Consider the following 132478-nt stretch of genomic DNA (forward strand, 5'->3'; position numbering starts at 1 on the left):
CAGAGAACTGGTAAACTTCCTGGTACCCATGGCCTCCTTATGTTTTGATGCATTGGTGAATCTCAGCCCCCAGATCTACCCATTCAGATTCTATCAAAATGACAAGCAATCTAGAGCATCCTGGACTGTCAGAGACCACCATTGAATTACCCATGCTGTCATGGGAGAATGAGGGACTTGTCGATAACTTGGAGTTTACTGAATCCCAGAGATCTTGCTGTGATCAATGTGTGACATAAAATAAGCGCATATGTTATCAGGGACTGCGGTGTTCTGTATACAAAAGTTAGATCTTGTGATCGGCGTCTCTGAAGTTATTATAAAGTAAAAACAAAAAATGGACTGTCTTGAGTGGATACCTCCGCGCGGTGATCAGGCGCCCACATGCTCAGCACAGCTCGGTTCTGAGCGCCTCCTCCGCCCTATGGTGAAGTACCGCAGAGGCAGCAGCTCCTGTAGATCAGCTCGCATCAGATCGGCTGAGCGATCGAGCTGTTTGAGCAGAGATTTTCCCAGACCCGAGACCGGATTTCTAATACCAAGCCCGACTGATGTGAGAAACACAGCGGTGCAGTCAAGATGGGGATGTTTGGAGTGACAGTAGGAGCTTTGCATTACCTGGGGCTCTATGTCCAACTCTGTGCTTCTTCACAAGGTGAGAATCAGCACTTGGCTATTCTGTTAGAGCAGGTTAAATACGAGCAGCCGGGAAGAATACCTTTTCACTTATAATTGCCAGCCACAGGCATTGTGTCTTATTCCTTCGTAGTGTTCATTTTTCTTCCTTGCCACGTAATGCAAATTAAAGTTTTGACTGTTACCAATAAATATGTTCATTATGAATTGAGGCAGGATGTATGGAAACATTTGAAGAATATTCCTGTAGAGGGTTCTGCACTGCACGATTCAATCGGTTTATTTATTTATTTACATGAAGCAATGTCTTCAGATTACAAGGTAGGTGAAAGTCTGGATTAAGGCTGCACCCCACTATTGAAAAGATGTTTTTTGTTATAATTGCTGCCTTCCATCAGAAAAAGAATAATAAAAACAAAATGTTGGATTTTATTCAGGATTAAAACTTCCTGCTCCCATTAGGATTTTAGCACAGGCTATGGTAAGTAAGAGTGGAAACTGTGGAATATATATAATTGATAGGCATTCCATTTTCAGCATCCTTGTGCGTCTGTTTGTACTCCCTCTATCCCATCCAGTAGTTCGATTGTATTCTATGTATCTTGAAATATGATTAACCCTTTGAAAACCAGCGAAGCATTCTGTGCAACATCCGAATGAATAATACTTTTTGTACTTTACAGTGAATGACCAATGAGCTCACTATTTGTTTTGTGTTCTACCATTGTAATAATTAAACCTTGAGAATATCAATTCAGTCAACACAAGGGGATCCTAATGTATCATTATGTTGGAATAGATGAGCGTTGTGCTCATAAGCAGTTTGCGTGTTGTAGGTACGGTTGTATCAGTTCTGACTGGGAGGGATGCAATCAGAAAGTAACAGTTTGCTTATATCAGGAATTTTCTTGAGATTTTTGGATACTGTGTGTGAATTCACTTGTAGATTTTTAAAAAAATTTATCCCTAAGATGTCTAAGTTTAGGTCTGCATTTTCTTTTCTACTTTCACTACTGGACTTATATTAAAAGACTGTGGCTATGTAGTGGATCTTTCAGTTCGAATGATGAATTCTGAGGTTCTGAGATACAGTACTGGTAATATTCTTCAGTTACCAGTAGCTGGGATCATTAAACATTAAACATCAGAACTAATAGAAGCAAGTCTATAAACATTCGCAGATCTGAGATAAATGTAATTCAGTTACATCAACACATAAAATTGAAAGTTTAATATAACAGACATCAGGATCTGTTCACAGCACTACCTCAGCATATAATAACAGCTGGACTAGATCCAGCTCTTGGGGTGGAGGGGGGGGGGATAACCTTCCAATGCTGAGATTGTTTCAGATAGATGTGGTGAGTTAAAACCAAGAGAATTAGGGCTTGTATTAATATTTGTTCTGTACCATTTTTTGTGGAATATTATTCACAATAAAATCTATTCTTTTGAGTAGATGTGCTTTAAAAAGTAATACAACCTGTACCAGACTCTTCAGATCACTGCTGGAAACTTTTATGTTTGTGGCGTGACTAGGAACAATAATATATAACTAAGAAACATCAGTTCAAAATTATTAAAATTCGGAAATAATATATTAAACTAGACTGGGTCAGTCAAGCAGTGTGTGGAAATTCAGTATGTACACTTAAGGGCTGTGTTATAGTAACAAATTAAGGTATGAGTTGATAAAGACTGTATTAAAACATTTAAGTAAACTGTAATGATTTAGATTAAAGCATGAGTTTTAACTGAAAGGCAATGTCAAAGCAAAAAAAAAAATGTGCGTTTAAAATAAGCTAACAATGTGATTAAATAGGTAAATTGTTAAACACTTCAGGAATGACAGTGACATTTCAAAACTGCATCAAAAAATGTATCAAGCCCCCTTTCCTTACCTCTCAACATGATTAATGGTAATATGGTAATTAAAGGAGCGTTGCATTTCAAAATGCTTCTAATTACTTCTAGATCAGGAATGGCAGAGGTTAGTGATAATTCAGTAGCATTGCATTTATAGGATGAAGCCAACCTCAAAACATCATCATCCCTGCTCCCAAATTTCATGCCCAAACCTCTGCTTCTTTTTAAACCCTATCCATTGTATGGAAGGTTAAAATAGTAGCTTTGGTTCTTGGAATCATGTCCAGTAGGCACCAAACTCAACTTGCTGGAATCAAAACCATGTATATAAATATTGTTATCTATTTTGGACCCTCTGTTGTCAAAACCAAATAAAATGAATATGCCAAATTGTTTCTGATGCCTGTTTATAGCACACCTTTCCACAGTTGAACAATTAACATTTTTCCTAACATTCAAACATACGGAAATGATGGACAGGAAAAGACCCATTGGTCCATCCAGCCTGTTCCATTTAGTTGTGATTCCTTATACATCAGAATACAGACATTCCTATCCACCCAGAACCAAGTATTCTTCTAGGAAGAGGTGAAAAACTATATAACATAGCATGTCATAAGAGATATATCTTTTTGTATTTGTTTTTCAAATTTAGATAATTTGAAAGATTAGTTCATGTCATTAGGTATTAAAAATGATAAAAGCTGAATAACCCATTTGCAAATTGAGTAGAACATTATTGAAAGCTCTTTCTCTTTCTTCCCTGCACAGCATATGGTTACAAGTAATATGAATTAGGGTAGGCTAAATCCAACTCGCAATAGTTGGGTGTGCAAAGCAGTCCAGAGCATAATGCTAATTTGTACTACAGACCTCATTACTCAAAGAAGCTGTGCACTCTATCTATTAGACTTTGCCAGAGAGTGCTTGTTGTTTCCTTGTTGGTTACACCAGCTGAATAAATGTTTTCCTATTCACAGAAATTTCATTTATTACCTTGATCACCCAAAAACATACTTTAAAATAGAATAACTTAAGGATTCCAGAGTCTTTTTTCATGTACAGGCAGTGATATTTAGTATTCAAACTATATATTAATTTGAAAGATAAGATTTAAGGTATTTCATGAAATTGTAAGGTATAATTAAAATCTGCTTCATAGCCTTCCACTGTTCTGCTTTTTTAAAAATTATTATTGGGGCAGGAGGGAAACAGGTTGTGGTGTTTAATGGTGATGCGAGTATGCGCCTGCTGATAAAGGAAGAACAAATGCCAAGACATCGATACCACAAGCCAAAGCTGAGAGAAGTTCAAATTAGAAACAGACCATTTTAACTCTTTGCATTGTAGGGACAGATATTTCATTACAAAATATTTTATGATCGATGACAGTTGTAAAACCATAGGTCTGACTCATCCATCTAAACTTTGTATTTTTTTCATGGCACAAAGCCTCAACATAATTTCATAAAGCTGCGTGGTTTAAACGATGTTTTTTCATTCTCCCAGATTCATCAAATATCTTTCCAAAGGCTTGCATGAACATTTTTGGGAAGAACAAACAATTGTTTACCATCATGTTTGAACTAAGTTTGTTCTAATTTGATCATTTTCTAAACATGCTCCCATATCAAAAATGTAATAATAGAAAGTTTAATGGAAGATATTTCAATGGCATTGTTTTTTTCTTATAAAACTGGCATTAAAATAAGTGTAGCATAGGACAACTGGATGTAGTACTGGAGAAATTTTTTTACAAGTATTTTAAGGGCAATTTATAGATGTATTTTAATGAACAAATACTGTAAAGCTCTGTTCTTCTGTGGTTTGATGTATTTTGTGCTGTTTCTATATGATTCATTTAACGGAAAAGATGGTTTTGTGCAGAAGGCATAAAGTAATGAATCTTTTCTATACACAAATTTCAATCACTCAAGGCAGTGAAATGTTACAGGAATTGAAATATTTAATTTTACAGCCAGTATAATGCTTATCAATAGTACGGCCAACCTTAGACTGGAATATATCACTGGGCTACCCAAATACCATGCAAAATATGGAATTCAAACTCATCAACATATCTCTAGCACACAATGTTGAATCGTATGTCATAAAACTACAACATGCATTAAAATTGTACCTTTAACGCAATAAAGCTTTCTAAAGTGGTTTGCAGATACCAAGCAGCAATAGAAGAGTTAGGGTTGGTGATCCAAATGGTTAGATTTTGAGGAAGCTTTTTGAAGAGGAAAGAGAGGCAGCAAGGGAGAAGGGTTAAAAAATAGCAATACAGAATGTGGCACCAAGATTGCTAAATACTCTGGCTAAAGTACTAAATAGTATATTGTTCATACTAGTACAGGTGTTTCCAGACAAGTCGTAGTCTGGTAAAAGATCTGAAATATTCTTATTGTAGTTTTAAAGTAGAATTCAGGCAATGATTACATTACAATTTAAGAACTGAAAAACTGTACCCTATTTTCAAGTTAGAATGTATGTGTACTGTGATCCTTTGAAATTGATATTGGCATGTAACAAAGTGGATATTATATACTTTCAGACATTTGCAATACTCTTCACAAAACTCTATGATAAATGAAGCAGATTAAATTCTGTTCTTCAAAGTTTATCAACTGGAAAAAAAGCATTGTTAATGTCGGTATGAAATTCATTCCCGCATGGAATAATGTTGCATACGGTGTTAATTTGGTTTCATTTTGTCCAAGTCAGTTCTATTTACTGTGGATACTTTACTCGCTGATTTACAAAAATGTGTGTTATGTGATGAGTGCCTGTCACAAACCTTCAAATGTCAGTCCTTTTTATTTGCAATTTTCTGTAAATATTTGATGGAAGTTCTATTTAACCAGACATCAAAGGTCTACCACAAATCACCGAAAGAGGGAAATGGGAAAATCATTACTCTGCTTTATTCCTACGGAATATATACTGTACGTTTTTCATCTAAAGGCTGATTTTGTCCATTTAACTCATATATTTTGGATCACTTGTGTGATGTTGAGTAACATAGACAGTCAATTGAAATGATCGGTAAATTCATATGAGTTAACAGAATTGCTCCAATTGTTCATAAATGCACATAGGCATGGCTTAATTTTAACATGTTGGGGGAAGATTTCCACTGTTGCCATGTGCAACAAAATGACAAATAGATTTACAAACTCATTAGCAAAGGAACTCTTCCCCAATGTTCTTATTTCAATAGCATTTTTTATAGCATACACATGAACAAATACTTTTACCTGATGGGCACAGACTACTTTTATTGTAAGATTAAAATCTATCCATATCATCTTTTGTAATGTGATGATGTATTTGTGGACAACAACATCCTTTTGAATCGAAATCTAGGTCACAGAGGTGAAGGAACAGTGGACTAAGCCATTGTGTCATTTAATTCCTGTGTTCATCTGATGTATTAACCAACCAATTTAACTGCTTGGCCTTTCCCTCCCTCTGTAGGCAGATAACCAGCACAACACTTATAAATAATTAACAAGTCATCAATGGCTCATCTATTGTGCTCCTTAAAGTCTATTCAGGAGGGATGAATAATTAAATTTAGGGCAACCATCCCAATCCAAAATAGAGCATGTTACAATCTAGTTCGAGAATATAGGACGAAGCTTAAGCTCCTTTGCCCAAAACAAAGAGAGAAGAATGTAAAATAGATGTTGGAATAATGGTTTAGCTATCATAGGGAGAAACTGCATTACAGAATTTAATGGAATGGTCTTTTTTCCCTAATTGCTTAACATCTTATATTAGGTCTGAGAGCTATAACCTCAAGATAATAGACACAAAAGCAGCTTGCACAACCTATTCAGGATTAAATGAACACCATACTTTTAATAACCCTTACTGAAAATGAATGCAATGTTATTTATATTAATTAATTTTAAAACAGTAATTATAGATGAGTGCTGTAAGTATGTTACTTAATGGGAAACTGCAGAATGCTGAAAATGTTCCAATCATGAATCAAAACTTAAGTCATGAGTGTGTAAATGAGTTGCTAGCAGGTCTTCTTCATGCAACGAATGCATTCTATGTTCAACAATTCCTGTTTTGTGTCCTCATCTCTAGAGAAGGTGGGTTTTGCAAAGCAACTGTGAACTGCTCATTCCTGTGCCATGGAGAATTAAAAAGGGCATCAAAAAGGAATCTAAAATAAACCACTTTGATGTATTGTGCTTTGACATTTATCCATAAGCCTCTCAAAGATTGTAACAACACATTTTCAGAATCTTTAACTGATTCAGTGTCAGGATGGGAGAGTTGTAATTTATTTCAAATGTTCATGTTGTTCTCTTACCCAGCACCAGAAACAAGGAGACCAACCCATAGCTTTCCACGAGCAACATTCAACATGGATCATTCAAAACGTATCATAAAAAAATTGCCTCTGCTCAATTGATATTTAACCACTCAGGGAAAGATTGTAATTAGGATGCTCATAAAATACAAAGGAAAAATACCCTATTGCTCAGTGCAACGTTTATTCAATAATTTGCTAAAAAAGACCAAGGTCAGAAGGATCATAAACTGCCGGAACACAAATAACATTTTATATTCAATTAACTGTAATGAGATAGATACTATTAAGTAATGCTACAACATGTAAAATAAAAAAAAGACTTGTGTTTATGTATTGTCTTTCATGACCGCAAAATGTCCTAAAGCACTTTACAGTCAATTAAGTATTTTTACTTGTACTTCTTTCAATGTAGTATACTGTATTCGCTGCTCACAGTGTGGTCTCCTCTACATTGGGGAGACCAAGCGCAGACTGGGTGACCGCTTTGCGGAACATCTCCGCTCAGTCCGCAAGCAGGACCCTGAGCTTCCGGTTGCTTGCCATTTCAACACTCCCCCCTGCTCTCATGCTCACATCTCTGTCCTGGGATTGCTGCAGTGTTCCAGTGAACATCAACGCAAGCTCGAGGAACAGCATCTCATCTACCGATTAGGCACACTACAGCCTGCCGGACTGAACATTGAGTTCAATAATTTCAGAGCATGACAGCCCCCCATTTTACTTTCATTTTTAGTTATTTTTTCTTCCTTTTTTTTTTACATTCTTTTTTACATTTTTTACAATCTTTTTTTGCATTTATTTCATTTCATCTTAGTTTGTTCAGTTTGCTTACCCACTGTTTTTTTCAGGTTTGCACTTGCTGCTGTTCAATATTCAGTGTATTTACACCTAATCTGTACTAATCCTTTGTCTTTCAACACACCATTAACATATTGTTTGCCTTTGCTCCGTGACCTTTTGGTCAGCTATGTGGCCTGGTCCAATCTGCACCTTCTCCTTTGTTATCTCTTGCCCCACCCCCACCTCACTTGCTTATAATCTGTGACTTTTCTAATATTTGTCAGTTCCGAAGAAGGGTCACTGACCCGAAACGTTAACTCTGCTTCTCTTTCCACAGATGCTGCCAGACCTGCTGAGTGATTCCAGCATTTCTTGTTTTTATTTCAGATTTCCAGCATCCGCAGTATTTTGCTTTTATTTTAGTATTTTTTTGTGATGTTGCTCAAGGGATACATATTGGCCAGCACAGCAGGGAGAATTCCCCTGCTCTTCTTCAAGAGAGTGCCATGGGATCTTTTACGTCCACCTGAGTGGGCAGATGGGGTCCTGGTTTAAGCTGTCATCCAAAAAAGACACCTGCAAAGTGCAGCACTTCCTCAATACTGCACTGGAATGTCAGCCTAGATTTTACGCTCATATCTCTAGAATGAGACTTGAACCCATACCTTTCTTGCAGTTGTTGCTTCACTATAGCACTCTTCTGTCCTACCTTTCATATAAATAGATATTATGCAAATTTTCCTCTAATGGAATAACCAAATGAAACACCCCCAACTTCAAGATATATTTTGAATAGCTACAAAAGACAACATCATATGGAAAATCTACTGTAACTGCACTATAGATCAATATAGTTTTGGAAAGGTCATAGGATACAACCTTTAAAGGTTGTTACGAAAGTGCCTCTGTTTTGTTAAATATATTTTTTGAGGATTCATTTTTGAAAGATTGAAGTAATGTTAAACTTTGGGGTTTTCAAAGGGGGTCATGTAAAGGCCACTTGACTTTGAAAAACAGTCCCTGGAAATGTTTTTAAAAGGGGCACTGAGAGGTCTTGTGAGGAAAACAAGGCTTTCCAGGAAACCATCTGACTTCCAGCAACAACAAGCCTTTCCTGGAAACCACCAGACCTCCAGTTCAATAAACAACAGAGAACTTTGGACACCTGGAGAAGTTGTTTACAAAGAAGTGACAGGTGAGATTGATGGAGGTCAAAAGGTTGACCTCATGTTGTCAGTTTCGCTTTTGAATCGTTTTGAGTTCTGGTTGAACTGTATAAAAAGGGAGGGAACTTCCAAGGAGACAAGAGAACTTCCAAGGGGAGAAGAGAGTTCCCAAAGAAGGAGAGAATTCCCAAGGAAGGAGAGAAGACCACAACCCAGCTCAGCTTTCCAGCACCTCTCTAAAAGGTCCTGAGAAGTCCACTGTGTCAACTCATCCCATCTCCTGTCTTGGAAGAAAAGCCTGCTACATTAATTCTCAATGCTGTCTGAAAAGAACTGTTCTAAAAGATCCCAGTGACCCATCTACGTATACTCAGAGGCCAGACTGTATGCCAGTTTTGGAACACAACATATCTCATTTGCTGTTTCTTCAAGAATGAGCTCTAAAAACAAAAATCCTTTAATTTTTCAGGTTAACCGGTGTGTATGTGTGTGTGTGTTTGTCTGTGTGAGTGTGAGGGGCTAAGGTAAAAAGGGAACTTTAATATTTCAATCTGCGTGTTTAGGCTTTACTTCATTACTAGTTAAGACTTGTTTTATTTTGAACTGATAATTTTGTTGTTTATTAAAGAAACCTGGTTGGTGTGTTTTACTCTGGGATAAAAATAGAAACTATGATTGACCGTATCAGTAAGTACCAAAAAATTAAAATATATATTGTGATCCATGGAGAAGTGGAACTAGAATAAACAGTGCACTCCTCCCACCTCGGTCGTAACAAAGTAAATTGTCAATTTCAACAGTGTGGGTAAAGATGCTACAATTAACCATAGATCTAACCAGTAACAGCACAATCATACAATAAATGGTAATGCAGGATTGACCAAGTGAATTCTGAAATGATAAAACTCTTAGAAAGTCATAAATGTTAATATTTTGTATTTTGCCATCAACAGATATCTCTGGTATGAGGCAAATGATTGGGCTCAGGCAAGTCAAATAACTTTTGTAATTCAAATTGAATTTATACAACAGAAGCTATGTAAATGTTGAAGATCTGAAAGATCTGAGTTTTGAAACTACCAAATAAAACGTAAGAAAATTGAAACTTATGTCTTATGCAATCATCACATTTCGCAGTCTGGACAGATTTTTAATGCTATACCATCAATGAGAAATGGCATTCCATATACACACATATACTTAATATAGAAATTTCTGCACAGAAGGAGACCATTCAGCCTACCATGTCTGTGTGGTGCTAGTTCCCATCTACACCTTTCAAAGTTATCCACTACCCTCTGTTGAAGCTGTCTAGCCCTTTTTTCCTGCTCTTTTCCTATATCTTCAATATTTCTTCAAGTGTTCTTATATGTGATTATCTCAACTTTAATAGTTTCTTGTGATTAAACAATTCCGTATCTCAATAAGTGTAAAAAAAATGTTTACACCCTGTGTTTCCTGTAGTAAAAGCTTCTCAATGCTGAATCACCTATCAGTACAGATAATCTTTTACTGTTGTCACTTTCTAACTGTTTCATCAGTTTGAACACTTCTATGTGATTCCTCCTTAACGTGACTGTTCCAGTGAATACAGCCTTCATGGTAACATCCTCATAACTCTGATACCTTATCTATAATGGACTACTCAAAACTGCTCAGAGTATTCCAGTTGCAGTCTAACCAATGTTTTATTTTGTATGTAATGAATATATATATAAAGTTTGCTTTTTGGATGGTATTTTCAAACTGTAATACCTATTATTCATCCAGTGTATTTTTAAAAACATGATAATTTTCTTGTAAGGGAAATAAGATCGGTTTGCTGTCCTACCATGGCAGCACTGTTGAAATCAAGGCCAGTTACATTAATTTGGTAACCTTGTACTATATATATATTTTCATGGGGACAGGCTGGTTTTCAGAAACAGGCAACACATCATTTAACCTATCATACTGCTCATATGGCAAACCCATGAACTAAGTTGATATCAACTGTACCATCCTTGGTAGCAAGAAGAAGCAGTCTACTATAATATTTTATAGTGTGGGACAATTTGAAATGAATAAATGCTGGAAATGTGAAAGTAATATTGGCATCTTCATATATAATTATTTCACACGTTCTAAAGTTTTGGATAGAATTAATTCAACCCCTTTCATTGGGTTGAGTTTTACAGACCCCCCGAGGTGTTGATGGGGATGCGGAAAATGCCTCCGGGAGAGGGCCGCCACACACCCCGACGCCGTGAGGGCCAGGCCGATATTGACAACAGCAGTGAAGCCTCACGGTGCCCCACCCTGCCACTTGGCGATGGGATTGCCATTAACATATTGAAACAAACTTAAATTAATGAATTAATTACCTTTACATTCCAGCTGTCTGTCCCGGTGCAATATTCGTGCCGCTGGCCGGCACTCTTGTGCCTTTGGATCCCTGTCTGGGGAATCAGGGCGTGACACTGGTGGGGAGGGGGGAGGAGGTAGGTTGCTCAGTATGGGGGGGAGTGGGGAGTGGGGTCAAAGAAATATCATTGGTGCAGGGGATGGTGGGAAGTGTTATAGTTTAAAGTTTATGTACTTTGGGAGGGAAGGTCAGGTGGATAAGTTAAGTGTTTTGGGGGTGGAAGGGCAAGTAATTAATTCTATGGTTATTGGGGGGGGGTGGGAGAGGGACAGAATAAATTTATTTAATTTTTTAAATTAAATTTTCCTTTAAATATTAAAATTGAATTGTAGGGCTTGAACTATTTAACTATTAAAATGAGCTGCTGCGCTTAATATCGCGCCAGCTCCGCGATCTTGGTGGCGGGAGTATAAATTTCAGCCCATTATATCTAAAATCAAGATTCCTATAACCCCCGTTTTGTTTGTCCTTAGTTTATTCTACAAATCTTCAGAAATGACTTATTGACTTCCAATACCTCAGTGCTAGAGGACCTGTCATGCAGATGCATAAAAGCCAACCAATCAATATTGGAAATGTGAAGGAACATGTTGCCCACAAATCTTTGCCTTCTACCTTCAAAAGAAAGAAAACATAATAACATAAGTCCGGGAGCCTTTTCTTACTTTCTTTATCGTGGGATCGACTAGTGACGTTTGGAAATCCTCTTGCTGTACTGACTCAGTTAAACCATGTGATGATAAAGCTACAAATCCGTTTTTCCATCTGAATTCAATATTGATATTCAGTATTGTTGTAATTCGGAATAATGGTTGTGTGTGCTCAAATTGCAGTGTAACACCAATTTGTGAGAGGCAAACATTTTATCTTCTATAGTTGGATATGTAATATAATGAACAGAGCACAAAATAGAGCATGAGATAGTCAGAAACCATGGCACAGTGGCTTTATAACAGGAAGCATTATAATTCATCCCAATTAAGCACTGTGTATTGCCAGTTTGTGCCTATGAAATCTGTTTCATTGTAATTTTTTAAAAATTAGAGTAAAAATTATTTCTTAGGCACTTTGCACTGTATATTTCCTGTTATTACTGAAAATATTTGCCAGCTTGTTAATTTTTTCTCAAGGAAAGCAGATATGTCCTGTTGCATGAAGTTCCTGTATCAAAACCTCTATTTTCAGTTTAAGGGAGCCTAATTAAGATCAGCTCTGAACATGTTATGATTAGGTTCCCTCTTGCATAAATCAATTTTTATTGCGTGTAATATTTTAGAATACATTAATATTAATTTCAAGGGAATAAAGGAAGATCTTAAATAAACTGACTAAAGACTAATGCACAATAAAACCTTAGATGAGTAGAAGTGGAATACCTTTAAAGACATACTATTGAGCATGCAATAGAAATGCATTCCAAGGCTTAGGAAGCACAAACAAAACAAAGATGACCCTAAATGGATAAGTAAGACAATATGAAATGAAACAAATATGAAAAACACATCTAGGTATAGATATTGTTATGACCAGGTGAGAAAGGTGTCTAGGGGTCCCGTTTAGCCTTCACCTGGTCTTATTGTAGCAAGGTTTATGTGTTAAACACATTGTGTTTTGAGCTCCCCCTTGGTGAATCCTTGTTCACCACTTTCCAATCATAGGGCATAGAAATTAGCATATACAGGCTTTCTTAGGTTTAAAGAAGAAAAGTGAAATTTATTAAAATTTAAACTCTAATTTGGTTAATGCCTACGGAGATATGCTATGCCCCATGCTAGCATGCATACACAATACGCACATGCAAATAGAGACAGAAAAGAGCAGAAGAAAAATAAAGTAGAGAGGTTTGAGGCAATATCAGAAGAGTTTCTTGTTTACTGGACCTCAAGCTCACTGTAGTCCTTTTGTAAGTAGCCTTGCTTTTTGTTGGGGCCCGGTATTCTTCTTAAACCTTGTTCACTGTAGGAGACTTTTCTCTCTTGGGGTTCATGTGTCTTCAATGGGTCTTCAGTTCCATGTGAAAGAGATGAGAGCAGACAGGCGAGAGATCTTTTCAGTCCAGGAGCCAACAGCTTTCTGAGATCCAAAACTCTGTGGCAAGTTCAAATTCAAAAAACTCCAACAGTCAGTTAGTCATGTGACTAAACTGGTCTGACCATGTCTATTTGTGTATTTGGCCATCTTAGCAGTTAACCTGGAATGATAGCCTCTCCACCTTCAACATCTGGTAATCAAAAGTCCATTGTGGATTAAATTGGAGCAGGGAGTGGCCCCTTTGTCCATTCCAAGTACTATGCAAATATCTTTCCAGTCAAGGGGCTTGGCAACCCCTGTAATAGGCCTTCTTTTCTCCCAGCAGCAATTTTAAGTTTTAATGTTCATGTGGCGAAATAATTTATGCCTCATTCTTGGCAGGTGGGGGCCTGCATGACAATATTGATAGAGCTGCAAAGGAAACCACAAGGACAAATGCAGAAACCATCAAAAATATAAAAAGGCACTCTTAGGAGTAGAGAGAGAAGTGGAAATGCACATAAGAGTAGAAGTTTAACATATCAGGAAGAAATGTTTCTAATATAATAAGATGATTATGAAACAACAAACGTTTAAAACTGTGAATGGATTGAAATTGAAGATGAACTCAAAATATTTACCATGTTATATACTGGAAGTATTATCTAAGTATTAGGGCTGGATTATGAACAAAAGCTGGAAGCATTGGCATTCTTCAGTCTTGCAAGGAGCTTAATAAGAAAGGTCTCTGTAAGGGTAAATAAGCTAGTGAACAAAATAGAAAAGGTAATCTGGAGCACTATTGTAAGTTAAATCATGACTGCAGGATTAAGAAATACAGATACAAACCAGGTACAAAGACAAGTTCAGGACTGATGTTGGGAAGCATGTTTTCACACAAGCAGCGATAAATACTTGAAGTGGTTTTCTGGGTAGTGCAATGAAGCCAAACCTTGGAATCATCATGAAGTGGTTAGGTGTTGTGTTGGCAGGATCATAACATTCTTTAGAAGGATAAGCTAAATGAGCTGAGCAGTTTGCCTTGTCTGAACTTATCTTTGTGAGAAACCGTAAAATCAAATCTCACTTAATATTTTTGCCCATTATTTCATTTCAAGTTCGAATTTATTTGTGGCCTCTCTCCTTCCTATCTCTATAACCTCCAGCCTTAAAGCTATCTGAGAACGCTGCGTTCTTTCAACTCTGACTATTGGTACATACCCAATTCCTTCACCCACCATTTGAACAATTAAGGTCTTGCCTTTGGATTCATTCCTATCATTGAATGGCTGCACTTTTAGATTTTGAGTAATCTCTCTAGAGCATTGTAAATAACAATAAAAACAGCTTGCACTTATAAAGCACCTTTAATGTCACAAAATGTCCCAACATATTTCATAGCATCATCGTGTGACAAAAATTGACAATGAACCAAAAAATGAGATATTCTGAGGGGTGACTAAAAACCCAGTCAAAGAATTTTAAGGAGGGTCTGAAAGAAGGACAGAGCAGTGGAGCAGAGGAGAGGTTTAGGAAGGGAATTACAGAGCTTAGCATTTAGATGGCTGAAGGCACAGCCACCGATGATGGTGTCAAAAGTTCAGCTCAGGGTCAGATGTGACACCAAGGTGGTAAGCAGTTGATGTCAACCTGAGACAGTGGCCAGGGAGGAAGATGTAATCAATGGGAAGGATATGGTGTTTGTGATGGATGTTGAAGATGTTTAACAGGAGAAAACAATGGTTCATTCAGGACTGGATGTCAAAGAAGCAGGCCGACAAAACTGAGGCAGTGGAGGGATTGAGCAAGGCAGTAGAGAGGTAGAACTGGGTTTCATCAATATATATGTGGAATTTGATGCCATCTGAGGTCTTCAGATGATGTCATCAAGGAGCAGCGTGTAGATGAGGAAGAGAGGGCCAAGGATTGAGTCCCTGGGGGCATCACAGGTAATGAAGGTGTGAGGGTGGCAAGAGAAGTTATTGCTGGAGATCTTCTGGCTATGATTGGATAGGTAAGAGTTGATAAAAGCGAAGAGTGTTCCATTCAGCTGGGCAACAGAGGAGAGCCTTTGAAGGATGATGGTATGGTAAACCAAGACAAAAGCTGAAGAGAGGTCATGGAACACAAGAAGGGTTACTGAATCATGGTAACAGTTATGAACTGCTCTGTTGCTAACACTGTCTCTAGCATCTGTTCGAAACGTTGTGCAATATAATATTTACTGGTTATCCATTTCTGGTGGTAGAAGTCAATATTATATAAATATTTTTCCTTTGAGCAGAACATTTTCCTTTTAAAAGGCTGGATTTTACAGCTCCCTCCGACATGGAGGGACATGGCGGTGGGGTGGGAGCGGAAAATGTGCCCGACAGAGGCCCGCCATTAGGCCTTGATGCCGGGAAGGCCCAACCCAATATTGCCGGTGGCGACGAGGCCTTGTGGCGACCCTCCCCGCTGACGGGAGCCAAAACTACATGTTTAAATAAATGTAATAATAATGAATAAATGACTTACCCACTCCTGCCGTCCAGAGATCCGAGGCAGAACACTGGTGGGGAGGGGGGAGACGGTAAGTTTCTCTGTGTGGGGCGGGGGGGGGGGGGGGGGTTGGTGGGGAGCAGGGCAAAACTAATTTCATTGGTCTAGGGGGTGGTGGGAAGGGGTAAAGTTTAAAGTTGATGAACTTTGGGGGGGGGAAGGTCAGGAGCACAAGGCAAGTATTTTGTGGGGGAGAGGGCAGGTTTTTATTTCCATGGTTATGGGGGGGGGGGGGGGAGAGTTTCATGATAAACTTATTTCAATTTTTACAAACACTGTAGCTTTAAAAATTTAAATGGTAATGTAGGGCTCGAAGCCCTTTAAAAGTGGTGTCGGCGCCGGTGCGTGGCGCCTGATGCCGTTGCCAGGGACGGACCGCCTGTCCCCTCCACATCATTGGGGAGAAGGGTGGTCCGCCCCAGCCATTTAAATGAGTCACCGCGTTTAACATCGCGGCGGCTCCACGAGGTTTGGCCCGCGCTTGCGGGCCGCCATTGTTTACGGCGGCAATATAAATTTCAGCCCAAAGTATTTACAGTACATACCGTTTCTTGGGTCTTCTTGGCAGCCTGCCTGACCAAAAAGATGGGCTGGAGCCCTGATCCAGGAAATGGATCATCAGAAAGTGCACAGGAAATCAGTGGTGACTGTCAGTTTAATTTTCGTTCCTTGTTAGTGAGAAAGTACCTAGGCCATTCATAGCACAAAAGCTGAGATCAGGAACTTAGTATGTGAGAGGTCTAATGCCACACATGAGTTTTTTTCTTTGCAGAGTCAAATATGTTTATTGGAATGAAATCCTACTAAAGTTCAATTTTTTTTTGTTTGGCAGCTGAAAATTGACTTTATTATTTCACTTTTCACACTCATTGGTCAAAGGTTTTGAGGAGAATGCATTGAATAAACAGGATAATGTTGTCTATACTTTCAGATAATTCTTCATACAACAAGCAGACAGGCAGTTGGGGGGAAAGACTGGCAGTTCTGCTACCACTGATCTGAGATCTGTGTGGTACATTGCCTCCTTGGTGCCAGGGTAAGGGATATACAAAGAAGGTGCAAAACATTCTACGGGAGGAAGGAGAAGGACTGGTAGTTGTGGTCCATGTTGGTACCAATGATATAGGGAGAAAGAGGGTTGAGGTCCTGCATTATAAGGAATTAGGGAGGAAGTTAAGAAGCAGGGCCTCAAAGGTCTGGTTTACTCCCAGTGTCACCTACCAGTGAGAGTAGAAATAAAATGATATGTCAGATTAGTGATGCAGGAGGAAGGGCTTCAGATTCCTGGGACATTGGGATCAGTTCTGTGGCAGGAGGGATGTGTTCAAGATTGACTGGTTGCACCTGCACAGAGCTGGGACCAATATCTTAGAGGGCAGGTTAACTGGTGCTGTGGGGAAGGGTTTTAAACTAAATCGGGGTTTGGGAACCAGGTTGCAGTTTTAAAAAGCAGAAGCAAACACAGAGGACTGGGAGAGACAGAGTTAGAAATAATGCAGAATTGGGTTGAATAATAGAAAATACAAAAGGAACTAGGTTACGTTTGGAGTGTATGTGTGTAAATGGACAAAGTTTGCTAAATATGGTTGGTGAGCTGCAGATGCAAATAGCCACCTCTGAGTATGTTGTAGTGGTGAGAACTGAGACCTGGCTCAAAAAAGGGGAGGATGAGATGCTTATTATTCCTGGATATGAGGTATTCAGGAATGGTTGGGGCTAAAAAGAAGAGGTAGCAGTTTTGATTAAGGAAAATATTACAAGGCTAGAAAGAAAACATGTCCTTGAGGGGTCAAAGACAGAATCTTTTTGGTTGGAGTTAAGAAATGGTAGAGGAGCTATTATGCTGCTTAGTGTATTTTATCAGCCATCAAATAGTGGGAAGGATATAGAGGAGCAGATGTGCAGGGAAATTACTGAGAGGTGCATGAATGATAGAGTAGTAATAATCTGACGTTAAAGACGAGGAATTTCTGAAGTGTGTGCAGGAGTACTTTCTTGGCCATGTGAGCCGCATGGAAGATGGCAGGATCCCCAAAGACACATTGTACAGCGAGCTCGCCACTGGTATCAGACCCATCGGCCGTCCATGCCGCCGCTTTAAAGACGTCTGCAAACGCGACATGAAATCCTGTGACATTGATCACAAGTCGTGGGAGTCAGTTGCCAGCGTTCGCCAGAGCTGGCGGGCAGCCATAAAGACGGGGCTAAAATGTGGCGAGTCAAAGAGACTTAGCAGTTGGCAGGAAAAAAGACTGAGGCGCAAGGGGAGAGCCAACTGTGTAACAGCCCCGACAAACAAATTTCTCTGCAGCACCTGTGGAAGAGCCTGTCACTCTAGAATTGGCCTTTATAGCCACTCCAGGCGCTGCTTCACAAACCACTGACCACCTCCAGGCGCTTATCCATTGTCTCTCGAGATAAGGAGGCCAAAGAATGTTTCCTGTCCAATGAAGAAGAAGGACTTGCTGGATCTAGTCCTGAAAAATGAAATGGGTCAAATGGAGAATGTCACAGTGGGAGATCATCTCGGGAATAGTAATCATAGTACCATGAGGTTAAGATTAGTAATGGAGAAGGACAACGAGCAGTCTTAAACTATTTAACTGAAGGACAGCTAATTTCAGCGAATTGTGGAGGGATCTGGGCCAGGTAAATTGGAGTCAAAAGCTGACAGACAGAAATGTAATGTAGTGGGATACGTTTAAAGGGGAGATGGTTCGAGATACAATCCCACACAGGGGAAAGAGTAAAACCAAAGCCAGAGCTTCCTGGATGGTGAAGGAGGTAGAGACAGGATGAAACAGACAAAGAGGCTGTGTGACAGATGTCTGCTTGGTAATACAAGGGAGGATCAGACTGAATATATAAGGTACTGAGGAGAAATGAAAGTGAAATAAGAGGTGCAAAGGGACAGTATGAGAATAGGTCGGCAGCTATCGGAAAAGTGAAAAAACAGGTCTTCTACAGGCATATTAACAATAAAAGGGTTGGTAGAGGGACTAATTAGGGACCAAAATGTGGACCTATTGATGGAGGCAGAAGGCATGGCTGAGATCACAATGAGTACTTTGCATCTGTGTTTACCAAGGAAGAAGACTGTCAAAGCTGTAAGAAATGAGAAAGGTGTCAGGATACTGCATGAGATAAAAATGGATAAAGACGAGGTATGAGAAAACCTGGCAGTTCAATCATTTCAGAGCATGACGGGCCCCCATTTTACTTTTATTTTTAGTTATTTTTTTTCTTTTTCCTTTTTTTTATATATATATTTTTTGTGTTTATTTTATTTTAGTTTGTTCAGTTTGCCTACCCACTGTTTTTTTTCATGTTTGTACTTGCGGCTGTTCAGTTTTCAGTCCATTAACACCCTATCTGTACGAATGCTTTGTCTTTCAACACACCATTAACATATTGTTTGCCTTTGCTCCATGACCTTCTGGTCAGCTATTCTGTGACCTTGTCCTAGCTATACCTTCTCCTTTGCTATCTCTTGCCCCACCCCCACTTTACATTTCTAATACTTGCCAGTTCTGAAGAAGCATCACTGACTTGAAACGTTAACTCTGCTTCTCTCTCCACAGATGCTGCCAGACCTGCTGAGTATCTCCAGCATTTCTTCTTTTTAGTTCAGATTTCCAGCATCTGCAGTATTTTGCTTTTATTCTGGCAGTACTTAAAGTGGATAAGTCACCCACTCTGGATGGGATGCATCCCAGGTTGTGAAGGGAAGAAATTGCAGAGGTGCTGGCCACAAATTTCCAATCCTCCTTAGATACAGAGGTGGTACCAGAGAACTTGAGGATTGCAGATCTTACCCTCTTGTTCAAGAAAAGGACGAAGGATAAACATGGCAATTGCAGGCCAGTCATTTTAACATTGGTAGTAGGGAAGCCTTTTGAAACAATAATCTGGGAGAAAATTAACAGCCACTTGGACAAGCATGGACTAATAAAGGAGAGCCAGCATGGATGTGTTAAGCACAAATCATGTTTGATTAACAATTGAATTTTTAGATGTGATAACAGAGATGGTGGATGAGGGCAGTGCAGTTGATGTTGTGCATATGATATGGACTTCCAAAAGGCATTTGATAACATACCATGTATTAGGCTTGTTAGCAACATTGAACCCGTGGACGGACAAGTGACATGCAATTTAACGCAGGAAAGGTGTGAGGTGATACGTTGTGTAGGACAAATGAGGAGAGACAATACATGCTAAATGATATAATTGTAAAGGGGTCCAGGAACAGAGACACCTGGGAGGTTGTTGTGCACAAATATATAAAGATGGCAGGACAGGTTAACAAAGCAGTTAATAAAGTAAATGGGATCCGAGGCTTTATAAATAGAGGCATTGGGCAGAACCTTTACTGACCTGAAACCCAGGCACCTGACCCATGGGCAGTGGATTGGTCAAGAAAGTTGGGTGGAACCCATCATTTGGGATTTCCCCATACACTACAGAGTTTTAACATCACAGCGTGTTAGTGACCTCAGTGATTGGTTCTCCGCCCAGAGGCGCAGCCTAATTGACAGCTGGGCCTTCAGTCGGGAGGGGAGCCAGGCACCGACAGCCACAGCCGGGTACAGGAGGGTTGACTGAAGCTGGGGGCAGGGTAGGGGTTTACCTCAAGATTTGGGAGGCTGGGAGGGTCAACCAGAGGTGTTTGTTGGGATGTTGGCGGGGGTGGGGGTGGTTCACTGGAGTGGGGTGCAATGAAGGGGAGGGTAACTGGAGTGGGGACCATGGGGGACGTGAGGGTGCTTGGAATTGGTGTGTGGTAATGGAAGGAGCCACCGATCATCTGGGAGGAAGTTAGGTCTGAGAGGGGGGATTGGAGGACTTGAGTTGGAGAGGATAAATTGGGAGCGGGTGATGGTGGGAGGGAGAGGCCAGAGGCCTCAGGGGGAAGGCAGTTGGGTGGGGGGTGGGGGGGGGTGCGATCAAGGAGGCTCATCAGGCAGGCAACTGGATCCAGAAGGTAGGTGGAAAGGTACTTAACTCCTGAATCCACCAAGTCCTCACCTTGAGGAAGCTGCAGTGTTCTCTGTGGCCCAGGAAACCCAGCTGACAGCTGTAAAATTTCAAGAGCAGAATGACAATCGGACTCGCAGCCTCATTATCATATTTTAAATTGCAACCCACCTTGTTGGATCAGGTTACCATGATGCTCACTTCTGATGAAAGGTCATAGACCTGAAACGTTAACTTTGCTTCTCTCTCCACAGATGCTGCCTGACCTGCTGAGCATTTCCAGCACTTTCTGATTTTATTGCCTTAGCTCATTGCCTTTTTTTCAGTAGGATCTAGTCAAATTGATATTCAGCTTCTGCTCAACAGAATTTTAAAATATCTGCTCCTGTCAGTTGCTTTGCTCACTGTTACTGAATTTTCATGGGAAATGTGTATTTATTGACCAGAATTGCTAATTGCTGTCTTCCCTCAAATTTATGATCTGTCACTTGCCCTTCCATCCCACCTCGTCCTTTTCCAGGATGGGAAACGTTCTTCCAGTCAGATGAAGAATTATAACTAGGCTTCAGTGGAGGTTGCTGTTACAGTCAAGAATGCCTAAGGCATTCCATGTGTCACAAAAATGATGATGGGTTTAATGTTTCGACAGTAGAAAACAATTCTGGAATAATTCACTTTCATTGTGTAAAGTAATTCATTGTATTTAATTAAATTACAAATAGTAAAACTATGAACATTGCACAAAACACCTATTAATTATATAATTGTATATTTATTTTAATCAATAAAACTGCATATATAACAAGACTTTTTATTGAATCCTAAGGGCAATTACAGAAAATACTGGAAATACACAACAGATCAATATGCACTTGAAGGAAAATGTTTGTGTCTCCAGCCCTTCATCAGAACTTGCTATACCTAGCATCTTAATCTAGAACATTCTTTTCTCATTTTAATAATGCATTTCCAGCATTTTCCATTTTTACTTCAGCATTTGCAAGTTCAATTTCCCATGAAAATAACTTCCAAAAATAAGGAAGAGCTTTTATTAGAAATTCACCTTTTTCAGTGCCAGTCTGTACAATGAAACTCTATGATAATTTATGTACTGAATAGATGCATTCTTATCAGGAATAGCTCTCTTTAATACAACTTGTACATCAGAGCAATATTCTCTTAATCAAGATTAGCCTTAGAGATAATATTTACTACTGCATTTTTCATAAAACCAAAATATTGTAGCTGTTTACTTAGTAGTGTCTCTAATCTTTCTATGGTATGTTGTGCTTCGATACAGTGCCAATAGCAGATCATTTACATAGAACTCCCCTGATGTGAACAATGAGCAGGACTGTCCAATCATGATGCCACTAGAATGGAATTTTACAATGCCACCAAATGTCTGACTGCTTCTTCTAACTAGCTGTTTTAAAACGTAAAACATAGAGACAAAGAACCAATGAGAGACACCTGTAAGTGCATAAATATCTGCCTATAGCTGTCAGAATTTCAGGACAATTGAGAGGACTATATAATCCTTAAAATGTGGTCGCAATTCAGTAATTTCAGAATTATTTCTAGTCCTTCGTGTGTTGTTTGAGATGCAATTACTTTAAGGCATTTCTAAAGGATGTTTCCATTGTCTTGGAACTTCGTCAGTTGGAGTAACTGCCAAGTTTATCACAGTGCTTAATTGCATTTCTTCCTTAATCATTTGACTGGCAGACTGAGGTTTTCTGTGCTTTATCTATTATAGTTTTGTCTAATTCCTGAAAGAACTAGTTGTGCAATTCAGTTGTTATGTAGGTATTTCATAGATGGTTGATATCCAATTACAGGTAACACAAGGCATCAGAAAGTCTATTTTTTATATTGTGATTACAAAGTCCTTTTTATGCTTTTGGTATATTAAAGTTTAATAATAGGAAAATTTCCTTATTAGAAATATTAATTGAACTAGAATGTACAGTAAGACACTGGCAAGAATTCCTGTTTCAATTTGTATCGGATATATTAATTTATAATGGGATGTAGATTATCATTTCTTTTAACTTGCATGTGAAAGGCAAAGAATAACTTGAAGAAAACATCTGCAGTCTGTGTCTTTTATGTCTGTTATCTTAAGTGAAAGCCATTTTTATCAATGGCTTAAGTAAAAAGGATAGGAGCAATTTTGAATGGATTTCTAATGGGTTGATAATCACTGCCTGAATGTTTAATTAATCTGAGTTAATCCTTATTGGATATCCTGGCAACTGGGGAAGACTTTATAACCATTTCTTTATTCCAGGAAGTCTTATGCAGATAGTTTGGCACTTTGAGGTATGAAGTGGCAGCATCTGTAGTGAAACAAGGGTTCAGATCATTAGAGAGTCACAGAGTAGGGATGCATTTTAATAGTAATAACTCATCTATGATAATATTGGAGGAGATAGGTCTTTGTCTACTGTAAGACCACTCTGGTCTAAAGGTTCTTGTCTTCACTCTTGATATCAATGGCACACAACAACTTAGATACTGTTTCACTAAATGTCATACAACTTTATTAAATCTCTAAGCAATAGTATTTACTCACAATGACACTGGTTGCTTAGAAATCCCAGGAGCTAGTTCTGTCTCAGGTGCTCAGTCCTTTGACAGATCTCCAGGTGCGACTTCAGAATGGCTGACCAGGCCACTCTACCGACTGCAGTAACAATGTCCTTGAGGGCTGTGGCTTTTTACACCTCCTGACCCTGGCCCTTGGCATATAAGGCAATACCTTAAATCAGATTGTCCGATTGGGTTATTAATCCCACCCTGGCCATCTAGGACCACCCCCATTTCCTGGGTCATATCCTGCCCTCAGCAGGGGGTGGTGTCTCCAAGTGCATGCCAATAATGAGTGTGATTACTGTATCTTGGGGCAGGAAGAAGGCCATTCACACATTCCCAAATGGCCATTGTCTAGTTCAGTTTCTGTAGCCGAAGTGTCTGTGGCAATGCCCTGACGTGTGTGTGTGCGTGTGCGTGTGTGCGTGCGTGCGCGTTACTTAAAACTGTCCCAGCATTAATGTGTTCGGTCAGAATTTTCCCTTCGTAGCTCCATCTTCTTACCAACATGAAACAAACTCTATCCACAGTTTTCCATTGCAGCCAGCTTACATTCATTAATATGAAAGAAAAGCACAGAAGCACAGTTTACATAATGAAGAATGATTAATACAATTAAGGTAAATAATGCATTGGCTTACACTACTGCAATATCTGATGGAGGAGAAGGACGCCACAAAATTCGAATATGTAATGCTGATTTTTTAGGTACTATGGTGGCCTCAGAGGTCCAAAATGGCAAACACAGCACACGCATGCACATTATTGGTGTGAGTCACATCAGACGCCACATTAGTGAGCGCGTTAGCGTACGCACAGTGAGTGTCCGCCGGAAGTATGCACAGTAGGCAAATCATGATGTCAATAAATGTATAACTCTGATTTTATGCTAGCAATGCCATTGTGCAGCTCATGCTCCAGCTAAAGCCCTCTCTTAATCGCACATGTCTGAACACGTGTTCAGCAGCAGGAAGGAACCCTCACAAGCACGATTTAAAGAGATTATCAACTACTTTTGGGTTAGTTGCTGATTGATTTCTACTGGCTGTTGGTACGATTGCACAAGTTTTTGGTACTTTCTAGAGTTCTTTAAAGTTGCTAAGGTCTACAGGAATAGTGTGGCAGGTGCTGAAGGACTTGATCCTGACTTAAAGGTTTCTGCAAAAACCAGTTGCTCCCAGACAGGGTGCAGTGGTCGGCATTCCCCTTGGAATACTGCAAGAATAAGAGAATGAGCAGAGGTGACAAGCTGCTGGAAGGCAGAGGAGGAGGGGGAGAAGGGCTCTCAGCAGGAGGCCATATAAATCCACAGTGTTTATGGAACAATTTGCCCACCTAAACCAGAACATGGAACAGTGTGTCAGATGCCTTCACTATACTAAGGATGTCCTTGCTGAAATCTGCCAGCTGCTGCAACCACGACTACAACCTCACAGCAGGGCAAGTTTGGCATTGCTAGTGGCTGTGAAGGTGACCGTGCCAATGAACTTTTATGCGTCAGGCTCCTCACAGCAACAGCTGGAGATATTGACGACATCTTGTAACTTTCCATCCACTTTTGCAATAAGGGAGGTCACTAAGGCTCTGTATTCAAAGAGAGTAAAACACATTTCATTTTCCCTTGCCAGAGAGCAGCAGGCAGAGCGACCATGAGGCTTCATGAGGATTTCAGGCTTCCCCATGGTGTAGGGTGCCATTGACTGCACACACATCGCTTTGTGGGTGCACATGTCACATGTCAACTCTGAGATGTACCGAAAGGGATTCCACTTTCTCAATGTCCAGCTGGTCAGCGGCCATACACAGTGAATCATACAGGTCAATGCCCTAGAAGAAGTCATGATGCCTTCATTCTGCGGCAGTCTACTGTGCCATCTGTATTTGAGCCACTATGTCAAATCAAAGAATGACTATTTGATGACAAGGACTATCTGCTGATCACATGGCTGATAACTTGAGTGCTCAACTGACACACATAAGGGAAACATGCATACAATGAAAACCATGCTACCATACAACGTGTGATAGTGCCTGGACTACTCTGGAGGAGCCCTATAGTACTCAGCAGAACATGTGTAAAGATGTGTAGTGGTCAGCTGTATGCTGCACAACCTTGCTATCATCAAGGCACAACCTTTGCCACCAGCTGTACAACGATGAGGAGGAGGAGGAGGAGCAGGAGGAAGAGGAAGGAAGGAGATAACCTGACCAGCCCCTTTCTGGCTAGTCTGTCCGGGAACAACTTATCCAACTGTGATACCATTGAACACACCCCGCAATTACTCATCTACCAACAGTCCCATACCTTACCTTCTCTCTGTTATTGACCATCACAGTGTTCACTTGGCCACAATGTAGAAATAAAAGCCAACACTAAATAAACATACCAAACTAAATTTATAAATCAAATCATGCCATATTGCATGCAAACACCAATGAATCACCCCTGTGTATTCTTTAGTGACTGTCTTCCATGTGCCTTTGCCTGTCCTAATGCTCCTATGCAGTGCTATCCCAGTGGCTGCAGCATGGCTGGTGAAAGGCTGCTGATTTTCAGTGGAGGAGACTGCAGATGGCCTTGCAGGGTGACCTTGAGCAGCTTTGTGCCTAGAAGGCCTGGCTTTGAACTGTATCATCTCAGTATGGGTGGCAGCATTCTGGGCTGGCAGGCTGACAGGCAATAGTAAAGGCACAAGCAGAGTGGCACGGGTGACGGGATGAATGCTGTCAGCATGAAAGAGGATGGCAGGTGCATGCTTCGCAGAACCACTGCCACTCCCATGGGGCAGTGTCTCAGCAATCCTAGTAATCTGTCGAGCACAGATTGCTGGACAACTGTGAGACTCTGCAAACCCCTTTGAATGCTGGTGTCCGCAGCCATGATGGCAGCAGTCTGAGTGCTTGTGGCAGTAAGCTGAGCTTGCATGAAAGTAGTTTGAGTTTGCGCAGTAGCAAGCTGACATTGTATGATAGAAGACATTGGGTGGCTTCTGCCTGTGCTGCAATGGAAACTGAGACATCAGCCATCAGACAATGCATCATGCTTGAGTCCACAAGTGGGCTAATGGGGTTGGCCACCACTTTCATGCTAGAAAGGATGGGCTCCATGCTCTGCACAAAGCCCTGTACCAAGTTGGTACTGGACTCCTCCATGCTCCTTGACGTTGAACGCAGGCTTTCTGGCAGGCTTCCCAATGCATCAAACATTTCATTGTGCATACCCATCAACCTTCCTCTGTAGCTGCGCCATCAAAGTCCTCTGCAGAAAAACACATGTGCAACCTTGTCTTCCAGGGAGCTGGCACCTGCCGTACCCTTGTCCCCTGTCCTGTTGCAGGCCATACATCGCTGGAGTCTCACCATGTGCATATTCAGCCTCTAAGCTACCTGCTAAATTACATGCGGTGTCAGTATCTGAGCTGGTAGCTGCACATGAGATTGACTGATGGTATTTCTTCTTCATCACTGTCTCCTTGCTGTAACTCCTGTTGCTCGTCCATCACTGCGGGCCCAAGTTTCAGTTCTTGGAGGAAGATGCAAGGGTAAGGCTGTGGTGCGGGAAGGTGGGGTGGGGGAAAGTAAGAAGTGCATGTTTACACCATTTGCAAATCAGAAGAGATTGTGGGATGAGGAGGAAGTGGTATGTAAGCAAGTGGGGGGGAAATACCACCATCTTCAATCTTTTCAGCCCTGCTGCTGGTCACAGCGTTAGCAGTGGCTGCTCCAATGAAAGCAACCTCCATCTCCTCCATGGTGGTAAGGACATGTAGCTGTGCCTGTCCCCCACAACTGCCTCTGGTTGTGCACCATCTTATCCTGCAAAAGAGAAGGAAAATATGTCAGTGAGTGTGGTGCAATAATTTTGGATGCTGTGACTGTCATGGTGAATAGTTGGCTGTGTGTGCAAGCTAATAGTATGAGACTTGCAACAGTGCTAAGTGTGTGAGGGTGAGGTGAAGCTATTATGAGTCATGATTGATAGAGATTGTTGGTAAATGAGTGATAGGGTTCTGGTACATCGAGCAGTCTCTGAAGCTAATGGTGCAGTTGATGGAATGTGGCATTTGAAGATGCATTCACTGACCTTGACTACTCATGTGAGATCACTGAACTTTTAGCGGGACTGCATCAAAGTCTTTGGGCTCAGGTATGTGGACACTCAGCAGCACACTTAGTGCTGGCTGGACACTACAATCATTTAAATGAGCAGACAGCATGAAATGTAACACCCATTGTTTATAAGTAGAAAAGTGAAAGTTAAATCTTTACTGATTGTTTAGGTGAACGACTTAATAGCCTAATGTGCCCAAATTTTGAATGTATCTGCAACCCTTTTGATCATGTGTTTAACTCAGAGATTAGCTCCAATCACGTTTCTGCACCATCAGTAAGACCGCCTCGTTCCACCTCAGTAGCATTGCACGACTCCATCTCTGCCTTAACTCCCCTGCTGCTGAAACCCTCATTCCTATATCCTTGACTATTCCAACACACTCCTGGCAAGCCTCCCATGTTCTACCCTCCATAAACTTGATCTTATCCAGAACTCTGCTGCCTGTGTCCTAACTCACATCACATCCTGTTCACTCATCACCCCAGTGCTTGCTGACCTACATTAGGACCCTTTAAAGCAATTCCTCAATTTTAAAATTTTCACCCTTCTTTTCAAATCCTTCCCTGGCCTCGCCGCACTTGATTTCTGTAATCTCCTCCAGCCCTACAACCCTCTGAGATATCTGTGTTTCTGCAATTCTGGTTTCTTGATCATCCCAATTTTAATCGTTCGATCATTGGTGACCACGCCAAGGCCCTAAACTCTGGAAATCCCTCCCTAAACCTCTCCGCCTCTCTTTTCTTCTTTAAGATGCTCCTCAAAAACTACCTCTTTGGCCAAGCATTTGGTTATCTGTCTGAATATCTCCTTATGTGGCATGGTGTCAAATTTTGTTGAACAACACTCCTGTGAAGCACCTTGGGATGATTTGCTACTTTATAGGTGCTACATAAATACAGGTTGTTGTTGTTGATGTTGCAGGGTAAATCAATTATAGAACAATAAGCTGCAGAGTGTCCTAGAATTAAATAAAACAATCATTTGATTTTCTATGGCTGTATATTACTCTGAATCCTAGGGCTGGATTTTATGCAAGAGGCAGGGTTCCCAGCACCAGGCCAAAATTACAGGCGGAGCACAGCCTCTGCATTTTTCCTATCCCCAGAGCAATTCTCCGGTGATTTGTGGTCAAAGTTTAAGGAGGAGGGATCCTTGTCCCTTTAAACACTTAATAGGAATGAGGATCCCGCCCCCAAGAGCTGCTGGCCAATCACAGGGCTGGCAGATCAACAGTATCTCGGCGCCACCAGGAGTGGTGGCCACCGCCAGCACTGCAGAGGGCTTGGGTCCAGACCCAGCACTGGAACCCTGGACCCAAGGTAGGCGAGGTAGCATCGCCGGGGCCGGACGGAAGCCCCAGCAAGGGAGGGTGATAGGTGCTCGTTCCATGGGGAGGGGGTCCTGGGAGCTACAATTGTTCCTGGTGAGGGGGATTCTTTGTGGGCCATGAATGGCCCATAAAGTAGGGAACCCCCCCCACTCCCCACCCCCCACCAAGCCCACAGGGAAGGCACCTTGTTTTCCAAGACATCCTCCTTGCATGGCGGAGGCCCGCCACTGGTAAAATTCCAGTGGCAGTGGGAACAGGCCCTTATTTGGCCTCTGGGTGGGAAGGCCAATGTTGGCTTCTCCCGCTCCTTGGAAGATCAGGTCTAGCAATTCCGGCATCGGGTTCTGTGCTCCAATTCTCTACCAAGAATGAGGCATATTAATTTCGTCACATGAATGCTAATGTTAAACTGTTGCTGGAGTGGAGAGGTGACTTCTTTAAAGAGATCAGCAGTGACTGGCAAAAAATGTGCATTCTAAGTGACAGTCGCCTAGGAAAAAACAATGGGAACTGCCCACTGAGTCAATTAACAGAGATTGGTCTGGGCAATGATGATCCACATCTTGTGGGTATAAGAGACAGCACTACACCAACATCCCCCTACCCCCCACCCCCTCAACCACCGAGAGCTTTGAAATCCACAAACGCAGGAGTTGGTTTAAGGAGGAGTCACATGATTAACTTGCTGGCCCAGGTCTGGTTTTGAACTGCTCACAGGACAGCTTGGGTCAGACTGCAGATTGCAACTGAACTTGGAAGAAGAGAGCCTCTCTCTCTCTCATGAATCTCTGGATCCATTGAAGTCACTTAAACCTCAAGAGAGAAAAGACTCCTACATCAAAGCAAGTTTTAAAGCGTGCACTGGGCCCCAACGAACCGGCAGGACTTACCGGCAACTAAAGACTTTACGTCGAACTGAAAGGACCGAATATAATTCCCAGCTATTGCCTCAAACTTTTCCCCTTTATTCTTTCTACCTCTGTCTCTGTTTGTGTTTGTGCTTATTGCGTATTCATGCTAACATGGTCGCATAGCGTATTCGTCGTCATTAACCGAATTAGAGTTTAAGATTAATAAACTTCCACCTTTCTTGTTTAAATCTAAGAAAACCTGTCTGATTGATTTCTTTGCTTTACAATTGGAGAGCAGTGAGCAAGGGTTCACTGAGGGGGAGCTAAAAACACAGTGTTTTTAAAATTAAATCCTGTTACGGTTAAACCAGGCAAAGGCTGAGAGGGAACACCTAGACCCCTCTCTCACCAGGTCGTAACACTTGAAACTCTCCTGCTTGTACGCACAAGTTCAAAGGCATAGTGCTCACCCAGTGGGAAGGGATGTAGACAAATATTGCATTTTGTGCTAAATTTCTGTCCTTGCTGAGATGTAAAATGTTGGGGAATGGGATATTTTCCACTGCCTTATCAGGTCCCGTCCCTCAACATTGTGTCAGCTGAGCCCAGCTGGGTTCACTGTAAAGATGATACAATGAGCTTCCATTTTCTGAGGTTTGGTGGGAGGATAATTCACTCTTAAATCATTATCCAGGACCCTGCTGGAAAATGCACAGGGTAGATATAAACGAACAAGGTAATTCAGCCAATCCCACCTCATGCATGCAGAAAGAACCTACAGGTTACTCTGCAGAAAAAGCCTTCAATCATAGCCTATGGCTGTTTTTTAAATGATTCCACACGTTTTCTCAAGTATCCTAGCCAGAAGTACATTCCAAATGTTTATCACTCATTGCGTGATGGAGAACTTCCAGATATCAGTGCTGAATTTGTCTTTTGCCAGTTTGAACCTGTGGTCCTGTAGCCCAAAATTCATCTTGATTTTGTGTTTCAGATTTCCTTTTTTATACAGTTTACTTTCTTATACACATTTATGACGTCACTTCTAAGTCTCATTTTCATGGTTAGTTTTCTGAAGCTAAGGATCAGTCTTAATTCTAGGAATTGACTATCTACCTTGATTCTCTGGGACCAAAATTACTCCTGATATTTACTTCCATTATTTTGCCTGGTATTAATGCAAGACTGATGGATCTCTTTTGTCACATTTGTCAATTTTGCCACTAATACCTTAACAAATCTCATCCTTTAGAGCTCCAGGAGAAATATCATCTCTGGGGATTTGTTTGTTTTGAGCAGTGTTAGTTCATCTGAGACCTCCATCTTATTGATGTCAAAGTTGTTAACCTTACATGGATTATCTCTAATAATAAGTCATATTACTGACATCTTTCCATCTGATACAATATACAGGCAGGAGGAAGTGACCCTGGGAGTCCTCAACATTGACTCAGGACCTGATGAAGTCTCATGGCATCAGGTCAAACACGGGCAAGGAAACCTCCTGCTGTTTACCACCTACTGCCCTCCTTCATCTATGAATCAGTGCTCTTCCAGGTTGAACACCACTTGGAAGAAGCACTGAGGGTAGCAAGGGTACATAATGTACTGTGGGTGGGGGACTTCAATGTCCACACCAAGAGTGGCTCGGTAGCACCACTACAGACTGAGCCCTGAAGGACACATCTGCCATACTGGACCTGTGGCAGGTGATGAGAACCAACAAGAGGGATAAACCTACTTGACCTCATCCTCACCAATTTACCTGTCACAGATGCATCTGTCCATGACAGAATTGGTAGAAGGGACAAAGTCCTGTGGAGACAAAGTCCTGTCTTCACACTGAGGACATGCTCCATCGTGTAGTGTGGCACTACCACTATGTTAAATGGAAGAGTCTCAGGACAGATCTAGTAACACAAAATTGGGCATTCATGAAGCACCTTGGTCCATCCGTAGCAGCAGAATTCAAGTACAATCTGTAACCTCATGGCATGCCATATTCCCCACTTTACCATTACCATCAAGCCAGGGGATCAATGAGGAGTATAGGAGAGCATGCCAAGAGCAGCACCATGCATACCTAAAAATGAGGTACCAACCTGAGGAAGCTACAACACGGGATTACATGCATGCTAAAAAGCAGAGGCAGCATGCTATAGACAGAGCTGAGTGATCCCACAATCTATGAATCAGATTAAAGATCTGCAGTCCTGCCACACCCAGTCATGAATGCTGCTGGACAATTAAATGACTAACCAGAGGAGGAGGAAACTCCAAAAACATCCCCATCCTCAATGATGGCTGAGCCCAGCATGTCCGTGCAAAAGACAAAGTTGAAGCATTTGCAACCATCTCCAGCCATAACTGCCGAGTGAATGTTCCATCTCAGCCTCCTCCTGGAAATCCCCACCATCATAGATGCCAGTCTTCAGAGCATTTGATTCACTTCACATGATATCCAGAAACAGCTGAAGGCACCATAGGACTGAAAACTTGTGCTCCAGAACTAGTCGCGTTCTTAGCCAAGCTGTTCCAGTATGGTTACAACACAGGCATCTACCCAGTAATGGGGAGAATTGCCCAAGTATATTCTGTACACAAAAAGCAGAAAAAATCTAATCCAACCAACTACCGTCCCATCAGACTGCTCTCAATCAGCAAAGTGATGGAAGATGTCATCTACAGTGCTGTCAAGCGGCACTTACTCACCAATACTCAGTTTGGGTTCCACCAGGGCCGCTCGGCTCCAGACCTCATTACAACCTTGGTCCAAACTTGAACAGAAGAGCTGAATTCCAGAAGTGAGATGAAATTGACTGCCCCTGATATCAAGGCAGTATTTGACCAAGTGTGGCATCAAAATTGATCTCAGTGGGAATTAGGGGAAACGCTCCACTGGTTGGAGACATACCTGGCACAAAGGAAAATGGGTATGGTTGTTGTAAGCCAATCATCTCAGCCCCAGGACGTCAGTGCAGGGGCTCCTCAAGGTACTATCCTTAGCTCAGCCATCTTCATCTGTTTCATCAATGATCTTCCTTCCAACATAAGGTCAGTAGTGGGGATGTCACTGACGATTGCACGGTGTTCAGTACCATTCACGATGCCTCAGATACTGAAGCAGTCCATGCCCGCATGCAGTAAGACCTGGACAATATTCTGGTTTGAGCTGATAATAAGTGGCAAGTAACATTTACGCCATACAGGTGCCAGGCAATGATGATCTCCAACAAGAAAGAATCAAACCAAATCAAACTAGCCTTCACGTCTGCTATCTAGAGAACTGCCAGCACCACAACGAGCTAGAACGAACAGGTACTTCCATGAAGCCAAGTCCTCCTCCCCAACAAGTCCTCAATCTTGAGCCCCAGGCCTTCAGAGGCAGAAGATGAGGAGAGACACAGTGCAAGCAATGTCCTGAAGAGGCAGAGGAGGAATGAGTTGAAGCATTGTCTATTGGTTCTTCGGGATGAGGTGTCGGAACTTTCCAAGAATGACAAAGCCTCAAAAGTGGTCATCTTGAGAAAAACAACAGAGTATATTATCAGGCTAGAAGCAGAGCAACAGAAACTGAATGCAGCAAGGGAGAAACTTCAGAAAAACAGCAACAGATGAAACACAAACTCCCCAAGCAAGAGTTGCCACACCACCAAAATGATATATGGACTTTTAAGCCTCTGCACTTGTAAATTTCATAATTCCTATCCTTGTACCTATAAGTTTTATAATCTAAATCCCATTTAACTAATTTTAACATTATCTAATTTTTTGTGTTTTTACTTGTAGCAGACAAGACTTATCTTTGGAAAGAAAGGGGATGTTGTATGATCGCTTCAAGAGTGATATCCCTTTAAGATCTCAGTTTGCTAATGAGCTAAGTACCAGGATGTAGTCATGTGACTACAAGCCAGAGTCACAACTGTAACACCTAGAGGAAGGTTCTGTAAATAGTTTGCTTTGTACTGTATGCACTAGCTGTTAAAAACCTGTTAGAGATCTTCAGCAAACTACACTCTACGCATCTCATTTAGGTTGCATCAGACAACATAAATAACTCATTACAACCACCACCTGCAAATACCCCTCCAAGTCACACACCATCCTGACTTAGAACTATATCGCACCATTCCGTCCCTGTTGCTGGGTCAAAATCCTGGAACCTCTCTCCCTAACAGCACTGTGGGTGTACCTACAGTGACATGGACTGCAGTGGTTCAAGAAGGCAGCTCACCACCACCTTCGCAAGGACAGTTAAGGGTGGGCAATAAATGCTGACCTTGCCAGCAACGGCCACATTCCATGAACAATTTTTAAAAAAATTAAAAATGAATACTTGAAGGAAGGAATCATTCATTAAACATACATACCAACATACAAATTAGGAGCAGGAGTAGGCCACTCAGCCCCTTGAACCTGCTCCACCATTCAACAAGATCGTGGCTGATGTGATTGTAACCTCAACTATACATTCCCGACTACCCCCGATAATCTTTCACCCCCCTCCCTTGCTTATCAAGAATCTATCTACCTCTGCCTTCAAAATATTCAAGTACTCTGCTTGCACCACCTTTTGAGGAAGAGGTCCAAAGACTCACGACCCTCTGAGAGAAAAAAACTCTCATCTGTCTTAAATGGGTGACCCCTTATTTTTAAACAGTGACCCCTAGTTCTAGATTCTCCCACAATAGAAAACATCCTTTCCACATCCCTCCTGTCAAGACCTCTCAGGATCATATATGTTCAACCAATTATTAATTCATTATTTTAGGTTCCCCATCTCTGCTCTGACATCCCCTCTTATTGTTCTTGATATTGTGTTTGCTATTGCAGTATTGTGCTCATTCTGAAATTAATTTCCTTTTTTCTCCTCTGGACACCTTTTGAATATGTTTGTGAATGCTCCTTTATTAATCCCAATGTGCTTCCTCTTTGCAGGCATTTGTAGAGTTTGTTTTCTTTCCTTATTTTTCTTGGATTATTTTGTGGAACCTTACAAGGACATTTGGTCTGCCCCAGATATTTTGAAGGCTCTATCACTTGTCAGTCCAGTAAGCCTGTATCCCTTAGATCAGGAGTTAATCATAGTGTTTAATATCCAGTCATATGATAGCATAATCTAGGGCTTGTAATAATGAACCACCTTGTTATGGGATCTTGTATACTATATTCTCACATCCACCCATATGTAGATTTTTCTCACCTTCTGACTGATGGACACTCCAGTAAGGCTAATTTTAAACCAAGCTGCTGGTTTACAGTCTTGAGTAAAATTTTATCTAATCTCCACTGCTTCTGATAGAGTCAAAAATAACAAAATTATGCAAACATTGCCCCGTTACAGATTTAGCTGTACTTTTACAAGTCAATATTTGTTGAGTTGACTAGTTTGCACATGAAAAGAGGAATATCAGCCCCGTGACTGTTTTCAACCTATTCTTGAAGACTGTGCATCCTTTCTTAGCTGGACAGGAAGCCAAAGACCTGACTCTGACCACCCCCCAGCTCTCTATGTCTGCAGATTGGCTAGTTATGCTGCCAGTCAAACTGGTGATCACATACCTTAAGTGTGGCTTCATGGCAACTAACTTCTGTTGTGGTTGAATGAATGGAGCTATTCCAATAAATGACATGAAAATGTTTGCTGAAATGTTTTCAGTGATACTCCATTGTCTCAAGTTGATATAGTATGTGGAAAGTACCAATCTGGATAGATGTGTTTGTCTGAATTCTTATCCCCAACCCCAGCACATGGATGTTCTATGGATTTAATCATTTAGGAACTAACATTAACCTAATAATATCTTGCATTTAATTATACCTCAAATTCCTCATAAGGTAAAGTATGAAAATATTCCACAGGGTCATGTTTGTTTAGTTCAAATGTTCAAATTTTGTGTATGTATTTATCCTGCATGCTAACTAGTATACCTTTAAAATATGCCATTTGTCTTCAAATATGCTATTGTTAAACAATCTCTTCCTCTCATAAATTAATCCCTTTAAGTACTTTAAGCACCTATTCCTTTAAAATTGGTCTTCCTCCTGATACTTGTTTGGTGTAAACCAGTTGGGGAGAGAGTTGAAATGGAATGGGGGATTTACCCATTCATTTCCTGTCTTGGACTTGTCAACTTCAACTTTAAATTGCAGATGGTAGGGACACTCCGCTCAATCCGGCAATGTCTTTTTTATAGATTTGGCTCCAATGTCATCATTCAGTGTCCGATCTGCTATTTTAGCATAAGGTCTGAATGGGGGAGCAGTATTGGATTCCCCGCCTGGTCAAACCTGCTGAGAACAAAAGCCAGGGCCAGAAGAGGACCTGTAAGTTCAGTTTAATTTTCTTTAGTTTCCCTGTGGGATCAGGAGGAGCAAGGAAACCTTGGGTTTCCCTTACTCTAGGTACCTCCCTTTCCTGACTGCAACTCCCCTCTGGAGCACTTAACTTGAGCCAGAGACCATTACCAAAGGTGCAGCAGTTTTAGCAGCCAGCCAGCCACTTCCGGTGATTGTCTCAGCCATTTTGGTGGGGAAGTCTACAAGTGGTATGTTTATGAGGCTTGACTGTTAACAGCATGTTAATCAGAATTGTTCGTTAAAATTCCTGAGGCTCCTTGCTACAGGCTGGCTGCTCATTAGACTGTGTTCCCACCAGGAGATTCAATCAAACCTGACCTCTCCTGGTTCACATTAGAAATTCCAACCATTTTATATCTTTACACATTCTATATCTTTAAGAGAGCTATATCTATTCCTTTCTTATCACCTTCATTTTTCCTGAACACCCTGGGATAGAAATTGGATAGCATGCTTTTCAGGCATAGAGGTCATGAACATACATATTAGGAGCAGGAATAGGCCACTCATTGAACCCTTGAGCCTGCTCTACCATTCAACAAGATCTTGGCTGATCTGTTTATAACCTCATCTCCACATTTCCACCTACCATTGATAACCTTTCAACCCCTTGCATATCAAGAATCTATCTACCTCTGCCTTAAAAATATTCAAAGACCCTGCTTCCACCGCCTTTTGAGGAAGAGAATTCCAAAGACTCATGACCCTCTAAGAGAGGAAATTTCTCCTCATCTCTGTCTTAAATGGGTGACCTCTCATTTTCAAACAGTGACCTGTAGTTCTAGATTCTACCACAAGGGAAATGTCCTTTCCACATTTTTTTTCTTATTCATTCATGGAATGTGGGCACTGCTGGCTATGCCAGCATTTATTGCCATCCCTAATTGCCCTTGAACTGAGTAGCTTGCTAGGCCATTTCAGAGGGCATTTAAGAGTCAATCACATTGCTGTGGGTCTGGAGTCACATGTAGGCCAGGCCAGACAAGGACAGCAGATTTCTTTCCCTAACGGACATTGGTGAACTACAACAATCAACAATGGTTTCCTGGTCACCATTAGACTAGATTTTACTTACAGATTTATTAATTGAGTTCAAACTTCACCATCTGCTGTGATAGGGTTTGAACCCATCCCCAGAGGCCTCTGCATTACTCATCCAGTAACAGTACCACTATACCACTCACTACATTTTGCAACTAGAAAATGACCCATTTATGCCTACCATCTGTTTCCTGTTAGCTAGCCAATCTTCTATCCATGCCAATATGTTACCCCCTACACCATGAGCTTTTATTTTCTGCAGTAACCTTTGATGTGGCATCTTATCAAATGCCTTCTGGAAATCTACATACAGCACAGTCACTGGTTCCCCTTTATCCACAGCACATGTTACTTCTTCAAACTCCAATAAATTAGTTAAACATGATTTCCCTTTCACAAAAGCGTGTTGACTCTGCCTGATTACCTTGAATTTTTCTAATTGCCCTGCTATAACACCTTCAATAATAGCATCTAACATTTTCCCTAAGACAGATGTCAAGCTAACTGGCCTGTAGTTTCCTGCTTTCTGTCTCCCTCCCTGTTTGAATAAAGGAGTTACATTTGCTATTTTCCAATCTAATGGAACCTTCCCCAAATCTAGGGAATTTTGGAAGATTAAAACCAATGCATCAACTATTTCACTAACCACTTCTTTTAAGACCCTAAAATGAAGTCCATCAGCACCCGGGGTCTTGTCAGCCCGCAGCTCCAATGATTTGCTCTGTACCACTTCCCTGGTGATTGTAATTTTCTTGAGTTCCTCCCTCCTTTCCATTTCCTGATTTACAGCCATTTCTGGGATGTTACTTGTATCCTCTGAAGTGAAGACCAATACAAAGTACCTGTTCAATTCATCTGCCATCTCCTTATTTTCCATTATTAATTCCTCAGACTCACTTTCTGGAGGACCAATGCTCACTTTGTTAACTTTTCTTTTTTAATATCTATAGAAACTCTTACTATCTGTTTTTCTATTTCTAGCAAGCTTTTTCATACTCAAATTTTTCCTTCCTTATTAATCTTTTAGTCATTCTTTGCTGTTTTTTATATTCTGTTCAATCTTCCTACCTGCCACCCATCTTTGCAGAATTATATGCTCTTCTTTAAGTTCGATACCACTTTTAACTTTTTTAGTTAACTGTGGATGGTGGGTCCTCCCCTTGGAATTTTTCTTTCTTGTCGGAATGCATCTATTCTGTGTATTCTGAAATATCCCCTTAAATGTCTGTCACTGCATCTCTGTTGACCTATCCCTTAACCTACTTTGCCAGTTCACTTTACTGGCAATCTGTCCACACCAGTTCCAACGTGGGCAGCACATAAAATTGGCACACCCATCCTATTTCTATGATTGTAGTGTCGTCCAAAGCACTGCGTTCCTCTCTGTAGTGCTGTTAGTGGCCTCTATGCACTGAAGGAGAAGCGTTGTGAGTTCTAGGCTGCCTTTCCCTTTTAAAAAAGAGCTGCATTCGTGGGCTGCTGGCTGCTGGATAATCACTTTAGAAGACTGAGGCTGAAGGGAGATGTCACAGCACATCAGGGCAAAGGTTCCCCACTTCAGTGATGCTGTCCTGGAGGCACTGGTGAAACAAGAGGAGGCAAGCAGAGATGCCATGTTTTCACTGGGGAGCAGGAAGCCTTTCAGGCAAATCCTCAGAAGGGAATGAGAGCAGGTGGCAAGAGAGGTTAATTCCCAGAGCATTGCCTCGAGTTTATGACCGCAGTGCAGAAAAAATTTAATGACCTCACTTTTGAGTGGTCAAGGTGATTGAATGCATCTGCACATAACGGGCTGAATTTAATCATGCTGGCGGGGCTCCCAATGCTGGGCTGTAAAGGAGGTGGGAACCCCGTCTTGGCCGTTCAGAGCCCCCTGGCACGATTCTACAGCACTCAAGCACTTAAGTGCCCAGTGCTGGGATCCCCATCCCTTTAAGCTGGCAGCAGTAGTATCAGCAGCGCCACTGGGAGTGGTAGCCACTGCTGGTACTGCACCAGGCCTAGGAGCAGGCCCAGTGTGGAGACCTGGACTAGAGGTCAGTGAGGCTGGGTTGTGGAACCAGTACAGCAGGCCCCTGTGATGGGGGTGAGAGGAGGGGGAGTGATGAGTGCGGGGAGCGGTGTCACAGAAGGTGGGTTGTTTGCTGGTGGGGGCCCTTCGTGGGCCAAAGATTGCCCATGGAGAAGGGCTGCCCCCCACCGGCCCCCCTCCCCCCACAGCAAACCTTTAGGGAGATCGGCTCATTTCACTGGGTGATCTCCCTGCTTGCAGGAGGCACCCCCAGCGCTGGCTTAATTCCAGTGGTGGTGGCAATAGGGACTTAAGTGGCTAATAATAGGCCACTTAAGAGCCTCAATTGGCCTCTGGGCGGGAAGGCCATCTTCGGTATTTATCGCCCCCAACTTAATCGCATTGCTATAAAATGCAATGAACCCTCCTCCTCCCATCGCAATTCTATGGGCACCCGCCATCTCCTAGCCAATCTCCAGGGGACCCATTAAATCCATCTCTACATCTCAGACCACCAAACCACCCACCTTTCACACTGCTCAATGCACCAAACCCCCATCATTTACCCAGCAGCACATCCTGGCACTCAGGACTCACCCCTGCCATCCTGATACTACATCTCACCCACACACACCGTCCACTCATGCAGCCACATACTCACCTCCATAAGCCTCCACAAATCTACAGCTATTCAGCTATGGCAGGCACATCACCCAATCATTCTGACACACATTCACTGACAGTCTGCCCTCTCTCTTGCTGGAGAAGGTGGCACACAACACGTGGGAAAGCCAGAGGACTGGTGGAGGCCGGGACACCTGCGTCCCCTCAGCGTCCTCGAGGAGGTAGTCCAACAAATCATCAGATTTGATACCACAGAGCCAGTCGCAACCGCCACTGCTGAAACCATCCTGGATGATGGTTGTGTTGCTGCCTGATGCTCCTTCTCCACTCACTCCTCACCCTCATCCTGAAAAGTGCCATGAAATGTAGATGGAGTGACCCTGGAACTCCTGCTTTCCTTCCACCAACTTCCCTCAATCCAAACCTTCCCTTATGCCTTTGTGCTTTCAGACAGTCAAGAACTGATGGCTGGTCATCCTCCAAAGAGCCAGGAGAAAGAGGAAGAGAAACTCCACGAGAGTGAAGAGGACTCACCATCACTTAATCTGACACCCGTAGCCACCAGCTCAGTTTCTGGCACTGCGCGAACTTCAGAGGCTAGTGTAGTGTTGCAGTCAGCACATGGTGAATCACCAGGCATGCATGGGCTGCAGGCAGACTGAGGGATAGGACAGCTTCTGTGTGAACCCCCGGAGGGTGAGGTCTCAGATGAAATTTGCTGCAGGTGATTCAGATGAGGCCCTTGTCAGGGCGGAATACAGGAAAATGCTAATGACAGTGCACACTGAGATGCTTACCTGCCAGACAGCTTCCAGTCACTGGGAAGGAGCATGGAGGAGACTGGGTCCAACTTGACATGGGGCTTTGTGCAGAATTTGGAGCCGATTCTTTCCACTGTGTGCACCTCCATGGCAGCACTACCAGACCGATGCACGCAGAAGTGCCTGGTGGCCGCTGTCTCAGCTTCCACTGCAGAATAGACGGAGGCCTCCTGATGCCTCAGTGCTGCAGAGGAAACTCAGTAAGAGGTCATGAGATCCATGATTGCTGCCATGCAAGCTCAGACTTCTGTCACATTGGGTGAGGATCTCAATGCTCAACACGCCATATAGGCTTTCATAGCAGTGCAGCAATCCGTACTCTAACAGATAACTAGGATTGTGGAGGCACTGCCCCAGGAGAGTGGCAGTGGCTTCATGGAACACAAATCTGCTGTCGTCTCTCAGGATGACAGCATTCGTAATCCCACTACTGCCACTCCGCCAGTGCCCTTGCTGTCATCTCTCAGCCAGCCAACCCAGACAGTTGCTGTCCATGCCGGGGTGGTACAGTCTGAAGCCAGGCCCTCATGGCCCAGAGCTGCTCAAGGGCATCCTGCAAGGCCATCTACAGTCTCACCCAGTGAAAGCCAGCAGCCTTCCTCCAGCCGTGCTGTAGCCACTGGGTAGCACTGTGTAGGAGCACTAAGTCAGTCAAAGGCACCTGCAAGACAGGCACTAAGGGGATACACAAGGGTGATTAGCTATTTTTGTGTGTTTGAAGTGTGTTGCTAGATAAAGTTGTTGTGTGAAGGTTACTGCTGTTGGCAATGATGTTGGTCAAGGGGACTTATTGATGGGGAGTCTGATATGGATGTACTGTTAGGGTATGGTGGGTCCATACAGTTGGGGAGGGAAGTTCCTTTTAATTGAAGCGAAGCCTCACGATAATGATCACTTTATCTGGTTGTATGTGGTGAATATGATGTCCTCCCTGCCTCCTCTTCTTCCTCCTCCTGGGGTGGCCTCTGGCTCCCAGGAGGTAATGACTAGACCTTCATAATTGATGCAGCACACCATCACAAATACAGTCTCCCTCTTGGGCAGGTACTGTAGAGATCTGGCAACAAGCTGGGCAGTGAAACCGTTGCTTAAGGAGGCCTATGGCTTGCTCCACGGTGTTGCAAGTGGGCCCATGGCTTTCATTGAAGGTCCACTGATCTTACTTGGTGGGATGGCAGGTGGGGTCATCGGCCATGTGTGGAGGGGTTAGCCCTTGTTGCCAAGCAGCTATCCTCCGTTGGAGGCCTGAACATGGTATATATTGCAGACTGGCGCAGGATAAATGCTTTGTGGGTGCTGCTAGAGTAGCAGGCATTCACTGAGATGAACTTCTTAGTGTGGTTGCACATAAACTGCATATTCAGGGAATGGTGGCCCTTGCAGTTCCTGTATCATTCCCCATTGACGTGGAGGGGCTCACAGTGCCACGTGCATGCAGTTGATGGCACCGTGTCTTCCCTCCCTTACTGTGTGTAGCAAACATCTCCAAATTGCTCCTGCAACTCAAAACAGTGCTTCTACAAATTTTGCCATCTGCAACTTGTTGAGTGGCTCTTTAAATAGTCCCAGAACAGGCCCCACCATACTTTGTAATACTTGTTGTTTCAGGACAATGTCCAGGCTTGGGCTGATAAGTGGCGTAACATTTGCACCACACAAGTGCCAGGCAATGACCATCACAAACGAGAATCTAACTACCTCCCCTTGATGTTCATTGACATTACCGTTGCTGAACTCCCCACTACCAACATCCTGGGGGTTACCATTGACCAGAAACTGAAATGGACCAGCTACTGTGGCTACAAGAGCAGGTCCCAGCCTGGGAATTCTGCAGTGAGTAACTGACCTCCTGATCCCCAAAGCCTGTTTACCATCGACTAAGCACAAGTCACTTGCCTGGATGAGTGCAGCTTCAAAAACATTCAAGAAGCTCGATCCTTTCCAGGACAAAGCAGCCTGCTTGATTGGCACCCCATGCACCATCTTCAACATTCACTAACACACTGTGGCAGGAGTGTGTACCATCTACAAGATGCACTGCAGCACCTCACCAAGGCTCCTTCGACAGCACCTTCCAAACTTGCTATCTCTACCACCTAGAAGGACAAGGGCAGCAGATGCATGGGAACACCAGCACCTGCAAGTTCCCCTCCAAGCCACCATCCTGACTTGAACAATATTTCTATTACTTCACTGTTGCTGGGTCAAAATCCTGGAACTCCCTTCCTAACCGCACTGTGGGTATACCTACCTCATTGGACTGCAGCAGTTCAAGAAGGCAGCTCACCACCACCTTACATGGGCAATTAGGAATGGGCAATAAATGCTGGCCTAGCCAACGAAGCCCACATCCCATGAAAGAATTTTTAAAAAGTGATTAATGAAGATGTTGCCTGTACATGCATTGACCAAGTATGATATCCTGGCTTTGCATTAACCCATTCTGCTGCCTCACATCATGATCGCATCCATTCAAGGTCTTTGGGTGAATGCAGGGGATGAACCTGCCTGCACCATTCTAGTTCAGTAATGCAATGCAAACCATGTAGGCGCTTTGCACACACAAAAACCTGCAGTAGGCCTCCTTCGCGTGACTCAATTTTGCACCTTTTACGTTCCTCTGCGGTGCATTTGTGTCTATCTTCTGCAATTAGGTATGTTTCTGGTATTCCTATAATGTTATTTTCTAGCACCGCAGCCTCAAGCTTGGGGCTCTGATTCCTAATATCTCTGGCAGGAATTGGTTGTTAACGAGATCTGGCTCGGTCACTGTAAATCCTGTGGTTGAATATCCCATTGATGCTCACGATCTCGGCTGATACAAAAAAGAAGTTGGCCAGTACTTGCGGAATTGTGGCCCAGCAAGGTTCATAACTTTGGAGAGATGAGGGGAAGCTAAATGAAATTATTTGTAAACATTCTTATTACCATCATAGCTATACAGTGACATAGAAACTAGTCTAAAACTGAGCACAAAGACAAAAAAGTCTATCTAAACATTAGAAATTATCAAACAAAAATATTTTAAAGATGAATGTTTCTGTTGATATAATAGAATGTGTTGGAGCCATAGCTCAGGAAACTCTGTATCATGTACATTTGCAGTCATGAAATAAATATTATCTAAAGGTAAGGTGGCATTGGCAAAGTCACACATCCTGTAAAAAGTCACTTTGTCAAGATATATTTTCTTATCAACTATGAACAGTGTCCCTTTATTTGGATTAATTTTGTATTGAAGTTAAAACCCTGTTTATTAGATATGGAATGCAGGAATTCCCTGCCTGATGCTATCAGAATACAAAGGATTAACTCAAAACTTGGAGATTTGCCAAAGTGGCCAATTTGAAGAAAGGCTTTTAAAAGTCATCTGTAGTTTTAATGAGCAATAGCAGTTGGAGGCTAAGAACAGTTTCAAATTCATTAGAACTGAGGATAATCTGATAGATTGCTCCCTAATTTTTATTTGGGTGCAATTAGCAAGGCTGCTGGTGTTAGAAGGAACACATATCTTGGCTGTGCTTTTAGGGGCTAAGGTGATGCTCTTATTTATGTCTTTGTTATTGGCATGTCCAGAAACATGCTGATCCATCCTTCTGTCTGTACCAGGATGCTTTTATTCATATGCATTGTTGCCTGTATATATGTTGCAGCAGTGTAGAAGTAACGATCTATCTCTGCGTCCTTCATCACCACTTTCGTGTCTCTTCCTATTTTGTTGATACTACTATCCTCATTGCTGCCTTCTTCTTAAGCTTTAAATACACAACCCTACACACAAATTCCCCTCCCTTCTTTATTGGGTTTAAATTAAGATTCATCACAGCATCTCCCACTTTAAATCATTCTTACCCAGGATCTCAAAACTGTGGACCTCCTGATCTCCCTTAATCTTCCTTTCCCCTAAAATAATGAGGCTGTGTATGCTCTGCCCATTTCACTTTGAAAGTTGCAATTAGGGTCCTACAGCCTTCTGCCTAGATAGAGCGTTTGGTGCCCATTGGAAAGCCTGCCTGAAAGCAGATTCAGGCAGGCAAATGGGAACATGGGGTCCTTATCAGTCTTTCAGTTGCCAGTTCCCATTTTGTACATGAGATGGCTCGTACTAAACTTACTCAGTTTGGCCACCAGAGTCTGGGGTACTTGTGAAGATGTCTGTAAAATTCTCACCTGGTTGCCGCTCGTATCGCATTATCATTTCTGATTGAACATGGCATCTCATTATAATTCAGAGTGAGAATGGACTGTAACACTTTCACCTGCCTGATACAACATGAAGAGCATACCTCATCATGCACCCATGTCAAACAAGCTCACCATAAAGGATCGGTATGTCTTTATTGTATTATTCATTTCAGTAACAGTAAAATGCACACTGTTCCCCTTTGAAGATGTGCAAAATATGGAGAGATTCATAAATTAAATATTTTAGTGTCTGTTAGCTAGTGGACGTCTCAACCACCTGTTGCAGTTTCCCTCCAGAAGAAAAAAAGTGAGCCTTTTGTATTTGCCGCTACAGCAGATGTTACCTGGGAAACAAGGTCATGTTATAGAGGGTCAGCAAGGTGCAGCTGTCCCTTGGCATGCTTACTCAAATTTTGAACGAGGCTCAAAGTTTCAGTAAGTTGCCCGGAGACTCTCTGTGGAATTTCAGGACTGTACTTTTTCAAAGATCACTGGGGGAGGATTCCTCACTATGCCACATGTATTGAAATCATGAATATATTCTTTATAAATGCATTTATAATTTTGTTATAACCAAGGAAATCTTCTGGAATTGCAATACTAGTGATTCTTCAGCCAGTACCAGTGACTAAGATACACTGTGGTGTTCATGTGATAATACTAATTTCTGAAGGTTACTGCAATGTTCTTGCACAAGGACTAAACAGGCCAAACTGAGCATGACATATTCTTCAGTTTGGAGCATGTACATTTCTGATGTAAATTTTCAATGAGGTTTTCTTTCTTTGCTCATCAAATCTACTTGTTCCCCCATATGTGTGAGAGGCTCAGATAGCTATAAATGTCAAAACCATCACCACTTCTTACTCGGTCACTAGCTGATATGATGCCATACCTAAATACAATTAATCTGTTTCGTTGGGAAGGTTGTAGAAGTGGCCGTCTAACTCAGCAAGATATCTTGCTTGGTGAATGAGACTGACTAAACTGGGGTGGTCCAAACACCAGGCAATGCTTGGATTTAAAACTATTGTAAATCAGACTATGTACACAGTATTGAATGTAATCCCAAGCTAAAATTCAACTCTGCTGTTTCCATGGTAGCTTTCTACTGTAGCCCGTTACAATCCATCTTTCATATTTTATTTTATATTCACCACTAAACACTGAAAAAGATGCAAAAATGATTCACAAGGATGATACCGGAACTGAGTGATTATACTTATCAGGGAAGGTGGAAAAGGCTAGGACTCCTTTCTCTAGAAAAGAGAAGGCTCAGAGGTGGCCTAATAGAAGTCTTTAAAATTTTGAAGAGTTTGAAAGGGTTAACAGAGAGACGTTTCCATTTGTGGGGGGAGTTCAAAACTTGGAGCCATAAGTATTAGATAGTCACTAATAAATCCAATAAATAATTGAGGAGAAACATCTTTGGCAGGAGTGGTTAGAATGTTGAACTTGTTACTATTTAGAGTAGTTGAGCTGAATAGCATAGATGCATTTAAGGGGAAGATAAATAAACACATAAAGGGGAATGGAATAGAAGGATATGAAGTGAGGTGGGAGATGGCATATGTGGAGCATAAACACTGGCATATACCAGTTGGGCTGAAAGGCCTGTTTCTGTTCTGCAAATTCTGTGCATTCTAATGCAAGTACTAAGTCTTTACAGCAGTTCAGCCTCGGGTGACATGCAGTGATCGAGTCTGTAACATACACAGGTCATTGATGAGCCTCTTATCCACTTTTGATCTTTTCATTGAGAGCTATTGGTGAGACATCGGCCATATCTCCGCTCCCCTCACTCACTCTAACCTGTCTCCCTCCAAACTTGCTGCACTCCATTTTCTCAGGTGTAACCCAACATTGTGATGGAACTTGCTGACAAGGGTGGTGTTGCTGTTGTCTGGCAGAGGCTGAGCACCAACTGTCAGACACTTCTTCCTACCTCCCCCTGGACCATGACCCCACCACCAAACATCAAGCTACTGTCTCCAGGACTGTCACTGACCTCATCTTCTCCAGAGATCTTCCATCTACAGCTTCCAAACTCATAGTCCCGCAACCCTGGACAGCCCACTTCTACCTCTTTCCTAAAATCCACAAACAGGACTGTCCTGGGAGACCCATCATTTCAGCCTGTTCCTGTCCCACTGAACTTATTCCTTCCTATCTTGACTCTATCTTTTCTCCCCTGGTCCAGTCTCTTCCTACCTAAATCTGTGACTCTTCTGATGCCCTACGTCTTTTCGACAATTTCCAGTTTCCTGGCCTGAACCACCTCGTCTTCACCATGAACATACAACCTCTCTACATCTCCAACCCCCACCTGGACAGTTTGAGGGCTCTCCCCTTCTTCCTTGAACAGAGATCCAACCAGTCCATATCCACCAACACCCTCCTCTGCCTGGCTGAACTTGTTTTCACATTGAACAACTTCTCCTTCAACTCCACTCACTTCCTTCAAATCAAAGGTGTTCCTATGGGTACCCGCATGGGTCCTAGTTATGCCTTTCTTATTGTGGGATATGTCGAACATTCCTTGTTCCAGTTCTACTCAGGCCCCTTCCCCCAACTCTTTTTCCAGTACATTGATGATCGTATCTGTGCCATTTCCTGCTCCCGCCCCGAACTGGAAAACTTTATCAACTTTGGTTCTAATTTCCACCCTTCTCTCACCTTTACATCGTCCATCTCCAACACTTCCCTTCCCTTCCTTCTCTGTCTCCATCTCATGGGATCGACTGTCCACTAATATTCATTATAAGCCCACCGACTCCCACAGCTACCTCGAATACACTTCCTCACACCCTGCTTCCTGTAAGGACTCCATTTAATTCTCCCAATTTCTCCATCTCCGATGCATCTGCTCTGATGAACCTTCGACAACAGTGCTTCTGATACGTCTTCCTTTTTCCTGAACTGAGGATTTCCCCCCCTCACCCCTCACTGTGGTTGAGAGGGCCCTTAACCGTGTCCAACCCATTTCCCGCACTTCTGCCCTCACCCCTTCCCCTCCCTCCCAGAACCGCGACAGGGTTCCCCTTGTCCTCACTTTCCACCTCACCAGCCTCCATATCCAAAGAATCATCCTCCGCCATTTCCACCACCTCCAGCATGATGCCACCACCAAATGCATCTTCCCCTCCCTTCCCCTGCCAGCATTCCGAAGGGATTGTTCCCTTCACGACACCCTGGTACAATCCTCCATTACCCCCGACACCTCGTCCCCTTCCCAAAGCACCTTCCCATGCAATCGCAGGAGGTGTAATACCTGCCATTTTACCTCCTCTCTCCTCACTATTCGAGGCTCCAAGCACTTCTTTCAGGTGAAGCAGTGATTTACTTGTACTTTCAATTTAGTATACTTTATTTGCTGCTCACAATGCGGTTTCCTCTACATTGGGAGACTAAACTCAGATTGGGTGACCACTTTGCGGAACACCTCTGCTCAGTCTGAAAACAGAACCCCGAGCTTTCTGTCACTTGCGATTTCAACACCACAACGCCCCCTCACTCCCCGCCCCCACTCTCATGCTCACATCTCTGTCTGGGGCCTGCTGCAGTGTTCCAGTGAACACCAATGCAAACTCGAGGAACAGCACCTTATTTTCCGATTAGGCACGCCTCATCCTACCAGACTGAACATTGAGTTTAATAATTTCAGAGCATGACTGGCCCTTTTTTATTTTTATTTTATTTTATTTTGTTCCTTTTTTTAACAATTTGCCTGCCTACTGTGTTTTTCATGTTTTTTCTTTTGGCCAGGGCTGCTCATTATTCTGTTATTAACACTCTCTCTGCACTAATACTTTGTCTTTCATCACACCATTAGCACACTCTCTTTGCCTTTGTCCCATGACCTTGTCAGTTAGTCTCTCCAGCCCTCTGTCCTATCACACATCTTCCTTTTGTTCTCTTTCCACCCCCACCCCAACTTTACTTGTTTAAAACTTATTACATTTCTAACTTTTGCCAGTTCTGATGAAAGGTCACTGACTGAAACGTTAACTCTGCTTCTCTCTCCACAGATGCCAGGCCTGCTGTGTTTTTCCAGCACTTTCTGTTTTTATATCATTGATGATTAGTACTAATACAGAGTCTGACTTTTGGCTGAGGTATAGACATTGCAGGAAAATAATAGTCTCTATAAAGTTGGGAGGTTTTACGTCCTGATTGAGCCATCAGGGAGATTTAGGTTGATAGCTTGACTTTCTGTGACCAGGGATCTTTAAAGGTGCTGTTTAAACATGGCTTTTGATGAGGACCTGGGGCATCAATTTCACAGACTGCACTGTTTCTGTATCTGTATTTATTCATGGATGTGGGCACTGCCCATCCCTAACTGTTGTTATGAACACGTGCTATGCCGAATGATGATTTTTTTATAATCCATTGGTTGAATTAAATTTTAAAAAGGAAAGCAGGAGACAAAAAAAATTGATAAAAGGATCCTGCTAGCAGCTAAAATGGCCACCACAATTTGCATCTAAATATATCACATACCAAGGAACAAGGTGGAGACGAATGATCATCGGATCATAGGTTCCTAGGAACTAGGAGCGGGAGTAGGCCATTTGGTCCATTGAGCCTGCTCCACCATTCAAATAGATCATGGCTGATCATCTACCTCTGTGCCATTTTCCCCACTATCCCTATATCCCTTGATGTCATTAGTATCCAGAAATCTATCAATTTTCTGTCTTGAAAATGCTCAATGATTGAACTTCCACAGCCCTCTCGTGTAGAGAATTCCATAGATTCACCACCCTCTGAGTAAAGAAATTCGTCCTCATCTCAGTCTTAATCCTTATTCTGAGACTGTGTCCCCTGGTTCTAGACTCACCAATGAGAGGAAACATCCTATCCACATCTACCCTGTCACGGTCTGTAAGAATGTTGTAAGTTTCAATGAGATCACCTCTCATTCTTCAAAACTCTAGAGAATACAGGCCCAGTTTCTGCAATCTCTCCTCATAAAACAATCCCGCCATCCCAGGGATTAGTCTGGTGAAACTCCGTTCCACTCCCTCTATGGCAAGTATATCCTTTCTGAGATTAAGAGACCAAAACTGTACACAATGCTCCAGATGCTGTCTCACCAAGGCTCTATACAATTGCAGCAATATATCTTTACTCCTGTACTCAAATACCCTTGCAATAAAGGCCAGTATATCATTTGTATTTTTAATTGCTTGCTGCACCTGCATACTAGCTTTTAGTAACTCATCAACAAGGACACCCAGGTCTCTTTGGACATCAATACTTCCCAACCTCTTGCCATTTAAGAAATACTCTGCCTTTCTGTTTTTTCTATCAAAGTGGATCACTTCACACTTATTCACTTTATATTCCATCTGCCATGTCCTTGCACATTCACTTAGCCTGTCCAAATCTCCTTGAAGCCTCCTTGCATCCTCCTCACAAGTTACATTCCCGCCTAGTTTTGTGTCATCAGCAAATTTGGAAATATTATAATTGGTCCCCATATCTAAATAATTTCTATAGATTGTGAACAGCTGTGGTCCAAGCACTGATCCCTGCAGTACCCCACTAGTAAATGCCTGCCATCCTGAGAATGACCCAGTTATTCCTACTTTCAGCTTTCTGTCTGTTAACCAATTCTCAATCCATTGCAGTATATTACCCCAATCCCATGTACTCTAATTTTGTTTACTAATTAGAATGTCTGGTTAATCTCCCACCAGAACAATGGCTTGCGAATTTTGAATGAGGTACCTGCCTTACCTCTATTAACAAGACATTCAAAGCCATCTTGGAACATTAACACAGGTGGAGACCGAACCTCAAAGGGTAAACACTGAAACAATGGGACCCGAGAGAGATTGGAATTCTTGGACTTGAACTAATTAAAATGCAAAAGAAAGAATGCACTGGACCATCATGTGACAGACTCTCCATCTCTGTGAAAACTTGCAGTCTTCTCTCTACAGCAGAAAAGCACCTGAGTATGACCAGTGTAGGACCCAAGTTGGGGTCTGTTTGTCTGTCTGTCTCTCTCCAGTTTGAACCCTGCCTGTGGGCTGCAAAACATCCAAGTCTATCATTGCTGCAGACAGAGACCCCGGGGAGGAAACCATTTACATTACTGTCTTCAAGAAAACTCTGAACCAGGTGGCCACCTCTACCAGCCAGAAACTTCAGGACCATGAGTTCATCTGGAAGACAACTGAATTACCAGACTCCACAGACTGTATATTCTTTTATTTGTTCTAGACTCTAATCCAACCAATCTATTCTTCTTCACTCTGTAACCTACTTGTGTGTGTGTGTGTGAAGCTTGTGTGTGTGTGTGTGTGTGTGTATGAAAGTTGGAGCCTAGTTTATTATTTTACTTAGATTGGGTTTTAATTTTAAGTACAATAAACTATTGTTTAAACTCAAGAAAACCTGTCCGATTGGTTCTTTTATGATCCTATCACATAGAAGGGTTAAACACTCACTGAATTGGTAAGCACATCCACTGTTTAAAAGAAATAAACCTTATTGAGGTCAAACAAGGAGAGAGACAAGAGGGGAGCCTTTAGACCCCTCCTCACCTGATCGTAACACTGTCCTTGAGAAATGGTGGCAAACCACCTTCTTGACCGCTGAACTCCTTGTGGTGTAGATACATCCACAGTGGTATTTGATGGGGAGTTTCAGGATTTTGACCCAGCAATGATGAAGGAACGACGTTATATTTGCAAGTCAGGATGGTTTGTGACTTGGTGGGGAAATTGCAGGTGGCGGTGTTTCCATGTACCTGCTGCCCTTGTTCTTCAAGGCGCTAGAGGTTGTAGGTTTGGAAGGTTCTGTCGAAAAAGCTACTTTACTACCAGTTTCTGCTGTACCCTTGATTCTCCTCTTCTCGTCTATAGTTTGGCTTCTTTGTACAGCAAAGTGAACAGTGCAATAGAAGGTGTGAAACTTGGATACTGTGGCGTGATCTGTCAAACCATCTGAAGTACACTTCAAGATGCCAATGGTATGCTTGGTAATGATCGTAGTGGTTGCATAGGCATCATTTCCTCTTTGCTTTGCTTCTGTTGATGCCTGGTGCAAGTTTGTCATTAAGTAATGCTGATGAAAGTCTGCCTTAGGTCTCCCAGGAGACATCTTTGCTCTCTACCTTCCTGTCAAATATGGTGATCATTACAAGATAAATGCATTATAGAAGTAGCTGGGGAAATGGCCATTGACATGTATGCTGTTCCCACAATTTCAGATTAGATAGACATGTTATTCATTTATACCACAGTATCATGGATCGGGATCTGAATGGATACATGGGTGCAGGAAATAGTAAATATGATGAAGTTGTTTGCATTCTTGAAACACAAGTCATTTCCCTTTATGCATCTGTGAACAGTAACCGATGTCCCCAGCACATATTGGAAGAAGCTGGAAGCATAGAAATTAGGGGAAATTATGACTACTGTCAGTGTTGGTCAGATTGCAGCTTTTGGCTGGAAGCAGTGTTACCTTTAAAGTTTAGTTGTTGTATGCGGCCATTTTCTTTTTCAGTGCACGGTCCCTTCAAATTTTTTTGCACAACAGCACATGCACACTCTTTATCATGGAACAAGGCCTGCGAGGTGCCAAGCTGTTGTATGACCACACAGCTTAGCGGGACCATTGGTTGCCAGTCTTGCTGTAGGAGGTGGCACAGTTCGGTCAGTACCTGATTTATAAAGGCAGAAAGAATACACTGCTATGCAATACTCCAAGCTACCAATATGGTCCACTCTCTCCTTAATTAGCATTGTGCACACTGTGTGCTTAGGTGCACAGACATGATCTCCTGCTACCAACAATATGAAATGCAACAGACAGTGATTGGGATCTGCGTGCTGAGCCACACTTCAATTTTGCTACCGATTCTCTCCCAATTACTGCCGCTTTAATCTTTTACACCAGCGGTGATTTCAAAGCTTGGATGTTTGTGAAGGGGATGGCAGCATTTGACGGTAGTGCCCCGATGGGAATGTAGAGAAATGTTGAAAAATGTTAGTGGTCGACATAAGACTGTAAAACAATGGCCTTGGGAATGGAAGTAACTGAAGGACAGGATTAAATGTGAGGGAATGAACTGGAAATGCTGTAGCTGGGCCAGTTTATCTCTAGAATTACAGGCTGTTGGATATTTACTGATGGATGGATCATATTAGCTATCAAAGAAATATAACATATGGGGGATATGACGGGAGGTCCCATAAATGGATCTAACTGAATAACAAATGAGTCTTAAAGGTGCCATTAAGTAATTTTATCTGCTGCAGTCTAATTCTCTGGTTGTCACTGGGCTGTATTCCAAATCCCCATACTTGCTGGTAAACTTAAAGACTCAATCCTTGAAATTATGTTGTGTAACTATTGGAGAATAAATGTTTAACATGTTCATATAAATTTCTTTTTTCACTATTTTCAAAGATTCACTATTTTAACAAGTATAAAATAAATAGGTTAATGACCTTCGTAAAATGGTGGACAGAGGCAATTCATATGATTGCATTATACATCTGTACACTAAGATACGCAGGGGGCTAAATTGGATAGCCCCCAAAAATGGGTGCTGGGATCGCAATGCACGAGTAACTTGCACCTGTACTATGTAATGCAGGCAGCACATCAACTTCGACCTCTCAGCTCTTTTGATTGCATGCAGCCATGTCTAACTGTGCTGTTCATTGACTGCATGCATTAGCGGGGGGCCCAAAATCGTAACTACCTAGCACCACTTGAAGTTAGCTTGCACCTCAGAAAGGGGAGTTGCATAATGGCTGGTGCAGGTGCTAGCAGTCGTTTGGAAGTGAATCTAACATGGGAGACAGTGAAGAATGGAACAATATGGGAGATAGCAGGCTCCCATGTTCTACGATGCAGCACTGGAGGACTTGTTCAAGGAGGTGGAAGGTAAGAGAGATCTCTTGTATTTGCAGGGAGCCAGGCGGCCCTCCAGACACCTGCTTAAAAGGCAGTGGAAGCAGATAGCCATGGAGGTCAATGTCAGGAGTCACACCCTGAGGACCTGGATACATAGTCACTAAAAGATCAGTGAGCTCACACAAGTGGTCAAGATCAGTGAATGCAAGTTCAAATACCACATCCCACCAATTGTGCCACTATTCTCAGACACTGTTCAAGTCAACACAGCCCCATCACTCACCAACCAACAATCTCTATCAATCGCGACTTATACAAGAGAGAATCTAACCATCTCCCCTTGACATTCAGTGGCATTACAATCGCTGAATCCCCCACTATCAACATCCTGGGGGTTACCATTGACCAGAAACTGAACTGGAGTAGCCATATAAATACCGTGGCTACAAGAGCAGGTCAGAGGCTAGGAATCCTGCGGTGAGTAATTCACCTCCTGACTCATCTACAAGGCACAAGTCAGGAGTGTAATGGAATACTCTCCACTTGCCTGGATGGGTGCAGCTCAAACAACGCTCAAGAAGTTCAACCCCATCCAGAACAAAGCAACCCACTTGATTGGCACCCCATCTACAAACATTCACTCCCTCCACCACCGACGCACAGTGGCAGCAGTGTGTACCATCTACAAGATGCACTGCAGCAATGCACCAAGGCTCCTTCGACAGCACCTTCCAAACCCACTACCTCCACCAACTAGAAGGACAAGGGCAGCAGATGCATGGGAACACCACGACCTGCAAGTTCCCCTCTAAGCCACACACCATCCTGACCTGAAACAATATCGCTGTTCCTTTACTGTCGCTGGATCAAAGTCCTGGAACTCCTTTCATAACAGCACTGTGGGTGTACCTACCCCATATGGACTGCAGCGGTTCAAGAAGGCAGCTCACTACCACCTTCTCTAGGGCAATTGGGAATGGGCAATAAATGCTGACCTAGCCAGCGACGCCCACATCCCATGTACGAATAACAAAAAACCTCAAATTCATACACTTTTTCTCACCCTTACACACTTAGTAGTGCTGCAAGCCTCAAACCCACATCTCACGGCTTGCACACACTGCCAACTATTCAACCATGACAGTCACGTCAGCCAAACAAATTGCACAACACTTACTGACTGACTTCCTTTTTTCTTGCAGGAAGAGGTGGTACACAACCAGACACAGTCGGAGCTAACTGAAGGGCGACAGGTATGCCAGCATGTTCTAGTACCCATGTAGAAGATAGTGCTGGCCCTTCTAGGGGTCACCCATTAGTGAGACCATGGCCAGTGGCCGGACTAAACCTCATATCTAATCCTCTTTCTCACATCCCACTTACCCGTCATTCCATTCTTTCTTGCATTACAGGTTACAATTGGTGAAAGCATGCATTCTTACTCTCCCTGCACCACCACCACCACCTTACCTTTGTGCTTATTTCCTTTCAGATACTCAAGAACTGAATCAAGAAGCAAATGATGGTGAAGACACAGCAGTGCCACATGATTTCATGCCCACAGCCACCAGCTCAGATATTGATGCTCTTAGAGGATAGATTAGAGTTTGGATCTACACGTGGTGAGACACTGGGCGCAAGAAGGCTGCAGCCAGAGCAGGGTACAAGGATTGTTCAGATGCCAGCTTGTCAGAGGACAAGGTCACATACTGCTTCCACTGCAGAGGACTCCGATGAATATACACAATGAAATGCTTGGTTCATTGGGAAGCCTGCCAGAAAGCCTGTGATCAATGTTAAGGAATGTGGAGAAGTTCAGCACTGACTTGGCACAGGATTTTACAGAGAGCTTGGGGCCTGCCCTTTCCAGCATAGAAGTGGTAGTCAACTCGGTTTGCACACTTGTCGACTCAACCATGAAGCAGCCTCTGATGGCCCATGTCTCAGCTTCTACTGCAGAAGAAGCAGAAGCCACCCAACATTTGGGTGCAGCAGTGGAAGCTCAGATTACTATCATGCAAGGTCAGCTTGCTGCCATCATGCCTGTGGATTAGTGTGTGCAAAGGGGTTTGCAGAGCACCACAGGAGTCCAGCAATCTGTTCTACAAAATATTACTCGGATTGCTGAGGCATCCCCAAGTGAGAGTGGCAGTGGCTCCATAGATCATGAGCCTACTGTCTTATCTCAGGAAGCCGGCATTTGTCTGTCACCCCGCCACTCTGCCAGTGCGATTGCTGTTGCCTGTCAGCCAGTCAACCCAGACTGCTGCCACCCATGCCAAGATGGTACAGTCCACAGCCAGGCCCTCGAGGCCCAGAACTGCTTTAGGTTGTCCTCTAAGACCGTTTGCGGTCTCCCTCACTGAAAGTCAGTAGCCTTCCACCAGCTGTGCTGCAGCCACTGGCATAGCACTGTGCGGGAGTACCAGGATAGGCAAAGACACATAGAAGGCAGACACTAAAGAAAAGCACAAGGGTTGATGTTTATATGCAATATGGCATGGTTTGACTTATAAATTTGGTTTCAAGTATTTATTTTGTGGTGACTCTTATTTTTGCATTTTGGCCAAGTGGATGCTGTGATGATCAGTGGCAGAGGGGATGGTAAGGTATGGAACTGTTGGTAAATGGGGAAATTAGGCGTTAATACAAAAGCAAAATACAGCGGATGCTAGAAATCGGAACTAAAAACAGAAAGTGCTGGAAATACTCAGCAGGTCAGGTAGCATCTGTGGAAGAGAAACAGAGTTAATGGAAATGTTAACTCTGTTTTCCTCTCCACAGATGCTGCCAGACCTGCTGAGTATTTCCAGCATTTTCTGTTTTCATATGGGGAATTAGGGTTGAGGTTACTGATATCACAGATGAGTTCTTCACAGGCAGCATGGGTTGAAAGGGCTATCTAGAATGCCTCCTCCCTTCCTCTTCCTCCTCCTTACGCTCATGCTCCTGCTCCTCAGCTGCTCACTGTATAGCTGGTGACAAGTGCTGTCCCCTTATGATGGCGAGATTGTGCAGCACGCAACAAACCACCATAAATCTTGACACACCCTGTGCTGAGTATTGCAGAGCTCCTGCAAAGCTATCCAAGTAGCAAAAGCATTGTTTTAAGCACCCCAGTGATCTGCGCTATCACATTTTGTATGGCAGCATGGCTTTCATTATATGCATGCTGCCTACATGTGCATAGGCTGCCCACCAGGGTAATCAGCCATGACATCAGCTGATAGCCATTGTCACCCAATAGCCACCCTTTGGTTTGCCGTGATGGCTCAAATGCAGCTGGCACAGCAGACTGCCGTAGAATAAAGGCATCATGGCTGCTCCTAGGATACCATTGTCCTACATGATACATTGCCTATGGTCTCATACCAGCTGGACATTGAGGGAATGAAATCCCTTGCCATTACAGTACAGCTCCGAGTTGACATGTGGCGCCAACAGAGTGATGTGCGAGCAGCCAATGGCACGCTGTACCATGGGGAACCCTGTAATCCTAGTGAAATTGTGTGCTTGCTGCTCCTGATTGTCTCTTGCAAGAGAGAATGAAATATAGTTAGCTCTCATTGAACAGAGAACATCAGTGGCCCTTATACAATAGTGCTCAGCAAACTGCAAGATGTCGCAAATACCTCCAACCCCAGGATGGAATCAACCAGATGCATTAATGTTCATTGCTACAGTCACCTTCACAGCCACTGGCAATGTGGTCCTTGCCCTGCTCTGAGGTTGCAGTTATGACTGCAGCAGGTGGTAGATTTCAATGAGGGCGTCCTTACTGAAGCACAGTTGTTTCACACACTATTCCTCGCTGGGTTTTGGGGAGGAGAATAGCTTCCTGAACACACTGGGTGGATATGGCCTCCTTCTGAGAGCCCTTCTGTCCTCCTCTTCCCTCTTCCAGACATTTGTTCAGCATGCATGGCCTCTGTTCATTCTGCAAGTCGTGATATATTCCAAGGGAAATGCCTACTAGTGCACCCATGCCTGGACAAAGACAAAGCAGCCCACTTGACCGGCACCCAATCCACCACCTTAAACATTCACTTCCTCCACCATTTACAAGATGTACTGCAGCAATTCGCCAAGGCTCCAACGACAGCACCTTCCAAACCTGCAACCTCTACAACCTAGAAGGACAAGGGCATCAGACGCATGGGAACACCACCATTCAGACTACAATGCAATTTTCACTTAGGGTTGCCCGAGTCACGATGAGGCCCAAGTGATGGCATTGACCCCTGGTGTCATCCAGGAGTGGCGTCATTCATATCTTTCAGTTACATTTTAAATTAAATCATCTCTATTAAAGTACTTTGCTGTCTCTTATCCTTTGTCTGCACAGTTGAGTGCTGGCAATCACATACAGCAAATGGTTGCTGTATCATATTAAAAATTCAGGGCAGTTGCAGTCAATTAGAAAAGGGCCTAATAATAACTGTAGCTGCAGTTTACAATATAATGGCATGTGATGGAGGGGACAGGCACATTGTGCCAGATCATGGGTTTGGAAGTTAGAATAAGAAAAACAAAAATAAAATTTAGACTAACCTTTAGTTATTGTGTTCACTGTCATACTGATTGAAACTTAAAATGGTTTGTCTTGACAGTTTAAAGGTGGTACCTTTGGTGAGAGAAATTCTACAGCTGTCTATGGGTTGAATGAAGCATTCAGAGGTAGAGAGAAAGCTGAAAAGTGAATGAACAATTTCTTGTCTACCATAAACTGTTTAAAGTTGGTTAGCATTCATCCTGCAGGACATTAATTCCGTTACTTGTTGGTTCGGTACACTGTCATACATTACATTCAGGTTCTTAGTGGGCATTTATCCTGTGAGATTGTTCCATCCTTCCAATATTAGACCTTCCTAGGAGCTTCAAATGATTGCTTGGTGGTGGGGGAAAGGATACCCCCATAAATGTGGCTCACAACAGTCCTCTGCAACCCCACCCCTCCTGAATAATACATGTTTAATTAAGGCCAGGGACCACCAGACCACATTGAACACACCCTAGGGAAGGTGAATCAGAGGTTCGGGTTTGTGGATATTGGGGCTCAAGTGCTTCTCAATCTACCTTTGAAAGAAATTGAGAGCACAATATCCAGATCAGATCACAAGAGGAACCTATTGTTACATCTATTCTGCCCCACTCCTCAATAGCTCATACCAACATATAATTAGATATTGGACAGTACAGGCATACTTCTGAAGGTAAGACACTCAGATCACTTATGGAAGGGACTAGCGTCACTGTACCTAAGAGAATATCTAAAGTATTCCCTAAAATTACAGCAACATGCATATACAGAACATATACCAGGAAGTCATAAAAATCAGGTTATATAATAGAAAGCAGTGATTTATATTTTACTAGAACACCTCATTATTTGAATGAGATAAAAATTTTAATATAATTTTTTTCTCTAGGATTGAACTACAGTATAATTAGGAAGGGAGGAAGGAATAGATTCTTCTATTAAAGTATGTCCACAGCAGCTGGGGTTACACCACAAATTTTGGTACTTGACCAGTGTTATCCACATTTCATGTGATTTCTTGTTAAGTGCATCTTCTAGGCTGATGCATTCAACACTCATAGAAAATCAGCTGCACTAGAAGGAGAATTATTGATGTTACTGAAAGCATTCTTGCATCATGTGAAAGTGGGCTCCCATAATGGAAGCTCAGTATAACTGCTAATTTCACTGGAGGTCAAATAATCAACACTGGGATTTCAAAGGAATGTTTGTGTTAATGGGTTTGTGGGTCCTCTGCAGCACTGTTTTTCTTCATCAAGCCTATGCTTTTAAAAGGCTCTTTGCCAAATCTTTTTTCTCATGCTAATGGAATTTGTTTGAAATGCTTCTTAATAGGTTCATGTGCAGATCCTTTTGAATAAAGTGCCACTGTCTGGGCTAATGGCACTTTGTCATTCAAACTTTTATTCTGATTGATGGGAGAGTGCAGCAAATTATCACTTTTAATTTGCTATTGGGTGCACTAAGCATGCTGAAGCTGCTTGGTACAGGTGGAAGAGGATGCTGCTATTATTGGAGAGATTTTCTGACTGTGTTGCAGCGTTGGCCATAGGGTTAGCCGTTCATTCAGGTTTAGACTAGCCAGGCCACTCAGATACTTCTGCACTGTAAATACAACACCAACCAGTGCTTTTTTTTCTGTTTAAATAAGTCATTTTTCCCCATGTCAGAGCCTCAGGATGTGGAATCATTAATTCTTAAGGTTTTCATCAAATTTGTAAAAGCAAAATAAATTTCAAGCCTCAAACCAGGATCCGACTCCAGTTCAGGCTTGAATGTGGCCAACAGTAGCAGATTGGAGTTGATGCAGTCCGAGGTAACACCAGCCTATTGAATTCCAACTCAGATCGAGACCAGTGGATTTGAGATGTGACTTCCCAACAAATGGAGATTTGTGTTAACTGAATTGGATTAGAAAAATCCAAACTCATTTATTGCTGCATTAAATTTTAATCAGTCCCGCTAACTGAATAATTCAAGCTGTTTATTTGAGCACATAATCTAGGTTGACACTTCAGTGCAGTCATGAGGAGTGCGACATTGGCGGAAGCACTACCTTTTCAATTGGAAAATAAACTGGCTTCCTCTCGGGGACATGAAAGATCCCATGGCACTTTTCAAAGAAGTGCAGGGGAATTCCCCCAAAAGCCTGGCTCAGGTATAAAATTAAAACCTAACCCGACCCGAACCAGAGCCCTTTAACTTTTTTTGCGCCCGACCCGACACGACACTCCTTTATCTGTTCTGGCAGCAGGCTATTCCTGCAGCTGGAGTTGTGGGGAATCATGGGTAAGCCTGATCCCGTGACTTCCCGGAAGCTGTGTCCACCCCGACCCAATGCGAGCCCAAATGCTGGACTCGGAATTTTGACCGGACCCAACCCGAACCCGACATGTGTAGTCGGGTTCGGGTCGGGTAGCCAGGCTTTAATTTCCCCCATGCCCTGGCCAATATTTATCCCTCAGCCAACAAAAACAGATGATCTGGTTATTATTTAATTGCTGTTTGTTGCAGCTTGTTGTGTGCAAATTGACTGCCACATTTCCTATGTTACAACAGTGACTACACGTCAAAAGTATTTCACCAGCTCTAAGTACTCTGAAAGGAGTGATATGCATGTTCTTTCTTTGCAACTGTTACATTGACCAAAGCATAATAAAGCTCCACCAGTATTCTTCAGTAAGTCTTCAATTACAACCCAAAGTATGAAGGAACTCATGCTATATTTTTTACAGGGTCTTGCTAAGTGGAAACCAATATATATATGGTTTGAGAAATTGATTGTAAAGGAGAACTTGAATCAGGTTCAAATGTCTTGCCAAAGGCCAGGGTGGATTTTGTGACAAATATCAATAAATTTGAATGGGGCAACCAATGAACCAAAAATGAAGGAAAAAAGCGGTGTATAAACTTTGATATTTAATCTTCTTTCTCTCCGAACTGCTGTCAGTTTTGTCAAATCAACTGCATCTTGTCCAATTGCAATGAAGGGAAACGTGAAATTGACAGTGAAAAATGGCAAATGGTTCTGAAACATACTGCGCCTAGATTGTGTGTAATTACAGTCTCAAACAGCATTTGATGCTGACATTTCTGATTGTATTTTCTGAAGTGCAGGGAGCAGCCAATATCCTGTATAATTCTTTGCAGAAATCATTTTTAACTCGTAAATTGGAACTAAATTAAAAATGTTAGTATTTCCAGTTTAACTGAATGCTCACAGTTTACTATGCCAAGTTACGTAGAATGTACAACACAGAAACAGGCCATTTGACCCAACTGATCATGCTGGTGTTTATGCTCCGCACCAGCCTTTTCCCAGCAATTATATATCAGTCTACTGAGTCTCATCACCTCCACAGTTACTTGTAGTGTCCTGCAATATCTTGATATATATTGATTACTGCCTGACTTAAATAAAAAATGGTCTTTATTTTCCAGCTTGCATGTGTATGATTGTAGAGGAAATTCTGTTCATTATAAGGACGTGAGCTAAAGCTACAGTTATACTGTCACGTTCACCTCAATGTGAGATAGTTTTCATTGTGTGCCAATATGAAAGAAGCAGAATAACTTGGAGTCAGTTTCCCATTTGGAACACTGTCTCATTTCATCCATCCAGTATAAGCAACAAGTATTCCCAGGTCAGGTACAGTATAGCTAGATGCAAAGTAAAGCTCCCTCCAATGTCTCCTTAAGGGCTTGGAACAGCACCCCCTACTCCACTGATATGATATTTCCTTTCCTGACACCAGCTATGCTTGTATGGTCTCTGAATCAGACAGTCAGATTAGGGGGCAGTGTTGTACATTGGGGGCCATACCCATGAAGAACAGTGTATTAAGGTTCCCCAGACATACTGCAATGGCTTAGCCAGGATTTCTTGTCGGGGTATTAGGACCTACATTTTCCAGACTGAGCAAAACAACTTCAAAAGATCATTTTTCAAACAGAATTTGCAGTAAGCTTCAAACAGAAATATTGGTGAAATTGATTTACATTAGTAGCATCATATGGGCCAAATGCAAATGGGCAGCCTGTTTAACACCACCCCTGGTTTGCAGATGCGGCGTAAAGCGGTCTGGCAATTTGTTATTGTCCCATTTTGTGCTAGCTCTATAAAGCAATTTCACTCCAAGCATTATTTCCATTAATCTAACAATTCAAATAATTGAGAAAATGAAAAGAAAACACGTCTCGTCAGACAAAACCTCTAAAGCAGTAAGTCCAACTGGTCTATCTATGACACTGTTACTATTCACTGCAGTAGCTCGATGAACATTTAGAAACACAAAACCCAACTAATCAGTTTTCACTGGTTGAATCGAGAAACTGGTGGAAAAACATCCTTTCTTTCTGTGTTTCTATCAGCTGAGCTAAAGGACATTCATTTGAAAGGTGGAGTGGTCTGAGTTTAAAACAAATAGAAATTTCAGGGTATTTGAACTCCACGTATACCCCTCCCCACCTACGCTACTGCCTTACAGCCAACAGAGAGAGGGGATTGTCACCAGCCTAAGTTTGATAGCCATAAATCTTGTACCTTCATCTGTTTAACTGTTGTTCGAGTGTGCTTTGCTATTGAATCTGCCCTTCACTATAATTCAAAGTTAAAAAAACTGTTGTGTTCTTAACCGCAGCCATATACAAAACCAGGAGATGATATTTTCCTAACTTACTTGATGAAAAGGAAAACAAATTGACCATGTGCAACTGCTTACTACGAGCAAATGTGGTCAAACATGTAATATGAGGTATGATGTTAGTCTAGAAATTAATGCTGTCAATATTGCGAACTGGTAGCATTGGCATGACGTTCTTCTGTGTGAAAGAATGTCATCTGAATGCACTAAGCATCCCTTTACACAGCAACAGTAATTTCTCAGGAAAAAAGAGGACAAGAGAGCTGAAGAGAGCCAGCTCTCATCAGTTTGATTTCTTTTTTACAGCTCTATTTACTGAGGTCCCTCATGATATCACAGCCAGAGCTGGGCAGGATGTGGAGATGGCCTGTGCTTTCCGGGGTAGCGGTTCCCCATCCTACTCGCTGGAGATTCAGTGGTGGTACATCCGAAACTCCAAGGACTGGACTGACAAAGAAGCATGGAACTCCCACCAGGTACTCAGACCATGCATACTTGTATCAAAGTTATTTCTTGAAGTATAAACAACAATGCCAGTTTCCATTATTATAGCACCTTTAACATAGTAACATGCAGCAAGGCGTTTAACGGGAGCGTAATCAGACATAAATTGACACTGAGACACATAATGAGATACCAGGTGACCTAAAGCTTGGTCAAAGAGATAGGTTTTAAGGAGGGTCTTAAAAATGAGGACAGAGATGTGAAATGGTGGAGAAATTTAGGGAAGGAATTCCAGAGCTTGGGGCCTAGATTGCTGAAGGCATGGCCGCCAGTGATGAAAGCGAAGGAGTGCCAGATGCAGAAGAGGGCAGAGTTGGAGGAACACAGAAATCTTGGAGGGTTGTAGTGCTGGAGGGGGCTGTAGAGGGATATGAACACGAGAACTTTCAAATTGTAGCGTTTCTAGACTGGGAGCCAATGCAGGTACAGCAAAATTACTCAGTGCACAGAGTCCAGTAAAGACACAGTAATAATCCCCAACATCTGATCATTGATGCCAGCCAATTTTGGTGATGGAGAAAGCACAGGCATCAGTGTGTAGTGATGTCCTGATGATATTAACATTTTGCCTTATATTTGTAAAATAATTTGGAATATTTATCACAGATTTTTTTTAAATGTGTAAACTAAATTTGCATTTAAGATAAGTTAACTTAGACAACATTGATTCTTAAGTTACATTTTGTTCTGGATTTTACCCCTCTCTGACCCAAAGGGCAATTCATAACCACACAGAATGGGTCTCCATGATTGGTGTTGAGGACTGCACCTGTAAGAAAGGACTCTATTGCCACCCAGTGGCCAGGCCAAGAATTGACTTAACATCCCACAAATAAAAGAGCAAAGAGGGTTATCTAACAATGCTATATTGTCATGAAAGAACTTTCAAGCTGATGAAATATACTGATGATGGGACCAAATAGACATAAATAGAAAACTTTACAGGTCTATGGGGAAGGAGCAGGAGAATAGGGCTCAGTCGATAGTTCCTTCAAAGAGCCAGCACAGGTACAATGGGCTGAATGACCTCCTTCTGTGCTAATATAATTCTATGATTCTAAGAACACAGCACTTTCAGTCCTCTTGGGGGCAAAGGAGTATCATCTGCAACAAGAGAGTTGGAAGAATGTTAAATTGATACCTTGTAATTTTTGTAATTAGACATGATTAGAACGGAACTTGTGAGTTTCTTTGGAAGAATTATGTAAGATAGTTATCTCCTTCAGGAGTTAAGTTAAGGGGAAGGCCATTAAAATAGTATTTGAATGAGCAGATTTGAGAAGTGTTGCATTGCATGATTCTGACATTAATTGAGCCAATCAGATGTAAATGAAGGAGTGACTGAACTCAGAATTCCAACCTGATTGAACTGGGTTGATTTGACTGGATTCAGTGCAACAAGAAGGCTGGACCTGTCTAGACCACCAGGTTGTTCACGCCATCATATTTCCACTAGCTCCATTATCACTGTGATTTGTTGTCTTGGCCAATCTATTGTAAGGACTTAAATCAAGTGAGGGGTGTAATTCTGTGTCATATTTTGTCTCTATTGGCAGCAGTACAAATTTCTATATTTATGAATTCATAGAGTGGAATTACATCGTAAATAACAATTCTTTCTTTTGTGAAAATGAAATGTGTTTATATAGTTGGTTAAATAAACAAGTTACTTATGTTGTGGTTAATGCAGCTGCCCACACAACATTCGTTGCCTCCATGTGAGTGGAAACTATTTCTGTCCCACGCCACACGACACTCCCCTAAGGCAACCAATAAACCACAGTCCAGAGGTGCAACTTTCACCTCAGTCAAGTATCCATTTTGAAATATTAAAATGTTGAAAGCAATGGAAAAACATTAAAATACAGAGTTGAGTTAAAGTAAGTGAACATTTTCAAGTGGAATATAAAATGTACTTAAGGTACCCACACAATTTGTGCAACTGCCTCACAACTACATTGCTTAGGGGATTATTTCAATTGGACAGTGAACTCAAGTACACAATTACAAAATTCACAAGCCTCATGCATGATTTAGTAGTTTTTTTCCCCTCACAAGATAATGGATTAGTCCTCAGAGAGCGAGAGAGACAGACAGAAAGAGAGAGACTAGTGAATCCTGGGTCAATTAGGCACACTTACAAAGCAACTGGATCAAAACCTGTCAAGAAATGCTATTGAGGTATATAGAGATATTAATAAATCTGTTTGATTCACATGTGGCTTGGAAAGACAGGATTGAGTTAGTGGGCGGGCAAGTTTGTGAATGAGATACATGGACTGTGAAAGGATCTAGATTGATGTGCCAAATGGCTTCTTCTCATCATAGACTTTTTTTCTCGTGACATTATCTGCTTGTGAAATATTTTCTACAATTTGGCTGCCTCATTCTGTTGGAGTTGCTGACAACTCCAAACCAGTTTTCATGACAAATTCCTCACTAATTGCCGTTCAAAATAACTAGATTTCCCTAAATTAAAATAAACAGAAAAAAAGTTAAAATGAACCATGATTCTTTGTGATTTTAAAAATGATATTGAGACTTGTTCCCTAGTAGTTCAAAGTGCAAACATTGGATAAGCCGAACGTTATTAACTTAATGATTTGATATTAAAAATTAAATGAAACCGTCTGGTTCTACTTGTTAGGCGACTTGTACAACATATTCTGGGCTGAATTTTATTGACCCCCCCACCCCCCCGCCCCCCCCCCCCGTCCCCCCTGTCCCCCCTGTCCCCATTCGGAGATCTATGGCGTAACACTGGTGGGGAAGGGGGAGGAGTGAAATTTACAGGGCAGGGGGGAGCGGGCAAACCTCCTGCCATTGGCTGAGGGGATGGTCAGAAGGGGTCGACGGTCAAAGGTAATGAACATCAGGCTGGAAAGTTCAGCATCAGAATAAAAGTTTGTTTTGGGGGGGGATAGGGCAATGTATATATTGAGTACTCATTGGAGAATGGGAGAGGTGACCCAAAGTGAGATTACAATTTAATTTAAATTTTACGCACATCGGGACCTTTAAAAATTTAAATGACCCGTCGGGGTTTGAAGCCCTTTAAAAATGGCACTGGACCCTGGCGCTGGGGACGAAGTGCTTGCCCCTCTATGTTAATGAACCACCTCGCAAAATATCAAGGCAGCTCCGAAGCGTATGTCCTGCACATGTGGCGCACATTTTTTGAAGCTCACCACCGAGAACGGCGATGGGCTATTAAAATGTAGCCCTCTGTGTCAGTGTGAAGTGGTTCTGCCTTCACGTTGACACAAAGGCCTGAATTTTCCCAGTCTCATTGAGGCCAGTAAAGAGGTGAGACTGGGAGCAAAATCAGAAAAGAGCACATTGGGTCAGCTACCTGACGCGTTCCTGCCGCCGAGCGTTCTTGGTGGAGGTGGTCTGAGTGCAGCAGAGGTTACTTGCCCAGCAGTGGTGAGGAGCCAATTCGGCGCATTATTGGGACCATTGGGCACCACCGGATCTTCCTGATGGCAGATAGGCCCTCTGCTGAGGCCGGAGCCTGGAATTGAACTGGAGGCAGCCTCCTGGCAGCAGACCAGAGAGGGTCACCGACCCCTCCTCACCATCACCTCAGCACAGACCCTCTGGGATGCGAAGGCCACACTGATGGCCTGACAGCTATGGCCATGTGGGATTTTTAACTTTTTACAATACTGTAGAGGCTGCTTCCATTTTGAGGCACCCTTGTGGTTTCCTGCCTGCCTCAGCTGGGCCCACCTCTCCTGGGGAGGCTGCTGGCCGGACGTTCCAGCAGGCCCTCTGATTGGGCCTCCCATTTCACTGGTCCACCTGCCATCCTTAATTGGACAGGACTCCCAGAGGTGGCTTCGTAGTTGGCTGCCTCCGGGAAGATCTCGAGCAACATGCTGCCATGGCCTCTTCCGGGTTCCCGACCAGGAATTGAGGTCGATGTCAGGATCGCTATGCAACCAGGAAAATCCAGCCCAAATTAATACCCATGAATGAATTTGCTTTGCACAGTGTGAGATCAGTGTGGGGGGTTTGGGCCACACCAGTTCAGGTTTGACCTTGCTAACATTTAATTTATTTATTTACTGTTTGGATTTTATCTACATGAACTACTTCAGAAACAAATCTCACTGTCATTTTAAAAATTTATTACAACTGGATTTGCTACAAAATGAAATTTTAAATTGTAAACTTTACTTTTAAGCTTGCTAGTAGTAGCTGAGAGTAGACTTCTTTGATTCCATTAACATTTAACCTGCATTTGGACTCCAGCGATCACTTGGTACATTTATTTGCACAGCTCCCTATTCACTGATGAGATTACAAGGAAGAGCTAGCAGTATATTTTGGGTCTGGTAGCTCATTCTCAGTAGAATCTCAAACTGTAGTCTAACCTGCTCAATTCAATAGGATACCCTTCGAAGCATTTTATAATTTCACTTGTGAAGTAAAAGCTTGAGAACCATGATGAATGGATAGTTGACCATGGTCACAGGCACAGTGGTGTCATTTGCAGCGTTAGGGTCATTTTAGTGCCTGTGGCAGGGGAGGAAACCTCATTGGAGAGATTCGAGCGTGGAGTTTCAAGAAAAATGTTCATGGATTGGTAATTGACAACACATTCAAGGGCATGGATAGAAAATGGAGGTTAGGGATGAGTGGAAATTTTCAAGGACAGAGTGGTTGAGGGTGGATTTTTTGAAAGGAGTGGGGTGATAATGCTGATTTTGAAAGCCAGAGTGACAGTACCAGAGGAGAGGCAACTATTTACAATGTCAGCTAACGTGGGGCTAGAAAGGGAGGTTGGTTTGTCAGCAATTTAGGAATGGAATCAAGGACCGCGAAACTCAGAGGAGGCCGCCAATCTGTTAGAAAAAGAGCTTGCCAGGGTGTCTAGCTGGGACAATCAATGGCAAATATATGGTACTGAAAAAGAAAGGTAAAGTGGAAGGATCATGAATTCTTTGGATGGCATGGAAAGTGCCAAGGGGGAATTTATAAAAGATCTGGTGCTGTTAGTTGTTTCGCCTCTCACCTTGTCAGATAGTCCTCTCAGTGCTCAATTATGAGAGTTTTGTGAGGCAGCAATGCCCATCACAAATTCAAGGGCAAGCTGCTCACAATCCTCCGTCCATTAATTTTGGACTATTTGAACTACTGTGGACAGTTGTCGTCACCGCAGCAGAAACAGGGCATCCAAGCTCAGAAGCAGTGCAGAGGAGAGCAACAGGGCCAGTCCTCAATGTCAAAGTAGGCAGGAGTTTTGAGGAACAATTGAACAAATATGGAAGGAATGCTGCAGAGTACTTCATCGATATTAATGAGTTAAAGACTTGCAATGATATAATGCCTTTCATGACCACACGAAGTCCCAAAGCGCATTGCAACCAGTGAAGTACTTTTTCAAGTGTAGTAATGTTGTAAACGTTGAGCAATGCTTTCTGATACACCAGGATAGCAGGAGAAGAGCTTTAGGACTGTGAAAGGAAAGCTTAGGAATGCCTGGAGTGATAAGTTTACAAAGGAGATGATCAATGGTCGGAAATGGTTGCTAGAACAGGTGACTAAGGTTAGGACACAGAAATGATCTAAGAAACAGCTTGATGCTATAATGGTAAAGACAGTAAGCTTGGCATTCAGGAAGGATGATGCCAAACAGACCAAAGGGTCTTTTATCTGAACTGATTTAGTACGATCATTAGCAGCCTATTTTCAGCAGAGTTTGTCACTGGATAAAATATTCAGGAAGCTAGAAATTACATGCTTCCAAGTTTTATTACTTTTTTTCATGCCTCAGCTCCTTTTAACTTTTCTTACAACTCTGCTCACAGTTTCACTGACATTTTGAAAACCCCCAAGATCCTGCTCTATCTATGCCTGTTATAACACATCAGGAACATTTGCTCAGTGTAATTTCAAGGCCTTATTGTTTTTGTATGTTGTTAAATCCAAGGGTCTTCTCCATAATTAATGAGTTGTTTGAAATAAAGCATTTTCTTGCAAGTAGGTCACATGCAGTAAAAGCACTGGTATCAGAATTTCTCCTGCACTTAAGGAGCAATCAAGGAGGCTATCACTTGGGAAGAAATGTGCCACATTGTGAAAAGTTCCGTGACAGTGCCAATTCCTTGGTGAAGCTGGTCTTTGCTCTTATCTCTAACATGGTAGACAAGGTCAGCGCCCTTGAAGTTTGAGGTCATTATTATTATTATAGGCCTGGATTATCATCCTTGGTACATGGGGCAGACCGCAAGTGTGCAGCTTTTAGGTTGTGATGGCATTTAATAAACCACGTGAGCTTTTCTCTGACACTTTTATCTCAGTGCCCTGATGTGTCACTACCTGTATCATGCGACAAACTGTCTATTCTCCTTTATTTAGCATGCAGAATATGAAAAAGAATAAAGCCACATGCATTACTTTGAATACATAATAAAATTACATGACTGGCTTCATCCTGATGAAGAAGAACTGTCATACTGTTGAATGAGAATGTCTGAGATTGCTTCTCTCGTATTTGGGATAGAGGCTTTTATTGAAAATACTTGTATTTTCTCTCTCCCTCTTTTCTCTCTTGCATATCATCTGTCTTTTTCTTTTACCAGATGAAACCTTCTACTCATGAGGAGTCCAGGAAGGATGCAACAAAAATAAGCGTGAGTTGCAGTAACTTTCCATCATCAGTTCATATCTGCTATAGTGTCTAGTTGCATCTCCAATAAAGCACATAGCCTACAGGTGTTTACTTACATGTTAAGGAGGAAATAGAACAGTCCAGTGAAGATCTTTAGGATCGGTTTCATTTGCAGCCATCTGTAAAAGATTAAATATACATCTGACTCACCTCGTATACTGCACAATAATTGTCCTCCGTCCCTGGTTTCCATTGAGGCCAGGTGTTACAGGTGATGAAACAACTACTATGGCTGTGGCCTCCCATTTAAGGCCCAAATATTAAACAACTAAGTAGGAAATGTATTCCAACTTGATTCATTCCAATGAGTTCATTTTGCTTACTCTTGCCTTGGCCATGAGATGGTGCACTTCATGGAGTTGGATTCCTCGGCATGGCAGGAAGGAGCTAAAAAGACTGCCTAATCCTGAACAAGTGCAAGTACCTACTAGCAATATGTGTGGCAGGAGTAGAGGGCAGCGATTTTGGAATGGCCCACTCTTGCAGTTGAGGAAAGGCCCGGCGTGCCTCTCACTATTGTCTATGATCACACCCCTTCAAAGGAAAAGTGGGATGGACACCTCCATTCTCTTCCTGGTGATCATTGGTACCAATCACAGATCTACTAATGTCCAAACTGTGACTGCTAAAATCAATATTTTCATTCAAATTTAAGTGTCACATCATAAATGTCAGAATGACACTGAATAGTTTATTACAGTTCAGGAAAATAATCCAGGTGAAAAGTGAAACATGAACTATATGGCCTTGGTCTCTCTCTACCCTTGCCCAATCCTAAAGATCAGAAGGTAGAGATGTGCCTTGGACAGTAACTGCCAGTCATAAACATCAAACAAATTGACTATCAGGCCAGCTGATAACAGGCTTCATGATTTGTGTGAAAAACCACAATGGATTCCTAACTCCTGATGTGTATCTTGTCTGGAAAATGAAAAGTGGACATTTGACCTCCATTGTCGGCTATCATGAGTTAATTTCACAGTCTCTATTCTGTGGGTTGAAATTAATGATTGACTGATAGAATTGCCAAACCCTGGGGAAGTGAGTGGTGGGCGAATCCATATCAGATTTGCATTTGTGTTTGGCATCACTCCAGTCTAAAACCTGCTGTTAGATTCATTCTAATTTCAACAGGAAACTCGAGGGAAAATTTTAACAGCTGAAAACTTGAATAGCTTTCTTTTCCTTCTAAAACAAGTCTCCCCACAAACCCCCCCCCCCCCACCCCCTTTCAACTCCTCTGTACTACACCTTGCTCCTAGTTAAGAAGGCGATGGAGTGTCCTTTGCTGTTATCTTTCTGTAAGCAACAACTAGACCCTGATGTGTCAATGACCCAGAGTGACTCACCTTCCACTTTCCCTCCCCGTGTAGGGAAAAGTGCCCCCCTTTTTGCTCAGTGCTGCCTACCTATGATGGCCACTCGCTGTCAAATACTGACCGGGGTCACATGACCCCTCATTTCCACCCCACCCTGACCCCAGTGAGCCAGTAGAAGCCAGCAAGGCATTAATCCAGGGTGAGCTTCACAACAGAAGAGAGAGACTTCACTGCCTGCAGTAGCTGCAGCTGGCAGTGTTCCTGTGGGGATACAAGTGCTGCAGACTGCAGCTGCTGCAGGGAGAGAGAACCATTAGCATAATGGTATGTCATTGTATATGCAAGAAATAGACTCCGTGCATTGAGGCGAAAATCAGTTTTAATCACAGTGTGTGCAGTTATTACCTTTTTGAAGATGCTTTGATGCAAATAGATTTTTACACTTTCAAAGCCCCGTGTTTCTTCAATATCAGTGAAAGTTAATTGAGCTTCCCATTCTAGCTAGTAGGTGGTGTCAGGGGCTCCTGTCTCTCTGCGGGTACAAGCTGCTGTGGTCTGCCAAGGCTGACTCAAACTACCAGCTTCCCTGTTCCTGCTATGTCGCTAGGCAAGTCTCAGAACACAGCGAAGCCTGTCTGACATTGCCCCAGACACTCGCGCTGCTGGGAGCTTAATCACAGGCTTGCTTTTGCCACAGCATGACACAAAAACCAACCCCCCCCCCCCCCCCCAATGTGAGTGATGACATGAACAGCAAGACGTAAGGTCTTCAGAATTCCCTCGTCCCACAGTGATCCATTTCAACTTGTGTTTAAATCCCTTGTTGCTTTTATCCTGAACCTCTGCCCTTGTCAGCAGGGAGAATTAATGCTGCTTTCCATTTCATTGAACATCCAGGAATAATGCATAGCCACTTATCTAAACACATCATTATGCAGTATCTTATGGATACCGGAGCTCTGCACGATAAATGAGAATAGAAGCCTTGTTACAGCAGGAATAGCATTACAGAATAAATCAGATACCTTCTGAAACACTGAAGCATTTTTTGGGGTTTAGAAATACAAGCCAACAAGGGGATGCTGATCAATTTAACTCAGGGATTGTTCTTCAAAGGAAAAAACACACACTGGGAAAGTTTGTAGATCTGAGTCATAGAAACTTACAGCACAGAACGAGGCCATTCAGCCAGTTATGCCTGTGCTAGGTCTTTGAAAGAGCAGCAGTGTTTAGTCCCACATCCCTGTTTTTTTGGGTCCAAAATGCTATGAGTTCCTCATCCTTAAATACTTGTCCAAATCCCTTTTAAGATTATATATGGAATCAATTCCCACCACTTTTTCAAGTACAGGATTTCCAATCCAACTAAGTTTTGAGCAGAAAAATTCTCTTTGATCAATTGGCAGATAGCCATTCATCAAAATCAGGAGACAGTCTGTGATCCACAACTGTTTTATTCTCCATCCACAGTCCAGTACACATTCCAGTTTCCACTCTTCTCTTCTGGACTGACTCCCTGCCCAGAAGTAATTCCCCTGAATGGGGGGGGGGGGGGGGGGGGGGGGGGAAACCCAGCCCTTAAGTATAAGCTGCAATGAGCATCACCTGATCTCTTAATATCTCTGAAATAAGTCCTGGTTAATTAAAGGGACCAACATTTTCAACATTGTCACTCATCACCCCTCTAAGATCTTTTGCCTATGATTTTAAATCTATGGCCTCTGATTATTGACCCAGTCAATAGAAGGAATACATCATCTTGAAAACCTCTATTAGGTCCCTCTTAACCTTTCTGTTCCTCTTTTCCAATCTGTCCTCATAACTGAAGTCCTTCATCCACGGTATCATCTTTGTAAACCTTCTCTGTATCTTTCCTAAGGCCTTTACATCTTTCCTAAAGTGTGGTGCCCATCATTGTTTACAGTGCTCTAACTGAGGCCTAACTAGTGAGTTATAAAGCTCTAACATGGTATTTTGCTTTTATATTCTATGTCTCTATCTATAAACTTGAGTAACACGTGTTTTATTTTAACCACCTGGTCATTTTGCCCTGCTACCTTTAAGGAATAGTGTATATAGACACCAAGGTTTCTCTGCTTGTCTACACTTTTCAAAATTATGCTATTTATAGTTTACTGCTTTTCCATATTAGTCCTCCCAAAGTGCATCACTTCACACTTCTCTGCATTGAACTCCATTTGCTGTGCTTCTGCCTATTTTACCATCCTGTCTACATCATCCTGAAGTCTGTAGCTATCCCCATCACTATCTACTACTTCGCCAAGTTTCGTATCATCTGCAAACTTTATAATTCTGCTGCCCATACTCAAGTCTAGGTTGTTTGTAAACATTGTGAGTAACAGACCCAAAACTGACCCTTGGGAAACACCACTGCAAACCATCTCCCCATCAGAAAAACATCCATCACCACCCTCTGCCAATTCCATATTCATACCACCACTTTTCCCTCAATTTCATGGGTTTCCATCTTCCTTAACTAGCCTCCTGGGTGGCACTGAATCGAGTGCCTTCCGAAAGTCCATATCTACAACATTTTGCTGCATTATATTGATTGCATTCTTTGAGGTAACAGAGAAGATTAATCAGACATGATTTGTCTTTAACAAATCCATGCTGGTGTTCTTTGATTAACCCATGCCTTTCCAAATGAAAGTTTATTTTGTCTTTGATAGTGGTTTCCAATAATTTCCCTACCACTGATGTGAAGCTGATTGACCTGCAATAAAATAAACCTTAATGTATTGTCAGGACGACTGGTTATGATCGGTGATACCTTACTACCCTCTAGTGGTCAATCTGTGCATCACCTCCACACTACACTGTAAAGAATTGTTGGATTCTGCCATATCTGTGATGAGAACTGGATTTATGAAATCTCACACAGGTTGTCAAGAAGCAAATGTTTTGGAAGGGTTTATTCTGGTATCAAATCTGTCTTAGAATTCCACAAATTAAGAAGAAGGATAATTGGAAATCTTCCAAAGAAGTAGGTGTGTAATTTTAAAATTAATGCCAGCTTCAGAATTAAAACGTTGACACTGTACTTACTGAGAAAGCAAAATGAGAAAAGCATGCCTCTGTAATTAATTTTTCACAAGACATTTCTGAACTCTTTATGGTATTAATGAAATGGTCAATACAATACACCATGGTACATTTTCTGGCCTAAATGATTATAAAGTGTGAAAGATGCAAGAAATCAAATAAATTGGTGATAGTAATATTATTTCCTTTTAATCAATTGAAATGTGAAAGACTTAATTAGAAGCTTATGAATTACAAATCATTCTTTAATTCTGTTCACTGTGGATTTACCTTTATTATGCAACTCATTTTCACATCATATCACATCCAGTTAGTAGAAGGCCATTAACATATACTGTGATGCTACATCACAACTCCTGAAGTACACAGGCTTAGTGGTAATTATTCAGATCAAGGTTCAATCCCATTGAAAAGTATCATCACACAGATGTATTACACAGAGAATGGGCAACAGGTGCTATCTGCAGAGCACATTTAATATAACAACAGCAACTTGCATTTATGCAGCACTTTTAACATATTAAAATGTCCCAAGGCACCTCACAGGAGCATTATTGGATAAAATTCGACACAGAGCCACGTAAGGAGATATAACAGTTGAAGGTTTTGAGGAGTATCGTGAAGGAGGAGAGAGAGTGTTTAGGAAGGGAATTCCAGAGATTAGGGCTCAGGCAGCTGAAGTCACGGCTGCCAATGACAGAGCAAAGGAAATTGGGCATGTAAAAGCGAGCAGATTGGATGAATGCAGAGTTCTCGGAAGGTTTCAGGATTGGTGGAGGTTAGAGATAGGGAGGGAAGAGCTCATGGAGGGATTTCAAAGCAAGGATGAGAATTTAAAATTGAGACATTTATGATAGGAACTTTATACTGGTCTACCAGTTGTCTTGGAGAGATACCAGGATTTTGTCAGTAGTGTAAACGCTAGTGTAAAAACTCCCTCAGTCCTTGAATTTTTATAGATCTGAACTTTTTGCTGGCATCAAGCTGGCACCCTGGCATAACTCCAGCACATCAGGCCTGTGCTTGCCTGTCACATCCCAAAGTGATGGAGCTGTGGAATACACAGGCCCTACCATGGGGGGAGGGGGGGCATATCCCAAGGGCATGCAAATGAAAAGGAATGTACTGTCCAGCACATTTACTGCTACTTGTGCCCTAACACTGCTGGTCACTGGGAACTGTAGTGCATTGATGGAGCTATGGCCAGTCAGAGGAGAGATTTCAATTTTAAAGGCCCTATTGGAGAGTTGAATCAATTATATGGTGATTGACTCGATTCCCTGGCCTCATGAATTTTAAATGTTAGGGGCAACAAAATCAATGGCCCTCTTTTCAGCTGGCCCCAGAGTCATTCAGCCTCATTATGTGAATTTACCCACTCATTGAAGCAGGCAGTTGGAGCTGGAATCCTGTTGGGCGTCGTCCTAACATGTGATGATGACTGTGATGCCACAGCTCCCATCTCACTCTGCCAAAGTGGAAGATAATGGCCAATTAAATATTGTGTGTTAAAACATAGTATATCACAACATTATATAGAATTTACAACACACGAGATGTCCATTCGATCCAACTGATCTATGCCGGTGTTTATGCCCCACACAAGCCTCCTGCCTCCCTACTTAATCTAACCCTATTAGCATATCCTTTGATTCCGTTCTCCCTCATGTACTTATCCAGCTTCCCCTTAAATGCATCTATACTCTGCCTCAACTACTCCTTGAGGTAGCAAGTTCCACATTCTAACCATTCTCTGGGTAATGATGTTTCTCCTGAATTCATCCCCAGTTTCAGATTCCTCCACAAATGGAAACACCTTCTCTATGTCTACCCTATCAAACTCCTTGGCCGGGATTTGTCCCTCGGCAGACGGGAGCCCACCGACTGGTCCGGATGACATGAAAATTGGCGGTGTCGTAAATAGTGAGGAGGAAAGCCTTAGATTACAGGACGATATAGATGGGCTGGTAAAATGGGCAGAGCAGCAGAAAATGGAATTTAATCCTGAGAAGTGTGAGGTGATGCATTTTGGGAGGACTAACAAGGCAAGGGAATACGCAATGGATGGTAGGACCCTGGGAAGTACAGAAAGTCAGAGGGACCGTGGTGTACTTGTTCATAGATCACTGAAGGCAGCAGCACAGGTAGACAAGGTGGTTAGGAAGGCTTATGGGATACTTGCCTTTATTAGCCAGGCATAGAATATAAGAGCAGGGAGGTTATGATGGAGCTGTATAAAACGCTAGTTAGGCCAAAGCTGGAGTACTGTGTACAGTTCTGATCACCACACTATAGGAAGGATGCGAGTGCACTGGAGAGGGTGCAGAGGAGATTCACCAGGATGTTGCCTGGGCTGAAGCATTTCAACTATGAAGAGAGACTGGATAGGCTGCGGTTGTTTTCCTTAGAGCAGAGAAGGCTGAGGGGGGATCTGATTGAGGTATACAAAATTATGAGGGGCATAGATAGGGTAGATAGGAAGTAACCAGGGGGCGTAGATTTAATGTAAGGGGCAGGAGCTTTAGAGGGGAGTTGAGGAAAAATATTTTCACCCAGAGGGTGGTTGGAATCTGGAACACACTGCCTGAAGGGGTGGTAGAGGCAGGAACCCTCACAACATTTAAGAAGTATTTAGCTGAGCACTTGAAACGCCATAGCATACAAGGCTACGTGCCAAGTGCTGGACAGTGGGATTAGAACAGATAGGTGCTTGACGGCCGGCACGGACATGATGGGCTGAAGGACCTGTTTCTGTGCTGTATAACTCTATGACTCTATGATTGAAAAGTCGGTGGCGAACCCACTTCCACCTGGCCTGGGGATCCGACCTTCATTTTGCAGTTCCCCGGCCTTTAATTGTTCTGAGGCAGGACTTCCACCCACTTGAGGCAGGAAGTCCTGCCTAATGGAGCTGCCGGCCAATCAGAGGGTCAGCAGTTCTTAGTCTCGGCAGCTCTTGGTCCCAGCAGCACCACCGGGAGCGGTGGCCACTGCTGGGACTGCAGCCCAGCTTTGTGAAGATGTCGGGGAGCCTGGAGAATGAAGGTAAGTTTTTGGTGCCTCGCTGGGGGTGATCGGTCGGGCCCTGGCGAGGCAAGGGTGGTTGACTGGGGGGACGGGGGTCGTGTTGGGGGTTGTTGGGGCAGCGGGGGCAGCCCTCCGTTGGGCACAGGGTGCCCGATCTTGAGGGTCCCCCCCCTCCTCCAGGCCATCAGAGAGCCGCCTGCTTTTGTCAGGCGGCTTCTCTCGCGCCTGGGCCTTGATTGGATTGGGGCGAGTGGGCCGTTTCTCACCACCGCCGCCCTGCGTAAAGTGGAGGTGGGTTGGGAAGGCCCTCTGAGTCTCCCGCTCCATTTTGCACTCCGCTCTGCCACCTTCCTGCTCTTTGGTGGGGGGTGGTGCGTAAAATTCCACTTCTTCATAATTTCAGAAATCTCTATTAGGTTACCTCTCAGCCTTCTCTTTTCTAAAGTAAAGAGCTCCAGCCTGTTCAATCTTTCATGATAGTTGTAACCTCTCAGCCCTGGTAAGACTCTTGTAAATCATTCTTGCACCTTGTTCAATATCTCTATATCCTTTTTGTAATATGGAGACCAGAGCTAGGCACATCAGGACTATCATTGTGTGTTTGTGTCCCAAAATGTGTATACAATGTGCAAATGCAGTTGTGTTTTGATTCAGATGTCTGCAAATCCCAGGCTATTGATTCCCCTCAGATATAAAAATATATGCAAAAACCTCAATATTTAGAACTCATACTGAATACTTCTAGCTACTTACCCCAGGAATATTAATGATAACAGCAATGGCTGCACATGCTTAACTTGCAAAACCTAGGTTACAAGGTTTCTATCCACTTTAAGGTTCGTAGATAAGCTCAACCGCTGTTTTGACTGACACTGACAAACCTGCTTCGATGCTAATATTTTCTGACAAATGGAGATTTCCTACAAGAAGGGCTATGTTCTAATGCAAAATTAACAACTTGCATGCATGTCTGGAAGCTGACCAGAGACTGAAGTTGAGGTTAATATTAAGATGAACCTAATCCAATATCCCCAATGTGAAATCTTAGTTTTAAAGGTCATAGCAAACAAAGCTCTGGGCCAAGTGCTGGAAAATGGGATTAGAATATAGGTGCTTGATGGCTGGCATGGACACGATGGGCCGAAGGGCCTGTTTTTGTGCTATATAATTCTATGCCTCTATAACTAAAACAGGTTGCAAATATGTAATATTGATAAAGCTACCCATAACTTTTCAGGAATTTTGGATAATTATACTCAAACTTTATGAAAGGAAACATTTATTTCATTTTACCACACCATCTCTTGACAGTAGAAATGCTGTAAAGATCCTTTCTTGCTTTTCATTGTCCTTTAATCCTCCTACACACTAAGTGTTGTACATCGTGGGTTGATAGATAATAAAAAAGGCGACATGAAACTAGTTACCTCACTATCAACAGGCACGATTCCCAAAATCCCTGATCACTTCACAGCATATACCACCTTAAGAGCTTAGATTTAATACCTCTCCTAGCAGAGGTTGAACGCAGTGAATTAATTTTACTGGTGACAGACAATGCATTTAAATTGATTTAGCTGAGAAGCTAATGAGTTTGGGGTAAGTTCACATTGATTTGTTTACTCGGCTCATTATATTTTTTATTACCTCTGAACTGCGGTGCCTGCTTGAGGTCAGAGCTTTATCAAAATTATGTGGATAGAGGGAATATTTTAAAGGCATTCTTGCCTATAAATGTTAAGGCACAAATCAGATATTGGAAGGCTCCTTGTAGTGACCTTGACAGAAGCTGAAATATCGTCAAATATGGTTAAGGCACTTGGTTTCAGTGATCAGTTTCACCTTGCAGAATATTGGGCTGAATTTTACAGAAGCCCCAATGTCAGGGGTTGTAGTTGTGGGGGGGAGGCTGGAAAATACCTCCGAGAGAGGGCTGCCACTCAGCCCAACATCGTGAGGGCCTGGCTCGATATTGCCAGTGGTGGCAAGGCCTCGTGGCGGCCCCCTGCCGCTCGGTGACGAAACCGTCATTAACATATTTAAATAAATTTAAATCAATGAATTAATTACCCTTACACTCCCACCGTCTGTCCCAGTGCGATCTTTGTGCCGATGGCCGACACTCCCGTGCCTTCGGATACAATCAGATAAACTTTTTAGTAGTGTTAGGTGAGGGACAAATATTGGCTAGAACACCAGGGAACAATTCCCTTGCTTTTCTTTGAAATAGGGCCTTGGGACCTTTTACATCCACCTGGGAGGGTAGTCGGGGCCTCAGTTTAATGTCTTGTCCAAAAGATGGCACTTCCAGCAGTACAGCACTCCCTCAGTACTGCACTAAAGTGCCAGCTGATATTTTGTGCTCAAGTCTCTGGAGTACAAAATCAAAATACTTACACAAAGGAGACTAAGTGGGTAGAGTAGAATTCATGATGGGTTATATTGTGTAATGTTTGTGGGAGGAGTGGGCATGATGGTGCACATATCATGTTCTCATTTCATTTTTCTGTATGCAGAAGAGGGCATAGTAACATGATTAGTGATGTATTGTGGTCAACTTACCATTGCTTTTATCTGGCAGTGAAAATTATTTTTCATAGTTTTCACGAAGGCTATAATCAAAGTTAAAAATTATGCCTTGTGAATATCAGCATGTAAATCCTCCAACGTATTTGTATGAAATTTCTTTGCAATTTAATGGGAGTATTATCACATTTAAACTAAATGAGTACCTTCATTAAAATAGCACACAAAGAAATTGTGTAGAAACATGCTGTGCCTGTATGCTAATAATCAGACATCATTTTCAAGGTCCACTCTGTAAGGAGTTTGAACTGCCACAGAATTGAACACTTACCCACATAACAGTAGTTACAGTTTTGAATGATTCTCAGACAAGTGATAAGAGACTACACTACTAGGGCGGCATAGTGGCGCAGTGGTCAGCACCGCAGCCTCACAGCTCCAGGGACCCGGGTTCGATTCCGGGTACTGCCTGTGTGGAGTTTGCAAGTTCTCCCTGTGTCTGTGTGGGTTTCCTCTGGGTGCTCCGGTTTCCTCCCACAAGCCAAAAGACTTGCAGGTTGATAGGTAAATTGGCCATTATAAATTGTCACTAGTATAGGTAGGTGTTAGGGAAATATAGGAACAGGTGGGGATGTTTGGTAGGAATATGGGATTAGTGTAGGATTAGTATAAATGGGTGGTTGATGTTCGGCACAGACTCAGTGGGCCGAAGGGCCTGTTTCAGTGCTGTATCTCTAATCTAAATGTAAGTTCTTCCTTCTCAGAATCATACAAACCTCCCCAGCAGTTAATGTGTCCAGATTGAAGAGCTATGGAGGTGGGCTTTGCTAACTTACTGTTTTAAAATAAAACAGTGGCGCAGTGGTTAGCACTGCAGCCTCACAGCTCCAGTGACCCGGGTTCAGTTCTGGGTACTGCCTGAGCGGAGTTTGCAAGTTCTCCTTGTGACTGTGTGGCTTTCTGCTGGGTGCTCCGGTTTCCTCCCACAGCCAAAGACTTGCAGGTTGATAGGTAAATTGGCCATTGTAAATTGCTGCTAGTGTAGGTAGGTGGTAGGAGAATGGTGGGGATGTGGTAGGGAATATGGGATTAATGTTGGATTAGTATAAATGGGTGGTTGTTGGTCGGCACAGAGTCGGTGGGCCGAAGGGCCTGTTTCAGTGCTGTATCTCTAAATAAAAAATAAAATTCTGTCGGGTAAGTACTAATATGGTAATAAGTGAAGGATGCTGAAATAAGTTGAAAGAGAAACTTTTGGGATGCTGATTTCATAGAAACTTTCAATTGGAAATGCCCAAATGGCAATTCCATTTGCCATTAAATCTAAAATAATAAATGCTAGTGTGGATTTATTTGAACCAAGATTAAATCGTATTCATTCAAGTTATGCACTGTGACAGCTAAGAATGTTAACCGTAACAAGTATCACCCTGGAAGACATTTCTCACTAATTTCTCTTTTCTAAATCCTTTATCAAACCATTGTTTGTCTTTTCTATTCCTTCTAGGCTGTGAAGGTAGTTGGAAGCAATATCTCTCACAAACTGCGGTTGTCCAGCATAAAAACTTCAGATGAGGGCACTTATGAATGCAGAGTGACTGACTACAGTGAGGGCAAAGCCAGGCATCACAAGGTCAAAGCTTACCTGAAGGTCAAGCCTGAGCAGGGTCATGAGATGCTGTTATCTGGAGCCGCGGCACGCATGCAGGATACCAAGGTACTGGGAAACGATATGGAGACTCACACAAATCACGTTGCTAAATCCTCATCCTTTTCCAACAGCCCTCAAACTGTCCAAGCCATAAACGAACGAGTCCTGGATACTGACTGTGGACAGAATGATCTGTCTCTTGATGCTGATCGTATCCACTGTGTTTAATAAAATGAGCTGTTGTGGAGAGTCAAGTGTTTGTAAATTGTATAGAATGAGTGCATGACCAGCTTCTTTGTGGGAGTATTTTGGCAGAAGAAAATCTCTAAAACTATAATTTAAAGGGGAAAACCCAGCTTTTGAACTATTTTCTTTATTTGATATATATAATGTTTATTGGAAGTAAAATGTTGATTTCATTACATCCACTTGGATGTTGATGCGTGTTCAGTATCCTATTAAAACATCTATCGACCTAATGACTCAGTAGAAACAAGTTCAGATCAACTTTTTACTGTATGTTTATCAGAAAGATATTAAACAACCTTACTTAGTACAGAATAATGATCCAGATGTCTTTATTTTTAATGTGCAGTAGAACAATTATCCATCTTCAACATTAGTGGAAAAGTTCCATCCTCAGTCACTTTTCATTTAACAACTGAAACCTCATCTTCATCTAGGATTCCAAACCCTAATCCAGTTTCTAACTATTTTAAAGGTCTCACAACTAATAACTGCAGCCCCATATTACTTCAACCTTATCTTTGCCCAACAATTCTAATCCCATAATGAACAACCCCAACATTATTATTACAATATAAACTTAACCTCAACTAAACTAAAAATCCTAAATCTGTCTTCGCTTGAAGAGTCCCATTATCATTATCCAGTAATAACACAACTGTTCTCCAGTAACCTCAACTTCAGTCTCACCTAAAATCTCTAACTCCATCTCACGCAACCATCACAACCCTATCATCCTTTAAGAGTGCCTACTCTGTCTCTTTAATAATTCCAAACTTATTTCTATTAAGCACCCTTTCTAATCTCGCCTAAAGACCCCAGCTCTATTTCATTTAACATCCTCAACCTTCTCCTACCTAACAATCCCAATCCCATTTTTGTCTAATACTTCTATTAAACTCTACCTAATAATCTAAATGCCCATTGTTCCATGTTATCAAACTGAATGGCATCTAAATCAGCCCAAATCTCAAATTGATTTTATAGTCATGTATTATCTCATATAAAAACCCCAATCACATACCATGAAATGCTTGAATCTCCTTTTATCTAATAAATCCATCTTTATTTTAATCTAACAACTTTAACCCATTTCAACTTTTAACCCTAACTCACATAATGCCCCTATCACAACATAATTGAAAGGTAGTATTCAAACTTCCCTCACTCAACCTCATTCAATATCTTTGACCTCATTAAAAAATATCCCTTATTTCAACCTCATCTAGAAATTTCCACTAAAACGTTGCAATCTCATCTAGTGACTATACTGCAGGAGATTTTTAAAAATGACTCCTCGACAGTCTGTAATAACCAAATAATCTGAATTATGAGGTCTTACTTGTAAATTTGGTTCTTAGAAATATTAGTACAAAATTAACAAACCATTTAGGAGTGAAAACAGTACACATCATTGAATAACACAACATGAAAGCAGTTGGACATCTGGATTTGCTGCTTAACTACTCTAAATTCAGCTAAACTACAAACTATTTTGATGGATTTTACAGGAATATGTTTAAAAATATAAGCCAAAAAACACCCCTTTTATCCTTTGCGTACCATTAACTGGGAGCAGTGAAATGTGTCATGTGTCATGCCCACAGTATCTATGTAAAGTTCATCAAGTGGGGTTGCATTGAAATGAAAAGCAACTTACTTTTGCTCTCCCTGGATAACTGATCAATCTTGATAAAATACAAACATCCAACAATGGTTTATGGGCCATGCTTAAATATCTTTAGGAAACATAGATGTCTGTTTAGATGTTGTCGTCCAATACTGCATGGGTTTACCAGGTCTCAGAAAGAACATAAGAAATAGGAGCAGGAGTAAGCCGTTTGGCCCCTCAAGCCTGCCCGCCATTCAATAAGATCATGGCTGATCTGCCCCAAACCTCAACTCCTCTTTCGTGCCAGCTCCTCATAGCCCTCAACTCCCTGATATTTCAAAAATCTATCTCCCTCCTCTTTAAATACTTTCCGTGATCTAGCCTCCACAACTTTCTGGGGTAGAGAATTCCAGACATTCAGTACCCTCTGAGAGAAGAAATTCCTTTGCATCTCAGTTTTAAATGTGTGCCTCCTTATTCTGTAACAATGTCCCCTAGTTCGAGATTTCCCCCACTAGTGGAAACATAGTCTCAACATCTACCTGTCAAGCCCCCTCAGAATCTTGTATGTTTCAATTAGATCACCCCTCATTCCTATAAACTCCAGTGAATAAAGGCCTAACCTGTTTAGCCATTCTTGATAAGTCAGCCCCTTCATCCCAGGAATCAGCCCAGTGAATCTATTTTGAACTGCCTCCATTGCCAGTATATCCTCTCTTAAATACGGCAACCAAAACTGTACACAGTACTCCAGGTGCGGCCTCACCAACACCGTGTACAATTGTATCAAAACTTCCCTATTTTTAAACTCCAACCCCCTAGCAATAAAGGCCAAAATTTCATTTGCCTTCTTACTTACTTGCTGCACTTGCATGCTTACTTTTTCTGTTTCATGCACAAGAACACCCAGATCCCTCTGTGCTGCACTTTTTGGGAGTCCCTCTCATTTAAGTAATAGTCTGCCTTTTGATTCTTCCGACCAAAGTGCATGACCTCACACTTTCCTACATTAAACTCCATCTGCCAAATTTTTGCCCACTCATTCAACCTATCTATACCCCCTTGCAGATTTGTTATGTCCTCATTACAACATGACCTCCCACCTATTTTTATATCGTCGGCAAATTTGGATATATTACACTCTGCCCCCTCCTCCAAGTCATTAATATAGATAGTAAATAATTGAGACCCTAGGACTGATCCTTGTGGCACTCCACGAGTTACGTCTTTCCAACCTGAAAAAGACCCATTAATCCCGACTCTCTGCCTTCTGTGAGTTAACCAATCCTCAATCCATGCTAATACATTATCCCCAATACCATGAGCTCCTATCTTGTGCAATAATCTTTTATGTGGCACCTTATCGAATGCCTTCTGGAAATCTAAATACACTACATCTACCGGTTCCCCTTTATCAACTCTGTTTGTTATATCCTCAAAGAACTCTAGAAAATTTGTCAAACATGATTTTCCTTTCACAAAACCACATTGACTCTGTTTGATTGCATTAGGCTTTTCTAAATGTCCTGCTATTTCTTCCTTAATAATGGACTCTAGCATTTTCCCAATGACAGATGTTAGGCTGACTGGCCTATAGTTTCCTTTATTTTGTCTCCCTCTCTTCTTTAACAGGGGCGTCACGTTAGCAGTTTTCCAATCCGCTGGGACCCTCCCGGAATCTAGTGAATTCTGAAATATTTCGACCAATGCCTCCACTATCTCTGTAGCCACTTCCTTTAAAACCCTTGGATGTAGGCCATCAGGTCCTGGTGTCTTGTCTGCCTTTAGTCCCATTAGTTTGTCAAATACTTTGTCCCTCGTGATAGAGACCGTTACAAGATCTTTCCTCCCATTAGCTCCTTGCTTATCTGATATCTATGGGATGTTAATAGTGTCCTCCACTGTGAAGATCGATGCGAAATATTGGTTTAAATTATCGGCCATTTCCCTGTTGCCCATTATCAATTCTCCAGTTGCATCCTCCAAGGGTCCCATGCTCACTTTAGCTACTCTCTTTTTATATACCTGTAGAAGCTCTTGCTGTTTGTTTTTATATTTCTTGCCAATTTACTTTCATAATCAGTTTTCTCCCTCTTTATTAGCTTTTTAGTTATCCATTGCTGGTTCCCAAAAAAATTCCCAATCCTCTGGCCCACCACCAGTTTTGGCCGCTTTGTACGCCTTAGTTTTCGATTGGATGCTCTCCTTGACCACCTTTGTTAATCAGGGGTGGTTCATCCTTCTCATCGAGTCCTTCTTTTTGACTGGGGTAAATTTTTGCTGAGCGTTATGAAATATCTGCTACAATGTCTGCCACTGCTCATCCACTGACCTTCCCTTTAGTCTATTTTCCCAGCCCGCTTTAGGCAACTCTTTCTTCACACCTCCATAATTGCCGTTGTTTAAGTTGAGGACACTAGTTTGAGACCCGAGTTGCTCGCCCTCAAACTGAATTTGAAATTCTACCATGTTGTGATCGTTACCCCCTAGAGGATCCTTAACGACTATATCTCTTATTAATCCTATCTCATTACACATTACTAGATCTAAAATAGCCTGTTCCCAGGTAGGTTCTGCAACATGTTGCTCTCAGTAATAATCCTTGATGCACTCTACAAATTCGTCTTCCATCTTACCGCTGCCAATCTGATTAGTCCAGTCAATATGCAGGTTAAAATCAACCATGACAATTGTAGCACCCTTCTTACACGCCTCTGTTATTTCCCGATTTACATTTTGTCCTCCAGTGAGGCAACTCTTCGGGGGCCTGAAGACAACTCCCACCCGTGACTTCTTCCCCTTGCTATTCCTTATTTCCACCCAAACTGATTCCACATCACGATCTATTGCACCTATATCACTACTCACCACCGCACTGATACCTTCCTTTATTAACAAAGCTACCCCACCTCCTTTTCCTTTTTGCCTATTTTTCCAGAACATCAAATGCCCTTGAATATTGAGTTCCCAGTCTTGGGCAACCTGCAACCACGTCTCTGTAATAGCTATCAAATCATATTCATTTATTTCTATCTGTGCCATCAACTCATCTATCTTGTTACAAATGCTGCATGCATTCAGATAAAGAGCCTTGAGCTTTGACTTTTTGCCATTATTACTCATTCTGGTTCTAATTTCTGCTGCACTCTTCTGCTTATATTTTCTGCCCCTTCCTGTCACACTTTGATTACCATTCGCCTCTTCGCAACCCCGCACCTCTGCTCTCTCGTTTATTTTTGATTTTTTAAACTTCCCTTCAATTGAACCCTCCCCCCCCACTAATTTGTTTAAAGTCCTATCTACAACCCTAGTTATACGATTTGCCAGGACACTGGTCCCAGCATGGTTCAAATGAAGCCCGTCCCAACGGAACAGCTCCCTCCTTGCCCAGTACTGGTGCCAGTGCCCCATGAATCGGAACCCATTTTTCCCACACCAATCTTTGAGGCACGCTTTTACCTCTCTAATCTTATTTACCCTATGCCAATTTGCACATGACTCAGGTAGTAATCCGGAGATTATTACCTTTGAGGTTCTGCTTTTTAATTTAGCCCCGAGTTGCTCATAGTCCCTCAGCAGAACCTCTTTCCTAGTCCTACATGGACCAAGACAATTGGATCCTTCCCCTCCCACTCCAAGTTCCTTTCCAGCCCATAAGAGATTTCCTTAGCCTTGGCACCAGGTAGGCAACACAGCCTTCGGGACTGTCTATCTTTGCTGCACAGAACAGTATCTATTCCCCTAACTATGCTATCCCCTATTTCTACTACATTTCTCTTTTCTCCCCCCACTTGAATGACGCTCTGAAACACGGTGCTATGGTCAGTTCGCTCATCCTCCCTGCAGTCTGTGCCCTCGTCCACACCGGGAGCAAGAACCCCGTACCTATTGGATAAGGGCACTGGCTGAGGCTCTTCCAAAACTAAATACTGGATCCCCCAACCTGCCTCACGCGCAGTCACACCCTCCTGTCCCTGACCATGGTCCAAATTTGATGGAATTAATCTAAGGGGTATGTCTGTTTTCTGAAACACAGTGTCCAGGTAAACTCTCCCCCTCCCTGATGTGTCGCAGTGTCCGCAGCTCAGACTCCAGCTCATCAACTCTGAGCCGAAATTCCTCGAGCAGCCAACACTTGCTGCAGATGTGGCCACCGTGGATCGCACCGGCACCCACCAGCTCCCATATACTACAACTGCAATACATTGCCTGCCCAGCCATCTCTATTCGATTTAATTAATTAATTTGGATGTTCAATATTTTAAAAGTGAATTTCCTAACTGTACTCTTCGGCTGTAATAACGTCTCTTGATTTAAACCACTTGGCCAATCAAAAGAGACACAGAAGATATACCCACCAATCACCAATCTGTTTTCCTATGACATCACACTTTGGCTCTGACAGGTAGAAACAGGTAGAGGGGGCTCTCTGCCGCCGGTTTTTATCTCCTGCCGCCGTTGCCGTTCTCCCGCAGGTCCGCTCTCCGTGTGCTTTGGTATGTTACCTGACCGGACATATCTGGTGCAATAGAACGCTTTGCTGTAAATAGAGCTTCATTTTGTGATTTTCTCTGATGTCAATTTTTTAAATTTAATTGTGAAACTTTGAAATATTTATGTAATAAATCTAAAGTAACATTGCTTTATCTGCAAGTTTTTTAAATCATAGATGGACAGGCTTTATTAAATCAATTAAAAGCAACAGAACTTAGGCACTGAGATTGGCGATAATACATTTTAGACTTTGCCAATCACCCCCATTTTCCCAGACAGGCCATACAAGAACTAGCTTTGTCCTTTTGCAATTAAAACAGCAGATCTATTATGCCTGCAGACATACAGTGCTCTCATATCCGAATATAACCAGTTATGTGTTGACAAATCTGCATTAATAGCTGTTATTTAATCAGAAATATGGACTGAACAGGACTGCAAATGGCTTCCAGCCCTTTACCTTCATTACCAGTAAATTGCTGTGTAAAGTACTGACATATATTACAAATGGTGCCACTTCGCACTTTGGAACCCATTTAATGAGCAGTGAAGTGGGCTGATGCTCTCGGCTTTAAAGCCCATTTAATGGATCATTCAAATGGTCCATTCAAACTGTGAACAGTTGCCAGTCTATATAGCTGAAATAAAAAACAGAAAATACTGGAAATACTCAGCAGGTTTTGGCAGCACCCTCAGTATATTGCTTCTGTACAGCTGAAACCTATTCATGCAAGAGAAAAAAATCCAGAAAGGAGTGGGTCATTGCACACAAATCATAGTTAAGTATTTCTTTAGTGATGAAGTAGTGATGGAAACATTATATAATAACAGAGCTACAGCTGCTCAGGCTTTTAATTACTGAATTTTATTTTGATCATTTGTAGCTCAGCCTCTCTGTAAAATAATTTTGCTGAATGTGATTAATAAACACAAAAACATGGATCTCATATTGTCAGGTTTGTTTCCTTTGTTTACATTTTTCTAATGATCCAAAAATGTTGCAACTTTCACAAACCAAGAGAAATCCAGTAATGTGCTGAGAACCAGCAACAATTTTAAGAGCTACAGCCTAATTTAACATGGCTGCTAGGGCCTTTCTGATTGGACCAGTAAGGGTAACACTGAATTGGCCCAGTATCACCTAAGAAGAATCAGTATAAGTGCCCCTTTTATAGCACCATTAATATAAATGAATGAGTGTTCTAATTAAACTAATATGCTTAAAATAAAGCAACCAAATGTAAGCTTACCAATTAAGTTCAAATGTCATTACTGGCACTTATATGACACTTTATGCCCTGCCCACCAGTAGGCATTTACTTAATTAAAAGCAAAATACTGCGGATGCTGGAAATCTGAAATAAAAACAAGAAATGCTGGAATCACTCAGCAGGTCTGGCAGCATCTGTGGAAAGAGAAGCAGAGTTAACGTTTCGGGTCAGTGACCCTTCTTCGGAACTGACAAATATTAGAAAAGTCACAGATTATAAGCAAGTGAGGTGGGGGTGGGGCAAGAGATAACAAAGGAGAAGGTGTAGATTGGACCAGGCCACATAGCTGACCAAAAGGTCACGGAGCAAAGGCAAACAATATGTTAATGGTGTGTTGAAAGACAAAGCATTAGTACAGATTAGGTGTAAATACACTGAATATTGAACAGCAGCAAGTGCAAACCTGAAAAAAACAGTGGGTAAGCAAACTGAACAAACTAAGATGAAATGAAATAAATGCAAAAAAAAAGATTGTAAAAAATTTTAAAAAGCCATTTACTGTTGTTTTTTCTGCTAAATAGCTGCTACTTGAGTGACTCCGTGAGAAACAATGGCAGACCCTCCCTGCCCATCCCACTCAACTCAATTATGTACCATACATAGCTCATGACTCAGTGACCAATTATAGAAAGTCCCTTGTGTACATAACACACTGTTCACTATACTTTTTATATATCCAAAGTAGATCATTATGTATGGAACAATAGCTGGCCATTAAGGAGTTATAAAATGCAATAGCTGAAGTTTTCTTGATGATATGAACAGTCATGAAGTTTGTTATGATTTATATAGGATAGGACATATATTGTGTCAATTCTCTGAATCCATACACCCAGCAGGGAGCCATATTCAAAGGGAGTACAGATTGTAGATTGGGTTAAAACACTATAGATCCCTTAAAGCACAATCCCCCCATTGGGAATGAGCAATCAGAGAATTTATTCTATAACGAAGAATAGAAATTTCGGAGTGATTAATTGAGACTGAACCTGTGAAAGGTTACTGTGTCATCTGAAACCATGAGGTGTTACAGTCTTCAGTTTTTACATTTTTATAATTACTCGTTGATCACTCATAGATTAAAAAGTAAACGGTTTAGTCATGAGGCATGATACACCTTCCTGATTTTGGTCATGAAGATGAGCACATTCCTGAGACTTGCCTGTAATACTACTTTGACTTCAGTAGGGAATTTCAATGCTTGGCTGCAACAGACAGAGTTCAAAAGAAATTAAAGTGCAGAAATTCACTCTGATCAACATCCTGGGCAGCAGCAACATCTCCCACCAGGAAACCATATGTTGGACAGGATACGGGAGCGGAAACCAGTAAATATGGCTGGGAGGGAATGTGTGAGCAGCTGCTTGGATTCAGAAGTCATAATTGTACTGGGGTTGGGGCAAGGGTCTAGGAGGGCGTGGGCAACTCAAGTAATGATGAACTGGCAGTCAATTCCTGCGGCAGCTGGCTTGAAACATGGGAACATTCAGTGTAAGAGAGGTAGACGGGTATGAGAGCAATGACAAGTGAAATACTTGAAAGGAGGGAGAAAAAGTGTTGTCCAAGGCTTGGGAGCATTGGGGTGGGGGAGGGGGTGTAACTGTGGGAGCGTAAAATAGTGACAAGGGGCTGTATTTTACCAGCCCCTCAGCGCATAGATCGTGGCGGGGAGGCCCGCCTAAACCCACGATGCCGAGAAGGCCCCACCGCATATTACCGGCGGCTGTGGGACCTCGTTGCGGCTCCTCCGCCACTCAGCGGCAGCACCCCAATGATAATATGTAAAGGACTACTTACCTCTCCTGATTATGTATCCTGCCGCCTCTCGAACCACACTTTCGCATTTTATGTTGAACGGGCGGCCGTCACTTGACATCCCATTCACGAACCTGAGAAGCCGACAGGACATTGGAAGCAGGAGTACTCGCTGACAGTGAAGGTAAGTCCAGATATACAGGGGTCTGAGCTCTGCATACTTGAAGGGAGGTGGGGGGATTACAGGGGGCAAAGCTCTGCATAATTGAAGGGAGGTGGGAAGGGGGTGGGACTACTGTAGGCAAAGCTCTGTAGGCGTGAAGGAAGGAACTGTGTACCCTCCCTCCATGAATGGGGTCCGCTCTGCGCCATTGTATGTTTGTGTGTGCGAAGGAGCAATGGCACTCTGGTCACCCTGTGTGTGGAGAGGGTGCAAGAACCGGCAGGAGTGTAAAGGTTACCTGGCTGGTGGGGGCAATTGATGCAGCTGGTAGAATCTTCATGTGGTCATGCTGTGACACTCTTAATAAGAGCAAAGATGGGCCATGCCACATAGTTGATCCATGAAAACACCTGATGTACCTGTCAACACCAATGCCTTCCCTGTTAGGAGCCCTCGATTAAGTGAAGGAAACAACTTTATTTATCACATGGAAATCGGTATGGCTCATCCTACATTGATCCGCTTCTCCCGAGGATCCATACGTGCCGGAGGCAAAATCAACAGGCACGTGCAGTCCATATAGAGGTCCCTAGTCGTGAGCAGCAGCCCCCAAGGGGAGCTCGCCATTATGGTCGCCGTGCATCTACAGGCCCCACATGACATGTCAGAGGATGTCAGAGCACCTGTTTCAGAGGCAATTGCACATGTAGAGAGGGTGGTGACACATCTCTGTGCCCTGCTCAAAGATGACCTGCAGCCCATGGGCTTTGGTGAACATTCTATGCCTGCGGTCCTCATAGTGGCAGCGGCTCTTAAGCTTGATGCCTATGCAACATTTCAGGGGCCCACCAGAGACCTTTGTGGGGTCACACAGTCAGCAGTGCAACGCTGCATTAGGGAGGTCACCGATGCCCTGCACCCGAGGGCCAGTGAGTATGTCCGCTTCAGGACAGACCCTCACAGCCAGGCCCAGAGGACCATTGGTTTTGGCACCATTGCCGGATAACCAAAGGTTTTAGGGTTTATGGACTGCACCCATGTGGCGATCAGGCCTCCTGCCAGGCTACCACCTGCAGACGTTACCATTAAAGGAATCCTCTCAATCTAGGTGCAACTGGTATGTGATCACCAGATCATGCAAATCTGTGCCCGCTTCTCAGGCAGCTGGCATAACACCTGGGCCCTGCGTCAGTGCCAGCTGCCACTGCTGTTCACTCAACTGGCTCAGATGGAGGTGTGGCATCTTGGAGATAAGGGCTATTCCTTGCAGACATGGCTCCCGACATCAGTGAGAGACCCCACCACTGCTGCAGAGGAAAGGTGCAATGTCAGCCACTGAGCTATAAGAGCCGCCATTGAGCAGGCGATCGGCATACTGAAAATGCACTTCCAATGCATAAGGTGGTGTCCTGGACTACGGGCTGAAAAGGGCTCCTTTCTTTGCTGCTCGCTATGCTCTGCACAACTACACACCCAATAAGGAGCAAGCGTAGCATGATGAGGAGAGACATCAACAGGATTCCTCCTCTGACTATGAGGATGCTGAGGATCTAGAACAGGATGTATGACAGTGGCTTATCAGACAAAAGCTCTCTGTTCCATAGGAACTGACATGAGCTCTGCAAGTCACACATCACCCTCACTCACCTGCTGTGCACCCCAGTCCACATCTGCAGCATCCTTGTGTAACCCATTAGAGGCAGCAGCAGACTGAGCCAATGTCCATGTCATTGAGTCTGTGGAGACGCTCATGAGTATTGGTGGCATGGCAATGATGTTAATGCATACCTGACTTTCCTGAAGGGTCAACAGTGCAAAGGGATGTGACATTGGTGCTACATGCTGGCATACATCATTCCCACGGAGAAAAGGATACACATGTTGGTGAAGAACATTTAGTATAAGATGTATTTACATTGCTGTGACACCCGTGCATTCCCATTTGTGTCAATATGTTCTCTTTAAACGCGTGGTGCAACCTCTGTGCTAGCAGCCTGACTGGAGGAAGGCTGCTGATCTGATTGCCCTTTGGCTGTGGATGACTTTGGCAGTCATCCTCTCCGTGCATGAGGCCTGGAGGGCCCCGGCTGGCTGGGAGAATGATGGTTCATCCTCTTCTGGCATTGGACCCTTTGACGCCGGATGGCCCCATGACTACTCACCTCCCCTGCCATCTCCAGCCAGGCTGCCTTGGTCAGGCAAGAGGGCTTCTTCTTACCGCTGCTGGGGGAAAGGACCTCCCGCCTTGCCCGCACAGCCTGGAAGAGAATGAACAGGGAGGCTTCACTGAACTGTGGGTCCACCCTAGAGTACCCCTATGCCATCCTCGGTTTTTGGTCTGTCCTTTAAATGCAAAGGTGAAAAGGTGATTCCACAGTGTAACTGCTCTAACTTCTGGCTGCACAGTTTTTCTTGCACATGTTTGAAAATCAATGCAGTGAGGAAATCTGTGTTGTTGTCATGATTTTTCATCTATTACAGATTGACACATGTTCACATACACTTTGCTTTTGCAGCAGCTGATCACAATTATTAATGTAATATTTCTAGTTGGCAATGCAGCTAGAATATGAACATATTTTCCTGGTCCTTTACAAAGATCGTTTAATGGCAGTTACATGTATTTTCACATAACAGTTAGCAGAGAAATGAATAGAGATTCCAAATGCATATTAGTCTGCGGCTTTTCAGTCAGATGATTAGAAGCCCATAGTATGTAGACATTCTTCAATTATGGTTTTATTTCTGTTGTGTATTTGCCTTTAATGGTACAATTCAATTTCACGTCCTGGTATGTGCAAAATTAAGATTATTCACCCAGGTGCAGCATGCCTACAAGAAGGAATATTACACTTGAGTGGAAGAAGATGATCACAACTTCACACGACACTGGGACACAGCAGGGTAAGTATGTGGCAGCAAAGTAGAAAGTGCTGGGGAAACTCAGCAAATCTGGCAGTATCTGTGGAGAGAGAAGCAGAGTTAACTTTCAGGTCTGTGAACGTGGTCACAAACCTGAAAGTTAACTCTGTTTGTCTTTCCACAGATGATGCCAGAACTGCTGAGTTTCCCCAGCACTTTCTGCTTTGCTGCCAGATTGACAGCAGCCGCACACTTCAACAGTGAAATAAGTATTTTTTTGGCAGCTGTCAGGAAACAGGTGCTGGGGTGCTTTAAATAGGGCCCCAGCACCTACTACACAGCTGATGAAAGGACCCTCACTGCGTTGGATGTCCCGCCTCTCCCCTTGTAATATGGGGTGGCGGTATGTCGCAGTGATGCTAATGAGCCCCCGCGCGAAATATTGTGGGGGCTCTGTGGCGGCCGCTCAGTGCGGGCAGGCCGCTGACTTCAAAGCGTGCAGCCGCGATGTGCAGCGCGCTAATTAAATTTAGCCCAAGGTCTTTGCGTCAGAGGAAGAAAAGTAAAAGAAAACTAAAAATATTTTCTTATTATGTAGCCTCTACACTGTTTCTGCTGTCTTTGCATTGATGATTCTCTCCATCTCTCATCTTCTACTTCTGCTCCTCTCTTTCTTTTCTCTGCTGCTTCCCTATCCCTTAACTCCTTTAGCTTCTCTCCCTATCCTCTTCTTTCCCTGCCCTTTCCCTTGTTTTAGGTGGGAGATGGTGGATTTCAAGGCCTGGCGTCTTGGGGTGGAGAAAGGAGCCATCAATTGCTCCAGGCTACATTTAGGGTGGGACTTTGGAGAAAATGTGCCATTCAGAGGATTCCTTCCCATCCTTACCATTTATGCTTCTTCCTGCCCCTTGTTCCCATTGTGTTCCTTACCCTTCCCACTAGCCATATTCCCCTTCCTAACACTCTACACTCCTAATGCTATCCCTGTTACTTCCTCTTTGAACTTCCCATTTAACCCTTGTATCCTCCCCTTCCTGTTGCTCTGCTGTCACCTCACACTTAACCCTCCATTCAACTCCTCACAGACAGATGTCATATGCTACAGGTCCCCTCAACTAGTTTGCCTCTTCCCCTACTCCAAACATTCCTCTATTTGTGTTTTCTTTATCCTTCTCTCTTTCTTACTGTATCTCATTGGCATAAGAAATTGCAACCTCTGTCTCACAGGTGTAAGCAAATAGTATTAACCTTTTGTAACGGTATATGGTAATTAGTTGGCTGCAAAATTCAACAATTTTTTTAAGTAGAACTAACATTGAATGTTCTTCCTTTCCCTCTTTCTGATCCCAGTTAATCTCTCCTTATTTTCTGACCCCATTCTCTTTCTCACTCAACTTTCTGAAGTTCATGCAACACAAAACAAAAGCTGCAACAATTGCACGATCATAATACTCTGTCACACACACACACCACAGAGCCTCTCTGATTAATTTTTCAAATGGAATGTAAATTTATCTCAATAAAGATTGACCTCTTGTTTTTCAAAATTATTTGAGGGAAGGCTAATGAGGAAAAACTGATAGAAGCTTAAAAAAATCAATACAGTTGACTGCACAGTATGGATGCAACCTGGGAAATCAGGTACACTGCACATATTTAAGTTCCATAATACAAATTCAGCTCAGAGAATACAGCTGTGGGCAAAAATATCAAGGCCAAGTTCAGGCTTTTGGGAGTTGCGTGGACCTCAATTAGAAAGGATAATGATTATAGTAAAAGACACAAAGACAATTCAATGGATAAATTTAATTACATTTTTGTGAAAAATATAATTGTTCTTTGGCTTTAAAATTCTTATTTGGGTAGATATCTAGCAATACAACAGCTCACGTCCCACCATAGCAAACTGCAGGTCTGAATTCAAAAAAATCTGGTCATTTTTGGGCTAGCACCAGGAAAATAGCCACGAAAGCTTCTGGATTGACATTAAAAACCCAATTGGTTTATTAAAGTCCTTCGGAGAAGGTCACACCTCCCCTGTCTGGCCCATGTGCACCTCCAATCTTACAATATGTTTACAAGTCTTAATATCCACAAAGCAATTCAGGTTAAACAATAAAATACTTCCTTGCCCCATGCCAGGCAATCTCAAAAAGACTTTTTTTTGATTGAGCTAAAATAAAATTCTGAAATCATTTTGAGCAAATTATAGGAACCCAGACTACACAATCACAGGGCAATTAATTTACCATAAGCGATACCCTTAATTAAGATGAAAATAGGAATTTAAAATGGGGAGAAGTTAACACAAAAAGTTAGGGTTAGAGTAAGTGGTAAAAATGTGACAACAGCAAATCAAGTTCTATAGACAGGAAGGGCAGACTTTTAACTGCCAAGGGGACAGGTTCAGGTGTGGGCAGGGGGTTAAATCCCTGAAAAATGCCAGCAGGTCAGAAACTCGACATGATCCGCCCACTTCTAGATTTTACTGCAGCACATTCCTAGGCAAGCAGTAAACCCCTGTGGAGCTGTTGGGTCAGTGATTTAAATATGCAAACAAGCAAATAATTGGGGATTTAATTCAGGGTTCTGACTTTAACAGCCAGCACACAGGTTCCCCAAGCTGGCTAGAACTCGCCAGGGTCAACAAGGCGAGACCACAGTGGGGTGTTACTGATCAATAAAACTGACAGGCTGGAAATCCTTTAAACAGTGCAACAACATAGCTGCTGCCCTGCCTATGGGAAAGGCTTGTGCTCACAGTACTTGTTCTGAGAGCCTGATTTCGCTACTCCACGGGTGATTTCCAACTTTTGGAAGTCATTTCACCTACTTTGGACTTTACTTACCTTGATCTGCACTTCCCTGCTGTCAGCCTTCACTGCAGAATGGTAGCAACGTAAGCAGCTCTACCTTGGACCCCTGATGAGGAACAGTAGGAGCAGTAAAACCAACACAAACAGCACAAGGAGCAGCAAGAGTAACACCAGCAGCACCACCAATTGCCTTCTCCTCAGCCGCATTCTACTCCCAGGACAGAGGGAATGGACACAGAACCTCAGCTTGAAGGAGGCAAAACATCCAGTACATGGTCTACAAGCAGGAGGATCAGCTTTCTCAACATGTTTGAGCATTAATGCCTCAAGAGGCTCAGGCTTTCATGGGAGTTCACCGCTGACATCTGCAGCCCCCTGGAACAGGACCTCCTTCCCAATGGACCAGGTGGGCACACATTGCCAGTGGCCATCAAGGTGGCTATCACTGGAGAGTCACCCCTGGGTCTCTGCCTCTCTCTGGCATTGTGTGCTTTCTTCTATGAGGAGAGAAAGCAGAGAATTATGAGTATGAGAATAGATTGTGTGGAGAGGAGGGAATAGCAACATTTGTGGAGGGTGAATCCTGGACACTGTATCCAGGTTTGAGAGACCATACTCTTGTTGCTTATTTCCTCGGCCACTTCAGTCCAGGCCTGCTTGTTTTGAGAGGCTGGCCTCTTCCTCTCATCCGTGGGAAACAGCACTTCACTTCAGTCCCTCTGATCCTGCAGCAGGACCTCCAGGGAACTGAGTGGGTGGCGGTGGGTGGGGGAGGAGCAGGGGTGGCACGGGGGTGGCGCGGGGGTGGCAGCCTTCCCACACCTCCATTCCATTGCTGTGATTGCTGAAGCCTCGGGAAAGCAATGTAGAATTCAACCACTCAGACCCCTGCCGGGGTCCCTTTAACCAGAAATCCTTTTATTGATGCAGATCATCATCATGCTGGCACTCAGTGATTGGTTGGGAAAGCTAGAAGCTGGATCCTAATACTGTGGATGAGTCAAAAAGCCATAACAAAGACTGCTTCTCTGACAAATGGGTTCACTGCCATCCCCCCAGCTGGGAGCAGGTCTGTTATATTAAAATTCCACCCATAGCGCATGCAGACATAAGAATTTTAGTAATTGCAGATAGCTTAAAATTTATAATTTTAGTTTAAATTTTGTGGACCTGATTTTAACTCACTCAAAACCCATTCACTTACACAAACTTGAAATCATAGAATCATAGAATGGCTACAGCACAGAAGGAGGCCATTCAGCCCATCATATCCATGCCAGCTCTCTGCAGGAGCAACTGAGCTAGGCCCACTCCTCTGCCTTTTCCCCATAGCCCTGCAAACCTTTGCTGTTCAGGTGCCTATCCAATTCCATTTTGAAAGCCCCACTTGTATCTGCCTGCACCACACTCTCGAGTAGTGCATTCCAGATCGTAACCACTTGCTGTGTAAAAAGGATTTTCCTCATGTTGCCGTTGGTTCTTTTTCCAGTGTCTTCTGGTTCTCCGCCCTTCTGCCAATGGGAACTGCTCTTTCTATCTACTCTCTCTAGTTCCCACATGATTTTGAATACTTCTATCAAATCTCCTCTTAACCTTCTCTTCTTTGAGGACAACATCACAGCTTCTCCAATCTAACCAAGTAACAGAAGTCTCTCATCCCTGTAACATTTCTCGTACATCTTTTCTGCACCCTTTCTAAAGCCTTCACATTCTTCCTAAACTGCAGTGCCCAGAATTGGACACAATACCCCAGTTGAGGCCAAACCTTTTATAAAGGTTAATCATAACTTCTTTGCTTTTGTACTCTATGCCTCTATTTATAAAATCCAGGATCTAATATGCCTTTTCAACCACTTTCTCAACCTGCCCTGCAACCTTCAATGATCTGTGTACATATACCTCCAGGTCTGTCTGTTCCTGCACCCCCTTTAGAATTATCCCCTTTATTTAATCACTGTGATTCATGACAACGCTTCGTCACCGCCGACGTCATCAGGATGCGCCGCGGTGCACACATGCGCAGACGGTCTTCTGCTCTCTGCGCATGCGCTGCGGTCCGGCCTGCCAGGACCGTTTTGCGCATGCGCAGATGACGTCATTGCGTTACGTCGTCTTTCTCAGGCAACGCGCCAGGTTGGCCTCTGCGCATGCGTCAATCTTCGGATATTCACGCATGCGTCAAAGCTTCAGTGCGACTTTTTGAAAGTGGAAGGAGGAGAGGTTTCGTCGGGCATTTTCTCGCATTTTATCTGAATTATTTATTCATTTTGGAGACTTGCTTCATTTTTATTAGACACAGGAGATTGTTCCAAGGTAAGTTGCTCTGCCTTTGTAAGTTGCTTTGAAAACATTTCCATTGTCTGGGACACCGCATGTTCTCCAGGCCCTGTTGTGAGTTGCTGTGTGCAGGCAGTACATGTGCTGCAACCTACCGTCTTAATGGTCACTTTCGTTTTTGTAACGTTTTAATGGAGTGCATTACTATGCCTAACAATTGCCCGGAAGCACCTTCGGATGGAGGTGGCCACGCGCTGGACATCAGTCACGTGCCACAGTCCATGGATCCTGAGCATCTCACCCCCTGGCCTAATGATCTGATGAACCATACATATGCCTGCCTGTTCAAAGCTCCACTTCCCCTACCTGCGGTACCCTCTCCTTGCTGCTCAGTTACACAGTCACCTGTTGCTGCACCCATCATAGCAGTGCACATGGACTCACAGCCACCTGCTTCCCCATCCGCCTTTGAAACAACCATGCAGAGCCTTGTGAGACTCCGCAATTGCCAGCTACAGCCTATCAAGCAGAGAGGGCGTCCAAAGGGGTCAAGCACTTGGGGAACATTCAGCAAGAAGAGACTGAGCACTGAAAGAAACAAGCATGCCGTGTCCAGTGGTAGCAGAAATGTGAATGCTCTTGCTGTGAACACAACTGGTGAGGTGGGAGTGCAGCCACACCGTTCTCCATCCTCAGTGTTGCTTTAAGGCAAAGGTAGGTAAGAGTGAAAGAAATGGAAGGTGATGCTGATAGTAGTAGGCAGGATTAAATGGGAATGGATGGGAAGACGCACGAGTAACATAACCACTAGCAGGGAACTGCTGGGCTAAATGGCCAGCTTTATGTTCATAGTCCAAAAGAAATGTGCTTCTTTTTCCAGCACCCTCACATCATTCATGTTTTCCCTGAGAGCAGCATTGAACCATCACGAGATAGGGGCAGTAACATCATCCTGCCTCCTACAGCTGAGGTGGGTACTAAGTGATTCATTGGCGGTGTTATCAGTACATGCCTTTACCGCAGAAACCAAAGCATGCTCAACAGTAATTTCATTGGAGGGAGGGAAGCTCTGACACTGATGTTCTTTCCTTATTTCCTTTCATGTAAAACGTGCCCTTGAGAAAACAATCCTTGACAATTAAGGACGGCATTCAAGCAAAGGAGACAGTGCAGGAGAGGACGCAAGGATGTGCTGATTCCTGCATCTGAGGTAGGTAATAAGTGCTTCACTGGCGACGTTATCAATTGGTGCCTTCACTGCAGAATTTAAAAAGGTGTGCACAACAGTAATTTCAGTGGATGGAGGGAGGCAAGCTCTGACTCTGATTTGCTTTATTTCTTTTCATGTAAAACATGCCGTCGAGAAAACAATCCTTGAGACTTTAGGTCAGCATTCAAGCAACGAAAGCAACTGGATCATGCTGCGGAGCTCGTCACGATGTGGAAAGGAACATTGCATTTATGGATGAATTGGGAATGCACATTGGGATGCATTTGGGGAACATTCACCAAGAATAGACTGAGCTCAGACTCTTGTGACTTTGCCTTCATTCACCACAAGGCTCTCCAGGAACAATCTCTTTAGCTGTGCATAGCAGAGACTCGGCCTGTCTGTCTAACGGGAATGCTGGAAACACAACACTCATGTATCCATGCACAGCAATGCCTCGGATGCTTAATGAACTTAATAAAACTTCTCAATAATTAACCCCAGAATTGTTGAGGTTTTGTTTTGCATGCTATTTCCCCGACTTTGCAACTGCACTTCAGATATTCAACTGTGGTGGAGGGGTGGAGGTAGGGGGGTAGAGGGAGGGGTGGGTGAAGAGGAGGATAGAGGGGTGGCTGAAGAGGGGGAGGGAGGGGTGGGTGAAGAGGGGTAGGTGAAGATGGAGAGGGGGGAGGGGTGGGGAGAGCAGGGAGGGGTGGAGAGAGGGAGCATGCAAAATGCAGGGACCAGACAGTTGCGATGCCTGAAGTACTGTGGAGAAGTAGGGGAGAAGCAACTGGATTGGGCATCCGCAGCTGGAGGGAACGGCTGAATGGAGAGGGCCAGAAGCGAGAGGCCGTAGAGAGCTGCAGGGAGCGAGTGTGCCTTGGTATCGCCGGGTCCAGGGACTGGCCGGTAAGTCTTTTGCTGTTGTGTTTCTGGCGCATGCTCCGCTGCTCCCCTCCCCCACTCTCCCCCACCCTCGCCCTTCCCCCCTCCCTCTCCCCCCCTCCTACCACCCTCTTCCCCCCCCCTCCCACCACCCTCTTCCCTCCCCTCCCACCACCCTTTCCCCACCCCCCACCACCCTCTCCCCCAGTTCTCCCTCTTCCCCCCTCCCCCTCCCTCTCCCCCCCGCCCCTCCCTCTCTTCCCCCTCCCTCTCTTTCCCCCCTCTCTTCCCCCCCTCTCTTCCCCCCTCCCTCTCTTCCCCCTCCCTCTTTTCCCCCCTCCCTCTCTTTCCCCTCCCTCTTTTCCCTCCTCCCTCTCTTTCCCCCTCCCTCCCTCTCTTTCCCCCCTCTTTTCCCCCCTCCCTTTTCCCACCCCCATCTCTTTCCCCCCCTCTCTTCCCTCCTCCCTCTCTTTCCCCCCTCTCTTTTCCCCCCTCTCTTTCCCCCCCTCCCTCTCTTCCCCCCTCCCTCTCTTCCCCCTCCCTCTCTTTCCCCCCTCCATCTCTTCCCCCCCCTCCCTCTCTTCCCCCTCCCTCTTTTCCCCCTCCCTCCCTCTCTTTCCCCCCCTCTCTTTTCCCCCTTCCCTTTTCCCACCCCCATCTCTTTCCCCCCTCCCTCTCTTTCCCCCCTCTCTTTTCCCCCCCTCTCTTTCCCCCCTCTCTTTTCCCCCCCTCCCTCTCTTTCCCCCCTCCCTCTCTTTTCCCCCCTCCCTCTCTTTCCCCCCCCTCTCTTTCCCCCCTCCCTCTCTTCCCCCTCCCTCTCTTTTCCCCCCCTCCCTTTTCCCACCCCCCATCTCTTTCCCCCTCTCTTTTCCCCCTCCCTCTCTTTTCCCCCCCTCTCTTCCCCCCCTCTCTTTCCCCCCTCCCTCTCTTTCCCCCCCTCTCTTTCCCCCCCTCCCTCTCTTTTCCCCCCCTCCCTCTCTTTCCCCCCCTCTCTTTTCCCCCCTTTCTCTCTTCCCCCCCCCCACCGTCACCGTCAACGCTGCTCTCCCCCGCCCCCGCGCTGCTCTCCCCGGCCCCTGCGCTGCTCTCTCACTCCGGCCATTGTATACTGCCACGTGTTCGTTAGGTTTCCTCTGTGTGATCCTTTGAGCAGCGCCATCTTTAGTCCTGGCAGCTGCTACAGTCGCAATCTGTGATGTTTTAGTGGCACATGCTGTATTTGCGCATGTGCCAAAACAGCGCTACCTACCGTTCGCATTGTCAACAAATCCGGTCTTATTTAATATTGCCTCTCCTCGTTCTTCCAAAATGTATCCCTTCATACTTCTCTACATTAAATTTCATCTGCCATGTATTTCTAAAATTGTGACCTGCACAGTTAGGTCTAGGTCATTAATATATATCAAAAAAGCAGGGATCCTAATATCAACCCCTGGGGATCCTTACTGTATACCTTCCTCCAGTCCAAAAAACAACCATTCACCACTGCTCTCAGTCTTCTGTCATTCAGCCAACTTTGTATCGATGCTGCCACTGTCCCTTTTATTCTATGAGCTTTAACTTGAATGACAAGCCTGTTATGTGGCACTTTAACAAATGCCTTTTGTAAGTCCATGTACACCCCATCAACCACATTATCCTCTTCAACTCTGTTACTTCATCAAAAAACTCAATCATGTTAGTTAAACATCAAGGCAGCATTTGACTGAGCATCAAGGAGCCCTAGCAAAACTGGAGTCAATGGGAATCAGGGGGAAAACTCTCCGCTGGTTGTAATCGTACCTAGCGCAAAGGAAGATGGTTGTGGTTGTTGGAGGTCAATCATCTCAGCTCCAGGATATCACTGCAGGAGTTCCTCAGGGTAGTGTCCGAGGCCCAACCATCTTCAGCTGCTTCATCAATGACCTTCCTTCAATCAAAGGTCAGAAGTGGAGATGTTCACTGATGATTGCACAATGTTCAGAACCATTCATGACTCCACAGATACTGAAGCAGTAGGTGTAGAAATGCAGCAAGACCTGGACAATATCCAGGCTTGGGCTGATAAGTGGCAAATAACATTCGTGCGACACAATGCCAGGCAATGACCATCTCCAACAAGAGAGGATCTAATCATCTCTCCTAGACATTCAATGGCATTACGATTGCTGAATCCCCCACTATCAACATCCTGGGGGTCATATTTGACCAGAAACTGAACTGGAGTAGCCATATAAATACCATGGCTACAAGAGCAGGGTCAGAGTCTAGGAATCCTGCGGCGGGTAACTCACCTCCTGACTCCCCAAAGCCTGCCCACCATCTACAAGGCACAAGTCAGGAGGGTGATGGAATACTCTCCACTTGTCTGGATGGGTGTAGCTCCAACAACACTCAATAAGCTTGGCACCATCCGGGAAAAAGCAGCCCTCTTGATTGGCACCCCATCCACATTCACTCCCTCCACCACAAATGCACAGTGGCAGCAGTGTGTACCATCTACAAGATGCACAGCAGCAATGCACCAAGGCTACTCAGGCAGCACCTTCCAAACCCACAACCTCTACCACCAAGAAAAACAAGGGTGTGGGAACACTACTACCTGCAAGTCCCCCTCCAAGCCACACACCATCCTGACTTGGAACTAAAATAAAAGCAAAATACTGCGGATGCTGGAAATCTGAAATAAAAACAAGAATTGCTGGAAATACTCAGCAGGTCTGGCAGCATCTGTGGAGAGAGAAGCAGAGTTAACGTTTCGGGCCAGTGACCCTTCTTCGGAAAAATACCATTTTTAAAGGTGGAGCATTATTAATATTTATTAAATTAAAAATGCTATGACGGAGGCCCTCTCCAAACCCCGCAATGGTTATTTCATTGCCCAGGATAACCAAAAGATGCCTTTTTCCCTATCCGAACTTTACCCCCCAAACTTCAAACTTTTGCCCTTCAACCCCTTCCCACCATTCACACAACCAATCAAAATTGTTTTCCCCACTCCCCCACCCTGAAAACTTCCCTCCCCCCCCCCACCACTCCCCACCAGGTTCTTGCCTTGGAGCTCCGTATGGCGTTCCGAAGGCGCGCGAAGCACGAATGGCAGCTGTAAGATTGGTGTGGAACGGCCGCTGCCTGCAGGTAAGTACATTTACATATTATTAATGTTAATTTTAATATGCAGAAGAAGGGTCTGCTGCCAGACAGCGGGGGTGGGTGGGGCAGGTGGTGGCGCCTGCCGCCGGTAATATGTGGCGGGTTCTTCTTGATATGGCAGGTCGGGGCGGGCCTCTCCCCACAGAATTGTACCGGCCCCCGCACCGCGACCCACGGCGTCAAGGGCCGGTAAAATTCAGCGCATGGACTTTAATATTTAGTTAAGGTAAAAAGGGGACTTTTAAAAATGTCATGTTGGAACTTTAAAAATTCGATCTGTGTATTATGTTTTACTTCATTACCAGTTAAGACTTGTTTTATAATAAATTGATAATTTTGTTGTACAGTAAAGAAATCTGGTTAGTGTGTTCTATTCTGGGAAAAAACAGAGTTTCGGATTGACTGTATCGATATGTGGGAAAAATTTACAATATGTTGTGACCTGTGGAGAAGTGGAACTGAATTAACAGTGCACTCCTCCTGCCTCGATCAGAGCACTGTTTATATGCTTATGGAAGACTTTTGGATTCCTTTTTATATTTGCTGCCAGTCTCTTCTCAGACTCAGTCTCTTTGCCTGTCTGATTTCCTTTTTCACTGTCCCTCTGAACTTTTGGGCCCTAAGCTTCACAGGAACATAGGAAATAAGAACAGGAGTAGGCCATTTGGCCCCTTGAGCCTGCTTGCTATTCAACCAGATCATGGCTGATCTTCTACCTCAACTTCATTTTCCTGTACTATCCCCATATCCCTTGATATCTTTAATATCTAGAAATCTGTTGATCTCGGTCTTGAATATACTCAATGACTGAGCCTCCACAGCCCTCTGGGGAGATTCACCACATCTGAATTAAGAAATTCCTCCCCATCTCAGTCCTAAAAGGCCTACCTCTTATTCTGAGACTGTGTCCGCTGGTTCTAGATCCCCCCAGTCAGGGGGAAATCCTTCCTGCATCAACCCTGTTGAGCCCCTTAAGAATTTTGTTTTCTTCTATGAGATCACCTCTCATTCTTCTAAACTCGAGAGAATGCAGGCCCAGTCTCATCAATCTCTCCTCATAGGACAATCCCACCATCCCAGGAATCAGTCTGGTGAGCCTGCATTGCATTCCCTCTATGGCAAGTAAATCCTTTCTTAGATAAGGAGATCAAAACTGTTTCTTCCAGAATCTTGCTTTCAAATGTTTCTCTCCCATTGCTCGTAGAATGCCCAATCAATTCTTTAAATTTAAAATTGCGATAAAAATACTTCACCTCAATATTATTATCTGTGGCCACTTTCAGGATTATTAGCTAGTGCCCCGTTAGCCTCAGTGAAAATGCTGCCACAATACAGCCATCAGTAGAAAAATATTTTTACAAAATTGAAAAAAGTAATGTATCAGCAAAAACAATTTTTTGAGCAGTGCCAGAATTTATAATCCAAAGAATGTGTACTTTCTAAGCTGCATTTATACTGTAGGTGCTGGTTTCAGGCCTGTGGTCAGTGTATTGGTTCCTGCAAGGTGGCATGCTATTTATACTAACTGGTTGGAACTGGAATTTAACCCATGGAGACCTCCTTAAGATACACCAAAGGACATAGCTCCTCCCCAGCAGCTGAAAGAGAAATATTTGTATCTGGGTAAACAATTTAACTCCAGGTAGGTCTGAACGGTGCCCTGGAAATTCAAAGGACCTTGCAATGGAATTACAGAATCTGTGCAGTGCTAAAACCAGCAGTGTGAATCTGCCTACTCGAGGTAGTCTCCTATTGCTTCTATTCCCTGTCAAGTTGAAGCCTAGCTTCAGATTTATATCTTTGTAACAACACAGTATAAGTGCAACTGATAATAAAGCTCTCGCCTTTGAGTCACAGGGTCAGGAATTCAAGTCCTACTTCAGGACTTGAGCACCTAATATAGGCTGACATCAGTGCAGTACTGAGAAAGTGCTGCACTGTTGCAGAGGCTGGCTTTTGATATCTTAAACTGAAGCCCTATCTGCTTGTTCAGGTGGATGTAAAAAGATCCCATGATAATGGGCTGAATTTTACCTGCCCCTCGACGCCACGGGGCGCGGTGCGGGGCCGGTAAAATGCTGTGGGGCGAGGCCCACCCCGATCCACGATGTCGAGATGGGCCCGCCGCACTTTACCGGCGGAGGGGGGACCTCGGTGCGGCCCCCCCAAACCCCGCCGCATGGTGGCGGCACCACAATTGGTATATGGTGATGCTTACTTACCTATGCTGTTTACGCAGCCTGCCATCTCTCCACCGACACTGCCGGATTTTTCGTTGAACGTGCGGCCGTCATGTGCTGTCCTGTTCACAATCTGAAAAGCCGGCGGGTCCTCACTCTGCATTACGAAAGGGAGGAGGGAGGGGGGATACACAGGGGTCTAATTCTGTATTCTTAAAGGGAGGAGGGAGGGGGGATACACAGGGGTCTAACTCTGCATTCTTAAAGGAAGGAGGGAGGGGGGGATACACAGGGGTCTAATTCTGTATTCTTAAAGGGAGGAGGGAGGGGGGATACACAGGGGTCTAACTCTGTATTCTGGAAGGGAGGTGGGAGGGGGGATACACAGGGTTCACACTCTGTATTCTGAAAGGAAGGGGGTCTGGGATTACTGGAGGAAAAACTGTGCTGGCATGAAGGGAGGTACCATGTACCATCCCTCCATTAACAGTGTATGCTCTGTGTCTGTGAGGGGGCAATGGCACACTAGGCACCCTGTGTGTGGGGAGGGTGCCAGAAAGGGCAGGAGCATTAAGGTTTTATGGATGGTGGAGGCAATCGATTCCACTGATAGGATCTCGATGTGGTCATTCTGTGCCACTCTGAGTGTTGGCCAAGATGGGCAATGCCATGGCACGCCACATAGTTAATCAGGAAAGCAGCTGATGTACCCGTCAACACCAATCCATGCCCTGTTAGGAACCTTCGAATACATGCAGGGTTCAGCTTTATTTATCACATGGAAATAGGTGTGGCTCATCCTACATTGTGTGATCCTCTGCACATGAGGATCCGTATGCGCCAGAGGCAATATCAACAGGCAGGTGCAATCCACGTAGAGGCCCCCAGTCCTGAGCAGCAGCTCCCCAAGGGGAGCCCACCGTTATGGTTGCCGTGCATCTACAGGCCACACATGATATGCCATCGGATGTCAGAACACCAGTGTCAGAGGAGATTGCGCATATAGAGAGGGTGGTGACACGTCTCTGTGCCTTGTTTAAGGATGACCTGCAGCCCATGGGCTCCGGTGGACATTCCATGCCTTAGTTCCTCATAGTGGCAGCGGTTCTCAAGCCTGCGCCTCTGCAGCCTTTCAGGGGCCCACCAGAGACCTTTGTGGGGTCACACAGTCAGCAGTGCACCACTGTATCAGGGAGGTTACCAATGCCCTGCACCAGAGGACCAGAGAGGATGTCCAGTGGTTCTCGCACCATTACCGGAGAACCATAGGTCAGAATGTTCATAGACTGCACTCATGTGGCCATCAGGCCTACCGGTAGGCTACCACCTGCAGACATCACCATTAAAGGAGCCCTCTCAATCTAGGTGAAGCTGGTATGTGAACACCGCGGCTGCTTGCAGCAAATGTAGGACCACTTCTCAGGCAGCTGCCATGATACCTGGGTCTTGCGCCAGTCACCGCTGTTCACTGAACAGCCTCAGATGGGGGGGTGGCTTCTTGGAGATAAGGGCTATCCTGTGCAGACATGGCTCCCGACACCGCTGAGAGACTCCAACACTGCTGCAGAGGAGAGATACAATGCCAGCCACTGAGCTACATGAGCCACCACTGAGCAGGAGATTGGCATACTGAAAGAGCAGCTCAAATGCCTGGATGGATAGGGTGATGCCCTGTACTACTGGCCAAAAAGGCTGCTCTGCACAACTACGCACCCAATAGGGGCCAGGCCTAGCATGATGAGGAGAAACGTTAACAGGATTCCTCCTTGGACTATGAGTATGCTGAGGACCTACAACATGAAAGACGCATGGGAAGGCAGATAGCACTAGGCTCTGCAGGTAGGGCTAGCAGTAAGTTAGGGACGTATGGAAGTGGCTTATCAGACAAAGGCTGTCACCGACATGAGTTCTGCAAGCCACACATCACTCTCGCTCACCTGCTGTGCACCAGCCCACATCTGCAGCATCCCTGTGTAAATCATTAGAGGTAGCAGCTGGCTGAACCAATATCCATGTCACCGAGTCCATGGAGACGCTCATGAGTAATGGTGTCATGGCAATGCTGTTATTGCATACGTTGGCTCTCCCGAAGGGCCAACAGTGCAAAGGGATGTGACATTGGCGCTCCATGCTGGCACACATCATTCCCACAGAGAAAAGGACACACATGTTGGTGAGGAACATTTAGTGAAAGATGTAATTACATTGCTGGGACACCCATGCATTCCCATTTTTGTCAGTGTGTTCTCTGTAAACCTCTGTAATATCTTTTATGGTCTATTTAAGTCTCACTTCCTGGAATGTGCAACATTAAGATTATTCACCCAGGTGCGGCACGCCTACAAGAAGGAATGTTACACTTGAGTGGGAGAAGAGGATTGCAACTTCACAGGACACTGAGACACAGCAGGGTAAGTATGTGGCAGCAAAGTGGAAAGTGCTGGGTTCACTCAGCAGGTCAGGCAGCATCTGTGGAGAGAGAAGCAGAGTTAACTTTCAGGTCTGTGAACTTGGACAAATTAACTCTGCTTCTCTCTCCACAGATGTTGCCTGACCTGCTGGATTTCTTCAGGACTTTCTGCTTTGCAGCCGGATTGACAGCAGCCCCACTCTTCAGCAGTCAGATAAGTATCTATTCGACAGCTGTCAGGAAGCAGGTGCTGCAGCGCTTAAAATAGGGCCCCAGCAGCTGCTGCAGAACTGTCAAAGACTCTCTCACTGCGCCAAATGTCCCACTTCTCCCCATATAATATGGGGAGGGCGGCTCGGTGCCGTGATTCTAATGAGCCCCAGCGATTAATATCGTCCCAATAAAATTCAGCCCACTATTTGAAGAGGAGCTGAGTTCTCTCTGGTGTCCTAGCCAACATTTAACCCTCAACCAACATCACAAAAAAAAATAATTGGATATTTGTCTCATAAGTCCTTGTTGTGCAAAGCTTGGCTATCAGGTTTCCTTACTTAACAACAGCAAATATACTTGTTACAAGGGTTTTATTTTTGTACTAAATCTTAGAATTCTGTGTGTTTTAAAAAAACTAAAAAAAGGATTTTCAGTGGACATGTATACAAGAATAGGAAAAGCAAGCAGTTTCAAGGAAGGCAACCAGAGATTTTTGACCTCCTCAGAGCAACACTTTGAATGACAGGGGAGAGACTGGGATGAAATTTACGAGCTACCGCAATTCGCAGTGGCTGCTGTCGGCGGTCTTCAGGCGCAGATGCGCTGTCGCTGAGTCCCCACAATATTTTGCACGGGGGCTTATTTAAATGGAGGGGCGGAATGGCCGCCCCTCGATGATGTCATCGGGGCCGGCCGTTCTGTCCCCGGCAACGGCGTCTGGCGCCGCAGGTACCGGTGCCATTTTTAAAGGCCTTCAAGCCCTTAGAAGCAATTTTAATTTTTAAAGTTATATAAAGGTTCATTGTCCTCAAATAATTAAATAAAAGCTGTGGAGAACCATGAACCTGTGGAGAAGTGGGACTGAATTAACCGTGCATTTCTCCTGCCTTGGTCATAATATACTTAGTAATTAATGACCATGCATAGGAATGTCCTGAAGATATGAAAGGTGCTATATAAATACAAGTCCTTTCTTTGTTATTGTACTTAATACTCAGATTTAAATGAACAACTTGCATTTATGTAGCACCTTTCACGACCTCAGCGCATCACAAAGCATTTTACAGACAATTAGATGCTTTTGAAGAGTAGTTACTGTTGTACTGGAAATGCAGCAGCTAACTTGTGAACAGTACAGTCTCGCATACAGCAACAAGATAAGTGATCAGATAATCTGTTATTAGGTCTGGCAGCATCTGTGGAAAGAGAAACAGAGTTAACATTTCAGGTTTCATCAGAACTGGGAAAAGTTAGAAATGCATTGGTTTTGAGCAAGTGGAAGGGTACAGGATGGGGAAAAGAACAAAAGGGAAGGTTTGTGATAGGGTGGAGGGCAGGAGAGATTGAATGACAGTGAATTTCAAATTCTCTCCCAACTCTATATTTTAAATTCTTTATTTGCTGTGTTACTGGTTATCTTAAATTTATGTCCCCTTGTTCTAGATTTTTAAAAAAGTAACAAAGTATGACATCTGATATGGAATGTATAGGGTGTGAAGAACAAAACACATGCCATACATACCAATATTATGTAGTGTTGACCATGGCAAGTGGATTTAAGGAACAATCTTCCTGGCCTTTGCCAACAGAGAATACCCATTCCCTGAACACAAAGGTCAGGTAAAATTGGCGGAAACCCATTACATTGAGATTTACAGGGCTCTCTGAAGGTGGAGGGGTGTGGTGAGGGGAGGCGAGGGAGGAAAGAGTTGTGACGCAGGAGGGGAGTTGTAGACTTACTGCCTTTATTTACTGTCTTCTTTCTTTTGGGTGTTACTCTTTAAGCTGGCCCCAATGTCAGCAGCCAAGAAGTCACTCAAAAACCATTTGTTCAAAAATTTACCTATTCAATTAAAAAAAATTGTTTTAAGTTTAATAAGTCTCCTTAGGGGCTATGATTGGGTCTTGTATAGTTCTGTTAATGAGAAGATACAGTTAATTGGTTTTTTATAAAGTAACTGAAGATCCATTATTAAATGCTTGCTGCTTTTTTGAGTGAAAGCTGTTTGTAATCAAATTGACATTTTGTGTGACATAATCCAATCTTGAAATCTATAAAACTATTTAATTTTCTAAGAATGAAATGTCAGTTTTCTCACTGCATTTACTTTTTCTGAATTGATGCTCTACAGATATACACATCAAGCATTATGGAACATAATGAGAGCAAAATATAGACCCTGTGTCTCTGTTGATATTGTTCTCAGAAGGGAATGAGAAAATTGAATTCTCTGGTGTTTCAAAGATGAAGTTCAAAGTGTCACTCTAGTCTATATCTTTGCATGCATACTGAAAGAGAGTTTGAGATTTCAAAATACTTGCTTTCATTTCATGTAACATCTGCAAAAATAGTTTCTTGTAATTTCTTTGTGGTTAATGTTATAAAATTAGAGAAATTAACAGAGTCGGCAGCCATTGCTTAATCCACAGTAATCTGACAGAGATTTAAAGTAATCATTGAAAGCTTGTGAACGTTTGACTTTGGTGCTGAAATTCTACCGCAATTCTCAAACAGTTGAACAGCAAAAAGACAGCAAGGGGGATAAAGATCGACAGCATGTGCCTTCTTGCAGATGCTGTTATATATAGCCATCAAGAATCATTTCCTCTGGTGGTGCTGTCTAGAGAGAGATCCATTGGCACTTTTCCACTTACTAAACAAACTGGGACATAACAGAGGTAACTATGATGTCTGCTAATTGTTTCTATAATGAGATACAAAGATGACCTGGTAAGTGCTGTTCTAGTTTCTTTCAGCACAGTACTTGGGAGTTCAATTAACCAATCATTTAAAGAACATATTAGTAACTCACAGTTTGCAAAAGGAAATAGTAGAAAATTTGGATATTCCACAGCCATTTCCCCTTTTCCCACAGGAACAGATGAAACACTTTTAAATTTAATGTTGTGCCCAAGAGTTAATTGTTCCCAACTCAAGTGTCATATAGATTTTTTTAGGTCTTAATATGAGTTCCAGCAATTTATATGCCCAGGCAAGAAAAACATAGCTATTAGTCCCTTTGTACAGGCAAGGAGAAAAATAGATGGCTGTGCTAAGTCTCCCTGACTTTTTAGAAATTCATTCTTAGGATTTAGGCATTGCTGGCAAGTCCAGCATTTATTACCGGCCCCTAGTTCTCCTTACAAAGGTGATGATGGGCCTTTTCAAACCACTGCAATCCATGTGGCAAAAGTGCTTTCACAATTCTGGAAGATAGGGAGTGCCAGGATTTTGATCCAGTAAAACGATGGTGTGTGACTTAGATTGGAATTTGGAGTGATGGTGTTCCATGCAGCTGCTGCCATTGTCCTTTTAGGTGGTAGAGATTGCAGGTTTGGAAGACAGAACACATTGCAGTCACAGTACGGCAGTGGTGGATGAGGCGCCAATTAGTCAGATTGCTTTGTCTTGAATGCTCTGGAGCTTCTTTGTTGATGAAGTTGATACCATCCAGGCAAATGGAGAGTATTCCGTCACACTTCTGACTTGTGCCTTGTAAATGGTAAAGAGTCTTTGGGAGTCAGAAGGCAAGGCACTCGCTGTTGAATAACGAATCTCTAGTAACCATAGCTTCTTTGTGGCTAGGCCACTTGAGTTTCTGGTCAATGATGCCCCTAGTCAGGGTCTCAGCGATGGCAATGCTATTGAAAGTCAAGGGGAGGCAGTTAGAATCTTTTGTTGTCTGGCACTTGTGTAGCATAAATGCTACTCACCGCACATCAGCCGATGCGTGAACTTTGTCCAAATCCTTTTGCATTTGGCCATGGACTGCTTCATTATCTGAAGAATTGAGAATGGAGCTGAATACCGTGCAATCATCAGTGAACAACCCCACTTCTCACCTTATGATGAAGCAGCTAAAGATAACTGGGCCTATCAGAATGCTGTTCTGAGGAACTTTTGCCACAATGTCCTGAGGCTGAGATGATTGTTCCTCAACAATCATATACCTCTGTGTCAGGTATGACTCCAACCACTGGAAGGCTTTCCCCTGATCCCCATTGTCTTGGTGGAATACTGCCTTGATGTTGTGGGCAGCCACTTTCACTTCATCAGGTCTTGTATTCATGTCACACAAAGGTTGAATGAGCTCTGTAGACAATTGGTTCTGGCAGAACTTAATCTGAGGATTGGTGAGCAGGTTGTTGTGGAGTAAGTGCTGTTTTATGCATTTTGTATGATTCCTAATTGGAAGTAGACTGATAGAGCAGTAATTGGTAGGTTTGTATTGGTTGCTGTGCTGGAATAGCTTAGCTAGGGTGCATAGCTGGTTCAATATCACAGCTGATATTTTAGCGGGCCCACTCATCTGTAATAATCATAGAATCTTACAGCGCAGAAGGAGGTCATTCAGCCCATCGTGTCTGCCAGCTCTTTGAAAGAGCAGTCCAATTAGTCCCACTTCCCAGATTTTTCCTCGTAGCCTTGCAACATTTTCCTTTTCAGGTATACATCCAATTCCCTTTTGAAAGTTACTATTGAATCTATTTCCACCGCCCTATCAGGCAATTGTCTTTCTCTACTGAGTTCAACATTTTGTTACATGGTATTTGCAGGATCGTCCATTGATACAATGGATATGTTGGGAAATACTTGAATAGCATTCCGATTTGAGTGTAAGAATGTTTTGTTGCCAGTAGCCATGAAGGGTGACGTAGTTTGACTGTGGTTTTCAGGTGTTACTTTTTTTAAAAGTTATAGTTAATTTGGATCAGTACCTGAGACAGAAGGCATTTGTATTCTTATTTACTGGAGGCGGAGGTTTATTCTTTTTTTTTAAAATTCGGGGTAGCGGCATCACTGGCATTTGAATATCCCGAGTTACCCTTGAGAAGCTGCCGATGAACATCATGAACCATTGCAGTGCATGAAGATACTCCCATAGTGTTGTTTAGTAGGGAATTCCAGGATTTTGATCCAGCAACATTGAGGGAACTGCGATATACGTCCAAGTCGGGATTGTGGGGTATTTAGAGGTGATGGTGTTCTAATGTGTATGCTGCCCTTGTCCTTCTAGGTGATGGAGGTCACCATTGCGCTCCTATTAACAGTAATAGGACTGTTAGAGGAGTAGTGGGGCTGACTAGGGACAAAAATGGATATCTATTGGTGGAGACAGAGGCATGGTTAAGCTACTAAATGAGTACTATGCACGATGTTTACTCAGAAAGTGGACTTTTTCAAAGCTAATGTTAATGAGGAGATTGTTAGGATACTGCATGAATTTTATTTTATTCGTTCTTGGGATGTGAACATCACTGGCAAGGCTAGCATTGGTTACCCATCCCTAATTGCCCTTGAGAAGGTGGTGGTGAGCCACCTTCTTGAACCACTGCAGTCCATGTGGTGTAGAAAATGGTGATATAGTTCCAGGTCAGGATGGTGTGTGGCTTGGAGGGGGACTTGCAGTTGGTGGTGTTCCCATGTGTCTGTTGCCCTTGTCCTTCTAGGTGGTAGAGGTCGCAGATTTGGAAAGTGCTGTTGAAGAGAGCTTGGCAAGTTGCTGCAGTGCAACTTGTAGATGGTACACACTGCTGCCGGTGATAGAAAGAGTGAATGTTTAAGGTGGTGGATGGGATGTTGATCAAGCCGTCTGCTTTGTCCTGGATGATGTTGGGCATTGAGCGTTGTTGGAGTTATACTCATCTAGGCTAGTGGACAGTATTCCATCATACTCCTGACTTAATTGCCCTGTAAATGGTGGACAGGCTTTGGGGAGTCAGGAAGTGAGCTACTTGCCACAGAATTCCCAGCCTCTGACCTGCTTTTGTAGCCACAGTATGTGTACGGCTTGTCCAGTTAACTTCCTGGTCAATGGTAAATTACTGAAGACAGAGAAGGTTTATTCTCCTATATACCAGAGAGAATTTCCCTCTTGTTAGACTTACTGGGCTCCATGTTAGACAGAAGACAATGCCTTAACCCTGGGAAATATATATATGGAAAACACATTTAATCAGCTAGTGTCTTCAACAGTCAGAAGTAGTACATTACTTACAGATTGGCTCATATTACCAGCACCATGGAGCTTGATTTCCCATTCTTAACTAAGATGGGCCTACAGTTATTTTTAAGCAAGAAAATTGAGCACCAGCACATTATGTGACAGCAGTAGGACACTGTAGAAATCTCATAGTTGGTTGATCAGAGGACTGGAAAAATGATTCAAATGTGCTCAATTACTTAAAGGTGTAACCCATGGTTTGGTACACCATACAATGGACTGGATAATCCATGCAATGAATGAGTCAATGTCAAATTTTTGTCCAGGCTTTTCTTGCACAAGTCCAGCTCCATAGAATGGGGTTCAAACTGGATCCTGAATAATGAAGGTACAGATTTGAAAGTGGTGTAAGAATTTGAAAATGTAAAAGCATTCTGGCTGAAGGTCACAATAAAGACACAATAAATGCACAAGGATTAATGACACCTTCATGCTTCAAAACTTCAATAACAGCCAGCAGTTACATTTGCAGCATTCAAAGTGCTGCGAACAGCTGAACAAATAAAGCTGAAATTAGGTGTTTTGTCATCAATCATGGACTGGAACCAGTCAATTATTTAAAATCATAATGATTGGGTACTTTTCCACAGGTCGAGGTGGGAGGGAGGTTTTTGGTCCATTTTATCAATTGTACAACTTAGTTACTATTAATGGCAGAAATGCCATGTCATTATTTCCAAATTTGAGTTTAGCTTTCCTAAAAATGTCTCCATTTTATCTTCTAATTAATCTCGCCTACTTCCATCATCACTTAATAGATTATGCTTTATCTTGCTACAGTTAGAGTGATGTCTTGTAGAACATATCTTTGTACCATGGCTGAATGCACATACTTATATACATAATCTAATAAAAAGTATGTGCCCACGCATTTCCCATCATGTTGCACTTCCCAATAACTTAGAAACAATTTCGATAATTTTTAAAATAGAAATCTAGTCATAATAAAATAGCCTTACAAACAAAATTAAAACAATCCTGGGTTCTGATCTGCAGCCTGAAGAACAATTAAACTCTGATCGTTCTCTAACTAGGATCATGAGGCAAATAGATGATCACTAAGTAAGAACATGGGTAACTGTCTTACACTGAAAAGGCAGGTTGGTAGAGCTGAGGTCTATCAAGTAAGCTTGTTGGGACCATCTTCTTTGGCCTCCTTGTCTCGGAAGACAATGGGTAAGCGCCTGCAGGTGGTCAGTGGTTTGTGGAGCAGTGCCTGGAGTGGCTATAAAGGCCAATACTAGAGTGACAGACTCTTCCACAGGCGCTGCAGATAAAATTGGTTGCCAGGGCTGTTTCGCAGTTGGCTCTCCCCTTGCACTTCTGTCTTTTTTCCTGTTAAGTCTCTTCGACTCGCCAAACTTTAGCCCCGCCTTTATGGCTGCCTGCCAGCTCTGGCGATCGCTGGCACTGACTCCCACGACTTGTGATCAATGTCACAGGACTTCATGTCACGTTTGCAGATGTCTTTAAAGCGGAGACATGGACGGCCGGTGGGTCTGATACCAGTGGCGAGCTCGCTGTACAATGTGTCCTTGGGGATCCTGCCATCTTCCATGCGGCTCACATGGCCAAGCCATCTCAAGCGCCGCTGACTCAGTAGGGTGTATAAGCAGGGGATGTTGGCCGCCTCGAGGACTTCTGTGTTGGAGATACGGTCCTGCCACCTGATGCCAAGGATTCTCCGGAGGCAGTGAAGATGGAATGAATTGAGACGTCGCTCTTGGCTGACATACGTTGTCCAGGCCTCGCTGCCGTAGAGCAAGGTACTGAGGACACAGGCTTGATACACGCGGACTTTTGTGTTCCGTGTCAGTGCGACATTTTCCCACACTCTCTTGGCCAGTCTGGACATAGCAGTGGAAGCCTTTCCCATGCGCTTGTTGATTTCTGCATCGTGAGACAGGTTACTGGTGATAGTTGAGCCTAGGTAGGAGAACTCTTGAACCACTTCAGAGCGTGGTCGCCAATATTGATGGATGCAGCATTTCTGACCTCCTGTCCCATGATGTTCGTTTTCTTGAGGCTGATGGTTAGGCCAAATTTGTTGCAGGCAGCCGCAAACCTGTCGATGAGATTCTGCAGACACTCTTCAGTGTGAGATGTTAACGCAGCATCGTCAGCAAAGAGAAGTTCCCTGATGAGGACTTTCCGTACTTTGGTCTTCGCTCTTAGACGGGCAAGGTTGAACAACCTGCCACCTGATCTTGCGTGGAGGAAAATTCCTTCTTCAGAAGACTTGAACGCATGTGAGAGCAGCAGGGAGAAGAAAATCCCAAATAGTGTAGGTGCGAGTACACAGCCCTGTTTCACGCCACTCAGGATAGAAAAGGGGTCTGATGAGGCGCCGCTATGCTGAATTGCGCCTTTCATATTGTCATGGAATGAGGTGATGATACTTAGTAGCTTTGGTGGACATCCGATCTTTTCTAGTAGTCTGAAGAGACCACATCTGCTGACGAGGTCAAAGGCTTTGGTGAGATCAATGAAAGCAACGTAGAGGGGCATCTGTTGTTCGCGGCATTTCTCCTGTAGCTGACGAAGGGAGAACAGCATGTCAATGGTCGATCTCTCTGCTCGAAAGCCACATTGTGCCTCAGGGTAGATACACTCGGCCAGCTTCTGGAGCCTGTTTAAAGCAACTCGAGCGAAGACTTTCCCCACTATGCTGAGCAGGGAGATTCCACAGTAGTTGTTGCAGTCACCGCAGTCACCTTTGTTTTTATAGAGGGTGATGATATTGGCATCGCGCATGTCCTGTGGTACTGCTCCCTCACCCCAGCACAAGCAAAGCAGTTCGTAGAGTGCTGAGAGTATAGCAGGCTTAGCACTCTTTGTTGGGACCTAATTCCCCTAAATAATCCAAGTTAGACACACTTTCAAAATGCATCACAAGCATCAGCCAAATCCATTTAAGTAGCTAAAGGATACAAAAACACAAGAAATAGGAATGGGAGTAGACCATAAGGCCCGTTGAGCCTGCTCCACCATTCAATATGATCATGACTGCTCTTTGGGCTTCAACTCTACTTTCCTGTCCGTTCCCCATATCCCTTGATTCCCTAAGAGATCAAACATCTGTCTATTTCAGCCTTAAGCGTATTCAATGATGGAACAGCCACAACCCTCTGGGGTAGAGAATTCCAAAGATTAACAACCCTTTGAGCGAAGTAATTTCTCCTCATCTCAGTCTTAAATGATCAGCCCCTTATTCTGAGACTTTGCCCCTGTGTTTTAGATACCCCGGCAAGCGAAAATAATCGCTCAGCGTCTACCCTATCAAGCCCCTTCAGAATCTTGTATGTTTCAATGAGATTGCTGCATTCCTCTAAACTCCAGAGAATATAGGTCCAATTTACTCAGCCTCTCAGCATTGGATAACCCTCTCATCCCAGGGACCACTAGTGAATTTTCGCTGCACTGCCTCCATGCAAGTATATCCTTCCTTAAGACCAAAACTGCATACAGTATTCCAGAAGGGGTCTCACCAAAGCAACAAACTGAGAGGTTGATAGAAATTTGTTTACACAAATGGACTGTAGGTTGGCAATGTCCAACCTGAAGCAGGGTGGTAGCAGAATCCATAGTAGCTTCTAAAAAGGGAAATGGATAAAGACGTGAAAAAGAGTATGGAGAAAAGGGCAGTGCAATGTGTTACGATCAGGGGAGAAAGGTATCTAGGGGTTCCTCTCAGCCTTCACCTGGTCTTACCGTAACAGGGTTTAATTTTAAACACACCGTGTTTTTAGCTCCCCCTTGCTGAATCCTTGTTCACCGTTTGCCAATTACAAGGCAAGGAAACCAGCACAAACAGGTTTTCTTAGATTTAAAGAAAAGAAAGCTGAAATTTATGAAATTTAAACTCTAATTTGGTTAATGCCTACAGATACACGACACACTCATGCTAGCATGCATATGCAATACACACATGCAAACAGAGACAGAAAAGAGAAGAAATAAAGTGGAAAAGATTTGAGGCAATATCTGAAGAGTTTTTGTTATGGTTCTTCAAGCTCACTTTAGAGGCCTTGATTGTAGGTAGATCTTTCTTTTCATTTGGGTCCACTATTCTTCTTAAACCATGTTCACTGTAGGAGACTTTTCTCTCTTATGGTTTATGTGTCTTCAGTGGATTCAGAGGCTTTTGAGAAAGAGATGGGAGCAGACAGGAGAGATCTTCTCAGTCCAGTAGCAAACAGTTTTTTCTGAGTTCAAACTCTCTGTGGCTAGTTCAAAAGATTCCTGGAATATCCAGTAAGTCATGTGACCAGCTGGTCCAACCAGTCCTGGCCCCTGTGGATTGCATCACCCCAGCAGGCCCTGCAATGCACTTCCCCACCCCCGCACTGTCCAGTGAACAACATCCATTGTGGGTTGAATGTGTCAGGGAATGGTCCTTTGTCCTTCCAAATACTGTCAGTTAATATGCAAATGTCTTTTCCAGCCATGGCCAGTCTGCTTAACAAGTCATTTCCTCACTCAGAAACAGTTCAGAATCAATGTCCATGACAAAATTAATGTGCCTCATTCTTGGCAGGTGTGGGCCTAGCATGACACCTCCACCCCCAGCAGAATGAAATGCAATTTGAGAAAAGCGCATTTCATTAAAAAGGTTGAGAGAAAATACAAGATACAGAAAAAAAACATGCATTTCTCTCATTCATTCATAAATCCTAAAACTTATTAAAACTGCCCCTTTTTTGGCATCCCAGTAAACATGGTCTTTGGGGCAGTTTTTTTTCAGTTTGCCCATTTTCATGATAACCTAGGGTGTCTTTGATGGTTAGGTGTAATTAGCCCTGAGTTGGAATTTTTTTGTTCAGGAGAGTCAGTAGGGGGCGGGTCTATCCTGAACTCTCCTTCAGTGCTTTGCTGAGTCATGCAAAGGCTTTTGATTTCAGGGGATGAGTTAACTTTTTTCCTGACTGTTGGGGAGAATTCTTTGCTACTCTCACAATTGTCGCCTGGGACACACCTGCCTGCAGGTATTTCTGCAGACTCTGCTGCACTCCCCTGGGGCACTTTGTCTAGGTGAGGCATCAGCCTCACAGTTCCTCTGCCCTCTAGTGGTCTTTCTTTGCCTCTGCAGATTCCTGTAAATGCTGCGAGTAACTCTCCTGGGGGGCTTCTAGAGTCTGCATTTACATAGGAGGGTGTGGACTCTAACTTTTCAAATTTTTCGGGGTTGGCTGACCGGACAATAGGGGTTTTCATCTGGGATTCCTCCCAGACTTCCTTTAACCTGCCCTCTTGGTCACTTGTTTCCCTTCCCTGTCTAACCTTTTGTCACCCGTATGCCTGCCTGTTCCCTTTTGTTCTCGGTGGAGGTCCCTTATAGTTCACCAGCCCTCTGCTGGAGGGTCCTCCTAACACTGGTACAGGACTTATGGGTGCAGGTTTCACTGTAGGTTGGGTTTCCCCTCAACCTGGCACATGTGACAACTCCTGCAATACTCCACTACATCTTTGTGGAGTTTTGGCAAGTCAAACTGCTGTCTTATGCGGGCATTGGTCTTCTGTATACCGGGATGTACAGGCACTGTAGTCTCGTGGGCACTTCTTAATATTTCTCTCCAGTACCTCGGTGGCACCACTAACTGGTGAACTACTGTCCACTCCTTGCGCTCAGGTCTGTGAGGAGAACTCCATTTCCTCATCAGTACCTCATTCTTTAAATAGTAGCAATCAGGGACTTCTTCTGCTTCACTTTCAGACTGAGCAGCCTGTGCTCACTTTTGCAATATAGGGTCGGCTTGCTGAGCCTCACCTAGGGAAAATAAATTTAATTCATTCCCTGGGTCTCCTAACTTTCCCAAGAAAGTCTCAGACAGGCAGACCTCATGGCCATCTGCCTGCAGTGTCAATGCAGTCTCCTCTGGGGGAGCTGCTTTGTTCATGGCCTGATCCACTACACATTTAGGGAAACTGCAGGGGACCATCTCTTGCCACTGCCCTGTCTCTCTGACCTCCTGCGGTCTTTCTTTCACTACCGGGAGGGCTACCACCTTCACCCCAGCCATTTAAATTTCTCTAACAGAACTACTTTTTTGAGATTCTCATAGCTGAGCTGTACTTTAAGAGCCCTCAGCCACAGGTCAAGAGCCAGCTGCTTACTTCTTTCAAACTCCAGATAAGTTTTGACTGGCTTGCATCTTGAGGGTTCTAAACTTTTGACGATAGGCTTCGGGAACTAATTCATATGCCCCAGGGATAGCGTTTTTGGTCAGTTCATAATTTGATGAACTCTCATCTGGCAAAAGGGAATAAACCTCATGGACTTTTCCAGTTAGCTTGCTTTGTAGTAAGAGACCAGGTCTCAGCTGGCCATTTTAGCTGCCTTGCCAGTTTCTCAAAGGACACAAAAAATACCTCCACATCTTCCTCATTCAATTTTGGGATTAGATGAGCTAGTAGTTTTAACAATTTTGTACCCAGCCCTGAATTACGCTCCTCCATATTGGCTATGCTTTCACTGGGGTTACTCTGTCGCCCCTTAGTTAACTCAAGCCATTTCAACTCTCCGCATTCTTTCTGGAATATTCTTTCTCTCTCTCTCCGGCCTTTTATTTTCTTTACGTTCCTTCTGGAAGGCTCTCTCTTTCTCCCTCTCTCCTTCCTCAAATTCAAGTTTCTTCTGTTCCAATTGTATCTTTGCTAACACTACCCTATCGGAGTCTGCTTCTAACCCTGTTTCTGCTTCTTCAGATTCAAAGGAAAAATGAATGGCCACTAGCCTTAGGAGTTCAGACTTCCTAGCCTTGCCACGTACAGTGAGCCCACACTACTCAGCCATTTTCCTCAACTCCTCCACAGACAATGCTTTTAACTTATCCCAAGTTACCTCACGCTGGCTTGCGGAGTTACTAGCTTCAGTTGCAGATACGTTCGTATTCAAGCACACACAACTACAAGAAAACCCGTATTGAAAACTTCCTCTTTTTTGCTTGGGAACAATTTGGCTTCCCACTTCCTCATTTGTCTGTGGGTGAATTTCAGACACTAGCACCTAAACATCTTTATGAACAGGTGAGAAAGAGGTCTAGGGTTCCCTTTTAGCCTTCTCCTGGTTACTCTAACAGGGTTTTACTAAACACACTGTGTTTTTATCTCCCTCTTGGTGAATCCTTGTTCACCGCTTTCCAATTATAAGGTAAAGAAATGAACACAAGCAGGCTTTCTTAGGTTTAAAGAAGAAAGGTGAAATTTTATTAAACTTATCGCCCACGCTAGCATGCAGATGCGATACACTCATGCAGATAAGGGCAAAAAAGAGAAGATAAAGTGGAAAATTCTGATGCAATCTCTGAGAAGGGTTTTTTGCTACTGTGCTTCGAGCTCGCTGTAGAGTCCTTGATTGAAGGTATGGTCTTGCTTTTCATTGGGGCCCAGTACTCTTCTTAAACCTTGTTCACTGTAGGAGACTTTTCTCTTTCTTGGGGTTCACGTGTCTTCAGTGGGTTTTGGAGTTCTGTGAGAAAGAGGTGGGAGCAGACAGGAGGAAAGGAGGTCTTTTTCAGTCCAGGAGCAAAGAGCTTTCTGCCAGTTCAAACACTGTCTCTACAAGTCAAAACTCCCCAAGTTAGCCAGCAGGGTAGTCACTCGAGTGGTGTAACCACTTCTGGCCTTGTGCATTGGGTGGGTCAGGGAATGGCACTTTGTCTACAAATACTGTCTGTTAATATGCAAAAATGCCTTCCCAACCAGGGGCCTGGCAACCACTTGTAACAGGCCTTCTCTTCTTCCCAGCAACAATTTGAGATTTACTGTCCATGTGGCAAAATTAATGTGCCTCATTCTTGCCAGGTAGGGGCCTGCATAACAGTAATCCGTAAAAGCATCAGCAGGGAGTGTATACAGAATATACAGCATAGAAACAGGCCATTATGCCTAACTAGTTTGTGCTAGTCTTTATACTCCATAGAGTCTCGTCCCATTTTATCTGCCTCATCTCAGCCTTTCAGCACATCTTTCTATTCCCTTTTCTCTCATGTACTCATCTAGTTTCCTTTTGAAAGCATCTAACCTATTTGCCTCAACCACTTCCTGTGGCATCAAATTCCACATGTTTTAGGGTAATTTATTGACAAGTTTATGATTTTGTTTAAATTTAAAGACTAATGTAGTATACATATATAGAGTAGCTGAGGGACAGACATGTGAACTTTTTTTTATTTTACACAGCAAGTTGTTATGATCCAGAAAGAGTGGTAGAAACAGATTCAATAGTAACTTTCAATAGGGAATTGGATATATATTCAAATAGGAAATATTTACAGACTATGGGAAAAAAGGTGAGTGGGATTAATTGGATAGCTCTTTCAAAGAGCTAACCCACAGGATGGACCAAATGGCAGCCTTCTGTGCTGTATCTTTCTGTGAGCTCATGTTCATATAATTAACAGAGAGGCAGCAAGTGGTTAAAGTTGTTAAGATATGTGAACTTTTGACTTCGACTTGTGCTTCCCATTCCTCAGTTTTGGTTAGCCTTATCCTGCCAGCACACATTAGTTTTGAGGAGAAACATTCAAAAATGGTAATGACATTTCTCTTTGAGATGCTGACAGGCACACTGTGAATTTACAGCACTTTCTGTTCTTATTGTTCATTCTAAGGAGATTCTATCAGTTTACACTCTCGGTGCAGACACAGCATTCCAAGTCTACAAAGTGCTCCATTTAGTGGCCAGACTAAACAAGTGCAGCAACTTGTGAAAGACAATATTCATAGCATGCTGAACATATGAATCATATGGAAATATAGTAATGAAATTTATGTAATCAAATTAAGTAGGAAGTGCATTTCTGTCCTTATAATTAGGGTACTAGGAAGTCATTTAGTGTTTTTGAATGCTAACATAGAAACATAGACAGATACAGCACTGAAACAGGCCCTTTGACCCACCAAGTCTGTGCTGACCAACAACCACCTATTTATACTAATCCTACATTAACCCCATATTCCCTACCACATCCCCAACATTCTCCTACCACCTACCTACACTAAGGGGAATTTATAATGGCCAATTTACCTATCAACCTGCAAGTCTTTGGCTGTGGGAGGAAACCGGAGCACCCGGCGGAAACCCACGGTCACAGAAAGAACTTGCAAACTCCACACAGACAGTACCCAGAACTGAACCCGGGTCACTGGAGCTGTGAGGCTGCGGTGCTAACCACTGCGCCGCCCTGGGATAAGAATCTTAATAAAATGGGTGACACTACATGGAGCATGGGCTCATTTGAACTTTTATAGAACATGCTTGTTGTAATGCAATGTGATTTTAAAAAAAGAGTTGTGGTGTATAAAGGGGCTGCTAATATCATAATAATCAAACTATCCAAGTAAGCAGTCACAAAGCATCTGCAATTAGATAAATGACTGAGGTAAAAAAAAAAAGTACATTTCCTCAAGTCCTATAAAAAGGACAAGATTTTATTTCTCCCTTTCAAATATAACTTTTATACTTATTAAGTATTTATCCAAAGTCCAATTAAAATTGGGAAGTCAGACAATGATTATGTCATGACAATGGACAATTAAACAACTAACTGGAGGAGGTGGCTCCATAAATATCCCCATCCTCAATGATGGGGGAGCCGAGCACATGAGTGTGGAAGATAAGGCTGAAGCATTTGCAACAATCTTCAGCCAGAAGTGCTGAGTTGATGATCCGTTTCAGCCTCCTCCTGAAGTCCCCAGCATCACAGATGCCAGACTTCAGCCAATTCGATTCACCCCGCATGACATCAAAAAACGACTAATGGCACTGGATACTGCCAAGGCTATGGGCCCTGACAATATTCCGGCAATAGTACTGAAGACCTGTGCTCCAGAACTTGCCGCACCCCTAGCCAAGCTGTTCCAGTACAGCTACAACACTGTACTGCAATGTGGAAAATTGCCCAGGTATGTCCTGTACACAAAAAGCAGGACAAGTCCAACCCGGCCAATTAGCGCCCCATCAGTCTACTCTCAATCATCAGTAAAGTGATGGAAGGTGTCATCAACAGTGCCATTAAGCAGCACTTGCTTAGCAATAACCTGCTCAGTGATGCTCAGTTTGGGTTCTGCCAGGGCCACTCAGCTTCTGACCTCATCACAGCATTGGTTCAAAGATGGACAAAAGAGCTGAACTCAAGAGGTGAGGTGAGAGTGACTGCCCTTGACATCAAGGCAGCATTTGATCGTGTATGGCATCAAGGAGCCCTAGCAAAACTAAGGTCAACGGGAATCAGGGGGAAAATCTCTCCATTGGTTGGAGTCATACCAATGCAAAGGAAGATGGTTGTGGTTGTTGGAGATCAATCATCCCAGCTCCAGGACATCACTGCAGGTGTTCCTCAGGGTAGTATCCTCGGACCAACCATCTTCAGCTGCTTCATCAATGATCTTCCTTCAATCATAAGGTCAAAAGTGGGGATGTTCGCTGATGATTGCACAATGTTCAGCACATTCACAACCCCTCAGATACTGAAGCAGTCAGTGTAAAAATGCAGCAAGACCTGGACATTAACCAGGCTTGGGCTGATAAGTGGCAAATAACATTCGCGCCACACAAGTGCCGGGCAATGACCATCTCCAAGAGAGAATCTAACCATCTCCCCTTGACATTCAATGGCATTACGATTGCTGAATCCCCCACTATCAACATCCTAGGGGCTACCATTGACCAGAAACTGAAATGAAGTAGCCATATAAATAGCGTGGCTACAAGAGCAGGTCAGAGACTAGGAATCCTGTGGCGAGTAACTCATCTCCTGATTCCCCAAAGCCTGCCCACCATCTACAAGGCACAAGTCAGGAGTGTGATGGAATACTCTCCACTTGCCTGGATGGGTGCAGCTGCAACAACACTCAAGAAGCTCGACACCATCCGGGACAAAGCAGCCCGCTTGATTGGCACCCCATCCTCAAACATTCACTCCCTCCACCGCTGACCCACAGTGGCAGCAGTGTGTACCATCTACAAGATGCACTGCAACGTACCAAGCCTCCTTAGACAGAACCTTTCAAACCCACGACCTCTACCAACTAGAAGGACAAGGGCAGCAATGCATGGGAACAGCACCACCTGCATGTCCCCCTCCAAGTCACACACCATCCTGACTTGGAACTAAATCTCCATTCCCTCACTGTCGCTGGGTCAAAATCCTGAAACTCCCCTCCTAACAGCACTGTGGGTGTACCTACCCCACATGGACTGCAGAGGTTCAAGAAGGCAGCTCACCACCACCTTCTCAAAGGCAATTAGGGATGGGCAATAAATGCTGGCCTAGCCAGCGACACCCACATCCCATGAATGAATTTTTTAAAATGTGCAAGTGCATTGTGTGAGTTTAAGATTCCATATTATTTATAAACTACTAGCACATAATCACATTAGAGCAGCTGCAAACCGGCAGTAATGCCTACTTTAATCATTATAACATCAATGGATAATGCCACCAAATCTCCTTTTTACTGACATTGTACAAAAATGCTACCATATACCTCAGAGGATAATGCCTGGGTTTCTGCAGTAATGAGTTTATTACAGTCATTATTCTGAATGACTGTGACTTTCTAATGTCACACATTTATCTTTGTCGGCACCTCATGCTGCAATGTTCCTCCATTAATCTGAATAATGTGGATCTAAGCAAATCTACCGCAGCAGAAAACATTAATTTACAGCCAAACACTGTACTGCATCTCCTTACTTCTCAATTTCGAGCTAAAGGGTTCAAATGCACAGGAGGTCACAACCTCCATGGATATTATACAAGGTTTTACACTTGTTCCACCATCTAGAAAGTTAGTTGCTCAGGTAGCAATAGAATACAGTAATGCTGTAATACAAGTGGGCAGATGTTTCAGAGCATTTGACAACTTCAGTGTGACATGCTGCTTTCAAAATATTTCAACCTTGATATTTTTGGGGGAGGTGGGGGGGGGGGGGGGTGCAGGAATGTGGGCCAAAGCTAAGGTCAAGAGAGTCAAGGCTGTTTTCAAAATTATTTACCAAAGCTGCTTGCATTTATATAGCATATTTAACATAGTAAAGTATTTGGTAGGTTTAAATCTTTTGATACTTGCTATTGTTCCCAAATTATATATTTCCTCGACAGTCCTGTAAATGAGGGTTGAGAACAGTGTCAGGGCTTCCAGTATTTATTTTTTTCTCCAGAACTGCACAGGTGTGTTTTTAAGTAATTTACTCTATATTCAGTACTTAATATATGGTTTCATTTTTGAGTAGTTAAAAACAAGAGAACAAACTCACATGCTTACTGGAACCTCCAAGTATCAGCAGCACTGAGTATTGCTTAATTTTGGGGATTGAGAGGGCAAGCATTAAAACAAAGATAGGCACAGGTAATTATAAGACGCTGAATTCTATTTGTGAACTGAGTACTCAATTGCTTCTTTAAAAAAAGATGAAACTTTCAATTCAGGTGAGGGATGGGTAGGTTATTAGGTTAGCCTGAAACCTCAGAAACTTTGCAATCTTTGTGTTTCATACACTAATCATCCTACTGTGCATTTTCTGTTTCAAATTTGAAAATAGTGGATGTTCATTTTAACTTTACCTTTCTATTCATAAGTAGAGGTATAAAGTTGATGAAGTGTACAACAAGCAGTTGATATGATATTGCCCATTTTACATAATCACCAAAAAATTGGAATTTCCATCTTGGGATTTAAATTGTGGGAATAGGAAATGATAGTAAAAACCTAGCAGGAAGTAGAAAGAAACACTGTTGTCTAACAAGCCAAATAAAACAGATTTGCTCAATAGGGGTTTACTTGCACTTCCTCTGTCAAGGTGTACTTTATTTATTTCTTGGACCCAAGCTTATGCCACCTCATGGCATAGGTGGATCAGTAGTCTCGGTTCCGCTAAAATATGTTCCAGTTTATTACAATGCTGCAAAAGAAATTTGGTCCTCCACTTTGGAATGATCGTAAACAGGGTGCAAAACTCATCATCTTGCATTGTTAACATGGTAGGGCTGGGCTACATTCCTTTCAATCCATGTGTGATGCATACTCTGCATTTGCATGCACTTCTCTGCTTGGATCAATGTTCTGCATTTTGAAACAAATTCACTAACTTCAATCCCCACGGTCAATGATGCAAAACAAAATTGATTTCCAGGTGCTCGTGGAATGAACACTTTTATTACTGTTGTAAGGTTCCACCCACAACAAAAAACTTGTCTCACCCTGTTTTTTCCTCAGCCATAAATTCTTCATCAGGAAAATTATCACTGCATAGAATTCTCCACAACTTATAATGTGTCTAAATTTGCAGATGATAAAATTACAATTCAAAGGAGAAGGAAAGGAAAAACATAAGATGGTGATCAAGGTCAGTTTTTATTTCTCATAAGCAATGCTTTTAGCTGTCCTGCATCCAAAAGTCATGCTGAGAAATCAAATGTGGCCAGCTTAGACCGGCCTTTTGCCTAGAACACACTGCCTTCTGCTCAAAAGCTCAGCAGTTAGCTACTTAAGCTATTAGGACCATCCCTGCCCAGTTCTAAATTAGATGTTGCCAGTTCTTGCTAATAAAGATACCACTGCCCTCCCGTGTAAGCACACACAACTGTGCACTGAACATTCGTGCTGTGCAAGTCCATTAAGTACGAACTCTAAAATAAAAGGTCAGCTTGACACAGATGATTGATGGAACTGGAAAGTGACGTGGCTCGAAAGAGTGAATCAGGAATTGTAGGACACAAGTGAGCTATCAGGGCCAAACTAGCCAATGTTATTAAAAATATTCTTCTTACAGTTGTCTAGGAAGAAACCTTCATTAAAAAGTACAATTCCAATAAGCTCTAAAAATCTATCAGATCACTTTCTGTGAGTCTCTTTCTTGATAGAAGAGTTAATGTAACTGTCAATTCAAATGTAGGATTTTACCCAGCTTGGCTGTTTAAATCAAATCACAAGAGTATGTCACATTTTGTAGAGAGCCAGAAATCAAAACAATACTTCTAAGAAACGGTGTCACCACATTACTGGGTTTTGTATATCACACTTCATACCTTTTAGGTGGCAAGAACACAATCACATTTGACAGTATCATTTTCAATATTCAAGATTATTTCAATAAAAACTAAATCAAAATGCCAGTTTAAGTTGCATTAGTTAAAGCACTTGAAACTATAGCAAACAGCACAGTAGCCAAGGATTTTTGTTTAGGTAAATGCTTCAGGTATTGGACTTACTTTAGCCTGTTCTTTTAAGTGTTTTTTTTATACAATTAAGAGAACTATGCGCATAAACTATCAAGTATAATTCCTAGAATGGGGGGTATTACTGAGCATCTACAAGCTGCACTGTAGCAACTCACCAAGGCTCCTTCGACAGCACCTTCCAAACCCGTGACCTCCACTACCTAGGACAAGGGCAGCAGATTCATGGGAACACCACCACCTGCAAGTTCCCCTCCAAGCCACACACCATCCTGACTTGGAACTATATCGCCATGGAACTACATGACTGTTGCTGGGTCAAAATCCTAGAACTCCCTTCCTAACAGCACTGTTAATGTACCTACACCCCAAGGACTGCAGCAGTTCAAGAAGGCAGCTCACCACCACCACAAAACACGCTCTGTTCTGTTCAGTGGACCTGCTTGACCAACAAAAATCGAAGTGTGACATCACAGGAGAGCTGGTAAGCAATTGGTAGGTATTTCTTCCGTGTCTCTTTTTGTTTTGACCAAGTGATTTAAATCAGGAGACGTCATTACAGGTTAAGAATACACTTAAATAATTTTTTTTTGTAAAATACCGAGATCCAAATTAATTAATTAAATCGAATAGAGATAGCTGGGCAGGCGATGTGTTGCAGCTGCAATATGTGGGAGCTGATGGACGCCAGTGCGATCCACGGTGACCACATCTGCAGCAAGTGTTGGCTGCTCGAGGAACTTCGGCTCAGAGTTGATGAGCTGGAGTCAGAGCTGCGGACACTGCGACACATCAGGGAGGGGGAGAGTTACCTGGACACTGTTTCAGGAGACAGTCACACCCTTTAGATTAATTCCATCCAATCTGGGCCGTCGTCAGGGACAGGAGGGTGTGACTGCGAGTGAAGCAGGTATGGGGATCCAGAATTTAGCTTTGGAGGTGTCTCAGCCAGTGCCCTTATCCAATAGGTATGAGGTTGTTGCTCCCAGTGTGGACGAGGGCACAGACTGCAGGGAGGATGAGCGAACTGATCACAGCACCGTGGTTCAGAGCGCCATTCAAGTGGGGGGAGAAAACAGAAATGTAATTGTAATAGGGGATAGCATAGTTAGGGGAACAGATACTGCTCTCTGCAGGAAAGATAGAGAGTCCCAAAGGCTGTGTTGCCTACCTGGTGCCTCTGGGCTGGAGAGGAACTTGGAGTGGGAGGGAAAGGATCCAGTTGTCGTGGTCCATGCAGGCACCAATGACATAGGTAGGACTAGGAAAGAGGTTTTGCTGAGGGACTATGAGCGGCTCGGGGCTAAATTAAAAAGCAGAACCACAAAAGGTAATAATCTCCAGATTACTACCTGAGTCATGTGCAAATTGGCATAGGGTAAATAAGATTAGAGAGGTAAATGTGCAGCTCAAAGATTGGTGTGGGAGGAAATGGGTTCCCATTCATAGGACACTGGCACCAATATTGGGGAGAGAGCTGTTTCGTTGGGATGGGCTTCACTTGAACCATGCTGGGACCAATGTCCTGGCAAATCGGATAACTAGGGTTGTAGATAAGGCTTTAAACCAGATAGTGGGGCCGCTGGGGGGGTTCAATTGAAAGGAAGTTTAAAAAGTCGATAAATAACGAGAGAGCAGAGGTGCAGGGTAGTGAAGGGGCATACATCAATCAGGGTGTGATAGGAAGGGACAGAGAATACAAGCATAAGAGTACAGCAGAAATTAGAACCAGGGTAGGTAAAAATGGTTAAAAGTCAAAGTTTAAGGATCTTTATCTGAGTGCACATAGCATTTGTAACAAAATAGATGAGCTGATGGCACAGATAGAAACAAATGAATGAGATTTGATAGCTATCACAGAGACGTGATTACAGGATGACCAGGACTGGAAACTCAATGTTCAAGGATATACGATGTTCCGGAAGAACAGGCAGAAAGGAAAAGGTGGTGGGGTAGCTATGTTATTAAAGGAAGGGATCAGTACAGTTGTGAGTAATGATATAGGTGTAATAGATCAGGATGTAGAATCAGTTTGGGTGGAAATAAGGAATAGCAAGGGAAAGAAATCATGAGTGGTAGTGGTCTATAGGCCCCCAAGTTGCCTCTCTGTGGGACAAAATATTAATCAGGAAATAATGGAGACGTATAAGAAAGGCACTGCAATTATCATGGGTGATTTTAATCTGCATATAGACTGGACAAATCAAATTGGCAAGGGTAGCATGGAAGACAAATTTGTACAGTGCATCAGGGATTGTTTCTTAGATAAACGATACGTTGCAGAACCTACCCGGGAACAGGCTATTTTAGATTTGGTAATGTGTAATGAGGTAGGATTAATAAGAGATCTCGCAGTTAAGGATCCTCTAGGGGGAAGCGATCATAACATGGTAGAATTTCAAACTCAGTTTGAGGGTGAGCAACTTGGGTCTCAAACCAGTATCTTCAAATTAAACAAGGGCAATTACAGAGGTATGAAGAAAGTTGTTTAAAGCGGGATGGGAAAATAGACTACAGGGAAAGTCAGTAGAGGAGCAGTGGCAGACTTTTAAGCAGATATTTCATAACACTCAGCAAACATTTATTCCGATCAGAAGGAAGGACTCGATGAGAACGATGAACCACCCGTGGATAACAAAGGAAGTTAAGGAGAGTATCAAATCAAAAACAAAGGCATACAAATCGGCAAAAGCCAGTGGTAGGATTGGGAATTTTTTTTTAGAAACCAGCAGCAGATGACTAAAAGAGGGAGAAAATTGATGAGAGTAAATTGGCAAGAAATATAAAAACAAACAGTAAGAGTTTCTATGGGTATATAAAAAGGAAGAGAGTAGCTAAAATAAGTGTGGGACCCTTAGAGGATGAAACTGGGGAACTAATAACAGGGAACAGGGAAATGGCAGATAATTTAAACCAATATTCTGCATCGGTCTTCATGGTGGAGGACACTATAAGCATCCCGACAATAATACATGGGCAAGACGTAAATGGAGGGAAAACGTGCTGGACAAACTGATGGAACTAAAGGCAGACAAGTCACCAGGACCTGATGGCCTGCATCCCAGGGTTTTAAAAAAAGTGGCTGCAGAGATAGTGGAGGCATTGGTCATAATATACCAAAACTTACTGGATTCTGGTAGGGTACCAACGGATTGAAAAACCGCTAATGTGATGCCCCTATTCAAGAAAGGAGGGAGACAGAAAGCAGGAAACTTATAGACTTAACATCTGTCATTGGGAAAATGCGCGAGTCCATTATTAAGGAAGAA

The 132478-nt window shown here is 43.2% G+C and overlaps 1 protein-coding gene across 1 annotated transcript; it reads left to right on the forward strand.

Annotated features, from left to right (window-relative positions):
* Positions 1 to 450: 450 nt before the first annotated feature.
* Positions 451 to 81959, forward strand: LOC137378451 (V-set and transmembrane domain-containing protein 2-like protein). Its single transcript, XM_068048784.1, has 4 exons — positions 451 to 655; positions 63024 to 63193; positions 69812 to 69862; positions 81346 to 81959. Exons 1-4 carry the CDS (start codon positions 580 to 582, stop codon positions 81715 to 81717), a joined length of 669 nt encoding a protein of 222 aa, XP_067904885.1. The 5' UTR covers positions 451 to 579; the 3' UTR covers positions 81718 to 81959.
* Positions 81960 to 132478: the final 50519 nt, after the last annotated feature.

The sequence above is a fragment of the Heterodontus francisci genome, chromosome 16, assembly GCF_036365525.1.
Source record: "Heterodontus francisci isolate sHetFra1 chromosome 16, sHetFra1.hap1, whole genome shotgun sequence".
In the NCBI taxonomy this organism is placed as follows: domain Eukaryota; kingdom Metazoa; phylum Chordata; class Chondrichthyes; order Heterodontiformes; family Heterodontidae; genus Heterodontus; species Heterodontus francisci.

What these genes read in the sequence shown, in the direction of transcription:
- LOC137378451 (XM_068048784.1), top strand. Translation starts at nt 580, where the DNA reads ATGGGGATGTTTGGAGTGACAGTAGGAGCTTTGCATTACCTGGGGCTC. An exon ending in ACTCTGTGCTTCTTCACAAG is followed by an intron (nt 656 to 63,023) that starts GTGAGAATCAGC and finishes TCTTTTTTACAG; the next exon opens with CTCTATTTACTGAGGTCCCT. An exon ending in AGGATGCAACAAAAATAAGC is followed by an intron (nt 69,863 to 81,345) that starts GTGAGTTGCAGT and finishes TATTCCTTCTAG; the next exon opens with GCTGTGAAGGTAGTTGGAAG.